A 144,179-nucleotide genomic window follows, 5' to 3' on the forward strand; every position below is an offset into this window, starting at 1 on the left:
TTTTCGGGTAGGCCCGAGCCCGTGCAGTGCTCTAATAGCAACCACGTGCCTGAAGCAAGCTCTAGTGAAATCATGCCACCACAGGGTAGAAGAAAGCACGGCAACCCAGGTTAAGCGACTTCAGAGCAGTGGCTATCCTAAAGGAATGATTACACAAATTTGTGAAAAGCAGATAGGAGAACTAAAACGATACCCTAACAAGACTAAAGTATATATAGATAAAAGCAAGAGCCCTGTCGTTTTACCATACGTACGAAATATTTCGCATAGAATGATAAAAATCCCGGCGCGACCCCATATTAAGGTTATCTTACCAGCCCCGCAAAAGCTGAGAGGCTTGTGCAAAAATAATACAGGTCAAATGACCCAAAAGCCAATTTGCGATGTTAACCACAGAGACAGGTTCGTCGAGTACACGAAAGAGGGTGTATAAGATTCCATTATCGTGTGGTAGGTCGTACGTCGGACAGACGGGACGATGCTTTAATCTAAGGCTAGGAGAGCATCGGCACGCCTGCCAGCAGCTAGCAGCCGCTAGTAACTTAGCGGCACATTGCAAGAAATGTTCCTGTAAATCCTCTTTCGAAAGAACAGCTGTAATAGCCCGCTCCGAAGAAAAAAACGGTCCGAGAAATTTTAGAGGCATTGAACATTATGGAAGAAGGTGAGGACGCTTGCGTTAGTGCTTCTTCTATCGTCCTAAGGGCGGCTGAGGTAGATTTTGCGAAAATTACAAGCTAATTTTGACTCGATCTTGCTTCTTCGTATCGCGTTACCTCCTTACCTTTCTTTTTTTCACCTATTCCTTTCTCATCGTCCAGATTTCTACCCAACGTTTTATTATTGGCACTACGGAATGGTTGTATATTTTCCGCTTTAAGGAAAGCGGTAAATTGGCTGTCAGGATTTCAGAATGACTGCCATAAGCGCTCCACAGCATGCTTGTTCTTCAGTGAGTTTCCTTTTCATGGGTTGGCTCTCCTGCCAGTAGCTGACCTAGGCGTCCGTACCTGCATCGAAGGTCGTCATCCTTACAGACTCTCGTGGTGCCCTTAGCAGACTCACTGGAAAAGAGGCCGCAGCCCTGTTCTATGCAGTATCATAGCATCTGCCGACAAAGTTCTCATGTGGGGTGTCCCTGGGTGCCCAGTGGATACTTTCGCACGAGGGCATTGCCGGAAATAAAGAGGCTGATCGCCTCGCTTCATCTTGTAATCATGTTGACTGTGACTGCCTAGAAATTTCGTCTATGATGCACAACACGCGTATGCTTATACGCCGCCACCTCCTAAAGGCGCACACAGATCAGCGTGTCGCGAACGGATCGCTTCCTCCCTGTGTTCGTGGTCGTGGCTTGCCTCGTCATTCCAGAGCACTGTTATGTAAACTAAGAGTCGGCTCAGTATTGGTGCGCGAACGCTTATATCTTCAAGGACGTGTGAACAGTCCGTTGTGTGCAGCTTGTGGCTCCTGTGAAACACTTGATCATCTTGTATTACACTGTCCCGCGTTTGTTACGCAGCGCGGGCTTTGCTGATTAAGGAATATAAGTACCTCGGATTTAAGTTCGCGAACATTGAAGACTACCTCTTTCCGAGATGATGTGTATCTTGACGCGACCAGGCCCGTAGAGCTCTGCTGACCTTCATGGACCAAACGGATCTGGCCACCCTTTCATAACAGTTTCTTTGTGTGTGCGTGCGTACGTGTGTGCGCGTGCGCTTCTACCTATATTTGTCCTAGTCTTCGCCAATTTTTTCTTTGCTTTCTTATCTTCTTTCCTCTTTCTCTCCTCCTGTCTTCCTCTTCCCTCCTCCCGAAAGAGTAGGCAGGCGTTGTGCCCCTCTAGGTGGCAGTTGTCAGCTTGCCGTCTCTCCTTTCCTCTGTGTCCTTGTGTATCTATGTATGCAAATCAAATAAATAAATAAATTCCACAGACCCCTGAGGATGCTTGCCAATCATGAACTCTTTTCCATTCACCAAGCCATCAAGCCATTTGTCTTCCGTACATTCACATCCCTACTTTAGAACTTCCTTGGTTTAAGTGTTCGATCTTTTTTTTTTCTTGTAGTTCTAGGCATCATTGCTGTTGGTGCTTCATACTTAATGCCACTGGCGTCCCATCTCCAATATGGGATGAAGAACGGCAAAGGTACGCACACGTCGCGCAGTTTGTGTGTTTGATGTTGGTGTGGTGCGTTGCTGTCTCGTCCTTCTACGTCGAGTTTTGAATGCGCTTTACCAACAGAATGTTTTATTGCGATAGCAATTATATGGACAGTCTCGGCTGGTTTTTGCCGTCACCGTCTCCTCCGCCGTCATGCACCATACAAGTATATATATATATATATATATATATATATATATATATATATATATATATATGTTATGACCGGCAGTCGGTGGCGAAGCGCTGACCATGAGAATCGGCGGACGAGGCGTTCTCACACTGCTAGAACACCTGCATCCTTCCTGGAAACGAAATTCCTGGGACGGCGAGTGACCAACAATGGGCAGAATCTCGGCCTCAAGGTCTGGGACGGCCAGGCCGGAGACAATGGGCCACCTGGACTTGGCTTGGTACGCTGCCGAAACCACCTGACGGGTATGTTTGGACGGGAGTCTCCGCAAACCTTTTGTTGCCTTCGGGGAAAGAACTGCAAGAGCAAGCGGCACGTTCTTGCCTTCGGGGAAAGAACTGCAGGGGCAAGCACGAGGAACCTGTTGTCCTGCTTCCCCCCACCTGCGTGCCGTCAACCGCAGGACCCTTGCTGCTTCAAGTGTGCAACGACCCCTCCGCGACAGTGGAATGGACTGTGCCATGGTGGGAGGTGTCGTGTGTGTGATTGGTGGTCATCAAGAAGGAGGAGCCAAACTGAGGGGTTAAAACGACGGTGCTGAGTGAGAAATGGGGCTCTGAGCCCTCAGTAACAGGCTCATCCTATGCGCTCGTCGCTGAACTCTTACTTTGTCACTATGTAATTGAGTGTTCAAAAGTGCCAGTAAACTTGTTATTGTTTTCCCATCTTGCTAGCATCAGTTCCTCAACCCGGAGACTCGACTACGCTACCAAACGGAGTCCGGGTACGACGCTGCCCTATCGTAGCAACAGCATGGTTGCCGAGGAGGGACGGATCCAAACACACCGGCACGACAATATATATATATATATATATATATATATATTGTTAAGGTGTTTAATAGACAGCACTCAACGACAATGAGTAATGGCGACAGTCACGGCAAGGCACGAACTCCCTGCGCGAGCGGCGTTCTTTCTTCAAGCAACCAAAGAGGATGACCCAATAGAAGGCGCTGGAGAGGGTAACCCATTACCATGTCTCAAGGCTTCTCTACAAGGGAGATCTGGCGTGCAATTTCCTCGCGCACGAATGACTTGACTTCTGCCAGCAACGCGGCCTGGTCAGATATTGCCGCCAAGCCAGCAAGCTCTGCGTCGCGTGATGGGGAGCGACGGGTCATCGAACGCTGCCGGCGGAGCTCCTCGTAGCTCTGGCACAGCGTTATGACCTCGGCCACTGTGCCAGGGTTTTTGGCGAGCAGCATAGTGAAGGCATCGTCGTCAATGCCTTTCATTACGTTCCGGATCTTGTCAGACTCATACATGGTTCCGTTGGCCTTCTTACACAAGTCGAGGACGTCTTCGATATAACTTGTGAACGATTCACCGGCCTGCTGAGATCGCTCACGTAAGCGCTGTTCGGCTTGCAGCTTACGAACTGCTGGGCGGCCAAAAACGCTGATGACGGCGGTCTTAAAATCGGCCCAAGTCGCAAAATCGGACGCGTGGTTGTTGTACCACAAGCTTGCTACGCCCGCGAGGTAGAACACCAAGTTGCTTAACTTGCCTTCTTCGTCCCATTTGTTGGGGATGCTGACGCGCTCGTAAATTGCGAGCCAGTCCTCCACGTCGGTGCTATCGGCGCCAGTGAAGATAGGTGGGTCGCGTATACGGGGGACACCAGGACATGTGCTCGTTGCGAGAGGAGGCGTTTGCTGGGCGGCGTCTTGAGGCATGGTAGATGGCAAGGTACGGGATCGGAGCTCCAGGGGCATTGAATGGGAGCAGAGCACTCTCCACCAAATTGTTAAGGTGTTTAATAGACAGCACTCAACGACAATGAGTAATGGCGACAGTCACGGCAAGGCACGAACTCCCTGCGCGAGCGGCGTTCTTTCTTCAAGCAACCAAAGAGGATGACCCAATAGAAGGCGCTGGAGAGGGTAACCCATTACCATGTCCCAAGGCTTTTCTACAATATATATATATATATAAAGTCCCAAAGAAAAATAATTCAGAAAAATGCTTCCGAAGCGCGCAATCGAACCAGCGACCTCTCGAACCGCATCGTGTGCTGCTAAACACTATTTTCACCAACACATACCAACTAAGCTAGTCATCAATTTCGTAGAAGTATGCTTTCAAGCTTTGCTTACCAGGCGTCATAGGATATCAGTACCGCTTTGGCAAAATCCTTACAGCCAGAGAAATCGACATCTTCAAAGTGAAGTGGGAATGTTCCTACCTGTACTGAATGAACATCAGCGACTGCTGCGCTTGTCGAAAAGAACAATCCACGCTGTGTGACGCGCTGCAACTGCTCGCACTGTCAGCGCCACTAAGGCCGTTTTGCAGCTGCTCCGACCGAGTGCACAAGGAAAACTTGCGCTTTAGGAAAACCCAACTACTGATTATAAAACGAGTTCCGGAAAAGCAGCCTTTTTAAAAGAATCATGTGCGAAACAACGCTCTTCGTTTGTCAGTGCTCCTCTCTTTTGGTTCAGTTCAGCATCCGAACTTGCTCGTATGAGCAAATCTATGGTGTGACAGATTTTTGGGAATAGGTATACGCCGGCCTGACGCGTATAGCATTCCTAGTGCAGTGTTTGTGATTCTGACAAACGAGTGCAACATATTGCGGCGTTCTTTGGAGTTGTTCTTATTAGCTAGACACTCGCAGGATGCGAAAACGCGGTCTAAAAAGTGATTGAGCAGAAACAAGAAGTGAGGGACCTATACCTGAAAGTTGTCAGTGTTATAGAGTGGGCTATGTTTCATCTCTTTTAGTTCATCGTGACTATGGTTTAATATCCAGAGCAAACACTTTACGGAACTGCTTCCTAGTTACTAAAAGTCTCACAAGTAACGTGAAACAATGCTCAAGTGGTATAACGAATATATCTGCATAATAAGTAGCCTTATTGGTTTCTTTGCTAATTCATCAAATCTTTGCACCTGGAACCAAAAGAACACTTGTGACCACGTTTCATCCGCAGGTGCACATTCTTTATCCTACAGCCAGCAATCGAACTAGCGACAACGTCGTCCACAGCAGGAAAACAGCGCTGCCATTTATCCACTATGGCAGCTCGATCAATGGGTACCCATCAGGCAAACAAGAAAGGCAATTTGTATTTCATTATTTTTGGCAGTGTGACGAATATTCGCACCGTACACGCGCAGTAAACGTCGCCAGGTCGATGCTTGTCCCTGTCACTATGTAGGCTGTGTCACGCTGTCTGGTGCTCCTCGTGTGAATCCTGCCTTATTGCGGAGTCGCAAGGTCATAAAGAAGTTATGGCAAGCGGGTAACACTTTCGCTGGGCTACGACGCCAGCGTCCGCGGCCATCTTGAAGAAAGCGCTGTCGGGGTTGGAGAGCAGCGAAGTGGGGGTGTCGTATTCCCTCACCTCTCCTTCATCCATGACGAGAATTCTGAAAGTACAGAGACAGCCCCATGAGACTTACAAAATAGAGTGGGCGCTTAAAAAATTAGAAGCAGATTTACCGGATAGAGATTTTATTTAAAATCAGTGTAATACCCCTCCTTCCTTCCGCTATTTAACTCTGCTCAGGGTAGATGAAAGCAAACTCGCATTCCGTCTGGCAACATTGCCATTGTCTTCGTCCAAGTTCCCTCGATTTAACAACGGGCAATTAATAATAATATCTGGGGTGTTAGGTGCCAAAACCAGGATATGATTATGAGGCACACCGTAGTAGAGGGCTTCGGAAATTTCAAACATCTGTTGTTTAACGTGCACTGACATCACACAGTACATGGGCCTCTGCCATTTTGCCTTTACCGAAATGTGACCGCCATGGCCGGGTACCGTAACCACTGATCCACCGTGGCGAACAATATCAAAATTTTAGCAGCCAAGCAAAGAAGATAGAGAAAAAAAGAAAGGTTGTCAAAAAAGCCGAAAAAACAAAAAAAAACAGAGACGTTACAAAGAACAAAGATAAAATGAATATGTAGGAATCGAAGTCAAGCGAAGCGGTCTTTATAATTTATGCAAATGTTATGAAAAGGTAATGGTAAGGGTATTACAAAAAACGTGTCGTCATAGAAGTAGTTGATTGTTTATAGTGCATTGGCATACGAGACCTTGTACATTGCCTATTGTTGTTTGGTAGATATAGCACCGCTCGACGTAGACGCACTCGACGTTGACGCCTAGTGGCACATCTTCGCACCGACGACTAACGTCCATGATCATGATTTAACCCTTGCAGTAGCTGAAGTTGTCAAACTATACCTGGACACCGCATATGGCGAATCCCGTGCAAAGATGGCATCAACAAGCACGTAGTAAACGCCAATACTCCAGGGGCGTAGCCAGGGGGGGGGTTGAGGGGGGTCGACCTCCCCCCCCCCGAAATTTTTCAGTTTTGCTGGCGTATATATACACGCGCACATACAAACGCACGAACGAACATACATAAAGTATGGTTGAAACCGCCCCCCCCCCCCGAAAAAAATTTCTGGCTACGCCCCTGCAATATTCGATATGCACTCCTTCAAAGCGTCGTGAAACGCGAAGAAAAACGTGACGAGCGTCGTGTCTTCCCTCTAGCCTTGCCGATAATTCTCACAGGGCGAGCGGGGAACGTGGTGCGACAGCCAGGCGAGCGTCATTGAGCCATAAGCACATGGTGAACACTGATATTCGATATGCACTCCTTCAAAGCGTCGAGAAACGCGAACAGAAACGCGACGAGCGTCGTGTCTTCCCTTTATAGCCTGGTCGTTAATTCTCACGGGGCCAGGAGGGAACTCGGTGGCACAGCCAGGCGAGCGTCGGAGAGCTGTTTTTCGAAATGGATGGATGCTATGAGCGAGGCTTCGGCTAAAGCCGCCACCTCGCGGTGTGTTAAAACGTTAAACGAATTTACAGTTCTCATATTGGTAACGCGCCGAGCGGGATGGTCGTAGCAACAGCGCGTTGCCGGAGCTAATTGCGGAGGCAATGAAGTTTTTTTTTTTCGAGCCTGGTGGCACACATGTCACCGCCCCGTTATAAAGGGGACGCTCATAGCATCCATCCATCCATCCATCCATCCATCCATCTATCCATCCATCCATCCATCCATCCATCCATCCATCCATCCATCCATCCATCCATCCATTCATCCATCCATCCATCCGTCCGTCCGTCCGTCCGTCCATCCAAGAGCACAGTGAGAGGAAAGTGTGAAAGATAAAAGGCGCGTTCATGTAGCCTCCGTTATGTGTTTGGCGGTAGCTCAGTGGGCTAAACGCCCACCAGCCATCGTAGCGGACCGAGAGGTCACGGATTTGACTCCTGTGAACGGAACTTTTTCTATAGTTTTTTTTTCTTTCCCATCTGATGACGTTCATTTTGCTGACGTATTTCCGTGACGGAAATGCGTCATGAAAGTCTTGGTGGATCCCGGCATAAAACACTTTCGTGTTAAAACGTGAACGGCTTGAGGGTCGGGCGACACTGGCGCGCTCGCGAGCTGTGACGTAACAATGCTGCATATACTGTATAAGCGTCTGCATTCCAGCAAACGATTTTGTGCCGTGGTCAGCTGTGCGTGCTCTCGAGGTGTTTCGGCTTTCTTCAGCATGCCATTGGAATTAAACGATTTGCAGCGGCTGAAACATTGTCACCGCGGCGCAGCAGCAACACACTGACCACGTGTGGTAAGGTGGCTGATTTAGTAGCAGACGACGGCTCCGCTCTACGCATCACATGACGTCACACATCCCACGGCAAAATGGCGAAGCTGTCAGTGGGCGTGTTTATAGCCGGCGAATTCTAAGGCTTATCTTGTACTGAAATATTCTTTTACAGGCAAATAATTCATGTATGTGTAGGCATAAAAGACCTTCTACTTGTACTTTTTCGCTGAAAACAGCGACAAGACCCTCCCCTTCACCCGATGGAGCCGGCCGTCGCGTTTCATCTCTGCTTGAGCCGCCCTCGTCAGCAGCCTTCTCAAGCTTTAGCATCCACATAGAACATACGACGTGCGGGTCGATGTTATGGATTTGGACATTATACGGAACATGACGGTGACGACAGAAAAGCACATTGAGTGTCCATATAATTGCTATCGCAGTAAAAATGTAAGAGTACGCATAATGTGGGCGGCTATCTAAACTCTGTTACCCTTTAGGAAGCAGGAAATAGAAATCGAACGTAGGATGAATGGAACTTGAAAAGAAATAACCAGATGAGAGGCCACAATGTTAAAGTTAAACATCACCTTCCTAGCGCTAACCATGCGAGATATGCGCAGCTTTATGTTCGTTCGTCTTGCCTTTGCTGCAAAAAATGCACACAGTGTTGGGGATGTAGGAGACTGCGGACTCGGAGATGGTTATTGAAGGGTCTGTATTAAACTACGCGACCCGAAAACAAAGGGCCCCAGGCCCGATTGAGTATACAAGCGGTTTTCCGAGCAGCTTGTCTCCTTGGCTGCCGGAGGTGGACTCCCCGTCGCCTCGTCGACGCTCTCTCCCTTCCACGACGATCACGTGACCCGGCCGCGGCTTCCAGGCGCCAGCTCCTGGGGTCGAAGGTCGAACACATCGACGCTTGGTTCCAAAGCAAGGGGCGCGATGACAGGCAAACACCTCTCGTCCCCCCGTAACCGTTCCAGGGAAGAGCCGTGGTCTGTTCACTATCAGTTTTACGACCGACGCGGCGGTCTCAGGCTCGCGGGGTGCGCGGAAACGGCGTGAAGGCATCTCGGGCTTCAACACCGATATATCTTGAACGGAGAGTCCGCGAAGCTGCTGTCACGCAACAAACTCCTCCCCCCGATGAAGTCCATCGTCGAGGCTGCTTCCGCCGATGCAGGGTCGAAAGAAGGAAACACGAGTGTAGGTTGCAGAAACACTGCTCTTCACACACGCACGAGCACCAACACACACATTCGCAAACGATCGGGACTGGCAGCGCCCAAACGACCTGGCTGCCAGACAGTTCACTGAGACCTCTTGGTCGTTTTTTTTTTCTTATTTCTCGTTGGTGTATTCGGCTCTCGACTAAGAAGACGTACCATAGTGCAAGGTTACACAAAAACAGGTGGCCGTTCCACAGAATTGCCCTCAAGCCACTTAGAACCTTCGACTCAAACCATCTGCGTTTTTGTTCGCACTTCCCTTTCTGTATTTAACTTCGAAGTTGAACTCTTGCAGAATAAGGCTCCATCTCAGTAGCCGGCCGCTTTTTCCAGACATTTCTTTAAGCCATGACAGGGGTAATGATCAGTCTCTACCGTAAATTTGGTCCCCTCGAGATAACAGCGCAGTTTTTGAATCGCCCAAACAATACACAGGCACTCTTTTTCCGACGTGCTGTAAGCCTCTTCCCGCGGGGTCAATTTCCGACTGAGGTACAGCACGGGGTGTTCCTCACCCTGCTCGTTTATCTGGGAAAGAACGACACCAAGACCACGATTACTAGCGTCGCACTGGAGAATGAATTGGCGACTGAAATCAGGTGAAGCCAAGACTGGTCCTAGAGATAGAGCGTTCTTCAATTTCAAGAATGCTTCCTCTTTTGCATTAGTCCAAGTGACCTTTTCCGGTTCCATCTTCCTCAAACTATCCGTTAGAGGACTCACGAGTTGGGAGTAGCTCGGTATATAATGTTGATAATATCCGGCCATTCCCAGAAATGATCGAACATCTTTCTTCGTCACGGGCTTCGGAAAGTTTAGTATTGCTGCTACCTTCGCTTTCATCGGCTCGCGCTTTCCGCGTCCTATCTCGTGACCCAGGTAAGTGACACTGGTTCGCCCCAAATGGCACTTCTCTGCCTTTACTGTCAAGCCTGCTGCTCTGAATCTATCAAGTACTTCGCTCACGTGTTCCAAGTGGGAACTCCAGTCATTCGAAAACACAGCTACATCGTCCAGGTAGGGCAATGCGAATTCACTAAGTCCCTCCAGCACCCAGTCCATCAATCTTGAGAAACAAAATGGTGCGTTCTTGAGGCCAAAACTTATTATCACAGGTTGAAAAGTACCGAAAGGCGTTATAAAAGCTGCATAGCGACTGGCTCTTTCGGTTAAAGGTACTTGCCAGTAGCCTCTCACTAAATCAAAAGTAGATATAAACCTTGCCTTGCTAACCAGCTCCACTCTTTCTTCAATGTTCGGCAAAGGGTAAACCTCGTCCTTAGTGATCGCATTTAACTTTCTGTAATCCACACAAGGTCGTGGATCCTTTCCCGGTACTTCTACCAACATCAACGGAGAGCAGTAATCGCTGCTTCCTGGCTTGATCACTCCTAGTTCAAGCATGCGGCTGATCTCACTTTTCATAATCTCTTGATTCCTTGGTGACATGCGATAGGCTTTAGATGTAAATGGAACTTCTGATGTTAGTTCAATGTCGTGTGTCACCAAGTGTGTCCGTCCCAGCTTCTCCGCGAAGCATTCGAGGGAGTCCTCTATGACTCTCCTTAAATCCTCAATTTGTTCATTGTTCAGCTCACTCTTATCCACAGAGTGCGCGATGATTTGTTCTACAGTCGGAGCCATTTCGCAGAGAAAGGAAGGCACCTCCGTAGTAACGTCCTGAGAGTGATTCAAGGCAATGCTCACCATCTCCCTCCTTTCAAAGTATGGCTTTAACAAGTTCACATGATCAACTCGCTCTTCCTGCCTCCGTCCAGGTAACCTTACCAAGTAATTTACCTCAGACACGCATTCTATTATCTCAGCCGATCCGTCCCAGAGGACCTCGAGCTTGTTCTGCCTACTCGGGCGCAATATCATCACCTGGTCGCCAACTTTGAATGTCCTCTTTCTCGCAGTCTTATCGTAGTAGCGCTTCGCCGCGTTCTGCGCTTCCTCCAAGTTGGCCTTTACAATTTGTCGAGTCTCATTTAATCTTCCCATTAGTTCAACTACATATTCTACCACACTCTTATCAACCCGTTTGTCTTCCCAAAGTTCCCGAACTAGCTGCAATGGGCCCCTAAGGTTTCTTCCATACACGAGTTCTGCAGGAGCAAACCCAGTCCCTTCGTGCGGCACAGTGCGCAAAGCGAAAAGCGCGCCTGGAAGACAACAGTCCCAGTCTACCTTTCGCTCATGGCACAACGCTCTCAGCACTTTCTTAAGCACAGCGTGCCATCTTTCGACACTGTTGCTTTGTGGGTGATACACGGAGCTGTGTAAAATTTTGATTCCGCACTTCTCAAGAAATGTGGTCGTAAGTGCACTCGTGAAAGTCGTCCCTTGGTCTGATTGTATCTCCGCTGGGAAACCAAGGCGAGAAAACATTGTCAATAGGGCATCTACTACCTGCACTGAAGTAGCCTCTCTTAGCGGTATGGCCTCAGGGAATTTTGTTGCTGGACACAACATAGTCAATATGTACTTGTAACCAGCCTTGGTCTTAGGTAGGGGTCCAACAATATCAATAACAACCCTTGAGAACGGTTCTGAAATTATAGGCACCTTCACCATTGTGGCCTTCCTTTTGTCGTTGGATTTACCCACCTTCTGACACGTCTGACATGTTCATACGAACTCCTGTGCATCTCTAAAACAACCTGGCCAGTAGAATTCCTGTAGTAGCCTCTTTTTAGTTTTGTTCACTCCGAGGTGCCCTGCCCACGGGTGATCGTGGCAAAAACTCAGCAGATCCTTCCGATAATCGGCTGGAATTACTATCTGATCAAAGCTTCTTCCTCGTTTGTCTTTGTAATGTCGATAAAGGATACCATCTCTTTCCCTGAACTTAATGTTACTCGATGAGACGCCTTCGCCTAGAGTACTGCACACGACCTTAAGCGTAGGGTCGTTTTTCTGTGCCGCCCTTAGTGTATCCCGACCAACATTCAGTAGTTTGTGTAGAGAAGGCGCAGTTGGTCTTACCAAGGAGCCTTCGTCCTCGGTTTCGGTGAGCCTTTTACGCCCAGCGCCTTTCTGCGGGCGCTCCGCTTCAGCATCAATTTGATCTTTTCCGGCACTCACAGGTACCTTGACCTCCGTCTGCTGTGCTACGTTTCCCCCAATTACTGGTTCTTCCAGTTCAGGTTCCTCTTTCCCGTCTGAATAACGCAACTGCACTGAAAGCTGCCTGGCTTTCGATCGCGTCAGCGCAAGCACCTGTGCGTCCACGTCAGCAAACTTTTTTCCTTGCTCATTCAAAAGCGACTCGGATTTATTTGAAAAAAGGTATGGGTACCCCTCGGGCAACGCTTTTGATACCGCTGCCACTGTTTCTAAAGTACCGAATGGCCCCTCAATTTCAACTTTTGCCATTGGCAGGCACACAGAGTCCTCAGTGACTGCTTGACGTATCCAAGCGCATTCAGAAATATAGTCCTTACTTGATACGTACTTTGGGTGGACCACGTCCATGGTGGCCGCTGAGTCCCCAAGTACTTTACACTTCTGGCCATTTACAACTAGATCTTTGGTGTACGGTTTTAGTAGCTCGTTGTTACTGGGATCACTGCTTATTATGGTCGCGAATACACGCTTTTCTTTTCGGCAATTTCTGGCAAAATGACCCGCTTCTTTGCAAATGTAACAAATGGTTGGCCGTCTCTTTTCCAATTCCTCTGACTGACTCTCTGGCCCCTTTCCTCGGACTTCCTGTTCTTTTTTCACGCTAGCAGTGGGCTGCGATGAATTTAGCTGCCCTTTGCCCTCTCTTTCCCGCATATCTCGCGGTCCTTTATAATAAGGCTGCTGCCCAGGGTAAGCCTTTCGATAGCCCTGACTGCTTAGGTTAGTCTCTTTGAAGCCACGACTCGCCACATACTCATCCGCAAGTTGCCCTGCCTTCTTCACACAGACGCCAACTTGTATGTCTCTCACCCAAAGGCGTATGTTTTCCGGCAAGCACTCATAGAACTGCTCGAGACAGATTAAATTCTGAAGCTTGCCGAAGTCGCCCTCTGCACTAGAGCCCTTTATCCATTCGACCAAGTTATCAGTAAGGCTGCAAGCAAATTCAACAAAGCTTTCATTCGCTTTTTTTCTGCCTGTTCTAAACCTTCTCCTAAACTCTTCGGTGGAGAGCTTATACTTGGAGAGCAGGCTTGACTTCACCAAATCATAGTCGCCTGCTTCACCAGCGCTAAGACGAGCAACAACTTGTGACGCCTCCCCCGGAAGCAACGCAAGCAACCTTTGTGGCCAAGTGTCGCGGGTGAATGAATGTCTCTCGCACATGCGTTCGAAATTCACAAGGTAAAGACCGATGTCATTCCCCACACTGAACGGCTGAAGCAAACTAGTCATCTTTACATGGTCGGACGAAGCGGCTGCCACACTCGCTCCCGACGCCAATCTCGCTTGCTCGAGCCTTATCCTTTCGAGTTCAAGCTCAATTTTCCTCTGTTCTCTCTCAAGCTCTAACTCAGCTTGCCTTTGTTCCCTCCCTTCTTTTCTTTCTCTAGCTTCTGCCCGTTCTTTCTCAAGGCGGCATATCTTTTCCCATGCCTCTGCGATTTCGTCCTCTTCGAAATCAACTTCCTGAATTGCGCAGCGGATCTCGGGTTTCCTCATTTTCTGACTCACTTCCACACCGAGCTCTTCCGCCAGAAGCAGCAACTCATCTTTTGTTAGCTTCCTTATATTGTCACGTGGTCGTGACGACGAAGACAGCAGTCAGCACGTTCGAGATGAAACTGTTTATTTTGGCCGAACTTGTGGCCGGGAAACTGTAAGTCAATCTACAGCAACACACTGATAGCGGCGGACAGAGCGTCGACCGTCGATCAACTGACAAGTGGTCAAGCGCGTCGGCTTTTATACAGGCGCTATGGAACTTTCCAGCAATATCGCTGGTGGCGGCGTTATCTCTCGACAAAGCTGGAACATTCGCGTGCGGCACGCAATCTTAACAAAACGATCTACTAAAATCGTGAAGCTTCTCGAACACTGCTTCACGGCCAGCGTCGAGCGTTGATAACCGTCCTTGCTGGTCAAACTCGAACACATCAAAATAAAAGAAGAAGCGGGCGTGGCATTGCCCCCCTCTGAAAAAGCATCGTCCCGATGCTTGCAACAGAACATGCAAAGGAAAACACAAGTGCATGCACAAATAAATTACAATAACAAAGGAAAAAGTAGAGTTCTCAGGTTCGCTAACGCGCAAAAAACGGCTTAAGGCGCACGACATGGACGACTTCAGGTCGTGCGCGGCGTCGCTGGGAGTTCGTAATGCCGTCCGGGACGACCTCGTAGTCAAGAGCGCCGTGACGTCGAAGCACCTTGTATGGGCCGAAGTATCGCCGAAGAAGTTTTTCACTGAGCCCGCGTCGGCGTATCGGCGTCCAGACCCACACACGGTCACCGGGTTGGTACTCCATGTGGCGTCGTCGAAGATTATAGTGACGGCTGTCGACCCTCTGCTGGTTCTTGTTTGACCTTCGCAAGGCTCGGGTTGACGTCAAAATCCGGTTCGGGACCTCTATTCGTCGAAGCAGGTTCGGCAGCATCGAAGAGGGCGAAAGCATCGCTGGCGGCTACACATTCGTCAATGTAGGCAACCGTCGTACCAATGTTGAGGTGCCTATATTCGTGGCTGAAGTTTGTCAGCACTACCTTTGCTTTACCGTCACGCAGTTTGGCTATACCTCTTGCGACGCAAATTTGACGGTTCAGGAGTAGTTGCTGATCGCCCTCGATGACGCCTTCAAGGTTCGCAGGTTTTTCGGTGCCGACGGAAATAATGACGCTGGAGCGGGGCGGAACGGTCACCTGCTCTTCTATCACATTCAATGCATGGTTCCCTGGCGTCGCGTGGGGCGGGAGCGCTTTGTCTGAGGTTAGCGTTATCGACTCAGATCTCAGGTCGATGACGGCGCCGTGGTCACTTAGGAAGTCCATTCCAAGTATCACATCCCTAGAGCAATTTTGTAGGATTACAAAGCTCGCAGGATAAGTCCGGTTATTGATGGTGACTCTCGCCGTGCAGACACCAATCGGCGTTATCAGGTGGCCTCCAGCTGTCCGGATTTCGGGTCCACTCCAAGCGGTCTTTACTTTCTTCAGCTTGGTGGCGAACGGTCCACTGAAGACAGAATAGTCGGCTCCGGTGTCGACGAGAGCTGTGACGCTGTGGCCGTCGATAAGAACGTCGAGGTCGCTAGTTCGTCGTCTCGCGTTGCAGTTAGGTCGTGGCGTGGGGTCACGGCTACGTCGGTTTGTTCCGCTGCTTCCCCGTTGCGTCGTCAGGTCTACTTCGGTCCGCGAGGTTTCATCGGCAGGACTTCGTCTGCTTCGCGTCGTGTTCTGCAGGTCTCCTCGCGTTGTCGTCGTCGGCGGCCGCGGAGGATCTTCGGCATTTCGTCGTGCAGCAACCGCACCTCCATCGGTTGCTGCCCTTAGTTTTCCGGATACGGGCTAGGCGACCGGCCCCGGTTTGGGCCAGTGTACTGCCGGCGGTGCGGTGACATGTAGCGGCCGGGCGACGGCGAGCGGGAAGGTCGTCGTTCTTGCCACTGTGTTCCGGTGAGGAAGTCGTCGATGTCGCGAGGCCGTTCGCCTGGCTGGGGGCGCGGCGCGTTGACGGCGAATCCGCGTAGCCCCATCTGACGGTACTGGCAGCGGCGGTAGGTATGGCCGGCCTCCCCGCAGTGGTAGCAGAGCGGGCGGTTGTCAGGGGCGCGCCAAACGTCGGTCTTCCTTGGGGCATAGCGCGGGGCATAGCGCCGGGCGACAGGAGGACGGTAGGGCGTTGGTGGTGGTGGCGGCGGCGGCGTCTGGCGGCCGAACTGCTGCGGCGGCGCGGCGTCATGACGTGGACGAGGAGCGGGGGCGTTGCGTCGGGCTGCTGCAGCATAGTTCATTGCTTGCAGCTGCGGCTGCGCTGCATCGGGGGTGCCCAGCGACTGCTGGATTTCCTCGCGGACCATGTCGGCGATCGAATCCACTTGAGGCTGCGCTGAAGGCAACAGCTTGCGCAGCTCCTCCCGCACTATCGCTCTGATGGTTTCCCGTAGGTCGTCGGTGCCTAGCGAGTGCGCTTCTGTGTAGCCTGTCGACAGGGTTGAGCGGTTGTATTGCTTCGTCCTAATCTCGAGGGATTTTTCAATTGTTGTAGCCTCCTTTAGGAATTCGATGACAGTTTTCGGTGGGTTCCGCACCAATCCTGCAAAGAGGTCTTGTTTCACTCCCCGCATAAGGAAGCGGACCTTTTTTTCCTCAGGCATCGCAGCATCAGCCAGGCGGAAAAGTCGCGTCATCTCTTCCGTGTAGATGGTGACCGTCTCATTCGGTAGCTGTGCTCTTGTCTCCAGCAAAGCAGCGGCCTTTTCCTTGCGGACGATGCTCGCGAAGGTATTAAGGAACGTCGTCCGAAAGAGGTCCCAGGATTGAAGGCTCGATTCATCGTTTTCGAACCACGTCTTCGCGGCGTCTTCTAAGTAGAAGTAGACGTGGCGCAGCTTCTCTTCAGTGTCCCAGTGGTTGAAGGCGGCGACTCGCTCGTACGTCTCCAGCCAGCTCTCCGGGTCTTCAAACGACGATCCACGGAATGTCGGTGGCTCCCTTGGCTGTTGCATCACTACCGTTGTAGGTGGCAGGGGGTCTGTCATCGTCTCGGCGGTCGATGTGACGGTCTTCGGCTGCCTGGTGTTTTCGGGAAGGAGCCCGTACTCTGGTTGTAGTCCCTTCTGCCGGCGGCTGGTTCGAGGATCCGGGTTGTCCTTAGCGTCGTCTTCTTCTCGGCTTGGGCTTGGGTCAGCGCCCCGCGGTGGCGTCCGGATCATGAAGCAGCACCTCCACCAGATGTCACGTGGTCGTGACGACGAAGACAGCAGTCAGCACGTTCGAGATGAAACTGTTTATTTTGGCCGAACTTGTGGCCGGGAAACTGTAAGTCAATCTACAGCAACACACTGATAGCGGCGGACAGAGCGTCGACCGTCGATCAACTGACAAGCGGTCAAGCGCGTCGGCTTTTATACAGGCGCTATGGAACTTTCCAGCAATATCGCTGGTGGCGGCGTTATCTCTCGACAAAGCTGGAACATTCGCGTGCGGCACGCAATCTTAACAAAACGATCTACTAAAATCGTGAAGCTTCTCGAACACTGCTTCACGGCCAGCGTCGAGCGTTGATAACCGTCCTTGCTGGTCAAACTCGAACACATCAAAATAAAAGAAGAAGCGGGCGTGGCAATATCCATGGTAAGCAAGAGCCGACTACTCCAACTTTCGAAATAACCACACACCCTGTGGTGGCAAACGAAAATTAATATGCCCGATTGAACCCGGTTCTAATCGTCTGGCAAACAGTGGTCGCTCAAGCACTCACTGATACCACGAGCGTGCGATGGCCGGTCTCCCGGAGACGTTGCCTCATCTGCCGATCCCAGATCGACGACTTGCTCGTTGTGGAGCCTTCGCCGCTTGCCTCGTCTGCGTAGTGGAACCCGATGATCCCGGATCGTCGAAGTTCCTTCCCTTCAGCAGGTGTCCGCCAGCCTTCTTCTCATCCCGCCGCTGCCAACCAGTTTCTTGGGGATGTAGGAGACTGCGGACTCGGAGATGGTTATTGAAGGGTCTTTATTAAACTACGCGACCCGAAAACAAAGGGCTCCAGGCCGCGCATTTGTAATATGCAGAGCGCTCAACGCATGGCAACGGCCGCGGCGCGCTATTGGCTGCGCGCACACAGGGACGCCGTCGCGGACTTCCGCCTAGCAACGGCCGCCTCGCCCTCGCCGACGCGACGATGCACTCTCGTTCTCGGGGTGCTTTTCGCGGGAATTTTAAACGGTGAACGTGCGCCTCCGGGGCCCGTGGAATTTTCGTCCCGCCTGTGCTTTCACCTTGTTGTATTTTCGCAATGTTGGGAAGCAGCCCCCACTTCTGGGCAGCTTTAATTGGGAGACCCCGCGGCCAAAAGAAGGAAGAAGGGCAACTCGGGGGGGGGGGGGGTCGTTTTCGGGGTTGCAACCGCAGCGGCCCGCAGTTTGGAGGCGACGACGCGTACGGCAAGAGCGGAGAACGTTCTTGACATCGTCGTTTTACGACCTACACCCCCACCCCGTGAAAGAACAGTGAAAGCCACAGGGACCGTAACCCAAAACACAGGGAAGGCCTTTTCTCCCTCTGTTCTTCAAGTCTGTTGCACGTGCGGGGTGCAGAGAAAACTCTTTTGGACTGTGCTTGTTGTTTCTGTATTTCTATTCTCCTTTTCATTTCCCTCTCTACGAGAGCACTGTAAATAGTGAACAAATAAAGCAGTCTTCGTGAAGCGTTCAAACAGAGCGGACGTCTTGATTTTGTGTCGTCCAACCTAAAGAAAGTTTTTGCCTGCTTTCGCACTGACCGAAGACGCCGCCGTCGCCGTAGGATTCGACTGTGCTTTGTGCATTTTGCTTTGTTAGAGTGTGCGTTTGTTGTCTTTTATAATTTTTTTTTCGCGGCTGTTCTTTCCAACGCATATCACAGCCCTGCAACGCCGGTGTTGGACGGCTATGAGTACTGAAAACAGCGCATGTGAGACGTCGGCGCGCCGCGCGATCGAATGCGTTAAAGACAGTGAGAGTTCGTCGCCGGACGTTGACATGCTTCGGGCGAACATCAGTGATGCACAAGACGCCTGCAGCTGGGTACAAGATTACGGCTTGAAAACGAGCACATCGTGGGTTGTGGACTTCGTCAAGTCAACAGCAAGGTGTGAAAGGTAATACAAAAATTATGTTTCATAACTTCAAAAATAACTTGTAGCATCTTCTGTGATGATTTAACTTCTTGTTTTGGGGATAATGTCCAATGATGAGCCGTCTCAATTAAGTTGTATTATGTGTGCACTTGGCCCTCTTTATACGTGGCGTAAGCGGTTGGCGAAACAAAATCTGAAATTGCCGCAGCCACATAAGTAATTGTGTTCTAGTTATTTTCCTATCTTATGGCGTAGGTACCATAGGATGGGGAAATAATCAGAGCAATCAGAACGCAATGTGAACCAGAGCTACATTATGGTTGGATCTCACGAAAGTATTCCACAAGCCTGCACATTTGGCCCCGCTCACTTAGGTCACCAACTTAAACCTGGGAGAAAGATCATACAATTACAACCGATACTTCCTAACGAATAGGAAGGTTACCTTCAACATGGGGGAACTCGAGTCTGAGGTGAGGAGCATGGACAGTTTAGTTACACCTCAGGGCTCCATGATATCACTCATGCTCTTAATCTCATTATGACAGGATTGTCAGAAAAACATGAAGACATCGAAGGAATCAATTGCTCCGTATACACGGATGATGTTGCCATATGGATCTCGCAAGGCAGTGATGGGTAAATAGAACAGAAGTTACAGGAAGTGGTAGATAAAGTGGAAGTCTACCTCACAGGCACTAGGCTTGAATTTTCACCAGAGAAATCAGAACTCCTTTACAGACCCATACTTAACCAGCAGGTGGCCCGGAGATACAGACTTGCACGAAAAACGTGGGGGGCATCCCCATCATTGAACAAGTTATAGGGGTCCTTGTACTCAAAATTGAGTCGAAGGGAAATAACAGCAATACTCTTATAAAAATAGTGACTAAGGTCACTAAGGCAACTGTCTGATCAGGAGAATCACAAACAAGTATCACGGAATGAAAGGAGGCTAGCATTCTTAGGCTTAAATGGAACAAGACAGAAAAGGAAAAAATCAATATGTTCGTAAGGAAAGCTTTTAAGCAGACCCTAGGCTTGCTCGAAAGCACCAGCATAGAGAGATTAACGCATCTGGGCATACATAACACCTTAGAAGGATTGACTGAAGCTCAGTTGGAAAGAATTGCCAGCACCTGGACTGACAGAATATAGATAAATTACAAACAACAACCAGCAAGGACCCAAGGTTGCATCGGCCAGAGATTGGGAGCCAGATTGACATTGCCAATATACTAAAAAAGAAATACACACAAAATTCAATTAAGGCAGTACAACGAGCACAGCTAATACGACCTGAGACGGCTCAAGTGCACATACTACGACCTAATTGAGACAGCTCATCATTGGACATTATCGCCAATTAAATCACCACAGAAGATGCTGCAAGTTATTTTTGTAGTTATGAAACACCATTTTTGTATTACCTTTCACACCTTGATGTTGACTTCACGAAATCTACAACCCACGATCTGTTTGTCTTCAAGCCGTAACCTTCTACACAGCTGCAGGCGTCTTGTTCATCAGTGATGTTCGCCCGAACCACGTCAACGTCAGGCGATGAACTGTCATTGTCTTCAACGCATTCGATCGCGCGGCGCGCCGACGTCTCACATGCGCTGATTTCCGTGGTCATAGCCGTACAACACCGGCGTTGCAGGGCTCTGCGAAATGCGTTGGCAAGAACAGCCGCGAAAAAAAAAATAAAAAACACAAGGCACACTTGAACCCACGGGCGATCACGTCTTGCGACAACGCGAGATCACAAAAAAACACTGGCGACAACACATATATTCACGTGAAAGCGTGTTCAGTGTTAAAAAAATAAACAAACGCAATCAGTCCAACACAACAACGATTATGTCTTGCGACAACGCGAGGGCTCAAGAGACACAGCAGACAGCACAGATATTCAAGGGCGAGCGTGTTCACTGTTAAAAAAAGAAAAAAAGAAACGCACAGTAGAACACAACGGCCGATCGCGTCTTGCTGCAGCGCCAAGACAGTGGCGACAACACAAATGTTCATGGGCGAACGTGTTGACCGTTATAACAAAACAAAATGCACAAAGCACAGTCGAACCCTACGGCGACGACGGCGTCTTCGGTCAACGCGAGAGCAGTAGTAGCAGTTCACAAGCGGCGACGAAAATTCCACGGGGCCCGGCGGCCGCGTTCACCGTTTAAAATTCCCGCGAAAGGCACCCCGAGAAGGAGAGCGGCGTCGTCTCGTCGTGGCAGCCGTTGCTAGGCGGAAGTCCGGAGCGGCGTCCCTGTGTGCACGCAGCCAATAGCGCGCCGCTGCCGTTGCCGTGCGTTGAGCGCTCTGCATATTACAAACTCGCCTCCAGGCCCGATTGAGTATACAAGCGGTTTTCCGAGCAGCTTGTCTCCTTGGCTGCCGGAGGTGGACTCCCCGTCGCCTCGTCGACGCTCTCTCCCTTCCACGACGATCACGTGACCCGGCCGCGGCTTCCAGGCGCCAGCTCCTGGGGTCGAAGGTCGAACACATCGACGCTTGGTTCCAAAGCAAGGGGCGCGATGACAGGCAAACACCTCTCGTCCCCCCGTAACCGTTCCAGGGAAGAGCCGTGGTCTGTTCACTATCAGTTTTACGACCGACGCGGCAATCTCAGGCTCGAGGGGTGCGCGGAAACGGCGTGAAGGCATCTCGGGCTTCAACACCGATATATCTTGAACGGAGAGTCCGCGAAGCTGCTGTCACGCAACAACAGTAAAAAAGACAGCAGATGAAAAATTCTCTCGGTGTCATCTTAGAACTCGTTAGTTTGAAAGATTGCTCGGTACGGAGTGTTTGAATAATGAGGAATGCATCTCTGTAGACGTTGCAGGCAAGTATGTGTACGAGCATGTGCAGTAGATACGGGTTATACCTTTGCAGAAATATAAATAGCATACTGCAATGTTTATACTAGAAGGTCTATGGAAATAAGTGGGACAAGGGCACATATGTAGTGCGACAGTGCCTTGTTTGTGTGCTCTGGCGAGAGCAATGTCGTGACAGGCATACGCCTTCTACGTCCTTCCTTCAACAACTAACATGACCTACTTATTGCTTTGTGGCATCGGCGATGACATTGTCGCCCTATACGCTGCTCCAGTCAAAGACACATTAACAACATCGCGACTGCATAGCCTTGTTTACGAATTTACGAGTCACTCTCCTGTTGTCGTTATCTCGTTTAAATATCTTTGATTATCACCGCTTATCACTCGTCAGGCTTCAGCGAAAATCAATATCGAGTTATTCGGCGTTCAAGTAGAATAGCACCACATTGACCACACCGCAGCATATCACGTTGTAGAACGTATCCTTCGGCAAGTTGTTCAATATTTTAATAAATGTAAGGTTATTCAATGGAGAAAACTGCGCTCCCAAGGTAGCTTTCATTTACGCTGCCCACATCAGCGCTCTGTCAGATGCATGCGTCGCTCAGTCCTCGATTGCCTTACTTAACAAAGAGCTGGATTATCTGAACGTACGAAGATAGTTATCGTTTTGCTATTTTTTGTAAATGGTTTTTTGTTTCTTGTTTTTCTAACCGGACCCTCTGGTGCACGTAATTTGCAGCTCTGTTACTTAAGCACGGTTATGCGTAATAAATGTTTCAGCTGTCAGTCAGCGCTCGTCCCGTGTTGTTCTTCCCTTTTGTCTCTTGTTTTTTTCGCGCTGTTTATTACTATGAATACATACCAACTAGCCCAGCTTACCACTCTCTCAAAACAAGGACGAAGAAGAAGGCACACTCACACACATATCGTCGCCGCACGGTGTATAACGTGCCGGGATGTGCCCCTTTGACGTGCCCCCAAATCTAAGCACACGGGCGTTGTTTACTTTCCATCCCCGTCGAAATGAGCCCACCGGGGCCGGGAATCGAACTCGTGGTCACAGCTGGGCGACACCTAACTTGCAAAGCTACCACGCCGAACTTTTTGTACCCTCAGTCCGGTGAGTTGTTACTGCATATCACAGTTGTGCGCAACGCGTTACGAGTAATCGATTCCTTGTAATGAATTACATTTTCTTGTAATTTTGTAATATAATCAATTACTTATTCTAAACTAACGTTCTGGGCGATTTAATGAAATTTTCTTACAATTGATTACCGGTAATCAATTACACTTCTTTTTCCGATATCAAGTTGCAACCAGTCTTCTACGGCAGTTCTTGTCCCGAAATACATGCGACCGCCCTGTAGGGACCGCCCGTCCTGTCAGACGAGGGGTCCCTACAGAGTCTTGCCTGTAACGCCTTACCCGAGCGCCAGGAACAGCGAAGCGCGACGCTTCATAGAGGACATGGACAATACCATCGAAGCACTGCGCCACTACGAACTGGTGCGCAGGGTGTTCTTACGTTATAATACCGCCCTTCCTTCCAGCGCATGCATTGAGAGAGTGTTCAGTGTAGCAGCTGACCTCACGGAAAAATCAGTGAAGACAACTTTGAAAGACAACTCCTGTTGAAAGTTAACGATGTACAAACCACGCCAGTTAGTTGTAGTTTGAGTAAACCTGTGTTATTGTGTTACGGAAATAAAATTTTAAGGGAAAGTGACGCGAAAGTAATCGATTACATTTGAGTAATAGCTCAGTTACTTTCCTGGGGCTGTAATTGAGAACTATAATCAATTATACGTTAAAGTATGTAATTTAATTGTAATCGATTACTTATTTTCTAGAACGTGTACAAGTCGGCTTCATATCCTCATCGTGTACTAATCGGTTCAAAGCGTGCCTCTTTTGCTGCACAGTATTGTTACAATTTGTTTGTCTTACCCATACCAATGTAAACGCAAGCCTGTGATTTTTTACAGCGAAAGCTGTTATGATATCACTTCAACGGCCGTTTTTGGCGCCGTAGTTGTCCGCCGCCGCCGCCGGTGCCCGTAACCGCTATCGCACGAATTAAAAAAAAGGAAATAAGAAAAATTTCCAGGATGGAACGAGATTCGAACCTGGGCCCTCTGCGTGGGAGCCCAGTGTTCAACCTCTGAGCCATGGTGGTTTTTTTTTTGCTTTATTGCCTGTTATTAGATACGTACATCAAACAATAAGGACATGAAAGAAAAGACAAAAGTTGTGTCAGTCCCACTGGACAGACACAAATTTAAAATTCCTTGAGCGCTGTCAAGGGTTCTACCCTCGACAACCACTCAGGTACAAACTCCTGAGCTTTCTGGAGTTCCACAAACTTGGTCATACACTCACGAAAATACATCCGTGCGGGCCGTGCGTCAGAATCGCAATAAAACCCCGCCATGCGAGCCCGCCATAAACAGTGAAGGCCACTTAGCATAATCAAGTCAAAAGGGAGTCCCTCTTCATCATTTACTGGCAGAAATCTTATACCATGTGGATCTAACGGCAAATCCTTCTTTATCGTCCTTTGAAGCACATCCCAAAAATAAACTCCTTCCCAGCAATGTAAGAAACGTGGTCTATAGTTTCCGGTTTTTTACAGATGAGGCAATCTGGCCCCCAAGGTAAGAAAAGACCACGGTCTTCTTGAAATGCCTTGAGAGATAATGTACCTGTATGAAGCTTAAAAAAGAAAGACTTCGCGGCAGGAGCCACTTGCATTCTCTTCACCCTCTTAAGCACATCTTGCCCTTGACTTCCAATGTATATGGCTCAGTATAGAGGTACAGGTAGAACAGCATCACATACATCTTTGTAGAGCTTTTTACGTGTCACTGAAAACAGATACTCATTAGAAAATCTAACAGATAAAATGCATACACTTAGAATAACCTCCTTAAGATACCCGCAGACAGCGCCTGTCATGTGATTCGTACCAACCACATATCCAGGTAAAGCCCGCATCAGTCTCAGTTGGCACACCGTACGCAGGAAAGGATCATTTGTGTTGCGGAAGAAAAGGAACCTGTTTACTACTTGGCGTATGAAAAGATGTGGTAATCCCAACCCTCCCTGTTTCACTCGTCTAAACAGATTAGTTCGACTGCATCTCTCCCAATTCGACGCCCAAACGAAAACTGCGAATATGCGATGGAGCTTCTGTATGTTTGCCCTTGAACAATGCAATACTTGCATAACATACCAAAGTTTTGCGGCAAAGGACAGATTGCAAACAGTCGCTCTCGAAAACATTGACAGGTGATTACCGTTCCATCTGTTGGCATTCAGCTGAATTTCTCTCGCTTGTTCTTGCCAGTAGTTCTCATTATCTTTATAATATTCCAGTGGGATACCGAGGTACTTAACGGGTGTGGTCACCCACTTAACATTGGCAAAATAGTCTGGTCTTGACGGCCACTTTCCATGCCAGAAGCCCAGGCACTTTCCCCAGTTCACAAAACTGCCAGTTGCATTGCCGAAGCTTTTAACTACTTTGATGGCAGCGCTAACACTTTCTTGATCAGTACAACAAATTGCCACATCGTCTGCATACGCGAGAATTTTAACTTCCGATGCTTGTAATCTAAAGCCGTGAATGCTGCTGTTTTCACTTATTGCTAAGCACAAAGATTCTATATATAGACTGAACAATAGAGGACTGAGCGGGAAGCCTTGACGAACAGAACGCCTTATGTCAATGGGAGCGCTCAGTGACTTGTTGACTACTAGACGTGTCGTGCAATTCCGGTATGCCATAGCTACTCCATCTCTGATTATTGATCCAACATTGACATGGTCGAGGATGGCAAGCAGAAGAACATGTGAAACACAATCAAAAGCTTTCTGGAGATCAATCTGTAGAATCGCTACACCACCCTGATCGGCGTCGCAGCACTCGAGCACGCATCGCATCTTGTGTATATTAGTGCTTGGAACTGCGTTGCAAAAGGGCCCTATACAGGCTTCATGTCGCGAAGGAACCACATTAACATATGTAATGTAGTGTGGTAGAAGAGTAAAATAACAGCCAGGCGTCACACAAACGCGAATTCTGTAACTGCGCGTCACACAATGAGAATTGCGCGACGAGTAGGTTGTTGAATGCTTCCAACCCATTACAAAGGTCTTGCGATAATTCTTCATCGTCATCAGCCACAGCCTCAACAAAGAGCACATAATGTCTTACAGGTGTTTAGCGAGTACCACGGTTCTCCGCAGAATGACGAAAAATTGCATAGTGGCTGCTTCCCTACTTCACAAAAATTATGATGATTTATAGCGTAGTGGGTTCCTCGCAAGTGCGCTTCTATTGGTTGCCAAGGAAGCCCGTAAGGCTCCCATGATCCATTTCTTCAGGGTCTCAATAAAGTAAATTCTCTCCCTCTCTCTCTTTTTCTCACGGTTACATATGTTATAAAGCGTGGTGGGACAGTTAAATAACGACCGGGCGTCATACAATATGAATTACGTAACTAGTGGGTCGTTTAAAGCTTCTAACCCATTACAAAAGGCTCAGCCATAATTTTTCATCGTCATCAACCATCGCATCAACAAAATGCACATAATGCCTTACACATGGTACGTCGCTTCTCCGCAGAATAACGAATAATATCGTGGTGGGTGCTTCCCAACTTCATAAAAATTATGATTTGTCGCGTAGTGGGTACGTTGCTAATGTACTTGTATTAGTAGCCACAAGAGAGTTTATAACGGGCTCTAGAAAATAACGGGCTCGTCGCTTGTTCTGGTACACAGTCGAAACTCGTAATAACGAAGTGGCATGCAGTCCATAAATTAGTTCGCCATACCCGATATTCGTTGTAACAGTATAGATATAAATCGTCACTAACAAATCGGCAATGAGGCTCTCACGAATAGCCAGCGTGCAAAAACGAATATTACTAGGTTGTGTGCACATCGTGGCAAGCCCACGATGTGCACACAACTACTACACTTATAAAAACACGTCGATCCACCTCGCAACGCTTGGCTGAAAATGAAAAAAAAAAAATGCAGCATAGAACTACTCGCTGACTGCTTCGCATGAAACCGATTCCCACAGGGCGTGGAATCTGCCGGATTGTTTTGCATTTGTATGCTACCGTAGGAGATTTTAGCCTCTTCGTTGTAGCTGATATCACGGCGGCGCTCGCGTTTTCGGTTTCGTTATAAAAGTAATGAATGCCATTGAAATGAAGCGTGGCCAAACACAGTTCGTAGTTAGTTCGCTATAACCGATGTTTCGCTATAGTAGTGTTTGTTATAACGAGTTTATACTATATACCTGTCGTAGTCGAGCACTGTGTGTATCCTATGTGCTATGGCGATGAGTGTGCTGTTGGCGAAGGCCTCCCTGAGCGTGGCCTGGATCAGACGGTCCGTGTCACCGTCCATCTGCGAGGTGGCTTCGTCCAGTAGCAGTACCTTGGAGCCACGGAGCAGGGCGCGGGCGAGGCAGACTAGCTGGCGCTGACCGACGCTGCACGATATTTGTTAACAAATCGTCTTTCTTACAGACAGTTTATGTAACCGTGCATAATGCTGTCCACAGTATTGGTTGACCGAACAGAACTTGCCTCCATAGAAGCGTCCGACTAGGTATGCATTACTGTACAGCCCAAATGCCTACCAAATTTACTCGTGTACTACCTAGGGTTACCAGCCGCGCTGGATTTTGCGGGACTGTCCCGTCTTTCCATGCAGTGCCTTGTGTTCAGCGCCGTCTCTGTCGGGACAGCCACCAAATAGGTTTACGTTTCATAAGAGGCTCACAAAGTTGCACCATCTTGAAGGTTAGCTGAAAGACGTGATGATGTTTATTACTCTATTGCCTCACTGATTAAGCACGTAAAACTAGTGCACGGTGTGTGAAGATTTCTGGCAGATGGAAAGTCACTCTCCTAAAGAGCAAGGGAAATCCACTATAAATCAGCACGTTTAACTTGAAAGTCAATGCTGATACACTAAACAATAATCGACTGGTATAAGCTGATCTTGTACCACGTCTTTTTAACGTGAATCCAATCCTCGCGATCACATAGTTCTAGGGGCAACATTTACTTTAGCTATGAACTGTTGCACAATTTCAGGTGTTTTATGTGCCAAAAGCACAATATGATAATGAGGCATGCCGTAATGGATGCTTGTGAATTAATTTTGACCACCTGGGTTCTTTTTACGTGCACAGACATCGCATAGTATACGGGCCTGTAGCATTTCGCTTCCATCGAAATGCGCGTTTCGCACAGTAAAAATAAAGAAATAAAAAGAGTACGTTTACCTCACTTCGGCGAGTTCTTACTTTCCACGCATATGACTCTCTTAAAGGAGATACGCCAATTCTCTTTTGGGTCCCACGACTCTCAGAAGAGAGCACATTATCTCCACAGAGAGTTAATGTAACTCTTTAAGGACAGTCATATACGTGGCAGCTAAGGACTCGCAAAAAACAAAAGAACAAAAGGTCTCCCCCCTTTTTTTTAGAATGCGGGTCAGCATTCGAGCGCAGTAACCACAGCGCCAGCACGGCGGCTGTAGCTAACCGATTTCACACACGCCATCCCTCGCGCGATGCATTTTAGGCGCATGTATTTTCGCGAAAGAATGTCGGGGACGTCCGCGCATGCCCGGCACGCTGTCAAGAGCCATTACGAGTCGCGTATTTGTCGCTCTGAAAGTGGGCGGCCATGTGTCTGCGTGTCGTGTTCAATGCTGCAGTCTCTAAGTCATACTGTGCACTGACCATAAACAGTGACTTAGCGCAAAACAACGAAGAAAGGAGGGGAAAAGAGCAAGGTCCTTGTTCATTTCCCCACCTTTTTTCATTATTACACAGTACGCGGTACTCTGTAAATTTATTGTGTAAAGTACTTTGTGCACAGTACAGTGCAGTACAGTACTGTGCACAAAGTACAGTGCAGTACAGTGCAGTACCGCACAGACAGTGAAGTACAGTACACGGTAAGACTCGATCAGCCCAAGAGCACTCACTTCTGATTCTCTGTCGGCAGAGCAACAGAGAAAGAGCTACATTGTCTGCGGAATTCCGAATAGTTGCGCAGGCGACCCTCGCAGTGTCTCGTGTACTAGTTGGCATAGTTAGGACGACATCGCAACCAAATGCAGCGCAGCGATGAAGAGGGCAGAAATGATAATTCGCGCACTTTTGCCCCCGATCTTGTTCCTCTCCGAAAACTGGGCCAGCTTCCCTCTAGTGGTGCCAAGCCTGAAGGAAGAGCGCAGCTGGGTGGCTTTTCTTGTTTCTCTGTATCTTTCTGTTTGTTGTATCTCTTTTCTATATCTGTTTGTTTCTATTTATTTCTTTGTATTTCTTTCTTTCTCTCTCCATTTATTCCTCTCTCTCTCTTTCTCTACCTTTCTATATTTGTCTTCCTTTCCTTTCTTTCTCTCTCTCTCTGCTTCGTTCTCTCTCTTTCTTTGTTGCTCTTTATTTCTCTCTTTCTTTGTCTTTTTTGTGTCTGTTTCTTTCTATGTCTTTCTCTGTCTTTCTATCTTTTTATGTCTTTATTACCTTTGTTTCTATCTTTCTTTTTCTTTCTATCTCTTTCTTTCTCGCTCTATTGCACGCGTTTCACGCGCTCCAATTCGCCGAGCAGAGTTTTCGTTTAACATTCGCACCTGCTCTACTCCGTAGTGGGGCTTGTCCAATTCCTTTGGCGCGTACCCACCTGTGGCGCGTTTTTTGCAACACCGCCCAAACTACGGCGACCTAAAACGGCTTCACCGTAAAAATTTACGTGCATTCTTTGTGGCATAGAAACCTTGATGTCAACGACACTAACTAATAACAATCTCTGGTGTTTCACGTGCCAAAATTGCGATATGATTATGAGGCACAACGAAGTGGGGGAGTCCGGATCAACTTCGACCACCTGGGGTTTCTTAACGTCTATTTAAACCTAAGCCCGCGGGTGTTTCTCGGCCCCCATCATGATGCGGCCGCCGGGACGGGGAATCGAACCCATGTCCTCGAGCTTAGTGGTCCAACGCCATAGCTACCACAATGGCTGTTAGCCGCATTAGCCAACGACGAAAAGTGGCAAATGTATGCTTCTCCGGTGTTTAACCAGAGCTATACGTATTGGAATGTCTCAACGACTAAAAGATCAATCTTCACCGCACAATGAATAAATATTCCATTTCAGTTTCATTAGATATATTTATGCAGAAAAACGCACACGTTCCAATCTGCAGGAGCCCTTCCACTGAAGAACTATTTTTCTGTAAGGCAATTTTTTTTACTATTTAAACCTCTTTTGTGTGCAGAAGAGGCAGCAATCGGCTTAGCCAGGGGGAGGGCGGAGGGAGGTGGGGGGAGGGGTCAACTTATTCAGTCTTTGTGTTTTTTTGCACACAAGCACACGCATGAACGACAGAGGGCGGGTGATCGTCATGATGACGTCATGATGACGTCACATGATGTATTCACGTGAAATCCTCACCTGGTCAAAGCTGGGCCGATCACGGAGGCAGCGAAAAACCAGTTGAGGTGCAGAAAGTTTCCGTAGAGGGGGTGGGGGTGGGGCGAGGATCAATACATCTACTGACAAGAAAAAGAAGATGGCTGATGGCTTTCGCCTTCGAGTATTCTTAGACGAATGCATAATAAACCCTGTGAGTATTTTAACTCGAAATCTGGCATATCAAAGCGGTTATCCATAATATCTTGAACCCGAGGCTATACGAGCGGTACTGGATCATACCTGAAATTGGCGCCTCCGTCCGCAGTCTCCATGTCCAGACCCGCCGGGTGAACTTTTACCAGAGGTGCCAAGTGAGCTCGTCGCAGCGCCTGCCAGAGCTGCTCATCAGAGTGCGCCCCGGTCGGGTCGAGGTTCATGCGCAGAGTGCCTCGCACTAGGCTCGGGTCCTGCGCACCATTTGCATGGATGACACGACGTGAACCATCAGTGCAGTCAGAGTTCATTCATTCGCTGTTCTCTTCTCGAAAGACTCTGGTTCAATACCGCATACCGAATCCTGGACCAATGTGCACAATCTTTTGGCTAACATTTTCCAGTTTATCCAGCTACTGGAAATTACGTCTGGTAGTGAAGCTGCTGCACACAAGAGAATTAGTGCAGCCCAGCACGTGATGCGTACATCACGAGCTGGCCTGGTACGAAATAGATGATTCTGGTTCAAGTTAAGAGTTGTATTGGATACATATGATATGGCAGCTTAAGTTTACTTAAGATAAGGACCAACGAACTGTCAGAACAATTAACGACAAAATTGGACGGGTTCACTGAAAGGGCAGACAGTTTTTTTGGGAGCAGCTGCGATCGTCGGGGCACCTGGCGGAGCCGATCTCAACGACGCAATCTTTTCAACGTGGCCTCCGAGATGCACTTAGGCAGCGCGACGGAACACGTAAGTTTACCCAAGGAATGCACCGGGGCACACGAAGCCCTGCGTGCGAGTGTCATTACGTACTCCTAAGTCAAGCATTAGGACCGTCTCTACTTTGTTTTTTCTGTTTTTTTTTCTTTCTTTCTCTTCTTTTTTTTTTTTGCCTGGCTGCTGAGTTTCAGATCTGGATCGTCGAAGAATAAATAAGACAGCACCTGAGGAATAACGGTAACGGTTCGACGAAGTTTCTTCAGCGGCACATGGGTGATGTCGACACCGTCAATCAGGATGCGACCCTTCGAGCCTTTAAGGATGCGAAGAAGGCCAAGCACTAGAGATGATTTGCCTGCCCCTGTACGTCCAACGATGCCAACCTGTTTAAACGCGTTTAGCGAATCCAACGTCAGGGAAAATGTGATCGCAATGAGCAGGCTTTAACTACGTTGTTTAGTATAAGATAAACGTTCTTGCGGAGCTTCCGAAGAAAATATGCCCTATAGGGTAATCCTTGTTGTTATAAATTTGCTTAAAATTCGTGTATTTCGCTTACGACTTCTGGTGCATTGCTCGTGACACCATCCCAAGCCCATTTCTGAACAATATATATATATATATATATATATATAGATACTGAATCTCAGTTTGTCACAGCCTTGTTGTTCAGCCTTTCATGGTTACGCCTGCTTTTGCTGCATCGCCACTGCAAGGCAGTTAGATTTGTCACTGTAAGTAAACACACTGAAATTACACGAAATAGGATTACTTATTTATGCAAACTCTGGGTGGTCGGTTTCTTAAATTAGCGACTCACTGGTTTAATTTGATGGACAAACTGATTTAACAAGTGATTTATTTAACGGCTCTTAAACTGAATACATGAGTGATATTCAATGATATTTTCAATAACTCCTCTGCTGACCGACGACGTTTTCGGACTGACTGAGCTAGTGCGTGAATTACAACGACGACACTGCGTTCAAGCGGAGGCTGTTGATTTTCGTTCTTTTTTTACGTCGGTATGTTTGTTATACGATATTACTTCTTGTAAAAAAATGACATGATCGATGTCTCCGTCATAGGAAACAGTATAACACGAAAGTGAAACGCGTCTTCACAGACGTAGTCTATTGCCTATTTTACTTTGATATATGAGAGATTGGACAATGGCGATTACTGTTTGGCAGTACAGCACCGTTTACCGTGGATGCACCGACGTTGAGACCTGGTGGCGCATTTGCATCCCGACGACTAACGTCCATGATCATGATTAAGCCATTGTGGTAGTTCAAGTAGTTAACATATACCGGGACACACCATATGGTGAATCCCACACAAACATTTTATTTTTATTTATTTAGTACATACTGCAGTCCGTAGACCAAGCAGGAGGGGCGAAAAAAGGGAGCATAGCGAAAAAAATCGAAGAAATTATACAGCAAGTTAGAATACACAACACTACTGAAAAACAAGTCATACTAACTAGGATGCTTAGTTATACATCTCTAGAAGAAAAGTGAACAAACTTCTAGAAACAGTTTCAAGCACAAAAAAGTAAAGCTACACAGCTGAAATAATAAGATGAGATAATGTAGCATTGCAATATCAACAATGTTGATTACACAAAAAGATGCATGTATTTTTGAAAGTCGGGAATGCCACGTTCAGGAAAAATATTTGAAGGCACTGTATTCCATTCGCTAATGGTTCTCGGAAAGAAGGAGTGTTTGAAAAGGTTAGTACGTAAAAAGTATGGCGTCAGATCATGATTGTGGGCATGTCTGGTTTTCCTGGAAGAAGAGGGAGAGATGTATTTACTGGGATCGATATTAAACTGCCGATTACGAAGCAGGAAAAGAAACTTGAGTCTGGCGATAGCTCTACGCTGTTTCAGGAGTGGAATGCTGTTAGTAGCCATAAGTGATGAAGGTGAATCAAGATTCTGATAGGCATTATAGATGAATCTTACCGCTTTCCTCTGGACCGTTTCAAGTTTATGAACATCCTTTTTAAAATACGGGTCCCAGGCTACGCATGCGTACTCTAGACGGGGCTGAATAAATGTATTATATGCAAGAAGTTTGACCTGAGCCGACGACGTTTTCATCGACATCGACGTTTTCGATGACATCAACAAGCACGCAATAAACACTGGAACTCGATATGCCCTCCTTCAAAGCGTCGTCAATTGAGGTGAGAAACGGCAAGGTGTGCGCTTCCCACAAATAGGGTAATCTGCGCCTGTGCTTACGCATATACTGCCACACTACGTTTCATGAACGCGGGAAGTAGAGATTCGTAGCTTACATCAATATATTGACCGGAAAAAAAGAAATGGCTTTCGCCTTCGAGTCGTCATAGCTAAGTGCATAAGAGACCCTGTGACTCTCCACCTACGTCAGCTAGAAATCTCAACGGAAAGGCTTTCCGGACGCGTCGCCATCTATCATAATTAATAATAGCTGGTTACCCAAGCACCCACCTTCTCCATCGCCTGCACGGAGAAACAGACGCCGTCGAGGACGTTAGCTGCTATTCCTGGTCGGTACGAGGCCGAGTAATCTTGAAACTCGACGACGCCATCTGACGGCCACGTCTCCGGCAGTGTTGTCGTTATCGGTGCTTGCTTGTCTCCATCGAAAGGCGAATCAACCTCTGACTGAGCAATCAAACAGAATTACGAGATATCTGTCCAACTCAGAGCTTATATCTTCCACACGAACACGCAGAAGCAGTGGAATAAGTGATTACCTCAGGAGGTAGTTCCGTGTAATCGAGACACCGCTCGAACGAAACCATCATCTGTAGCGTGTTAAAGAGTTTCGTGCACAGGCTCATCAATGCCAACGGAACCTGAAAGTAGGCAAGTGGGGGAGAAGGGCGGTGGGAGGGGGTAACACTAAGGCCAAGTAGCTCGAAACACCGCATTTTTTACGATTAAAGTCTACAGATAAGTGGTTACCCAAACAAGACACTCTTCGTAAAATAATTGACAGCGCAACAGGTTAAAGACGCATTATACGCGTTTTACCATGGACATCCACCAACTAGCCCAACTCGCGATTCTTCTTCAGAAAGACACTCTTTCAGGCCGTAGGAGTCGAGAACGTACACGAAAGGCACTTCATCTAATGTCTGCATAAGCGAAGACAGTTGGAAAAACAGTGTAGGAAGGAAAATTGAATAGGGCATATAAATTTGTTTTATAAGAGCTGGCTATAAAAAGCTGCTTACCTTCTAAAATATGGAACCTTTGCCAAAAAAAAATGAAGAGGCGGAGGGGTACAACACAAGGCCTTATACGTAAGAAATTTTTTTCTTCTTTCAACGAAGTAAATTAACGGGTGAACAATATATAAAGCATGTACAGCGTTGTAGTGGTGGCCTTCAGGGATTCGCGTGGTGGGCGTTTCTTTCGATCACCGCAAAAGGAGTATTGCCGTAGGAATTGGATCGAATCCATTTGTTCCTAATACTTCCACGTTTTCGAGAGTCCACGATCTCATGTCATGCCACTTTATTATTGCGATAGCAATTATATGGACAGTCTCGACTGGAAAATGTCCGTCCCCGTCGCCGTCATTCACCGTATATGTATAAGTATGTATATATAGAGAAAAGCCATAAAGAAAAATAATTCAGAAATTCTTTCCGACGCGCGGAATCGAACGGGCGACCTCTCGCTTTGCAGCCCGCCGCGTTATACGTTAGGCCACGACAGCACCGTCTTTCAGCCTGCTAACGGCGAGCTATTTATATACACCATGTAATTCAGCATGCTTTCTTAGTGGCTACATAGATGGCGCGACGTGCGCGCGCCGCCCCTGCGAACGCCGTTGCTCTTCGCTCTACAGGGCGTGGTCGCTTTCGTGCGCTTATCTCGAGGAAAGAAGGGGCGGCCGGTGGGGTGCTTCGCTTCGCCCGCTGTAGCGGCCGCGTTTGCGAAAGGAGCGCGCTGTTCAAACAGAAATAAGTAACAACTGTGACAATTAGTTCGCGCTCGTTTTGTGTGTACCTATTCGTTCGTTCCGTGCGTCCTGCTTTATGTTTCAGCAGTGCGCTTCAAAGTGTCGAGCTGTGACGCATTAGTTCGCGCTCGTCCTGTGTGCGTTCTTTTCGTGCGTCCTTTGGGCTCGAGCGACGCGCTGGCAATTTCGAGCTGCTTTCCATTCTTCGCGTTACATTACAATTTATTGCTATCGCATTCGTTGCTTCGCCGTTGCGGCGAAACTGTGACTTTTTGACGTCATGATGACATCACAAATTTTGGCGATCTGTGACGTCATGATGACGTCATCACATGATGTTGATTTTTACATTCGTGTTGATGCCTTTGACGGTTAATTTTCGCGTTTGTTCAGGCATCTACGCATTTCGCCGTAAAAACAACAGCTTGATCAACTTACCCAGGACACCCCACACACACGACTTAATGTCCTGCTTACCGATGTGGCCGCACTGAGTGCGAGTCCCAGTCTACTGGGATCTGGTGCAGCCGAGCCCACAGTGCTCAGTAGGAAAGAAGAGAGGACGACCGCAAATCCTCCCAGCGCCGTCAGGGAACGCGTGAAGCGATAGCAGGCGCCGTAGGAGGCGTAGCCCCGCATGCTTACATCGCACAGCCGGGAGAAGTGCCGTCGGAATCGGTCGAGGACACCGTAAGCCCTCACACTGCTTAACGACTCCAGCGTCTCGGTCATGTGCTGCAAGAGCTTCGACGCGCCAACGCTGTCCAAGTAACGCGAACTGTGAGACACCCTCACTGCCATGACCTGCGAGAAGGCGGAGTTGAATGAAATGGAGCAGTGAGTCTTGTAATACGTGCAGCCCTAGCTTTGTGGTTAGGACGTGGTGCCTACTAGCTGCCTCGCGACCCTAGCGCAATATTCTAACAAGTGTGTCACCCACAAATCCAGAAGCGGCGATAATGGCGACGACTGCTGTGACCGCAACCACGAGTGGCACCTGCGTCGCGACTACGGCCACGCTGGCTACGGTGAGCAGCGAACCCTGGACGCACTGCAGTCCGCTCACGAACGACTCGGCGTCCACGAAGTCCAGGTCTCCGGCGAACCGGTTCAGCACCCTTCCTCGGGGAGACGCGTCGAAGAAGGACACCGGACTGCGAAGGACACCGTCTAGCATGGCGCGGTGCAGCGAGCCGGACATGAGGCGCGCTGTAGCCGCCAGCAGCACACCGCCCAGCAGTCGACAAAGCACTGCGAGAAAACAGCCGAAGCGGATTCATTTACTTGTCTACTCATTTATTCATCTGCTGCACAAAAAACCTCCACTCACAAAGCCGGAGCTGGAAATACAGTGTGTCCATAAAATCATGGCGCACCCTTTGACCGGTCACAGGAAATCAACGAAACAAGATAGTGCGAGGACTGGAAGTGTAGGCTGAGGCATTAGCGTGGCACTGCGAGTCGCAACGGGGCATTTAAAAAAGAATTGGTTTATTAGAACATCGTAAAAGGCAACCGCTCACGCCGGAGGATGGAGCGAAAGAGGGCGCCCCGGCCCTCACTTGGGCCTGGAGTCGTGTTGATGTAAGGACGCCGGAGGTGGCGCTAGCTGTACTTATACCGCTACGCTAGGGCACATGCGGGCGCTCACAATTAGAAATGTATCTTAAGCAAATAAAAGCAAATCTCTTCAAGTTTCATGTCACTTCATTGCAGTTCGATGTCGTCTCCATTTGTTGCTCTATACTTATCTAAACCATAATTTAGCAAGCTACAGAAGACACTGAGCTTTCCTCTGTATCATCCCCATCTCGTCTGGTGTGGGCGTGGGCTAATCCGCTGCTGCAAAGTTGGTGGTGTGGCGTCATAACCTGTATGTGCACACCTTTGCGCACCATATTACGGAAACTCGGAGAGCTTTTATTTTAGTTGATGAAGATTTCGCATTTCTATCTAGTTTTGTTGCATTCCTGTGACCGATGAAAAGTGCACAATGATTTTACGGACACACTGTAACATATATGGATCTACGCTAGATAGTAAGCTCGAGCATTACAGCGAGGCTGTATTGACTACCTTCCGTGCATTTTCCTTGTCCGTCAACACCTAGCTATATTCCACAGGCTTCTCAAGGTGGCGGTAGTCTTAGCGTTATTTTGTCTCTAGAACACGAAGCAAATATCTGCAATAATGGGTCTTTTGAAACTCGCGGAAGCATACGCACGGTAAGCGACAGCGATGTAGAAAACACATTCAGAGAAAACATCCTACATTCAGTAAACAATGTGGTAAATTTGGCATCGAATGAAGTATCAGATGAAGTACACATAAGTGAGTATGAAAACATATGTAGAGATACTCATCCGTACAGGGACAGCATAATATAATGACAGCAGAATGTACATACAGTGCTCACCGTTGGCGACGCAGATGCCGACTAGTACTCCAATCCAGTAGCGACGGGCGCCGGTCGCCCTGTCCGGGTCGGCAGTCGACGCATCCGTCCAAAACTTCATCCAGAGCTGCTGCATTGCCTGGGCCGCGGCTGAAGCGGCTAGAAGGGCGACTCCCAGCAGCGCTGGCCATTGAGAGAAGCGGGTGAGGCCCATGAAAAGCTGCCAGGACGTCTGCGAGATTTGGCGGCTGCGTTAAGGCTCGTTCACATCTGCGGCTAGCACCGGTCGCGCGGCCAAGTGAGTCGCAAACGGTCGCAAAAGGCCGCTTTGGTCCCAAAGCGAGTGCTTTGCCTCAGTCGTTCGCTGTTCGACTTTTCGGTCGCGCGTCTGCAGTCGCGAACCTCTGAACCAATCAGATGTGCAGGAATAGCACGACAGCTTATTTTACTAGGCAATGGCAATGCGATGTGACGTTAATTCTGCGTGGCGACGGGTATCGGTCGCACGCACGTGGGAACATAAATCGCCTTGAGTCACTTTTTGATCGCTAAAAGTCACTTTTCGAGTCAAATTTAGTCGCAAACGATCGCGCGACCGGTGCTAGTCGCAGGTCCGAATGCCTTTTGAGTTGACTGACCGACTCAGTGAACAGTACTCACTGACTCTACTAAACTGTGGAATGCAGTAGACTGACCTTTGGGTTTCCTTTGTAAATTCAGCTGCATACGGACGGCTGCTTTGAAAATCTTCCTATTGATAATTCTTACTCTGCCTTGAGAACTTCCGTAAAGCTGATTCGCATCGCTAACTGCTGACGGGTCTAGACAGGAATATGCACTTAATTCAGTGGACTAAGCTGACTTATTTAAACTGGCCTCTTTAATTATTTAGGGTTTAAGGAGACATCGCGATGACGTTCTCACCAATTTTGACCGTGCCATCTCTTCATCCGTAATTCTTCTGACAGCGTCGCATTCTTCGCCCTGTTCAAAGACCGCGCTTGCAGCACGATGGCACAGTAAAGTATATTAGGTTTCCGTAGGAATACTGCAATACTCGCCACTACAATTTTTGAAAACGCTCGAGATTGGCTCTAAAAAGTTTCAACTTACCTGTCTGCGGTACCAGAAGCATGCCGCCTCTGTCTCAGTGAGAGATGGAAATTCTGCGGTGACGCTGGGTCTCGTAGCAACTCTTCGAGAGTCGCGTACACCCTGGCGTTCTTGTCGTAAACCAACACAATCTTATCCATGTGACGCAAGTACGTACCTTGATTGCAAACCACAATGCGCGTCTGAAACGAAGGTGCACAAGGCGAAATTCATAAGGCGAACTTAACAGCACAAAATTTAACCGAGACAGATAAAACAAAAAGATTGGAGTAAACACTAATGACTGGAACAACTAGCAATTGTAAAAGTTGTATTGTTTAACTTCCGGCATTGCTTATCTTTTTTTACCTAATGTATTTTATCCACCCTGCACGGACTTCGTCTCTGCAGTATGTATAAAATAAACAAAATAATAAATAATTAATTAAACACAGTATGTAATTATACTTTCTTAGTATACTAGACTTCACTTCTCATGATTCCTATTTTGGCCCCGCCCGCCGCAGCTGCTTAGTCATTTGGCGTTGTGCATTCCCAGGATTTGCGGACATATGTACGTGGCGCCATCTCTCGGCGGCAGCAACGGCGTCCTGACATAACTGAATGGAAAATTGCGAAAAAAAAATATTCATATCGTTCGAAAAAAGCTAGTTACCATAAACGAACCTCGGTTATATGCAACAGGGACCCATTGGAACTTTCTGGTAAAACTGCAGTATTGCACTACAAAGCGCTTGGCTTCCCAGGACAATTGAACACCGCCCATTAGAAACAGATTGGGCCCCACTGTAAAATATTAAACACTCTGGGAAGCCAGAGCTGGCCTAATAAGAGTTTTATATGCATTAATTTTAACGCTGGGAGGTGTGTTTTTTAGTTTTCTTCTCAAAAAGTGCAGCTTGCTTAGAGCCTTTTGATATACGCTTTTTATATGACATTCCCAGTTTAATTTCGTCGTAAAAGTGATCCCGAAATATTTGACTTCATCGCACTTCTTCAGTGGGACGTTATTGATTGTGTACTGAAACTGAAGATGTTTTTTATGCGTGAAGGAAGTACTAGCTGTTTTAGTTGCATTTATTTCATCCCCCATTTGTTGCACCAGTTTTGTATCGAAGCTAAGGAATTGTTTAATTCTGTTTGATCGTCTCTGCTATTTATTGTTGTGTACACTACGCAATCACCAGCGAATAATCGCATCTGTACAGGTGGACAAACGCATGATTGAATATCGTTGATGTAGATCAGGAACAGTAGGTGCGCAAGTACTGAACCCTGCGGTACGCCAGAGTTAACTTCAAGGTAATCAGACACAATTATTCAGAGCTGTGCACTGCATTCTGTTTTCCAAATAGCTATTTATCCATGAAACTGCTTTTATGTGTATTCCAATGGAATTTAATTTAGTAACTAGGTCTAGATGGAGACGACATCAAATGCTTTTGAGAAATCTAAAAAAATAGCATCAATTTGGCTTCTATCATTTATTGCGTCAGCTATATCATGGCTTATCTGAGATAGCTGAGTAACGGTTGACAATCCTGAACGGAAACCATGCTGCCGGTTGTATAGTAGGTTATTATGCTCTAAATGTAATATTATCGCTTTATAAATAATATGTTCAAACAATTTACTGCACACACATGTTAATGAAACTGGTCTGTAATTTTTAACTTCGAGTTTAGAGCCAGATTTATGCACAGGTACTATGTTCGCCAGTCGCCGGTCGTCCGGTATTACCGAAGTTTCCAATCATCGCTTGTAAATTACGTATAAATATCTTGACATCGAAGCTGTGTTTTTCTGCAAAAATGCATTCGTTATAACGTCACGACCACAAGGTTTTTTTTTACATCCAGTTTTTGCAAGAGGCGATAAATTCCTTCTTGAGTGATGTCTATTTCGGGCATTGGATTGTCGTATTGATAATGGGACGAGGGGCCTTTAAAGGCAGTTCTGGTAAATACTAATTGAAAAAACGCATTAAACTTATTTGCTGTGACGTCAGGCTGTACAATAGTTCTGTTTGAAACAGTAATCTGCGATACAGTATATCGCTCCTTCGAGAGATGACGCCAAATTTTTTGTGGTTTATCCGTCATTTAAGAAGGCAGAGTGATCGTGAAAAAAATGTTCTTTGGCCGCTTTGATCTTATCTTTCAGTGTGCGTGCAAGTTCTTGTAGACCACATATGGTAATATTCTTTTTAATTTTCTGTTTTAGGTGAATGATTTCGCGCGATACCCAAGGGTTGTCTCTATTAACTCGCTTTTTCCGGAAGGGAATGTAGCTTTCTTCACAAAAATATACAATTTGCTTAAAACATAATCATAACGTATATACATTCTGGATCAACGAAAACTGTGGGAAGCAGGTGCCTAAATGCCTATTGTGAGATGGCACTTTCATGTGATAAATTCGATTAAAATAGTGTTACCTTGCTCCCGACATTGTTCCCGGTGCTTGACTTTTCCGAGAAGAGTCAGGGTACTCTCCCAAAACGCACCGACTCTCGGCCACCAAGAGAGTTGCAAGTATTTTTTTCAAAGAGAGTCGTATAAATACGTGGCATGTCAGGACGCACCGAAAAGAGTTTACACATGTTCTTTTCTTTTTCTTAGAGTGTAGATGCCGCACCAAGCGCAAAACTTGACCGTCAGCGTCGGCGGTGTCAACACGAGTGAGGCGAAAAATCATCATCATCATCTGATAACGCCTCCTATGACGTCTTCATGGCGCCACACGTCGCTAAAATCTGTCCCATCAGCATGAATTCACTATAACGCTGCAAAACCACGCTGCAAAGCCATGTGAGGTGCAGAGAGCTGCCTCCGATCCCCGAGGGAGTGCAAAACCACGTCTCGACTTAGATCGTCTGAGAATAAAAAGAAAGACGATGATGTCTTTTGACTTCGAGTCGTCTTATGTTAATGCATAACGGACCGTGTGACTTTTTAACCCCCTAGAGCGAGTACTAAAAAAGAGCCACAAACGAACCTTGTCTCTGAGAAGGCCGCACTCTCCAATCACATCGCGGAATACATTGTTGGCCACTAGAGGGTCCAGTGCACTGAGAGGGTCGTCTATGAGGTAGATGTCACTGTCACTGTAGGCCGCGCGAGCGAGTGAGATTCGCTGCTTCTGTCCTCCGCTCAGATTGATGCCCTGGAGAACAGCAAGGAAGTAAGGTCTATAAGTACAGATAGATTTACCTGCGCAAAAAGCAACGCACAACACACAGCGCTCAACCCACAACTGATTTATTACTTCGAAAGCAGGGCCTTTTTCTAGGCATGCGTCAAAGAAAAAGAAAGATAACATGAAGAAAAGAAGTGATAAAAACCATGTGACAACTGCTTGCTGAAAAAGACAATCAAATGAAGGTAACCGCGCAGGTTACCTTCGGCGGCGTACTTTGTGGTGCAAAAATTTTCAACTGCGCGGTTACCTTCGGTTGACTGTCTTTTTCGGGAAGCAGTTGTCACATGGTATTCATTGCTTCTGTTCTTCATGTTATCTTTCTGTTGCTTCGACACGTGAAAAAGGTCCAGCGTTCCAAGAAATAAATCAGTTGCGAGTTCAGCGCTGCGTGTGTGTGTTACTTAAGTCTTTCGTCTATTTGCGCTCGTAAATCTATTTTAATCAAGAACCAACTCGCCCGAGCAGCAGTTTTAACTATTAGTCGAAACATAATTTCTTACGTTGCGGGAACATGTGCGCGCACTACGAAAGTGCACGTGGAGCGCCGATGCACAAAAGCAAAACTGGCACAGTGTATTGTTATGGGGGGCGTGGCAAAAAGAAATAAAACCACAATTTCACCGCAAGGGCGAAGCAATCAATGCGATAGCAACAAATTGTAATTCTGTACGAAGTAAGACTAGCAGCTAAGTCTTTTAGATCGAATCTCACGTAAATCTATAAAACGCTTGTGTAAGTGAATACGGCCGCTCCAGGGAGAGAAGCGGTTTCCGTGCAGTCTCTTCGCGTTGAGAGCACAGCGCGTAGAAGGGTGTACGAGGCGTTTGCTAATGCCTGCCGAGATAGTGCGCGCCAGCGATCGCGACCGCGTCCTTAAACCGAAGTTCCCAGTTATTGCTCGAGTGTCACCCTCGCCCCCCCCCCCCCCCTCACTTCATCCTCAGGCGTTCATTCATGCTTCTTCAAGAGGGGACATTGCCCCCGATCGCGAGCTTTTAACCGCGGGTAGAACATACGATGTGCGAGAGGATGTTATCGGTTTGAACTTTATACGGAGCATGATGGCGACGCCGTTGGCAAAAACCCGTCGACAGCGTCCATATAATTGCTATCGCAATAAAAGAGAACACTGTGAGTGCAGACATGCGCTTATATGGATGGTGGAGTAAAATAGCGTTCAAAGCGAGGACCTTGTCCTGGCAGACTTAATGCCTTAGGGTAGCATGCGACGGTTTATTGGTCAGCTGCCGCCTCGTGCAAAAGATATAATGCCACGTGACACCCTCTGGCAAAAAGAGTGTTCCACCCTTGTTTCGTTGGCTGCGAGTGGCGCTGGCTAACACTCCCAGGGGTTACACATACATAAATATACCCAAAGAAGTGAACGTGGAGGCGCTTTCCGCCGTAGCTTGATTGATAGAGCATCGGACGCGTAAACCGAAGGTTGTGGGTGCAGATCTCATCGACAGAAAGGCTGGTTATTCGTCCACTTTAATTCATTTCAATCTCTCATAATTACCACACTGCAGTTAACAGACAATGTCCTCTATGCGTTCCTTGGCCTAATTGTCTGTCGGATGTATTTGGTTAAGGCATAGGTAAGCCATGAGGGCGCCCAGAGACACTGAATAGCAGAACAATTTGAGTCATACTGGTAAATATTTTTAAGAGCAAAAACTAAAAGTCACTCGTGACGCCTGAGAAACTACATTATAAATCTCAAACGCCTTCGTTTGAATCAAGACACGCATATGCACTTTAAATTCTTTGTTAAAGTTCCCCCGGAGGTCTTGCACCACGATACTAAAAATTTTGAGATCCCGTCAGCTCTGAGTCAAGAGCTCCATCTTTCCGCACCTTCTCCCCAATCTCAGCCGCATCTCCGGCAGGAATCTTGTTGAGGTCGTTCACGAGCTGACAGCAGCGAAGCACGCGCTCATAGTTGCCCGGATGCATGGGCCGGCCGTACAAGATGTTGTCCCGGATAGTCATGTTGTGCACGTTCGGCAACTGAGGCACGTACGCTATGCGGCCCTGCAAGGTAAAACGTGGGATACGATGCACGGCGTGCGCATGTTCACATTCGAATTAAAGAAAGGATGTGTATATAGTAAAGAATTCGAATTTAGCGAACACGCACGGATAGAAGAAAAACTCCGCAAGCATGAAGAAGATAGCCTCGCAGACTTTATCAAAGACATCACATTGCTAAAGAGCAGAGTCATATACCTGCCTCCTGGAGTAACTTCCTTTGAGAGAGTTGGCCATTCGCGCTGTGTTAGAGATGTTTTACATGAAATACCAGTTTCACCGCAAAGGCGAAACAATCAGTGTGATAGGGACAAATTGTAATGTTATACGAAGTAAAGCTAGCAGCTCCTTTGGATCCGGTCTCGCGTAGCTCTACAAAGCGTTGGTATGAGAAAATGTGGCCGCACCAGGAAGCGAGGCGATTTTGGTGTTGTCTGTAGTCCAAACGCGAAATAAGCAGTGGTGCCACAGTACGTACAAAGGTATACGAGCCGTTTGCTGATGACTGCCGAGATATCGCGCGCGTCAGCGCTCGCGACCACGCCCCTTCACGCTCCTTCGCCCGATGACAGACGGGCAGGGCGCTTCCTCTCTGCTTGAGCGATCGACGGCAGGCCTCGCACGCGGCGCGATCTTATTGCATGTGCCCTTCTTGTAACGCAGAAGGCCGGTTCTTTTCATCACTGCTACAGCGGCGCTCGCGCGCTTTAACTAGCGCGTAGAACATACGATGCGCAGTCGATTTGGGCTTCATACGGAACATGACGACGACGACGACAAAACTCCACCCAGACTGTGCATATAATTGCAATTGCAATAAGAGGTTTCCCCTTGTAAAAGCTTGAGGTGTTTGATTCTAAGGCACCGCCGATGCGATTCTTGTTATTACGCCAAAGATATATAGCAATTTAGTCGCGGACTGATTTCGGACGTTTCTTCGGCAACGGTCGCTGCAAAATGACGCAGCAGCTACATGCGTGTGCTTACCTTGGACATCATACTGCCTTCGAGGCACAGCATGTCTCCTAGAACGGCCGACAGCAGCGACGACTTGCCGCTGCCGACGAAGCCAACGATTCCCACGAGGGATCCAGGTTCAACATCAACCGTGACGTTCTTAAGTTTAGGCTCCTCGCCTTTCATGCTTGGATTGTTCCACGCTAGTGTGCAGTTTTGAAGGCGTACGGTCCCTGCACGTTCAAAGGCACTTCCTACAAGCATTTTGTGTAAGTAGCGGGCGCTAATAGTTAAAAACCATGCGATGAATCATACAGAGTGTCGTACTAGTTGGGCTAGTTGGTGTTAATCCATCTTTAAAGGTTCGGTAAGTGAACACAGACATAGCACAGAACGAAAAAACACATGACCTCGTCATTCATCCTGTATTTTTTTCCTTCTGTGTAGTGTCTGTGTTCATTTAGCGCACCTTTAAAGACGAGCGGATACTCGCCATTCTTTTTATTGGAGAGAAAAGCGGTGCCTTGTAAACAACTACCCACCAAATGTACGCTCGTCTGCTATTAAAGAAGAGCGGCGAATATGTTTTAAAGAAAGGATTTTCTCAGGCGTGTAGATTGAAACCAGGAAAGGTAATATTTACTAATCAACTTCTTTATAGCTCTTGATCTCGGAAATGCTGTTTGCCGTTGACGAAGACGATGCCTCGCAACAGCATCGAGAACGCAAATATCGATTGTCCATATTTTATTGGTCACACTTAGAAAGAGAAGTGGCTAGCTATGGACTGCACAATCGAAGAAATTTTAGCGATGGCTAAGCCACAACAACCTTAGTTTCAAGGGAACTAAGTTGAGCTATCTGATTACAGTAATGTCTAAACACATGTAGCGTGATCATCATTGCCCTTCATCATCATCATCATCATCATCATCATCATCATCATCATCATTCTCAAGTCACCGCGCCGCGCCTCTCGCGCAGCTCATGCCTAGAGCTCGAGGCGCAACCCAGAGTAGAACGCGCTCACGCTCCTCGCGGTCGGGACGCCTGCAGCCGCGGCCGCTCCGCTTAGAGAGGGAGAGAGGGAATACAGAAAAGGTAGGGAGGTTAACTAGACTATGTCCAGTTTGCTACCCAATACATGGGGAAGGGAATAAGGGAGCAAAAGAGAGAGAGAGAAGGAAAGTCACATTTCACAACACACACACAGTGCAGGGTTTCACAGGCGGTCGCTCAGTGCTGTTGCCTTCAAGTACTGAGCCTTGTAATAAAGTGGCGGACAACGGCACGGCCACGTCAGCCGCCTTCACGTCGTGTCACATCTCTCGCTACACGCACTTCTTGCGCCTTTCACTCGGACTGGCGAAAAGTGAGAGATATTCGGCATCTTGTGTGCTGAATCGAACTTCATCGATTCCTCAAAGAGCTCAAGCGAGCAGCCATTCTTCGAATGTACGCTAAATGGCATCATTGCCTGAAAAGAGCAGTAAATAACTTTGTTCGTGAATGCAATACTGCATAGTGAATTCATTGTCGAGGGGAACAAGGCACGCTGTAAAACAAAAATCACAGAAAAAAAAGCAACACGAGCACTAACGTACCGATTCTCGTAAAATAATCCTTCGCGTTTGACTTCTCTTCGTCGTCGTACTCTTCGGCCGCGCAAAATAAAGACATCCGTTTCAGTGATAGTGAACCCTGAAACGCAGGAGTGATCGATTTTCATATTTTAAGCAACTTCACAGCATCCAATGTTTTCCAATTTAAGTTGCGAGAAAGTAAGCAATCTACTCACAAGGAATATAGTTAATACATTTCGGCGATGTCAGTAAATATTAAAACGGAGAGGATATCTAAGGTTACGGGTCTCCAATGAGATGTATATATAAGTACACAGCGTATAGCAAGACGGAGCTTGAGCCAGGGAGAACTTATTTTGCGTATTGTTACCCGTACAGAGCATTAATTTAGCGCACACACTAAACCTTGTTTCGTAACAAACCTTAGTTTCTGGCAGCATCAGTCTGTACTCCAGAAATAGGTTTAGTAGAAAGGTTAGGAGAGTAAATATGCTAAAATATAGCGATATCAATCGGTATTGGCCGCGAGATCGAGCGGAGTCGCCACCTAGCGGCTTCTGGCTGGACCGCGCCTAGTGTGGATTGCTCCGTGCGTCGTCTGCTAGCCCCATTGTGTTTGCATGTGCGCGTACGTCATGCATATCGTCAAGGGCGGTTTGTTCCATTGCGTTAGTGCAACTTTAACCGCTCGTGCGTATGCCTAACTCGATGTAAAGAAGTATTTGGCCTTGATCGGCTGTATATGTACTGTAATAAGATCAGAGAGTGCACTTGTCGAGAGTGCTGTGTGTGGTCGTCGTACCCTCCGTTCACGAGAGTCATATCGGTGTAGGTGCCGCTCTGTGGTTCAAGCGCATTGCAAAGTGCACTTGGCGTTGCCCTAAAGATGAGAAGTATTAAATCTCATGTGAATATAGCCTTTTAGCGGCGCGGGGGTAAAAAAAGGCTCCTAAAAAAGGCAAGTTGAGCGTTGTGGTAAGGTGTTGTTTATACGTTACGCGAGGAGCTTTAGTTGTGTGCGGTCCTGGTCTCACTAGAGAGAAATATTTTTGTTAAGTCACGTCTCACACTTCGGTACTTAAATTGTCCCCTAAAAAGAACAGAAATGAAATTACACGGAAATCGCAAAACAGAGTTGCCTCGCGCATTTTTAACTTGTGGCGAAATTTATACAAAAACACCCTTGCACTTAGATTAAGGTGCGCTTTAAAGAACGCTGATGGTCAAAATTAATCCAAACGGCGTAGTTTACATTTATGTCGTAGTAATTTCACGCGAAGCCACATCTTTTTTCTTTACATTATCTTGAGCGTTTGTGTTGCGTTGTTTAGATTGACAGAAGGCAGCGGACATTATTCGTATAAAAAAACGTACTTTGGTCCCGTGAAATAACCGGACCTTTGTTCCATTGCTGTCGTGCAAGTAATTAATCGAAGAAGTTTCCGTGCTGTACAGTTACCTTTGTGCACTGTTACTGGAATAAAAACAAGCGTGTGCGTGTTAAACGTCTCCGTAGCGCTAAAGCGCTGTCAGCCAAGTAGCTTTCCTCAGTAAACCTATAAACTGTCCTACATTTCATGGAGAACTGAATAAGAAATGCGAATGAATATTTGAGCACGCAGTGCACAAAGTGCTATTTCAACTCATCGCGCAGGAATACGGGCTTTCTTTTTGTTAAGGGACATCCAACAAGAAGTAAATAGTTAATTCAGTCGCGCGATACAGCAGTGCGTAGTAGGTGGAACACAAGCTCATGTACAAATAAAACAACAAGAAAACGTCACCCATTGCGAAAACGCCGACTGTCGCTGAAGACGAGCAACCCGTTCGTTGGCAGAATGCGCTTCTCTCACAAGTAATTGTAACGTTCGGCACGCTTCGTGCATTAATTCGGGAATGAAGAGCGCACATATTACCACAAAGCTGCAATCAACGCATTTTGTTTGCCGGAAATCGGGTCACATCGCTCACAACGAAGCGCTGTTGTGCACTTTTGTATACGCGCCGACAACCGCCTACCCACACTAGCGCGGCGACGGTGCTGCCACCTGTAGCACGATCTCGCGCCGAATACCATTCAACGAGCGCAAGCTAATGTTAGAGCCCCGCGTAACATAAATCGATCAGGAGCTTCTTTCTTGGAACCATACCGCCGTCAGCAAGTTTGTGAAATGAAATCCCAAGGTCTGATGTGCGTGTGCGTGTGTGTGTGTGAAATGACGAAAACCATGTTTACTGCAAAATCAGGCTAAAGATAAACGTACCTTAGTTATATTCCTGAAGGCGAGAGCAAGACCAGTGGTCGTCAGGTCGGTGATGTACAACAAGGACATGCACGAGAAAGAAAGCTCCGGGCTCAGAACACGGTCGGGTTCGAACACCGACATACTCGCAAAGAGGATGATCGTCATCTGAAAAGAACGAATGGTCGTCTATACAGAGCACTCTGACGAAAGAACGACTCCTTTGACTTTTTCTTGCTTCATATGTCTGAACTTCAATTGATGGCACAAATGTTAAGACAGGAGCGAAGAAGACACGTAAGACACGGAGTGCGCTTGTCAGTGTTTTACGTGTCTTCTTCGCTCCTGTCTTAACATTTGCGCCATCAATTGAAATTCAGCTATGCACCAACTAGCCCGAAAGCAAACGTTATTGAGCTACATATGTCACTATAACATGTATAACTCTCCTTAAAGCGGCACGTTGGCTCTCTTTTGGAGAGGCGTGGGAGGTATGACTCCCCAAAGAGAGTCAGCGTGTCTCTTTAAAGGGAGTTGTACATGTTATAATCACATAGGTAGCATAAAAGAGCCAAAGGACTCCTTTGTTTCTTAGAGTGAAGGACCGGTTGACCAAAGCAGTCGTCGGCTAATACATACTATTGTGTACTGTATAGTTACATAAAGATACGTAGTACGACTGAACACATCCCGTACGAAAGCACACGTTAGCAAATGTAATTGCTTTATCGAATGACAGCTAGAAATTGTATGCAATATTCCCGAAGACTGGCTTCCAGAGGTAGTATTCACGATCGATCAATTGAATGTGAATTTGAGATACTTGAATTTGAACTAAAACCCAGATGGACACGTCATTGAAGTAATGAAAGGAGTGTAAAACCTTAGAGGAAATTAATGTCCCACAGTAAGTATTGAAGTAAACGACAGTCGGCTCAACACGACATACTTTACCTCCAGTATACATACGTACCGCCAGCACACCGCTACCTCAACATCCCCACAGTGAGGGATGTTCAGGTATAGCGCCAGGATCTGCTGCCTGCCACCGCTTTCTAATAAGCTTATGTTCTGATAAGAATCGACAAGCGTAACAGTAATATGTTGTTCTTACTAAGGTAGCAAGGCGATAAACACACACTCTGGTGCAATAAACGAAGTTAAAAAACATAGTAATGGGAGCAAACATGCAAACAACGGTTCGCAGAGCCTACGAAGAAGCGATCGCCGATTAAAACCTGCCATTAACCAAGCGTACTGGCTTGCCAAGTACATGATTATAGATCGGCCCAACTATCAGACAATGAAATGACAAAGTGGTGGACTACTGAGAGTTTGCTTACGAAATTGGTCACGTGATGCAGTGATTCTTTCTTGCTTAGTTCCTTCCTCAGTGGTTAAGCCAAGTTCTCTAGTTGGTGAGTCCGCATTGTAATCGAAAGCTGCGAAATTGATCGATCGATAACACGGCCTCTGACAATCCTTTCACTAACCGTTCTGTTTTTGTGTGACGTACCACGGTGCTGCATGAGCTGCAAATAGAGTCCAGGACTGCGGCGAGCAAATTCAATTTCAGAAGACACTTGAGCTCCCCCTTCCGCGACCTGAGCACGTTCTCCTGGAGGGCGTCTTCCCAGGCGTACATCTTGACGACGCGGATGTTGCACAGCAGATCAGTCATGAATTTCAGCCTCTCGTCACGGGCTTTAATCTCTACATCCTGTAGAGAAAGAAAACGAGAATATCGAAAAATCGTTTGGACCGTGGCTTGAAAAGTATCTTCAGCAAAAGGCGAACATCTTCCTAAAATACTTTTTAGTGGACACTGCGCTAGATAAGCGCTTGTGATGAACAGATGTGTGAGCTATGTAGGAAGGGGTGTGTTAGTCCGTGAACTTTGGGTAGAACTTGGGCAGAAATATGTGCGTGTGAACATTCTGTGGCAAAGTGAACTCCTGCAAGCAAACTGTAGATCTAAATTACCAGGTTATTTCCTGTATTTGAGTCAGTTTGCTTTATGTTTTTTTCTGCACTTGTTCATTTTTGTTTTTGGGTAAAACTCCTTTCTTTCTTTTAGCGTCGCGGGACTTGTATGAATGAAGTAGTTGAGGTGATATAAACCTCAACTTCTCCACAGCAAGCCAGTTAGGACGAAACAGTAAATATCTAGCCACTTTCCTGAGCCGCGTTCCTGTAAGCAAACCAAGGAAGATGACATGGAGACACAGAAACGAAATAAAGGCATGATAAGGAGGTTAACCTCAACAGATATCCGGTTAGCTATACCCTACACTGAGGGGAGAGAGAAGGCGTCAAGGCAGAGGTCTAAGACTGCGCTGCAGGAGTTCTTACAAACGAAAAACCTGCATGACAGGCCATAGCCCTGACAACCATCGTCCTGTGCTGTGAACAGCAATGACGGCAACCACAGTAAGGACCAAGTCTTCTAGTACACATGACGTCAAACGAAACAAGGAAAAGATTAAGAAATGTGAAGTCACTGGGCGGAGCCTGCCTCTGCGAAACAGAACTACCTGGAAGTCTCTCGGAGAAGCCTTCACGTGTTGCTGAAGTTATTTCGGCAAAATCAAAATCAAACCAGCAATAGCAAAAGTACTGACTACTCGGCTAGTTGGTTCGCTACATTCAATGAGGCCATAGCGTTAAAAAGACGGGGAGAAAGGAAGACGCACGTCCTATAGTCTTCCTTTCTATATGTCTCTTCAGCGCTGAGACAAGCAATATTTGACAGAAATAAATGGATAAGAACTTCAACGTAATGGCAAGACGGCAGCCGACATAGCAGCTCACCCAGAAGCGCCTTTGTGCGTACAGGGAGACCAAAGAGACGAGAAGCGTGATGACCGCCCAGGCGGCGCAGCAGACGGTAGGCACTACTCCCACCCTCTTCGACAACATCCAAAAGAGAAGCGGCAGCGTCAGGATACCACATGTGGGCAGCGGCAGAGTGTGGACGCAGTTGCAAAGCTGCAGGCAGTCCACGCCTAGAAGGGATGCCACGTAGCCCACGGGCTTGGCAGCCGCGGTAGACAGCAGCGTCGCCTGCAATTCACGGATGCGACAAATTTAGGTGAATGTAAGGTAAAACCTTCCTGAGCGCTAGCAACAGCACGCTACAGTTAGTCTGTTAATTGCGAAGGCTAACAGGAATTTGCCAAAGGTGCGTTGCGTTTCATACTAATTCCGGAATTCTGCGGGAGACAATGACCCCTCTGCTAACGTCCACTGATTGGTGTTTTAATAAAGTTCTCTCTCTTCCCGTTCACCGACCGACCAAACCACCGAACGACCGATTTCTTACTCATTAACTGATGGACTGACCAACAGAACCATCAGCATAATATTCATAGGCGTGCGCACATGGGGCGCGCGGGGGGGGGGGGCGCTGCGGGGGAGACTTGGCTCTGCGTGATAGAGAATCCAATGATAGCGTCATACCTCGTAAGGTGCGGCCTGACTTTATTAGAATGACTCACTTAGGACAACGGTTAGCAACTCCCTGTAAATATTTGCCAAACTGTGGTAAGTATAGAAGGCTGTACAAATTATCCTATACATCTGTATAACAGATCGAATGATTGACGAAAGAAAAAAAGTGGTTGATCTCTCCGTCATAGGAATCGGTATAACACGAAAGTAGAACGTGTCATTACAGAAGTATGGGCACACTGCGCTTCTAACTCTCCGCTAACGGGAACGCCTCTAGCGGCGGCGCGCGCGTCCCTGGGGTGATGGAAGCTTTCGCACGCCGCGGCCGGCGACAGCGTTCGTACCAGCTCGTTCGTGTTTTTCCGCCGTTTTGCGAAGCGTTTCTTCTTTGTTGGTCGTTCCATGGGTCAGCATCGCAGCAACAAGGTTTGTTCTGTTGTGGGCTGTCAGAATACCCGCAGCAATTCACTTGGAGCAAAGTTTTACCGCTTCCCGAAGGCTCACTGGGAGAAAGAGAGACTCCAACATTTGATACAACTTGTTCGCCGTGACAATACTTTTTTGTAATTTTATTCGGTGCACTGTGTTACGTTTATTTTATGGGAGAGATGCCCACGGAATGAAACATTGTTTCAGACCTGCCTTAATTTTGATACACCCATAAATCATGGTCTCCAAATGGCGATATGTCTTTTTTCACGCTGAATCAATATCGCGAAGAAAGTTCTTAAAATTCTAGTTCTCATTTTATGCGCAGCGTTGATGTAACAGATTGGGAGCTCACAGAAAATAGCAGAATTTGGAGTGGGCATTTCGTGGCCAATGCTAAGGCCAGTGAACAGAAGCATCCAGCCTCTCTCCTGACGATTTTTTCCATCCCCTTACAAGGCTGTAACAGCTCACTCATGCGAATGTCACGAAATCTACGGTAACATCTATGCGTGTTTCGCATGTTTAGGCTCGACTGCGATGAATATTCCTTTCGTTCTAGACGTATTCGATTCACAGTTTAAATCTGTAGGGCTGGTGTACCTGTTTAGCGCTTGTCATGCTCGTATATTATTTTTGTTAGCTTTACATAACAAAATCTTCGTGCTAAAATCAGTTTTATATATCTCTGCACGTACACGGCCACTGCCGCAGCGTGCTTGCACTATCCTGCTAAGCCTGCTCTGCAGTCGCAGGTCGCATCAATGACGCTTCTGTTTCGAGAGAGCTTCAAAACAACAACACAGAATGAAATAAAACGCGACCATTGAATAAAAATGCTTGCTTACGCTCAATTTTATAGTCTTTGACGGTGCATTGATGCGCATTTGGGACACACGCCGACTTACCACGCTTTTGTCCTAGAGACAAGTTCTTTACCACTATGTACAGTCGCGCTCAATATGACTTGCAAGACGGGAGCGTGTGGACTCACGAGTTAAAAAAAGATTTCGCATTCCTTCCACTAGCCCTTATTTCTACAACAAAACACTGTTATCTCACTGGGGGATGTTCCCAAACAAGAAAATAATATTAAGTTACAGAAATGAAGCAGCTTGAAGCCGCGCGCAATCATTGAACTCTTGAGGCCACTCACTCACGTGTTGCAAGTCATATTGAGCGCGATTGTACAAGACCTGCCTCGCACAGGAGTTTGCATTTATCAATGATAACTCCCCTGAAAAATTTATCCAAACCTTCGACGGTCTGAAAACCAGCCAGCAGTTGCAGAGGAACGCATGTAGACGACACCATGCTTGCACAAGCAGCCGTGCGTGTGGTCTGGGAGGGAACGCTATCACCCCAGGGACGCGAAAACGGCCGCGTTGGCGCTGAACGCCGTCGCACTGGTGGAGCCGCCTATGCAAGCGCAGTGTGCCCATAGCTGAATGCTTACTGTACACTGATATAAGAGAGCTTGAGCGCCTATAGCACGGATTAACGTGGATGCACCCACTTTGACTCTTGGTGGCACATCGTCATCTCAACGACTAACGTCCATGATAAATGATTAAACCTTGTGGTAGCTGTAGTAGTTAACGGCGAGAGCGTAATCAGAGAAAGCGGCGTGAGCGCCAGAAGAGCGTCGCTGAATGGACGCAGAACTTGGGTTAAGATTACCATCCCACGGCGTGTTAAAGAGTTGACAGACCGCTACGGCCGGACTAGAGGGAAACGCAACGCGCTCCATGTCTCCCCTCTAGCCCGGCCGCGATTTCTCTCGGTGCAAGAGTAGCGGGGAACGCAGTGTTACCCTCAGGCTAGCCAGGCGAGGCAGGCGAGTGTCGCAGAGCTATATTTAATATGGATGGATACTGTGAGTGAGGCTTGGGTTAAGGTCGCCACCTCGCGGTTTGTTGAGGCGTTGACTAAATTGCACTTTTATTGGAAACGCGTCGAATGGGACGGACGCGTAGCAGGAGCTAATCGCGGAGGCAACGGTCATGGTGCATTACTTAGCTTTACCGCTCAAAGAAGGCGACACTACCATGCCGACCAATAGCTCTGCGAGAGGAAAATGTGAGATATAAAAGGCGCGTTTGTGAAGCCTCCAGAGTGTGTGATAGTGGCGCAGTTGCTAGCGGGCCCGGCTTGTGTTGTCGTTGACCTAGAGGTCGTGGGTTTGACGAAAGCTTTTTCTTTCAGTTTTTTTTTTTTTGCCATCTGATAGTGTGAATTTTTTCGACGTCATTTCCATGGCGGAAATGCGTCGCTAAAGCCTTGGTGGACTTGGCACAAAACACTTTCGTGTTAAAAAAGACGGTAATTCAGCTATGCAATCGACTAACTACCGAATATCCGCCCATCACACATTCAGTCAATCGGTTATGTGAGTGAGTCAGTAAGTCAGTGAGGGTGGGAGCGAGCGAATCCGTTATGTCGCTTAATCACTCAGACTGCGCAGTACATCAGCGCCCCAGACGAATACCTTTCTGAAGATAATTCCCTGCAAAAGAGACCGGACGCGGCAGCCGATGAGAGAGAGTAACTCCATGTGGTAGCAAGAAATGAGCCACTCTCCCACGCAGGTCACCATGAACAGCAACGACGCTATCGTCATGTCATTCTCACCGCTGTTCTTGATCAGAAGCCTAGAAAAATAAACGTTCCAACTCGTCAATCAAACAATCGATAAAACCTAAGCATCGCACTAAAAGGACACTAGTTAAATAAAAAGAGAAACTAACTCGAGCGCAGGAACCCTTGCGAAGATGCAAAAGAAGTAAGCCACAGTACACAGGGTCAGCCGCAGTGCGTCGATCCACAGCACCTTGAACACATTGGTCAGGAAAGCCGAATTCGTCGAACGATGCGTGCGGTGTCTTTCAGAAAGCGGAAGAAAGCGGGATTCCACCATTACCAGTAAAAAAACGAATTGCTCATCTTCAGTTCGAAGTGCCTCGTAAAACCGTGACACGGTGGATGTTGGGACACGTCATTGATTGAAAGTGCTACATGTTCCTGGAAACCGCACACAGCTTAAGGACACAAATAATGTCACGTTGTAGTTAAGAACAAGTCGATGTCAAAACTCCTCATGTTTCTTATGCTGCAGCTACCTTTCTAAGCAAAGAATTAACGATTCAGACTTGTGGTGTGCTAGGTCGCCCGTCAACACGTCGATCGTGAATTGTAATGCCATCTCATGGCATAAACTTTCTTTGCGAATAAAATTCGTCGCGCATGACGGCACAAGTGCCTAAAAAAATGTGTGAATTTTCTTGAACGCTTGGTTGCAAGAACGTGCTTATAAAGCGTATTCAGTAGTTTCTACTCCTCACTTCGTATTTGCGGTCCATACTTTACGTAATTGCTCTCGAGTTTCGTTAATGATTTAATGAAGTGAGAATATAATGTACACCCTATTGAAACTTACCGTATTACACTCCAATTAGTCCATATAGTTGCCGTATAATTCAGCCAAGTACATGCGGATTCCGTATAAATTCCTTAAAAATTCTACATTTTGATTTATTGGAATGCATACGAACCGTTTCAGTGGGGCCGGGTAAAGAAAATCGACCGTACTGTTCCACATAAGCAGGATAGCTATAATCAAGACGGCCGCATATCCATCGCCATTATTTAGGCGATTGAGCAAACCGCAGCAACGGTTTATTCGTAATTGACCCAGCGGCGTACGTTTCGGTCGTTACCCGTTTGCCAGCCTTGACGTAAGCTCCTTGACCAAGTACTTGCAGCGCATGCCCCTTCGCAAATGCGGGATTTCCAGCGTCGAAGATACCCTTTTCATCTTGTCATAGAAGGTTCTGCGCAACATAGGAAGTGCGATTCGAGTACATCAAAAAATACGTCACCACAGCGCTGAGAATGTTCCTGGAACAGCTTACGGGATGAGACACAAACACGCTATCTTGGAAAAGACTGAAACGAGATCCTCGTCCACGAAGCCTTGATACCCCTGTGCAGAGAAATGTCGAAAAAAGGAATGAAGCTTCCTTTTGCCCTATTTCTGTATGACAAATAAACGTTATAGTTAAGTACTACTAAGTGTTCTAAGTGTTTATGTATTCATTGCCATATCGTGCTTAGGACTGCGATTAACAAACATCAAACCCCATAGTTCCAATTATTCTACCTTGATTTCATGGGGCACCAAATTAGATTCACGAGAGTGGCTTGGTGGGCAAGTTGGTGTCGCATCTTAGAAAGGTTACAGCGCGCACACACGGGGAGGAAGTAAAGAAAAAAGACACAACGGTGTGTCTTGTTTCATCTTCACTCTGTCCCCGTCTTTGTGCGCTGTAACATTTGTAACCTTTCTGACATGTAAGCTTTCTAGCAGGTAACTGTGAGTGAACCTGCTAGAAAGGTTACGGGTAACTGCTAGAAATGCGGCAGTTAGCTAGAAAGGTGGCAGCTACCAGCTAAGCACATGACAGCTGTAGGTAAAATCATGTTCACGCATCTTCCTGCTGCACTTCATCTATTGTTTCTCCTCCAAACTGCGACGGAGTGATTAGCACCTCCTTGTTACATTTAAACGGAATTCCTTGGCCGCTGAACCACGCCTAGCACAGAGGGCAACTAAGGTCTGAGCCTGGAGTCGTGCGCGCATTTGAAACTTACGTGAACAGAGCTCGGCCTGGAGATAACGTGGTCGTGTATTCCAGCACCTACGAAATTTCCAGCTGCACAGACCGTCAGCAGTACCGTAACGATGAGGACGTTTTGAGTGATGTAGTCGTCAGCGAGTTCGATATCCTGGAGAGAATAGCCATGACTGGTAGACAAATTCAACGTTTTACGCGCTATAAATATAAATACAACGTGAATTTGTAAATAAATCTAAATATACATTTTGTGAATAATTATAAATTCAACGACTTTTTCTTTGAAAATCAGGCTTTCAATACATTGCCGTTATCGTTTGTTAGGACCTCACAGCGCCAGTCGAAGCAAAAATTGTGGTTCCGCCTCATCAAAAGAACTATTTTAATCTAAGAATCTCTCAGATTCGAGTTCTCCGCCATCCGGCCCCGGCTTCATAAATCTCGTCTTGTGGGTAAGTAAATTTATACGTCACAACGGCAAGAAATGGCGTCGAGCCAAAAATGTGTTTTTAATAAATAACGTGGTAAACTTAACACTTATCACGACACATTTCTTTGTCGGCGTTATTTCCCGATATCTTATAAGAGTCAATCTGTTAGGCGGTGTTTCACAATGACGGTGGCGTGGGTGGTACTACATATCAGCTTAACACGAGAACGCAGCATACAACACAGCCCTAAAGAGGCCATAATGACAAAATGAACCCCTAGCCTGTTAAACAGGAGGCTACAGACGTACTAAGCTCATACGTTCCAGCCTGTCGAACAGTCGTGTGGTGGCGAAGTATACTGCAACAACTACCGAAGGTTATGAGGACGGAACTCTGCTGCGATATGGATCACAGCACACAGTCTGTGCAGAACGTTTCATGCACATAGTCAGTAGGCAGATAAAAAGGCCGCGATGTGCTGCAGCTGCAATAACTATGACCGAAATTTTGACCTTTTTTTTGGCACGTGCAAGCTGTTAGTTGTGAAACGCACCTAAACAAGGCACAATCCATATAAGGTAATAGAGAAGTCATACTTCTTTTGCGTCCCCGCATTTGCCCTCTTTTCTTGCTTTATAATAAAGAAAACAAGAACTGATTCAGCTCTTACTCAGCATTTCTGTCTGCCCGTATCTGCGCATTGCTGTTTCCGTACCTGATTCTGTTGCTGATACGCGCATTTTGACACTACGTCCAGAACGGTAGCAGTGGTCAGGAATCCCAGCAGGGAGCACACGAACCCCGACGGTGGAAGGCAGCGCCTCCATCGTTTCCACGCAATCCCCAAAAGGACAATCTGTTGAAAGTAATGCAAAATTGCCAGACTTACCTCAATCATTACACAGCAGTTCTCCGCATCACGCCCGGATTTGAATAAAGTGGAGCGCAATATATTGGTCACACACGGATGTCGCCGGGGGGGGGGGGGGGGGGGTTCCCGCTTGGAATATTTCAATTTGGCATGTGCAGGTATACGCGCACACATAAAAACCGCACGACAATACATAAACTATGGTTAAACCCTACTCTCCAGCACCGACAAAAATTTCTGGCAATAGTACTGTTCACACACAATAAGTAGTGTTCTGTCCTAGAAAATGCAAAGCGCCAATAACAAGGAATCGATAAATTAGACTTAGAAGGGCAGGAATAGGTGGGGTCGAGTCAGCTTGTCGGGCCGAATGGCACTCAAACAAGATCGTGCAAATGTTAGCACGAACACAAGGAGCGAATCTTCATACAGTGCCAGCCCGAGCAAACATTACGGCAAGCTAGGCCTAACTAACTACCAACTGCGTATGGGTTGAATAACCAGACCGACTAAGCAAGCTGTGTAGAACGTCCACGTAGTGCAGCTCGAGCAAGCCAGTTAGGCAAGGAAAGAGAGCTCGCCTCTAATCCTTCGCCGACGCAAACTCAGCGGTGATTCTCGACTTCGGTGTCAACGCTACACAAGCGGCCACGCGACGCGAATAGGCAGCAGCTCTACGCACTCACGGATGACAAGGCCAGAGCAAAGTCGCACGTGGCGTCCAGCAGGGATGTGAGGAGCACGGTGTTCTCCCGAACACCAGACTCCACAGTGAGGCATCCCTTCGCGAGTCCGAGGGAAGCAGTCAGCAGGAACAGCGCCTGTGTGTGGAAGGAGCGGAATGATTTCAAAACGACACGAAGGTCGCGCTAGCAGGGTGAGGCACTGGCATAGCAGGGGGGTAGGGGGGGAGGTTGGGGGGATCGACAACCCCCCCTCCCCATAAGAAAAGCTTTAATGCGAAGCATTTCATAGCGAAGCAAAAGCACTTTGACCGTATCTATCTATCTATCTATCTATCTATCTATCTATCTATCTATCTATCTATCTATCTATCTATCTATCTATCTATCTATCTATCTATCTATCTATCTATCTATCTATCTATCTATCTATCTATCTATCTATCTATCTATCTATCTATCTATCTATCTATCTATCTATCTATCTATCTATCTATCTATCTATCTATCTATCTATCTATCTATCTATCTATCTATCTATCTATCTATCTATCTATCTATCTATCTATCTATCTATCTATCTATCTATCTATCTATCTATGTCGCCGTCTACATCTGGGCGCTCTTGTGGGATCGTTTCTTCAGCTTGATATATTCCAAACCTGGCATAGGAGGGCATGAACGTATGACGAAGACGATGCACAGGTCACGACATGAAAAATTCGGCAGATCCCACGTACCGTGGGAGTCGATGTTATGCGAAGCATGCGGCGGGTAGGTGACTGTGGCGTAACTTTTTTTACTCAGCGACAGGTTACAAAATGACGCTAAAGATTTGTATATATTTTATACGCACACATATATATGTTGAAGAGCTGCATATGTGTTATATAAGCAGTTGTTTACGGTTGGGTAACGCTGCCAATGACAACGTCGGTATTACCAACACCAGAAGCGGTAAGCTGCTATGTAGTGCTTATACGTGTCCCGAGAACGCACGCGCGTTTCACGAACCCGTGTGCGTGTGTGCAAGAAGTTCTTGACAGTTCTTGAACAAGGGCATCAACACCGTGATCAGTGAGCACCAGCAGCTGGTCATGACTTGTTATAGGATCCGGTCGTGACCGTGGTGAAGAGGGGTCCATGTGTATTGAAGTATGTGGTATAGTAGAGCTGTTGGAATTCGTGGATGCCTCGGTCATTTCGTCGACAAACTGTCTGTCGACAGACCCGGCGACATGTCGGAACCTGAAGCCACCTTTCGCGTTGGTAAATCATAGGCCGTCGAGGCTGGTAGGCCTGGATAGTGCTACGTAGACCAACATCAGTGGATGGTGTTTGTCCTATTCGTAGACTACCTGGGCGTATGTGGCCTACGTGGCCTAGTCTACAAATGGCTGTCGATCAATCTGACATCATCCTCGGTCAGCATGAGGCTATCGCCCAGCCTCTTAAGAAATGAAGAGGACACTTCGTCGTTCTGGTGGACGAAGTGCACTTTAGGATGCGGTGATGTGGATATCATATGTAACTCTCGTTAATGTATTCCTCCGGGCTCGAGCAATGCTTAAACATAGCTTGCTGAATCATAGGAATACAAACGTAATGTTTATTAGACTGCTATAAAAGCGGAGCCAACACTGGAACTACAGACGTCAATCTGATATGACGCCCGTATCGTAGGAGTACACATCGTAGGAGTATCATGTAGTGTTTATTGGTTTCTTGTAAAATTAAATAGCCACTACCACAATCACAATTGACGTTGCACCGGCATTACGCCTGCATAGGCTGTTTTTCGAAACCAGTTTATAGACCTGGCGTGGATCTGTGGTAGAATACCTGATTGCCACGCAGAATGCTTGGGTTCGATTCCTGCGGGGATCCGAATTTTCATTCTTTCCATTCATAGGGTCAACGCTGCCGATGTCCGTTTTTCTTAACGCTCTCGCATTTAAATTACCAATGTCTGTTCTCGCCATTCCTGGGTAGATATAAACTGTCAATCCCCTGTGGCGCATAACCGTACATCGCGGCCCGTGGTAAACGGGTATGTGCCACACGTGTCTAGAGGAAAGGGTTTGACGACGTACGCGACAGGATTTTAACGTTATTTAAGGCATAACCCGGCAGTCATATTCGTCAAATCCTCTTATCCTCCCATGCACATTTTAGTGTACACCAAGTTAAGGAGGCGATAATGAGAGCACCCAGATGTAGGCGGATAGATAGATAGATAGATAGATAGATAGATAGATAGATAGATAGATAGATAGATAGAAACGCTCAAAGTGCCAGAGGTTCGCTAAGAAATGCTTCGCATTTAATAACATGACTTGTCTGTCGCGTACGACATGAAACTCTTTCCACCAGTCACTTGTGGCACATACCTGCATAACACGGCCCGTGCTTTACGGGTATGCGCCACAGGTGATTCACAGTCTTTATAGACGCAGGGACAGTGAGAATAGAGTTCGGAAACCTTAGTGCGATTGCATTAAGGAGCCCGTGTTGCATAAAATACAGTGCCGGGGGCAACGGTGTTGTCGATGAGCGAAAAATTCCGATCGAAGCAAATAAGAAAGACCATGGCTCGCAGGCAAACATTCGAACCGAGACATTCTGCATGGCAGTCAAGCACGACCACTACTTATGATATGCACATCATCGAACCGTAGATAGCACTATTTTTATTTTTATTTATTAATACCCCAAATACCTCAGCGTGAGGTTTTACATGAGGGAAGGGCTGTTATTTAGTGACAGCGACTCAATGGAAAACCTGGAGGCTTGCGGGTCGGAGTGGAGCACAGCGTCTTTGGGTAGTGCGTTCCAGTCCCTTGCAGTCTTCACGAAGAAGGAGCGTAGGTGTGCAGCGGTCTGTGCCGGTGGTGGGTACACTGTTTTGGCGTGATTCGTGCGGCAGGGCGGATGATGAGCAGGCAAGTATAATGAATGCTAAGAGAGGGATGGTAAAACTTGTGAAAAAGGCCCAACCTAGATATAAGGCGTCTTGGTTCCAGGTTATGAAGATGTGCTTCGGATTTTAGTTTTTTAACGGTTGTGTGAAATGAGTTAACTGCATAGATGTAGCGAGCTGCGCGGTTTTGTACTGCTTCAAGCGCTTTAGAAAGCCAAGACAGGCAAACAATATGCGCACAATTACTAAATTTACCCAAACACGTCTATCCACCTCGTATAGGCTTCCCAAGCAACGCTTAGCGGCGCTGCTGCTCCTGACAGGCAGCGCCATCTCTGGCAGAAAAAGAGAAACTGGGGCGCGATCAGCGAGCGTTTTCCCTGCTCTCCACCGCGTTGCCGCTCGCTTCCGTGCACGTGCAGAGCTCTCGCGGTGCACTTGCGGAGTCTCACAATGTACCGCGTGCAGTGCGGCTTCAAAAGGATCTTCAAGCTTGACTGGCACTTCCGCAAAGCGAACTTGATAAAATGAGGAAGGCTCGTCAATCACGTTAACGGTGAAGAGCAGACGATCGACGACAACCACGCCCGACTCAAAGCGAAATGCATTTCCCAAGTCGCGATTACACCGTGTAGGACGTATACCTCGAGGTAAGTCTCATTCTGTCACGTTAAAGATGAATAATGGTCCACATGCACTCCGAAATATAGCCGTACACGCTATCGATGTTCTGCGGCGTGGACTACGAATCATGATTGTTGTTTTGATATGGCATGCTTACAGTAGCAGCCGTGTACTTTCGTGAACAAACGTTTGCGGCGTGCGCAAAAAAGATTATACGGCCATGGCACTGCTTCCTGAGAAGGTTAGAGTCAAGTCTTCCGTGCCGCTGGAGAATCACCCGCCGATTAAGACACGAGGCAGCCAGCTGGGCTTCAACCAATGTGAAGCAAGATGAACTGCTCGCCTCGTTTTTTCGGCTGTCGCGTCATGCTTGCAGTCTCTTTTTATGATACCGACTTGACAGGCGTATAAAACCTGTTGCGTGAACGCGGCTAGAAAATCGCACAAAGTCAGAAGGTGGTTTTTTCAAGGTTGCAATTGCAAAGCATGTATGAAGTGCCAGTTATATTTAGCGGCTTAAATATATATCACCCCAATAAAGTGACAAAAACAAAGCAAACCTGCAGAACGATGTCAAAGCTTGCTGAAAATGCACAGACGTCCGTTCCGGCGTGATAAAGCAGCCTTCCCGACGCGTGAAATGCAGGCGCCGAACTTCTGACAATGTGCGGAGTTCAGTTGAATTCAGCCAACCGCGCAACGCTAACGGTATAACGCGAATGTGAACGTTCAACAACGACGGGTAGGTCTCACGAGCACGGGGAATCAAAACACAAAGTTGCTTCACCTACAACCGTAACTGGACATTAACAATGCGAGAAGACAGCGAGTAATCATTACTGTAGTCGCTGCGTGCATGCGCCCCGTTACTTACCGATTCATGTAGTCGGAACGAACGAAAGCGATGAACTCAGACAGCCAAAATAGAAGGCGTGACAGCGCTGTCAGCTATCCACGCTTGCCGTCTTTATTTCTCGTGCGACACGCCCGGGAACCGATACATTTTAACACGTGAATCGTGTGCCTTGTCTGCACTGTTGTGGCTGGCCACTAAACCGCAATACTTCGGACCACGCTTGCGCTTCCGCGGGGTCGCTTCTGCCATCGTGGAAATGCGCAGCTTCGCACAGCAAGCCTCTTGGTTCAACGTACCCAGCTGACGGCCTCCCAGTTACCCGCACCGAGAGAAGAACGCGTGCGCACGTGCGCTACCGCTACCGTGAAAGGGGCTGAGTCGGCCGCGCGAAGGTTCAGAGCTTTCCGACAGAGCCGCAGCGCGGCTGGCGCGGCACTGTTGTCGCGCCGCAAGCTTGAGCTTGGGTTCCCTATGACCCTTTCCTCAGGCAAAAAACACCGGCACGGGCTGCCACTCGCCGACTGCGTCGCATGAAATCGATTCCCACAATGCGTGAGATCTGCCGGCTTTTTTTTTCAATTTTGCGTGTGTATATATACACGCATACATACAAACGCACGCACGATCACATTTAAAGTATGGCGCGGGGGAGGGGGATTTCTGGCAACGCTCCTGGGGTGGGGTATAGGGCTAGTCGGTTTGCGTATTCGCCAAACTGCCCTACACTAACAAGGTACACTTGGTTCGGGGAGACGCACGGAAAGACACCACAAGCGCTTCGTGCACCATAACACACCCATTGCGGTTGTGGTGTCGTCCTCGTTCCGTGCGTCTTTCCGGAACTAGTGCACCTTGTAAAGCGCAGTTTACCGAACATGCAAGTCGAGTTAGTTGGTAGGTTTGAAATAAACAGCGCAAAAAAAGCCGGCAGATCCCACGCATTGTGGGAATCGATGTAATGCGAAGCAGCCAGCAAAGAGCTGCATACATCGTCTTGTATGTCATTGAAGAAAATGCGTGTCATGGTTTTCATGTTAACTCCTATTATTTATGTTCGTCACGCAGTAACGTCGCGCAATACCAACTTCGGGGTCGATCATCTAGAGAAACGGCCGCCAGCGTACCATGAGCGTGGCACGTAAGTCATGCTGTACATGACATGTGTGTCATGACTTTCATGTTAACTCGTGTTATTTATGTTCGTCACACAGTCACGTCGCAAGATACCAATTTCGGTGTATATCAAGCTAGCGAAATGGCCGCCAGCGCACCATGAGCGTGGCACGTAAGTCATGCTGTACATGGCATGCGTGTCATGATTTTCATGTTAACTCGTGTTTTTATGTTTGTCACACAGTCACGTCACGCAATAACAATTTCGGGGTAGATCAAGCTAACGAAACGGCTGCCAGCCAGCGCTCCATGAGCGTGCCAGGTAAGTCATGCTCTACATGACATGCGTGTCATGATTTTCATGTTAACTCGTGTTATCATGTTCGTCACACAGTCACGTCGCGCAATACCAATTTTGGTGTATATAAAGCTAGCGAAACGGCCGCCAGCGCCCCATGAGCGTGGCACGTAAGTCATGCTGTACATGACATGCGTGTCATGATTTTCATGTTAACTCGTGTTATCATGTTCGTCACACAGTCACGTCACGCAATACCAATTTCGGGGTAGATCAAGCTAGCGTAACGGCCGCCAGCGCCCCATGAGCGTGCCACGTAAGTCATGCTGCACATGGCATGCGTGTCATGATTTTCATGTTAACTCGTGTTATCATGTTCGTCACACAGTCACGTCGCGCAATACCAATTTCGGGGTAGATCAAGCTAGCGAAACGGCCGCCAGCGCCCCATGAGCGTGCCACGTACACTCTTAAAAAAAAGAGAGTCAAAAGGGAGTCACGTCTGCTTGACTCTCTTTGTGGCAGCCGATGACCACCTTTTTTTCTAAGGGGAGTCACAATGCTCTGGTCGATGCTCCTGAATGAAATAGATGACTCCCTTGCTCCAAGGGAGTCAGTGATGGTTCTGCATATACAGGGTGGGTTTTTTTTTAAAAAGAAAGCTTCACTGGCTGCGACCAAGATACAGTTCGCTTCTTTGGCTTGTGGTATACCGAAAAATTTTGGTTGAGAATATATAACATGGATTCGTAAAATGTGGAATTACGCACGTATTGTGTTATGGCTTCAGTTACGATACTGCTGAAACGGCGCTTCGAAAACGTCTACAAGTAAACAGGGTTCTTAAAAAATCTTGCCCCCAAGCGAAACATTCAGAGTTATGACAACGTTTAACAATGGCAGCGCTGACAAATTTGCGAATCTTCGCACGTTTGCAAGCGAGGTTTGTAGATTCCTACGACAGCATGTATGGCAGAAAACATACATTTATTAGTGAAATGGACGTGCATGGTGTTGAACGCACTGGCGATCGGGAACACATCTAACTCGACGGCCGTAAAAACATGTGCCGCAAAGCTGGCATGATAACCGCGCAGACCGGTTATCAAGGCGACGCTTTACCGCGTCTCCTGAAGAGCGACAATACTACCAGAATTATAGCTCGCGTGGTCATCATTTTTGCCCGCCACAGCTAAACTATATCTTCACGATAATCCGCGCGGGCCACCAAATCGCTCAGCAAACGTTGAGCACAGCTAGGCACGCACACACGGCCTCACCGCACTCTCCCTAGCCCCTAGAGCAGGGGATGCACGTTCACCTGCGCCCCCTCCCACCGTACAGCCCTTACAGACACACACAGGGCACGCTTCGCCTCCTCCACCCTGATATTATTCAATAGAGCTTTAACTATGCATGGATGTGTGTTCTATAGCACCAAAACAAAACCGAAACCATTTAGGCGTTCGTGGAGGCTACTTTAATCCAAAGCCGAAGCCATCAATACGAGACAGCCATTTTGGCCTGGCTAGCCTGGCGTCGTTAGACCGCATTGTTCGTGATCCGTCTCGTTGTGGTCGTTCTTTAGTCCGCCAGAATAATCTGTGTCGTCAGGCGTGATTGCAAGTGATTGTTTTGCGTGACTTTCTTCGTGCTATGCATTCGTGGCGTAGTATCGTATCGTCGGCTCGCTCTTGCCGTGTCTGGCTGATCGTTTTGCGTGACTTTCCTTCCGTGCTATGCATTCGTGGCGTAGTATCGTGTCGTCGGCTCACGCTTGCCGTGACTGGCTGAAGCAGTGTCACTCAGTGTTTGGGAAAAGCAGCCTCCGGACGGAGAAGTCCCTGCAGTAAGCTTCGTTTCGTCGTGAACTTGCCTGAGCAAGATGGCAGCGCATGACGGATCCCAGTGGCACCGACAGACGAAGCCTGTGGACGACGCTCCTACGGTCGTTATAGATTTCAGGTGAGTTCTGCCGGCTTCTGCCTACAACTCTTTTATTCGCTTCACACGTAGCTTTGCCACTTGTCTTTCTGATGTTCCAGTTGCACGGATTTTGCTATCGTGTTTCAATGGATTGGCAACGACGAAAACCGCACTGGACTATCCAGTAGCGGGTAAAACGGAGTGGTGCGCGCCAATATCGTGTTTCCTTATTCCATACATGCCAGAAAAACATGAAATTGCGAGTTGAAATCTCGGTTGCAAGTCGAGTGTGGTGACACGTAGAGCAACGTTGCACCGATATATATTTGAAGGGTAAGTAAGATCAGCTGATCAAAATCAATCTAATGCACCCGGCCCGAACATGCCTGATATCCAGATCATGATTTTGGCTCGTGAAACTCTAGAATTTAGTGTTTCTTTCCTTTGCTACCCAGACGTTGAAACACGTTTAATACGTATTTATTCGCTGCATATTCGAACTTCTCGCCGTGTTTGCTTGTTTGTTTGTGTGTGTGTGTGTGTGTGTGTGTGTGCGTGTCCGTGCGTGCGTGCGTGCGTAACTGCTATAAAACTTTGATGCAATGGCTTTTGTAGCACGGCTTCATTTAATTGAAACAGTGGTGATGATCTTATGATGCTAAAAATTATCATGCAACAAAGGTAAATGTGAGTTCACTTCAAAGTTGTAGTTTTTTTTTTTTTGTCCACAAACTGCATACGAGCATAACCTCATCCTCCTGTGATACTTGCTTTGTCTAATGTGGTGTGGTGCTAGTACCTAATAGTAAACACAACACCGGCTAGTAATAATGGCAGTAAACATACTGCTCAAACGCTGTGTTTCGTGGATATTGGATGCCTTTGTTATACCAGCCGTGGTTCAGTTCGTTATTATTTTCAACACAAAGATACAGTCTACAGTGATGTTGTGGGCAGTGGACAAAAATCCTTAATGGACTTGGAAGCGTTACGCTGCGAAGCCCAAGGATGCGGGTTCTATTCCTGACCCCGGCAGCTGCATTTAGAAGGGGGCGAGATACAGAAACTCCCATGCCCTCTGATTTGTGCACGTTGAAGAACTCCAGGTAGTTGAAATTAATCCGTGATCTCCCACTATGTAGCACCGCTTAATCGCATTGTGCTTTTCGCTCATAAATCTCTAGCAATTATTGCTTCGTCATTATACCTCGAAACACTCGCTGTATCCTATTTGAATTCTATTCGCCATAGTCTGCAATGAATATTTAGCACTTTTTACAGCAGGGTACCTCATTTGACATTCTTTTACAATGCACCTTAATTGTCCCAATTTCGTGCCATAATCAGCTGTTGTTTTTAATATGTATATAAGTCACTTCAGCACTGTTCCTTTTTGTTTGACCGCTTCTCATCACCTCGATTGTTTGAGGTTTGAGGTGATGTTTGTGCTGCACAGTTTGCCCGAGTTTGCTCCCAACCCTCTATACTGGTCAACGCTGGCTGGTGGGTTGTCCTTCCAGACAAACGGAAAAACGAGACCTTTGCCTGTTGATATAGATCTGAAGAAAAAATGGCACATTAGGCCTTTAGAATAGCTGCACCTTCGTGCAGCTGTTCTGAAGCCAGGCACTAGAAGGGCATGCTCACAATGATGCGACAGAAAGAAGGCAGTGAAGGCAAGCCTAGTCTTGTCGTACATTCGCCATATTTCGTGTAGCTGTATACACATTTTGCCGTTTTCTTCGTTAAACTAATAATAACATTTGGCGTTTAACATCCCAAAACCACGATATGATTGAGAGACGCCGTAGTAGAGGGCTCTGGAAATTTCGACTACCTGGGGTTCTTTAACGTGCAGCTAAATCTAAGTACACGGGCCTCAAACATTTTCGCCTCCAACGAAAATGCAGCCGCCGAGGCCGGGACTCGATCCCGCGACCTACAGGTCTTCGTTAAAATACTGCTAGTCTAGTGGTTATGGTGCTCTACTGCTGACCCGCAGGTTGCGGGATCGAATCCTGGCTGCCGCGGCCGCATTTTCGATGGAGGCGAAAATGGTTTAGACCCGTGTGCTTAGATTTAGGTGCACGTTAAAGAACTCCAGGTGGTCGAAACTTCCGAAGCCCTCCACTACGGCGTCTCTCATAATCTTATCGTGGTTTTGGGACGTCAAACCCCAACAATTATTATTATTATTAAAATACTGCTGCCATGCTATACAGGGTGATTTTTTTTCAGACAGTACATATCTTTTATAAAAAAACTCTATGACAGTCACGCTCCAGTAGTACTCTAGTTCGAGGCGGAAATATTCTGCCGCAACAAAAAATGCGTTGACGGGACTAATTAACAAAAACCCGTTAACTAATTTTTATTTATTGACTTGAGGGCAGTTTATATTAGAAATTTGTAGTGCGTGCCGCTTTATGGTATACCCATTTTTCAGAAATCATGAAAGTTTTACGTAACTCGAGATATTTATTGTGAAATTTTAAGGGCTAAATCAAAACTGATCGTGTCCGGCACACAGAAAACGCGGTTTTTCTGTTACGTCAGACCGGAGCTGCCCGCGACAAGGGAGTGACGAAATTTGAATGAAGGCGCGTCGTGGTCGTACCTTTTCGTGAAAACTGGCAAGTCATCTGACTTGCGTCAGCGGATCGCCTTAACTTCGCATGTGGCGTTTGGTGCTCATTTGTTTCTTTCGAGATGCGCGCATCCGAAACGGCAGTAATATCAACCTTTTCTTTCTATGTTTACAGATAAGTACCACACATCGCACCCAAATAATAAGCTGTTTACTTGTGTATTTCTGAATGCTTGCAGATTTTCCTGATCACATTCTGCTTCGGCCCACCTTCATTAAGCTATCATCACCTTCTTTTCACGTGTAGCTCCGAGCTTACGTAACTAGAGAAGCGACGTTTCCTGCACGTCAGGCGCTATCAGTTTCGATTTCGTCCTTGAAATTCAAGGATGAATATCACGAATTACGTGTAACTTTCGCGATTAAAAAAAATGTGTATGCCATAAATTGGCACGCGATACAACTTTCTAATATAAACAACTACCTCCAGGTCAGGAATTAAAAGTTAATTAATGAGTTTTTGTTAATTAATCTCTTCATTGCCATTTTAGTTGCAGCAAACTATTTCCTTCTTGACATAGAGTGTGTGCGCGAAAACATCTTGAGCGTGACTATTATACAATTTTGATAAGAAATATGCGTTCTCTAAAAAAACATCCTTCTAATTGTACGGAGGTCATGCAGCGGAAACAGTTGCAGCTGGCTAAGGGAGTAACAGACCCTCAAAGTACAGCAAAGTTAATGAGTATCCCTGGTTTTGTTCATTGCCATGACACTTCATGGAATCTGGTGTGTGAGCGCTGCCCTTGTCAGATTAAAAGGTGATCGATCTGTCTGTCATCATGTGTTTATTTTTGTGCACTTGACTATTTCAGGTTGCTTCAAGACTGCACATTGAAGCTCTACAGCTGCATTTGACCAGGAAGCCTCCTTGGAAACTTCGTGTCTCGAGGTAGTCAAGACGTGTCCAAGAATTCGGAATAGCCACGCTTAAGGTCTGGCCGTGAGTGGTCTCGAATCAGTGCAACCTGCTGTCCTTTTCGCCAGAATGCCACCTGACCCTGACATGGTCTGGGAACACGACACTGCCAAGCTCATGCACGCAAGCTGTGTCACCTATTGGGGTCCTGTATCTCAGATGACTACATGAGAATCCTGTACTACATGAGAACTACACATGTTGCATGTTTTGCGCTGTATGCCACATAAAATATGTAATGGATGTCGCAAAGAAGTGCTTGATGGCTGGCCATTGATTCCTATTCATAAAAACTGACTGCTGGCTATGCTAATGTTTATGCCAGGTCTAGTATATTGCCGCATTTGACAGTAATGAACGATGTTAGCGAAACTATTGCTTTTCATATCTCACTCATTCTGACAGTAATGTGTCTCGCTGTATTTCTGGACGGTGTTTCTGTATTTCAGTTCTGTACAGAACTCTCCATACCACCGCTAAATATATATATTTATATATATCATACCTTATATATATAAGGTACTTGACACACGACGTACGTTTTAGCATTAGCATAGTGCTAAAACGTACGTCATGTGTCAAATGCCTTCCTACAGTATCAGGACCTTCGTGATCTTTCTGTAGCTCTTATATTTAAGGGTCATTCCATGCCAAGTGTCCCAGACGTGGTGCTCGCACATCGCAGCTTTTGCTGATAAAATTTGTGCCTTTTTCCTGTGCCACATGGAGTATTGTGGTAAAACATTCTTGCTCGAAAAAATTTTTGACGGTCCTGGCACCCCCTCGAATTTCGCTTCTATTTATTAAACTGTACCTAATAGAAAAATGTGTATAAAATCTACTTTTGTGTGTTGAGCTTCTAAACTGCGCTTGCGCTATCGCAGAGGTTCTGTTTAGTTGTCCCATTCATTATTTCCGAATTTTTGTGTTTCACTACCAGCTACGTAGCTTCAAAAACTACAAAAATCTTCAAAGTTCGTGAATTTTTCTTGAGCTATCTGGAACTCACCCTAACCAATATTAATAATAGCCTGATTTCCAGGAAAGTGTATTTTAGTACAGAAATGTTTAGGGGTAAAATAGACTTCAGATCTTTCCGAAAAAAAATTGTGAAATTAGAGAAAATGTACGATTTGTTGCATGTTTGACCATATTTTTCATACTGATGCGGTCAAAGTAAAAATCCTCGTCATGCGGCGTTTGATAAAAGACTTCATCGTTAAGTAATGAAAAAAGTCTTATCAAATCATTTTTTTCTTTTAAGGAAGAAAATAATTTTTGAATTTGGCCCTCCGAACGCGCAGTGCATTTCATTTTGTTGCCACTTCGCCGCAAAGCACGTGGTAGCCCTTGCAGCTGACACTCGTCACAGGCAACGGCCAGATGCGAGATGTATGTCAGTGGCTCGTGAGTGGTCGAAAGTCTTGTCACGTTGATGTCAGGGCGACGAGTAATGAATTCGCGTTACAATGTGAGCTTGCTTGGCGGGCCCAATGGGAAGTATGGACGCCCGAGAGCAGCCTATGGCGTCGTTGGCACATTGTGCTAGAGGCCGTCTGTACAACATGTATACCCTGAGAAAGAAGTGTGTACAGTGTGCATTATTTCTTTCAGTATGTGTATGCTAGTTGTGCAGACGTCCCTCTAGGACATTGTGCCAACGACTCCACATGCTGCTCTCGGGCGTCATTATTTCCCATTGGGCCCGTCTAGCAAATGCTCATTGTAACGCAAATTCATCACTCGTCGCCCTGACAGCGCGACAAGACTTTCGACCACTCACGAGCCGCTGACATACATCTCGCATCTGGCCGCTGCCTGTGACGAGTGTCAGCTGTAAGGGCGACCACGTGCTTTGCGGCGAAGTGGCAGCAAAATGAAATGCACTGCGCGATCGGAGGGCCAAATTCAAAAATTATTTTCTTCCTTAAAACAAAAAAAATGATTTGATTAGACTTTCTTCGTTACTTAACGATGAAGTCTTCTATCAAACGCCACATGACGAGGATTTTTACTTTGACCGCATCAGTATGAAAAATACGGTCAAACATGTGACAAATCGTACATTTTCTCAAATATCACAATTTTTTCGGAAAGATTTGAAGTCTATTTTACCCCTAAACATTTCTGTACTAAAATACACTTTCCTGGAAATCAGGCTATGATTAATATTGGTTAGGGTGAGTTGCAAATAGCTCAAGAAAAATTCACGAACATTGAAGATTTTTGTAGTTTTTGAAGCTACGTAGCTGGTAGTGAAACACAAAAAAATCGGAAATAATGAATGGGACAACTAAACAGAACCTCTGTGATAGCGCAAGCGCGGTTTCGTAGCTCAACACAAAAAAATAGATTTTATACACATTTTTCTATTAGGTACAGTTTAATAAATAGAAGCGAATTTCGAGGGGGTGCCATGATTGTCAAAATTTTTTTCGACCAAAAGTGTTTTGCCACAATACTCCATGTGGCACAGGAAAAAGGCACAAATTTTATCAGCAAAATCTGTGATGTGCGAGCGCCACGTCTGGGACACTTGGCATGGAATGACACACACACACACACACACACACACACACACACACACACATATATATATTGAGAGAGCGTAGGCATCGGCAAGTTGGTAATTCATGTTTGACTTTTTGAGCGCGCAAAAGAACAGGGACGAAAAACGACGCAGACACAGCGCTGACTTCCAACATATGCTTTATTTTCTACAGTGGTACATATATATATATAGACAACAAAAAGCAACGCACGCAGGCGCATTGTACAGGAAAGCTTCATGTAAAACCACAAATAAGTATGCATGATAAGCAATCAAACAACCTGATACCGGATTTTTTTCTTCTTTAAGAGATCAAGCGGTCATTCCTGACTACCACTATCGTCTAGTCACCCTGCGGGCCTTGCTTAGAAAGTCTAGTTCTTTTTGGATAGGTCAATTGAAGGTGCACTAATGCACATGTCTCCCAAACTTGCAATCTTCGCCGCTTCAATTATCTCGCGTGTTGTTTGTGCCTGGCTCCTTCCTGTCGCAGTGCACTGCGAATACATGTGATCGCACCCACACTTCCTGCAGTGGAAAGCCAAATGTCCCACACCTCCAGTTCGCACGTTATTTGCGTGCTCACGCAGCCTGTCATTGGCACACCGTCCCGTCTGCGCTATGTATTTCTTGCCACAGGACAGCAGTAACTCATAACGATGTTGTTCTCACATTTAACAAAGCTTTCTTTGTGCTTTTTTTGGCACCTGGGTTTTTCAGAACCACTGTAGGAGGCCTTGCACAGATTATAAAGCTTGTTTGGTGCTGAAAGGACGACTCTTACGTTGGCGTTGTTTCCTATCTTTTTCAGCCTATGTGAGACATCGTGAAGGTACGGTATGACGGCGCATTTCTGCTTGACAGGCTCTGTTTCTGGTGAAGCCTGCTCCTCACCCTCGCGAGCATGTTTGACAGTCTTGAGAAGACCCTCCGCCACAGATGTGACGACATACTGAGGAAACCCCGCCTTTTTCAGGCAGTCAGCTTGCGCCTGGAAACTACACGAACACTTGTGAGGACAGGAGCGGCGAAGCGCATTCATTAGGGTTAATTTCGCAATACCCCTTTTAACTAGCTTGGAGTGGCCCGAAGAAAACGGCAGAAGCGGCTTATTGCCCCTAGGCTCGTACGACCAGCAGACCTGGTCTCTCTCGAAGAACATTCGTAAGTCAAGAAAACGCAAGGCGTTGTTTTGCGGCATTTCATGCGTGACTGCGAGCGGTTGCAGGAAACGCGTGAACAGATCAAGTACGTTTGAAGAATCATTGCCAAATTCGCCTGGACTTGATTCTAGAAAGACAACGTAGTCGTCTACATATCTAAACACCTTCTTTACATTTGTGCCTGTTACTAGAAACTAGAAACAGAGCTAACAGGCACAAATGTAAAGAAGGTGTTTAGATATGTAGACGACTACGTTGTCTTTCTAGAATCAAGTCCAGGCGAATTTGGCAATGACTCTTCAAACGTACTTGATCTGTTCACGCGTTTCCTGCAACCGCTCGCAGTCACGCATGAAATGCCGCAAAACAACGCCTTGCGTTTTCTTGACTTACGAATGTTCTTCGAGCGAGACCAGGTCTGCTGGTCGTACGAGCCTAGGGCCAATAAGCCGCTTCTGCCGTTTTCTTCGGGCCACTCCAAGCTAGTTAAAAGGGGTATTGCAAAATTAACCCTAATGAATGCGCTTCGCCGCTCATGTCCTCACAAGTGTTCGTGTAGTTTCCAGGCGCAAGCTGACTACCTGAAAAAGGCGGGGTTTCCTCAGTATGTCGTCACATCTGTGGCGGAGGGTCTTCTCAAGACTGTCAAACATGCTCGCGAGGGTGAGGAGCAGGCTTCACCAGAAACGGAGCCTGTCAAGCAGAAATGCGCCGTCATACCGTACCTTCACGATGTCTCACATAGGCTGAAAAAGATAGGAAACAACGCCAACGTAAGAGTCGTCCTTTCAGCACCAAACAAGCTTTATAATCTGTGCAAGGCCTCCTACAGTGGTTCTGAAAAACCCAGGTGCCAAAAAAAGCACAGAGAAAGCTTTGTTAAATGTGAGAACAACATCGTTTATGAGTTACTGCTGTCCTGTGGCAAGAAATACATAGGGCAGACGGGACGGTGTGCCAATGACAGGCTGCGTGAGCACGCAAATAACGTGCGAACTGGAGGTGTGGGACATGTGGCTTTCCACTGCAGGAAGTGTGGGTGCGATCACATGTATTCGCAGTGCACTGCGACAGGAAGGAGCCAGGCACAAACAACACGCGAGATAATTGAAGCGGCGAAGATTGCAAGTTTGGGAGACATGTGCATTAGTGCACCTTCAATTGACCTATCCAAAAAGAACTAGACTTTCTAAGCAAGGCCCGCAGGGTGACTAGACGATAGTGGTAGTCAGGAATGACCGCTTGATCTCTTAAAGAAGAAAAAAATCCGGTATCAGGTTGTTTGATTGCTTATCATGCATACTTATTTGTGGTTTTACATGAAGCCTTCCTGTACAATGCACCTGCGTGCGTTGCTTTTTGTTTATATATATATATATATATATATATGTACCACTGTAGAAAATAAAGCATATGTTGGAAGTCAGCGCTGTGTCCGCGTCGTTTTTCGTCCCTGTTCTTTTGCGCGCTCAAAAATGTAACACACACACACACAGATATATATATATATATATATATATATATATATATATATATATATATATATATATATATATATATATATATATATATATATAAAATGCTTAACAATTGTGGTGACGTGGCTAAAGACTACGCATTATTCGCAGGATGTTGTGCCTATAGTTTAGGTGCTTACTGATAAAACAGTAGGTTGTCATTACAATGTGAACATGTATGAAATGGCATGAAGTGTTTAAAACCGATTCAAAGAATAATTTTACGAATCGCAGAAATTTCAGTTTGTTTATAGGATGAAGGCATGCAGACGTGAAAGAGAAGACACAGACAAACCAAACGCTAGCGTTTGAGCTGTCCGCATCTCTTCTGTTTCCGTGTTGCATGGCTTACTTTCTTCTAGAATCAACATTTTTTGTTGTTTTACGCGAGCGGAAATTGTTCTGAGACTCATCTATATAAACTTCGAGTAGTATTTTATTTCCCCCAGAGGAATCGAGTGCAGCACTGTAAAGTTGCTACAAAAACTTGTCGCGGCTGTCATGCATCCACCACAGTGTTCCTGTTTGAGTAAACCCGGTGGAAGTGCCTTGTTGAGTAACAAGAGGTAGCGGCACCAACTTTCGTCGATTGTCAGATAAAAACCCTAATGGTGTTCGCTCTGATTTGAAGTTCTTTTGAAATTCTTGATCAATCTCTATAAAACTTGTTTAGTTTATGTGTATTTGTACGCTGATTTTGAAAATGCAAATATTTTTCTACTATTATATGTCGTGTTAAGTATATCAAACATTTCATGTGCCATGTTAGGCCTGCACGAGTTACAAAGTAAGCATATCACAATAATATGAAATGGGAACTGTATGCAACATAACCAGAATGCATGTCCTAAACCCACTTAACAATAGTCATAGTATGCTGAACATTGACCAGTAAGTGTATGTCTAGCTGGTGATTCGCTCACGAGAGTTCAATATTACGTAACTTTTAACTCAAATGGGTTTAAAACGTGAGTTCGTATGTGGGCTAGTGGGTTCATGAACATTATGCCAGAACAGCGCAGTAAACTCCTTTAAAACTATTGCATACAGTTTTTATCCCCTAACTATAGCGATATGTCGATTTACTTTGTAACTCCAAGTTTGGAAAGGCTTGCTCATCAAGACACATGAAATTTTTATGTGTAAAAACTGCGTTTTCTTCCAGATAATTGCATATTTGAAATCGCCACATAAGTAAACCTAAACTCAGCAAGTTTCATCAATATCGACCAAGAAGAAAAATAAACGCATTATTTGTTGCAGAGTGTCTCATTGAGTACCACGAAGTGGTCACACTGACTCTTGCCAGGGGAGTCATGTACACCACTGTCCTTAAGGACAACGGAGTCAAAGGAACGCTCCAGTGGGGGTCAGCGTTACCATGGCAAAGGGGTCACCCTGACTACCTAGAGGTACTAGCGGGAAATAAAAGGTAGTCACATAGACTCCTGCGTTGGGAGTAACGTAGACTCTCTGCTTGTGAAGAAGGGAGTCGTTGGTCTGAAGAACGAAGGGAGTCGTTTGACACCCCAAATTGTGAAGAAGGGAGTCGTTGGTCTGAAGAACGAAGGGAGTCGTTTGACACCCCAAAAGGTCATCATATGTGTAGCGAGGCGATTACCACCCAAAGGTAGTCAGTACAGACACCCTTTTTTTTAAGAGTGTAAGTCATGCTGTACATGACATGCGTGTCATGATTTTCATGTTAACTCGTGTTATCATGTTCGTCACACAGTCACGTCGCGCAATACCAATTTCGGGGTAGATCAAGCTAACGAAACGGCCGCCAGAGCTCCATGAGCGTGCCAAGTAAGTCATGCTGTACATGACATGCGTGTCATGATTTTCATGTTAACTCGTATTATCATGTTCGTCACACAGTCACGTCACGCAATAACAATTTTGGCGTAGATCAAGCTAACGAAACGGCTGCCAGCCAGCGCTCCATGAGCGTGCCAGGTAAGTCATGCTCTACATGACATGCGTTTCATGATTTTCATGTTAACTCGTGTTATCATGTTCGTCACACAGTCACGTCGCGCAATACCAATTTTGGTGTATATAAAGCTAGCGAAACGGCCGCCAGCGCCCCATGAGCGTGGCACGTAAGTCATGCTGTACATGACATGCGTTGCATGATTTTCATGTTAACTCGTGTTATTTATGTTCGTTACACAGTCACGTCGCAAGATATCAATTTTGGTGTATATAAAGCTAGCGAAACGGCCGCCAGCGCCCCATGAGCGTGGCACGTAAGTCATGCTGTACATGACATGCGTGTCATGATTTTAATGTTAACTCGTGTTATTTATGTTCGTTACACAGTCACGTCGCAAGATACCAATTTTGGTGTATATCAAGCTAACGAAACGGCCGCCAGCCCCCATGAGCGTAGCATGTAAATCATGCTGTACATGACATGCGTGTCACGATTTTAATGTTAACTCGTGTTATTTATGTTCGTTACACACTCACGTCGCAAGATACCAATTTTGGTGTATATCAAGCTAACGAAACGGCCGCCAGCCCCCATGAGCGTAGCATGTAAAGCATGCTGTACATGACATGCGTGTCATGATTTTCATGTTATGACTTGTCATTTATGTTCATCATACAGTCATGTTACGGCATACCAATTTTGCTGGACATTCGATTAACCAAGCGACCAGGAGAGCACAAAGTCGCAGGCGGCTAGATAGATAGATAGATAGATAGATAGATAGATAGATAGATAGATAGATAGATAGATAGATAGATAGATAGATAGATAGATAGATAGATAGACAGATAGATAGATAGATAGATAGATAGATAGATAGATAGATAGATAGATAGATAGATAGATAGATAGATAGATAGATAGATAGATAGATAGATAGATAGATAGATAGATAGATAGATAGATACGCTCAAAGTCGCAGAAGTTCGCTAAGAAATGCTTCGCATTTAAAACGGACGGCCACGGAACGGAAACACACAGGGCAAGCGCTGACCAGGCAAAATACTAACAGTCACAGCAGCCGGCTGCGCCCACCCCCGTATTCCTAAAAACCCAGCTCTCTGTCAGATAGCAAAACGGATGGCTTCCTAACGCAACGGTTCTTGTCTCGCGCCATCTGCGCAGCCTCACTGATTACTCGTGCTTGCTCATCCTTGTTCCTATCCACAACGGCGGTCCCTTGAAACTGTGGCGTGCACCCTGCTTTCCGTGGCCATACGTTTTTTGCGCTGTTTATTTCAAGTATGCACAACCAACTACCCCAGTCAGCTACTTTGTTAGTTGGTAGGGGCTCATCGCAGAAAATGTTAGGCGCGCGTACAGGAAGAACTACCTGGGGTTGTACAGCCGCCCATTTTTTAGGTGCGAGGCAGCTTAGGGGCTAGGCTTGTCGGCGTCTAATGTCGGCAAGGTGTTTCATGTAGCCACGGTCCATCATAAACGGGTATGCGCCACTCAAACAGGAAAGCCCACTACTCGCCACCGGTCCACTTAAAATGAGGAAGGCAACAGTTAGCCCAGCAAATAGCCGACGACGTTAGTGGAGCTGAAACACCCTTCCCTATATGCCGTAGGGAACTGAAACCGGGCATCTTCGGAAGAAGAAGAAAAAGCACCTTTTATCTATAAATTATTCGTTTCTTGGCCAATCCCCAGAGTGGGTGTGAGCCATTCATAAGGGCAATCACTACCATCACCTTAGGGTAAGCTGCATTCCGACGCAGTTTTCTGACGACAGTAGTGGGGCGGAAACACCCTTCCCTACATGCCCGGTTTCAGGCTTGGCACCATTAGTACCTCTTCAAGGAAACCTCTCGCAAAACATTGCATGCTTCGCCCCTCCCCAGCTTTCACGTTAGTGCAGCTGAGACACCCTTCCCTACATGCTCAGCCCGTCCCCAGTTTTTTAACCTGAACGCGGGAGCGTCGACCGCGGAGCCTATCGTATAGCGGAGCGAAGCGGCGAAAGGAAAGAGAATACGCGCGTGAGCGCGATGAGCAGTCCTGTGCAGCTGTCTTCTGCTAGGCTATTCCGAGAGCCGGACACCACCCCCACTTCATTCGAGCACCGTTATCGTCATCCTTTCTTTTTCCTTTCTGAAGGCTGCCACCAAGTCATAAAGAAATGGTCGTGATCGCGCTCGAGATGGATGGGGTGTGATAATACCCGCTGATTATGCTACGTGCGTAGCACCTTTTTTTTTCGCTTTTTCCTGTGGTTCACGCAGCACTTTCCTTAGGCAGAAAATATATCTACCACTGCAAACCAATGACAGGACAGAAAAGCAGGTGGGGTTGAGTCTGTTTCGCGTAACAGCGTGGCAGACGAAAGCTGCGCCGGACTGTTCACTACGCGCATGCGAGTATTGTTCGTTTCGCCGCTAGGCTCCGTCATACGGCGCTTATCTACTCGGCGGTCGACGCTCGCGGGTTCAGGTTAAAAATGGGCAGCTGTACGTGCCAAAACCATGATATCATTGTGAGGCTTGCCGTAGTGGAATGCTCCGGAAATTTGTGTTCTTTAATTCTTGCAGTCGTCATATGCAAATGCACAAGAGGCATTGTGAGTGTTTTAGATTTGATGGCAGAATTACCAGTGCAAAGGAATACATCGTATAACGGCGCTTACAAAGTGGGTAACATCCAGCAACGTCCAGTAGGGACCGCGGTGGAAGCGGGGGTAATTGTTCCGCGCCGTTTGCTGCGGCCCGAAGAGCAACAGCACGCCGAATGTTGCACACTTGAGCAGCTGCGACGCGAGGCCAGCCGCGTACAGGGTGAGGACATTCTGAAAGAGTAAAAGTTTGTAGGACAACCGTTACTCATTGGACTGCAACAGAACGAAAACAATGTCGCTGTTGTAACAGCGCATATACAAAATTAGCGAACTGTAGTCCTCATTTAGCAACAGTAGCCGACATTTACCCACTGTTAGCCAATACTCGTGTCGTGTCGTGTGGCTCCTGTGAGACACTAGAACACAATTTTTTAGTGTACGGCATTCGTTATGCAGCGAGCACTGCTCATCAAGAAATATGGACTTATTGGTCTAAAGTGTACGAACCTTGATGATTTCCTGTTCCCGGGGGGTTGTGCTGCTCGGCGTGACGAGGCCCATCGAGCCTTACTTACTTTAATAAATAATACCGATTTGGCCTCGCGCGTATAGACATTTTTCTGTGTGACCACTTATTCGTGTTTACGTCTGTGTTATTTGTTTTTTTTCTTTCCTATTTTCTTTCCCCTTTCTTTCCCCCCTATCTTCCTTTCCTCTATGTTTCCCCTTTCCCGAATGAGTAGGGAGGTGTTGTGCCCCTTTAGGTGGAAGTTGTCAGCCTGTTCCCTCCCTATTTCCTCTGTGTGTTCGTGTTTTCTACGTATTCAAACCAAATAAATAAATAAATAAATAAATAAATAAATAAATAAATAAATAAATAAATTAAAAATACTAGTCAACAGAAGCCCTCTCTCAGCCAGTGCTAACCAGGGGTAGTACTCTGCGAGTAAATACTGTATTTTAATTTGATAACTATTATTCACGCACATCATTTCGTTAAAACAGAGTGCTCCAAGACGAGGGACAAGACTAGAAATGCGCAGGGTGGACGTCATCTTGACGTCACAGATTTCAAGGTGTCTTTTTTTCCGTGTTTTTGTCCCATCGGCTCAAGATAATTTCCTGAAGCTCGATACGTTGAAGGCACCTAAAGCGCTACGATTTCACAGACGCGAGAGCGGTTTCCTTCTCGCTTTCCCTACCCTTCCCACAGGCGCTATATCCTCCTCACCACTTATTTCTACATAAAACACGCGGAAAATGTCCACACTAAGCGTTGAACGTATCAAGGATTTCGCGATTTTCGGCTACACGGTGTTATCTCCGCATGCGCGGTCCAAAACGTACATAAACGAGGTGAAATACGCTGATCATGCATTATAGCCATGCGAGACAAGGCAGCACAGGCGTGCGACTGCATGGCAAAGCAAGGTAGGAGACAATTCACAACTGATATCCCTCGTACACGGGCAGAGTTGCCAGTTCCGGTTATGATAAGCGGATTTTGGCTTCTTTTTTCGCCGAGTCGCTTGTAGAATTTTTCAGTCGCTTGTCGCGTTTTTTGGGCTTATTTGCATTTCTACAGAAAATATAGTTATTTTAGTGATCATCAGATTCACTAATAGCGTGTTTGTCGATGACTTTGAGTAGTTGAGTGTTGAAGTCAAACATACGCTGGGGAAATCAAGTGACGTTAATCATGCACTGGCAAACGTGCATTCAACCGGATGGAGAATACCCTGGGGACAATGTTAAAAAGTAACCATGTGATTTCGGTCACAGTTGCGCATATTTTCGCTGTACAAAATGATTAGGTGATTTTTTCAAGTCTCCATTGTATTTGAGTGGCATTTTGTACTATAATTAAAAATATTTCCAAGAATGGGAAAATTCATTAAGTTTCCGCTTCTTTTGGGCTTCTTCGCAAAAGTCGCGCCGCTTTTTTGGGGCTTATTTCGTAATGATTATTCCCTTGTCAGCTCGGTAGCATCTGGCAACTCTGTACACCCGCCAATCGAGAGCTTCGTTCCTCATAACTTCACGTGAAGAGACCGCTGCATTCACAAATTGTGCAAGAAAGATGGGAAACGCAGGTTGAAAATAACGCGTTCTTTTTTGTATTTTTAGAGGTCGTTTAGGGACCCTTTACGTTCCGGCCGCTCAGGGGCAAGTGTATTCGATTTTTACCAATTAAGAATTATGTAGGCCCCAGCAGACACCGTAAAAGTCTGAAGTCACAGCGAATTGTTGCGGAAACTTCAAGAGCATTTTCTTTTTCCACGTTTTTTTCTCTCTCTCATCAACCGTATTCTCGCGGCAATGTGTTTTTTTTACTTTTGGTATATTAAATGTAATTTACTAATACGAGATAACTTGCTTTTCTCATTAGTGCGGCTTTAGAGGGTGTGGGAGAAGGGTCTATTTTAGGGAGTTTTGCTTAGCGATAATTCACAATCGAACTGTCCCCCACTCACCGTATCCTCACGCTCTTCCATTGTCAAGCTTTAACGGAGATCGGATGACATGTATGGCTGGCGACGACCGCGTGGATAGAGACACGACGAAGCACGAGGCTCGTCCGGTGGCTCACCGGATGAAACAGATGGTGGCTGCACTATCGCTACATTTTAAGTTACTTTTGTTTTTCTTCTGGCTCTTGACACAATCGTAAACTCCAGAAGGCAGTACGGCGGGCACACTCTGCACTCCATGAATATGCAGAGCGCGTACCGGCGCATACCGCGGTACGCACCTATTCGTTGCCTCTACAAAATAGCTTGCACAGACGTCACTGAAAATGCCATGTTGGAGTGTCAACCACGCGATGCTTGTGATATCACGTTTAGGTTATTCGTATATGGCATGCAGGTTCTTTTGTTATTCATGTGCAGAGGCCAGAAACAGCAGCGTCGTTATGACACTGAAGCAGCTTAACTGCCACGGGATTATGCTGCCTTGATGTCATCAAAGCCGCCATGTTGGAGTACTGGTACGTGAAGAAGCTGCGACCATGACGTTGCGTGCGAGCTATCAATTGCCTTACGCCAGCCTTTCGTAGATTTATGCGAGATCGGATCCTAAAGGAGTTTACTAGCTGCTAGCCTTACTTTGTATAACCCGAAGGTCGCGGGTTCGATCCCGGCCGAGGCGGTCGCATTTCGATAGAGGCTAAATGCGAGAGGTCCGTGTACTGTGCGATGTCAGCGTACGTTAAAGATCACCAGCTGGTCAAAAGTCCTGGAGGCCTCCACTACAGCGTTCCTCATAATCATATCGAGGTTTTGGGACGTAAAACCCGAGATATTATTATTACTTTGTGTAACATTGCAATATGTTGCTACCACATTCATTGTTTTTCCCTTGCCGCGAAAGTGACTTTTTCCAGCCCCTCATAAGCTAGGTAAAATGTGCGAAAAAAAATAAAGAGTGATGGTTGAATGCCAGACAAAGCACAAGAAAGTATTCGCCCAGTGTACATGCGTTATATAGCGCAATTCGTTTTCCAGTGGCCGGTTTTTCGTTGGCAAGACAGACCGTTGCCTAAGCGATCGGCTCACAATGCATAGCAACAAAGCGCAACCCCCCCCCCCCCCGCCAGTCATCTAAAGGGGGGGGGGGAGGGCAAAGTCTGCCCCACACATTGACTTAATAGTCAGGAGGGAGGGGGGCGATGAACCTTCGCCTCCCCTGAAGGGGAACCCTGCGCATGCCTACGAGCGCAAGCGTCCCGTTTGGCAGATGCAGGGTTCCTTCATGAACTGGTCGTGTCTGTCGCGGAAAGCCTTCTTAAACAAGCAAGGATTGGTACTCGCTCTTCAGCAAAAGAAGACCGTAGCCGACTTCGTACTTGGCGAGTAGGAGTACTTTACGTTCCCCACCTAACGCTTCGCTTGAAAAAAGTGTGCAAAAAATGCGGTGTTGACGTGCTAAGCACAGCACCCGCGGCTAGCTGATATGGTTGTGCCCAGTTGTAAATGTGAAATAAGGCAAGGGTGCTCAAAAAACACGCTACCATGGTCGTTTCCTGTGCTGAAGGAGTTGTTTACAGCATCCCTTTGTCCGGCGGCAAGCAAGCAAGAGAGAGAGAGAGAGAAAAGGAAGGCAGGGAGCTTAACCAGAAGGTAGAATCCAGTATGCTACCCTGCACATGAAATTGCGGAATAGGGGTTGAAACTGTTGCGTAGGACAGACGGGGTGCTGCTTAAATGACCGGCCAAGGGAGCATAGAGCAGCGGTATCATCGCTTGCCGCGGGGGTCCACTTGGCCGACCATGGGAAGTAGTGTGGGTGCGTCCCAGCATTTCGCAACTCAGGTGTTGGGACGTGGTCGTGACCACATCCGACGAGAGATTTGTTAGGCTATGCATATAGACAGGGAGGCAGACAGGTGCGTAAGTGTAGTCTCAATTCTCCTAAAAAAATGAGGCTCAAAGTTTGCACTAAGCAGTGCAAGGCTCGATACACAGCGAAGCTGATTGATCTCATGCTTATTTATTGGTGTATCTGGGCAGAACTTGGCTATAGCGATATTGTAGCAAGTTTAGTCTCGATATTTGCCTTATCTTCCTCGGTTCTGCACCACGGTACTCGTCTTTGACAAGTACTGCGATGCTCCGATGATGGTGACTTCGGCGCCGCCGGTAGAGGCATGGGCTCGCTCCGCTTCTCGATACGCTGGGTCTTGCCGCAGGGAACGCACATGAGCAGCATTTGCCGCACGTTCGCGCTCCCTATATCCGGGATGTTGTCGCCACCGCAGTCTCTTCTCCTCCTATTTCTTCGCCCTATACTCCGGATATTCTCGGCGCTGCCGTTGACGTTTGCACATAGCGGCAAACCTCGCTTCTCGGATCGCGCCGTCTTCGTCTGGAGTGCGATTCATCTTCCGGCGACCAATGGCTGCGTATGGCTAGGCGCGAGTGGCTTCGCAGGCATTTGTTGGGCTAACTGTTGCCTTCTTCATTTTTAGTGAACAGATGGTGGGTATTCGGATTTGCCTAAATTTTGTGGCACACACCCGTTCATGATAATTATAGTTTCGTGATACGAGATACAAGGAAATGGTTTGCTAAACAACTTCGATGTTATAAAAGAGATCAGCTTCTTGCAAGGGTGCATGCATAAAACGTAGCTTGGCACGTGTAACTTGTAGCCAAATAGTGACGCTACAATCAGTTTAGATGTTCTTTGTGTGTGTGTGTGTGTGTGGTTTTCACTTTTTATGTCACGTGTCGGGAGTAAAAATTTTCTCTTTTGAAGTCTAGCGGTCGTCCTGTGTGCATCTTCCTTTGTCCCTGTTGAAGTTCCGCTAGTAATAAGTATTAAATCAAAGTTAATTAGTCCAAATTACTGCTTTAACTGATTGGCGGCAGGTGCTGCCGCAGAGTATCGCGCAACTTGTCAAAGAAGCCTCGATGATGGCGAGGGGAGGTGGCAACAGGCGAAAAGTGTTGTTCTACGCGCCGTTTTCTTGGCGTACGTGATGCGCCAGTACGTAGCCATATATAAAGCTAAGCTGTAAAACGAAAGGAGGGTATTTGCTGGGCTTTGCACTTCACGGTGAATCCTATAAGCAGTTGACCCAACGTAGTTGCTGCCTCACTTGCACGAATAGAAGTTTATAGGAAGGCTTAGTTTTAGGCAGAATGAAAATTTTCAGGCACATTGCTTAGGTCGAACATATATACGTCACTGATTATTTTTGACGTCAATCATGATCGTCGCTTGCCACTGAGCTTAGGTGTTTTCGTGCGCGTCTGCGCATCAGGGGTGAGCGAACACCGAAAAGGATGGAGCGCATATCGTAAACCACATCCTGCTGACACCACCTCTAAATTCTGTCGCGATCGCAGGTCAGTTGCAATAAACTGCTTTGAACCAGGTAAAAAACCTACTATGAAGTACTATAGATAACGTGCAGCTGTGAAAATCGTCGGGCTTAAAATGAGAACACATGCGCCATGAAAACAAATATCAATTTTATTATTTATTTGTTTGCTCGTTTTTAGTTCATATTATTGCCCCGCATGCTTGTTTCTGTAGCGCGCTCTGCGCGGAGTAGTGGCCACACGTGCCTCGGAGCACTCCTGATTATTTGAGAAAGGTCTGACAAGGCTTCGCGCACAACGCGAATAATCCAGTTTTTTTCGGAACTAACGCGTCCACCAACGGGGAATCTGAAATTTTCGATGCCACATGTATAAATGCCGACGCACCTTGTCCACTGATCACGTTTAAGTGCGCAGCACTTTAGGTGCCCCCGGCTGTTGTCTCATGTCATCGCTTGGCGTCACGCTCAAAGGGGTCATGAATCATTTTACAGCGAAAGATGTTATCAGATCATTTCAGCGGCCGTTTTTGGCGCCGTAGTTGTCCGCCGCCGCCACCGGTGTACGTAACCACTATCGCTTGAAATAGGAAAAAAAAAAACGAAATAGGAAAAGAATTCCAGGATGGAACGAGGTTCGAACCTAGGCCTTCTGCGTGGGAGCCCAGTATTCAACCTCTGAGCCATGGCGGTGCTTGAAACTGCTTTGCAAAATGTCCTATACAGGTTTCCTGTCAGGAAGGAACCACATCAACATATGCAATGTAGCGTGGTAGAAGAGTAAAATAAGCACCAAGCGTCGCACAGCGCGAATTCTGTAACCAGGCGTCACACAATGCGAATTGCGCAACGAGTAGGTTCTTGAATGCTTCCAACCCATTACAAAGGGCTCCACCATAATTCTTCATCGTCATCAGGCCCAGCATCAACAAAACGCATAATGCCTTACATGTGTTTAGCAGGTACCACGGCTCCCCGTAGAATGACGAAAAATGGCATAGTGCCTGCTTCCCTACTTTTCAAAAAGTACAATGATTTAGAGCGTAGTGGGTTCGTCGCACTGCACTTGTATTGGTTGCCAAGGAAGCCCATAAGCACATGATTCATTTCGTCGGGGTCTCAGTAAAGTTCTTCGCCCCCCCCCCTCTCTCTCACGTCAACGTATGTCATACAACATAGCGGGAGAGGGAAATAGCGACCAGGCGTCACCCAATGCAAACTGCATAACTGGTGGGCCGTTTAAAGCTTCCAACCCATTACAAAGCGCTGAGCTATAATTCTTCGTCGTCATCAGTCTTCGCGTCAACAAAGTGCACATAATGCCTTACAGAGGTGTAGCTTGTGGCTCTCTTCTCCGCAGAATGACGAATAATGGCTTAGTAGGTGCTTCCCAGCTTGACAAAAATTGTGATTTATGGCGTAGTGGGTACCTTGCTAGAGGAGTTGTACTAGTAGCCCCAAGAGAGCTTACAACGGGCTCTAGAAACGCCGCTCTTCCAGCTTTCGCTGTGACTGTGCTGCGGTTTCAGCGCAGGCCTGGCGTTTTTTCCAAGTAATGTTCTAATGACCTCCGTATCGGAGTTTACTGCCTCCCGAGTCGATTGCCGCAAAAATTTCTCGTATCCGTCAAGAATGAGCGGAGTTACGGGGGTTTGGCGCACGCTCTCAGCGCTTTCTCTCTTTTCTCGTGCCGACGAGAGCACTGGAAGCTACACAGGGAGGGGTGGCACGGGGGAAAGAAGTTACGTCAGCGCGCATCATGAAACGGGATCGCTCTCCCGCTGTGATTCGCGTGCGCGAGTGCGGCTACCGTGTACTGAGGAGTGAGGCGCCGGCAAGTGGCGGCACCCCGTGGCAAGAAGCGCATCTGATCCGAATGCCGCTCTCGATTTCTGTCGGCTATCGGCCAATGAGGATGCTATGTCTTTTGCGACGTGAACAGGCAGATCACGACGTCAACGGGCAGACGCCCCGCCCAGCGACGAGAGTGAGAACCGGCCTCTGTTTGAAAAGAGGGCGCCTGAGAAAACAGCAACTTCGCGTTCCGCTTGTAGCCTTGACGCGGCACGCACGACTGCAATATTTGGCTCAGCAGTTCATAGCCGTGTCAGCTTTCCGCAGGATGTGTTTTTTCAACAAGCCCAAGGGGTGCTTCATGAGTCCTTCAAAGTACCAAAACAGGTCAAGAGAGGGCTCTACAGGGAAAGTCAGTTCCAAAACAGGTCAAAACGCCACACGTCAGGCCCGTAACCAAAATCGGTCAAGAGAGGGCGCCACTGCATCACAAATGAAGGTTTCTTTTCCCGCCATGGACGCTGAGCAGGCTGCACGTTTGGAACGCCAGCTTGCGCTTACCCGGGAACGCTAGCATCGGCGAAGGGCTAATTCCGTTCTAGCCAGCGAAACACCAGCGCCGGTAGTCAGACACAGATCTAGAAAAGAAGTGTAACCCGGAAACAGACTTATTGCAGCGCTGAAGCACTATCACAAAAAGAAGACACACAAGACGATATGATAGGCGCCAACACAACTTTATTCGAGACTTAGGTTGTATAGCATATATACATATGTATAAACGTAGATGTGCCTTCATAAAAATAACTGTTTATTTTGTCGACGTCTCGACGGGATCCCCATCTTCTTCAAGACATAACTTGTATGTCTTGAAGAAGATTGGGTTTATACGTTTATACATATAACCTCGCTGCTCCCGACAATACTCTTCCGCATTTAAGACATATATATGTATTATATATGTATCACGTCCGCAGCTAGGAGTTTTCAGGGGCTGAAGGCCTCAGCTGTTTCAGAAAAAGACATATTTTATTATTTCTTTTCGGTAAAACAACCCTTGCATCAGAATTTCGTAAGGGGGGGGGGGTGCCCAGGGTATCCCCCCTGGCTACGGGCCAGATATATATATATATATATATATATATATATATATATATATATATATATATATATATATATATATATATATATATATTCAATTTCCAGCGCGCAGACGTTTCAATGAATACCAGGACACAAACATTCATGGTAACACTGCAGCGGACGCAGCTGGGAATCGCGCGCTCAGTAACGCAGGGTACATTAACCTTCCTCTTTCACGCAATGACATCCGCGTCTGCTATTGAGATATATGTGCTGTCGTCTCAGCAAAAACAATTGGTTCGATGAACAATCCAAAAACAAAAGAACAAAATTATTTTTATGGGCCCTTCTATAAAACTAGCAACTCCTTCAGATCTGAGTGAAAACAGAAAATTTGCAACATTCTACCGCCTACGGCTTGGTCCAGCATTCACTCGACGCTTGCTGCACAGGGTAAAACGCGCCTCTAGTCCATAGCGTAATTGTGGCCGCCTAGGTGAAGATGTGCGTCATATCATGCTGGAGTGCGCGAAGTACAACTCAGCACAAAGTGTAGTGAGGGTGAATCTGTTACCCATAGACTGAAGACATTCACGCTGATCAGCGGGCATTTAAAAAAAAAAGCGCTTGTCGCTCTGAAAACTATTTTTGAGGAAACACGTATTTTATGAAATCATTAAACTCCACTTAGTCCTAAAAGGCAAATGAGTGACATAAATTAGGCGTGCGCTCAAAATTGTTTAATGTTATAGCGTGTTTTACTTCAGGTTTAAGTAATTGTCTTCTGTGCTTTGCTGCGTATAACAGGCTGTACAATATTTGACTGCACGCATACATGTAGATGTGAACTCATTTTTCTCAGGTTAACTCGTGCTGAAATCTTTTAAACCCATGTCCTTTTGGATTGTACTGTCTTTGAACATCTAGTGCTCTACTGTATGACCACGGCTGGAAAGATGCGCGCGCGCGTTCCGTCTTACGGCCTTCGCAATCGAGTTCAACACAATGGTAGCGTTTCTCCTCAGTTAGCGCCACTGCTCACCGCGAGGGGCGCAGCGACCCCGCCGTAGTTATAGGCGCTTTTGCTTGCTACTTGCAAGGAACATAAAGGCAGAAAAAAAGAAAAAAAAATAACGCGAGCGCACGCGCAGTCACGAACGCAACGGCAGGGTCGCAGCGACAGCACGGTGGTGCAGCGGGAGGTAGAAACAGACGCATTGCGAAGGCCGTCATACATACGTATTTTGTAACAATTTTCACTTTTAGATGCGAAGCAGCTCTTTGACTAGCCTGTGTAACGCTGTCCCTCCGTCCGCACAAACGCGAGGCAACGTGCTTCCCTCGGTGCAGGTGTTGGAGCGGTGCCAAGTACGTCACGCCGCAGCTGGGCGTTGACGCCACGCTCCCCTCGCACGCTTCCCTCGCAGGTGCGCGCGTACGTCACTCTCTCCCTCACCCGCCGGAGCGCCCGCAGCTGCCGGCTCCAACGCCCGCTCGCCTCCCGTGTCTGCGTTTCAAACAAACGTTTACACCGAGTTTCGCTTCAAACGAATCTTCCAGCGCTCACCGCAGCACCCACGTTAGCGCCGTTCAACCCGTGACGCCACCCGTGCGCAACGCTGCTGCTTCGCATCCCATCAGGGTTCCCTTCGGGGACATGGTTCAATTTTTTTGTATATTGTGGTTCGTTTTCGAGAGTAGCAATTGCTGTCATATATATGTGCTGATCTCTCCTATAAATAATTCCAATGCAAAGAATCCTACACATTGTAAAGGCAAGGAAAAGGCGCCATGGCCCTTTGACCTGAATATATTTGCAAGCCAAAAGAGTCATATAAAATAGAATATTGTTTATCATCTGTTCCAGCTGATCGCTTGAATTGGTGCACCGGCTGCACGCTGTGACTGGTCAATAACCGAGGTTTCAGCAATTTTTCATTGTTTTTGCTCACGTGTTCTTTCTGCATTGTGGCAAAACTGAGCATTCCACGAATAGCTAACGCGCACTCTTTTGTCCTAAAATTCTTTGCTCCGGTAACTGCAGCTACGTCGTTGCGTCAGTGGTGACCTCTTCAACTGCTTTTCTCAGTAATAACATATATGCAAGAGTCGCTCGTATAGCTGGCGCCGTCCCAGGCAAGGCAGAATATATTTACTGAGGAGTTTATGCATAACGACGCAGCCATAGGAAGTTCTGTGTCGTAGAACTCCTGCAGCACGCATGGTGTCCAAAAAACGTGCGAGGGACATTTAGAGCAAAGACACTTCCTTTCGCGGCAAGCCGGCGGAAAGCGCCCCAGTACCGTCGAGCCTGACCGCTTGCCTATACATCACGCAGTACCAGCTAGATGGCATAGCTTTCACAAGACGAATAGAACTTCTGTTGGAGCATAAACAACATGCGTCTCACACTCACCTCAGCTAGCGGGCCGCAGTCATGAAATTTAGTCTTCCGCAAGGGCCGGGACTGGGAAGAAGGTTGGAGCGAGGAGGTAATAATAATAATAATAATAATAATAATAATAATAATAATAATAATAATAATAATAATAATAATAATAATAATAATAATAATAATAATAATAATAATAATAACTAATACAAGATAACTATCGTCGTTTTATTCTTTCACACTATAATCGTATACCGTGAGTGTAACCCTGAGGAAAACTAACCTAACGCTTAATACATTGGCTAGCCACTACAATGTCCCACCCGGCTCTTGCTATATAATAAAATTTTCTGCCACTCAAGAGTTTATGACCTCATACTCCGGCATCAGTACATTTCAAACCGCGGCGATGACCGTAACAACGTATATGATTTGAATATACGTATATGAATTACGTTGTACTAGGTTTTTCTTTAATTGCGAAGCAGTTTAAGGGACCGCCCTGTCGTCGTATCATGTCTTGCGTTGGCGTCACGCAGGTCCCATGTTTGGTACGCTGAAGCCGAGCAGGCAGCACGTTTGGAACGCCAGCACGCGCTTGCCGGTGAACGCCAGCATCGCCGAAGGACAAATTTGTCTGTCCGAGCAAGGGAAACGCCAGCGTCGGGAGTTAAACCTGTATCTACGGAAGAGAGAAGCGTAGGAGAAACGCCAGCGCCGGGAATTAGAAGCATCCCGCTTGGAGCAGTAAACAGTAGACAAGTAGTAGACAGACCATAGAAGAGCAAATAGATAATGGCAAAACAAGTGAGAAAATCAAAAAGAAAAGTGTCGCAGCCATAACGGTTAACAAACTTCGGACGCACTCTTGCGAGGATTTTTGCTGGCCGCGAGCTCATTCATAAGTGGTCCATGGTTCAATTAAAAAAAAAAGACACGTTGATTCGGCGTGGTCGAGTGCCATGATGTGGGCATTCTAGAAGCAGCAATGAAGTCTTTTCGACAACAAAGCCACAACGATGCTGCTTACAGCTCAGGAGTTTGATGACTGCAAGTGTTGCCTGACCGAAGCCGCTTGCAGTAGTGACTGCGGAGGCTTAAGTGGATGAGGAGGAGGAAGGAAATAGAAAGGGAGAAGGCAGGGGGGTTAACCAGAAAAGTTTCCGGTTCGGTACCCTACACTGGGGGATTAGAGAAGGGGAATTGAAAGATGAGACAGAGAGAGGAGGAGAAGAAAAAAGAAGAGAGGCAGTGTATTTACTGCAGCGCGCGGGAATGCACCACAAGTCAGAGGCGTTCGCACAAGCCCGTCGTCCTCAAAAAGCACAAAATGGCCTTCGCTGCCTTGTGGACCGTCGAGAGATGTGGACGGTGCTGTAGTAGCACGTGCATGGAAAGTGGCCGATCATCCAGTCGCCGCAATGCGTTGGAAAGCATTTGTCACTGCAAGGGGAATGGAGGACAGTGGCACAGCAAGTGTTCATTGTTTTCTTCGATGCCGCGAACATCTCATGCCGCACTGTCAGTCATTCCGACTAACGTTGTATATGCCTTCGTCAAAACAACTCCCAACCAAATGCGATGGACAAGCGAAGCTTCGCGTCGATGAAGGCCGGATGGAGGTCGTAGTTACAGTGAGGGGTTCAGTTGATGCAGTCGGGTATGCCTTATGTTTGGAGCGTTCCAATGCGTCAGTGTGAGACTGCGGGCCAGTTGTCGAATCTGCCTCGCAGCGTCTGTCCTTGAAAGCGGAATGGGAACGATATTTATTCCTGATGTGATACGCGAGCAGCGTTATCTGAGGAATCATTTCCACTAATACCGCAATGGTCAAATGAATCATTTGGACAAAACTCGGGTGATTGATCGCCAGCCGCGCACCTAACAAAGGAATATGCAATATAGTGTTAATGCATGAACAACACCAATTGCACTAACTGTAAGAAATGATGCTATTTTCACTCTCGTTGCCAATCATCGTCAATACATTGATACACCACACATATATTAGTTTACGATACTGCGTTTATATATTATATGTTGACTTCTTGCCGATACAATCTGGGCGACACTCGTTCTTTATGCAACACCCGTTTATCACGCCGTACAAAGCAAGAAAGAGAAGGTTAAAGAAAAAATGCTGACCATGTTGGTTAACTATAAAAACTACGAATAGTGATGTCCCCTGGATGCTCACGAGATCTGTTTTTAGCTGGGCTTATTTTTATGCAAGCCAGATGGGTCATTTTATCATTTCGTAGAGTTCAAGCAACTGTAAATACGCTCCAAATTTTATATGTAAATTAAGTGAAACAGGAACGACGAGATGTGCCTTATGGTCGAAGCACACGCCATCGATAATTGAGGTAACGCCTTTCAAACCACTGCTATGTCGGAACCTAAATTTGACTAGAGTACACGCAAGTGTAATGATCTACAAGTTGGCGTTGCTTTACACAAAGTGTGCGGTATAGTTTTGTTGCTCCTTAGTGTGTGTGTGTGTGTGTGTGCGTGTGCGTGTGTGTGTGTGTGTGTGTGTGTGTGTGTGTGTGTGTGTGTGTGTGTGTGTGTGTGTGTGTGTGTGTGTGTGTGTGTGTGTGTGTGTGTGTGCGCAGGGGGGCGGGTATTTCTTCTTTTGACCATAATGGAACCTTCAAAGTGACCTTGAATGCTGGTCAACTTGCTTGGATTTTTGGCGTTACATTCACTTGTATGTCCTTGGAGGCTGAAATAGCTGAGCTTACGATGCAGTCACTGTGTGTTACAAGTCCTTGGCATACAATTACCATGTTCGCATTTCTTTTCTGCATGAATAATATAACTCATAAGTTTCAGTATAGGAAAAAATATATATTTCCAACCTATATATAGAGAGGCAACTTTCTCAAAGCCACACAAAGCGACAACAAATTATTCTTTTACTGTAAAAAGCCCTAATTGCCGCAAAAAAAAGCGTGCGTGAGATGCGTCCCATGCTTACGTCAGCACCAGTGTATAAAGACGCAGAGATTCTATGCCATCTCAGTTCCCCACACTGAAGAGCAAGCCCACAGTCCAGCGTAACTATGTCCGCAGTAATTTCTTCATTCGTCCTAATTTTCGCGATAACATTCACAATGATGTAAGTATGTCCTCCATGCTTCCTGCACTGAGTAACTGTTTCAGAACTGCTCAACTTTCCCTGCTAATTGCTTTCGGTAACGTTTTTAAAAACGTTTTTATATTACGGGATATCCGTGTTTATATTACGTTTGATAATTTCGATTTAAAATTACTGTTCTTATTTTTAAGTACACACTCGGAAATGATACTCTTTAGTGTTTCATTGCAATTCATGCGCTCGAATTTTTAGAGTAATATCCAAAGGCATCACCTAAGTATATTCAAGCGCCCTGCAATACAACTCGCAATTGCGATACCAGTGACAGCGCTTTCGTGCCTGGCATTTGTGACAGAGTGCTGGAGAGAAATCGAGATATGGTCATGCGCAACAAGTGGTAAAGCACGCAAAAGAGAGCTGGCGCGCACTGCCAAGCGTACCTGTTGTTTGGGAGGTGACGATATACGTCAATGAGTACGGTACTTTCATGGCGGCTTCAGCGCACAGTGTTTGAAAGAACCCGCACGTATCTAGCCATCCGGTGCCGCTTCACGTGGTGTAGGAAAACCGAAACATTGATCAGATAGTCAGATCAGAAACATTGATCCGACTGGAAAGCAAGCTTGAAACACATTTCCCGTCTTTTTGACGTCGTAGCAACATATTCCTATTATTTATATAACGGAAAAATGAGCAATATTTCGATTACTAAGAATGCTTCAGAGATCGAAAAATCAACCAACACCTGTCGGGCTTTTGTGCGCCGGTCTGCTAAATAACTAGTGAAGACAAAGGGAAGAGTAAAGACAAGAGCAACAGCTGTTGTTTATCCAGGACAAAAAAAAAAGCCGGCAGATTCCACGCATTGTGGGAATCGACGTAATGCGAAGCAGCCAACAAAGAGCTGCATACATCGTCTTGTATGTCATTGAGGAAAATGCGTGTCATGGTTTTCATGTTAACTCCTATTATTTATGTTTGTCACACAGTAACGTCGCGCAACACCAAATTCGGGGTAGATCAAGCTAGCGAAACGGCCGCCAGCGCTCCATGAGTGTGGCACGTAAGTCATGCTGTACATGACATGCGTGTCATGATTTTCATGTTAACTCCTGTTATTTATATTCGTCACTCAGTCACGTCGGAAGAGACCAATTTAGGTGTATATCAAGTTATCGAAACGGCCGCCAGCGCACCATGAGCGTGGCGCGTAAGTCATGCTGTACATGACATGTGTGTCATGATTTTCATGTTAACTCGTGTTTTTATGTTCGTCACACAGTCACGTCGCGCAATACCAATTTCGGGGTAGATCAAGCTAGCGAAACGGCCGCCAGCGCTCCATGAGCGTGGCGCGTAAGTCATGCTGTACATGACATGTGTGTCATGATTTTCATGTTAACTCGTGTTTTTATGTTCGTCACACAGTCACGTCGCGCAATACCAATTTCGGGGTAGATCAGGCTAGCGAAACGGCCGCCAGCGCTTCTTGAGCGTGGCGCGTAAGTCATGCTGTACATGACATGTGTGTATTGATTTTCATCTTAACTCGTGTTTTTATGTTCGTCACACAGTCACGTCGCGCAATACCAATTTCGGGGTAGATCAAGCTAGCGAAACGGCCGCCAGCGCTCCATGAGCGTGGCACGTAAGTCATGCTGTACATGACATGCGTGTCATGATTTTCATGTTAACTCCTGTTATTTATGTTCGTTACAAGTCACGTCACAAGATACCAATTTTGGTGTATATAAAGCTAGTGAAACGGCCGCCAGCGCCCCATGAGCGTGGCACGTAAGTCATGCTGCACATGACACGGGTGTCATGATTTTCATGTTAACTCGTGTTTTTATGTTCGTCACACAGTCACGTCGCGCAATACCAACTTCGGGGTAGATCAAGCTAGCGAAACGGCCGCCAGCGCTCCATGAGTGTGGCACGTAAGTCATGCTGTACATGACATGCGTGTCATGATTTTCATGTTAACTCGTGTTATTTATGTTCGTTACACAGTCACGTCACAAGATACCAATTTTGGTGTATATAAAGCTAGTGAAACGGCCGCCAGCGCCCCATGAGCGTGGCACGTAAGTCATGCTGCACATGACACGGGTGTCATGATTTTCATGTTAACTCGTGTTTTTATGTTCGTCACACAGTCACGTCGCGCAATACCAACTTCGGGGTAGATCAAGCTAGCGAAACGGCCGCCAGCGCTCCATGAGTGTGGCACGTAAGTCATGCTGTACATGACATGCGTGTCATGATTTTCATGTTAACTCGTGTTATTTATGTTCGTTACACAGTCACGTCACAAGATACCAATTTTGGTGTATATAAAGCTAGCGAAACGGCCGCCAGCGCCCCATGAGTGTGGCACGTAAGTCATGCTGCACATGACATGGGTGTCATGATTTTCATGTTAACTCGTGTTATTTATGTTCGTCACACAGTCACGTCGCAAGATACCAATTTTGGTGTATATCAAGCTAGCGAAACGGCCGCCAGTGCACCATGAGCGTGGCATGTAAATCATGCTGTACATGACATGCGTGTCATGATTTTCATATTATGACTAGTCATTTATGTTCTTCATACAGTCATGTTACGCCATACCAATTTTGGTGCACATTCGATTAACCAAGCGACCAGGAGAGCACAAAGTCGTAGGCGGCTAGATAGATAGATAGATAGATAGATAGATAGATAGATAGATAGATAGATAGATAGATAGATAGATAGATAGATAGATAGATAGATAGATAGATAGATAGATAGATAGATAGATAGATAGATAGATAGATAGATACGCTCAAAGTCGCAGAAGTTCGCTAAGAAATGCTTCGCATTTAAAAATAGTCAGTGCTCTTTGGGAGACAAGTACCCTCGTCGAAACGCTGGAGCCAGCGGCATTCCTTCCAGTGCTATAATATTGGGTTCACATGTTTAAATAGGCCTACTTGGCAGATCGCTATTGCTTACTTCTGATATTCACTGTTGTGAAGCAAGCAGAAGTGTTTTGATGACGCACTGCCAAAGTTCTGTCGATCCCTGAAAGCGCAGGCGTGCGCACAGGGGTAGGGGGGGGGGAAATGTCTGCCCCATACTTTGACCTAATAGGAAGAGGGGGGGCGGCTGCATGCGACGAACCTTCGTCCCCCCCCCCCCCTCGAGGGGGGAATCCTGCGCACGCCTATGCCTGAAAGAATCTTATGTGAACACGTGAGCCAACAATCTGCGTGTATCAGGCAATCGGCAATTTATGCTCTGTCAAAAGCAGTCCAGATCACTTTCTCTCTCCTTCACAATGTTATCAGCTATGAAGCAAGTTCGCCTAAAAGGACATTCGCTATTTCGTGACCATGAGAGCATTCTCAGTAATACTGGTGTCGTACTGGATGAAACGCTGCTGTCGATCCAGTTCGGCCGTGCACCACGATGCAGTTTTCACTTAAAGGGACAGTAAAGAGAAAAGCAGTTTTTCTCATAATAGTAAATTACTTCTTCACAATTCCAGCATCACCACACTTGCCTCGAGAACACGCTTGGTAAGCGAGCAAACGCGCAAAAAGAAAATGCAGGCGGTGACGCCACCTACCACATGGTGTGGGCCTGTCAAAACAACTCAGCCCTTACTCCTCACCCGAACCCTACCCGAGAGGACTGGGAGGCGGCCCTGCTCGGCTGCTCAGACCTTCAGGCCCAACAGCCTTGGTACAGCGAGCCAGGGCGGCGGCTTCAACCAATGGGGTCCCGGAATAGAGACTCCACCTAGTCTGTAGGAACCTCTAAAGAGGTCCCACGCCTCTCCTTGTAAATAAATGCTTTTCACCACCACCACCCTGGAAGTTCGTGCAAACGCCGTAGCGTCATAGATTTTGACGACGTATAATAGGCCATATGTAGGTCCTTACCAGTAAAAATGAAATACGTTGTCCTCTGATAAGGCCGTAGATTTAAAATACCAAGTTTCAGGAAATTTAGGTGAGCCAATGTCACCAAGATGTGAAAAATACAGTTTGAAATCTGTGACGTTGTGCGCGGAGATTTCGGCGGGAACTCTAGCTTTGATTTCCTCCTGTAATAATAAACCTATGACGATGAAATTAAGGACATAAGTGTTCTCGAAGTACAATTGATCAATATAAACGAATTAATTGTTTCACTTTAGTGTCACTTTAAAGCCCAATTTACTACACTTCCTGATACACTTAGTGAGGTCAAATCTTTCGTTACACAGTGCTCACGAATTCCCACCCAATGAGCGATATTTACGTATAACTCAAAGTTTTCACCAAAGCGGCAAATGATATCGTTATATGACTTTGAGCTTCCGACGCTATGAGACAAAGTTAACATAACTATGATTACTACTCCTCCTACATTTACGGGGTTTTAAAGATTGCACTCTATTTCGACTTGAACTAATGCTTGTTGGCTACTTCAATTTCTTCAGCCTCGGCTTTAATTCAGCGAATATTTACAGCACGAAGTTATGTGCCACAAGATTGAGGTTAACTCTATGCCTTCCCTTTTAGATGCGCAGTATCTAATGGCGGAGTTCAATCCGGTGGTGGTGGTGGTGGTGGTGGTGTGCGGCGTGACCACCCTTACTGCGCATGCGCATACCCTCTCCACTCTCTCTCTCCCCTTCCCCTCTCCACGTCCCCTCTCCCCTTTCCCCTCTCCACTTGCCCTCTCCCCTCCCCCTTTCCACTCTTCCTCTGAAACGCGGGCTAGACATGCCGAACTTCTGCGCAACGCCACGATGAGCACCAGCGCATGCGCGTCCCCTCCCCCTCTCTCTACTCTCCTACGTTGCCCCCCTCTCGCACGCCTACCGACTGCGTTCCCCGCACGCCCTGTGAGAATTAACGGCCAGGCTAGAATGAAGACAAGACGCGCGTAGCGTTCCTCTTCGCGTTCCACGACGCGAGGTCGGTAGCACGGCCGCTACATAAAAAAAAACAGGTGCGGCCTGCTGCGTGGCGCCGAAACGGCGTCCGGGGCCTAGTTCTCCTTGCGCCCGCTCTGGCGCCACCACACCGGTCCAGCTGTTCACGGAGAAGCGCTTCGACAGCCGCGTTTGTACGCGCGACACTTACTCCAATCAGGCCGTAGATTACGCGTTTTATAGCTGCACATTACAGGTTGACTATTGAAGTCGTTATTAGAAATGCCGATTACCCCACATATGTGAACAGTTTGCCCTAGGACTACCAATATTTGTAGAGTGGGCCTCAGTACTCTTCATGAAGGTTGCCCGCTTTACTCACCTGAAATTAAAAGTTCTCGTTATTACGAATTATGCTGAGTATATTTACGTGTTTCTTCAAGACGAAGTAGTGAGTGATGCAGGCACTCAGGAGGGTGGCCGCCTTTTCTCCCGGAATTCGACTTTTCCTCTGTCTCTCTATAACAAGCGCGGCAGGTTAGTAAAGGTGCATGACATGAAATCAGCAGCACATAAAGAAACGGCGGCAAAATAAGATACTCAGAACTGACAAGCGCTTGTTCTGTGTACGTTTCTTCCTTTTGTCTCCCGTTTGTTTTTCTTGTGCAATATCTAATGTGGTTTGGCAGGCCTGATCTACAGGAAAGCTACGTTCTGTGCTCGGTTCTGAGGCCGACTGTGGAACGCACGCTTCGATATCGTCTTTCACAGGGTGCGAGGAACTTTTGATCTTAGGGCTTTCTCCTGAGCTTTCGCAATCACCTGCCCCAACTATTGCGTCATCAGCTGCATTCATTCGCCAGCGTTTTCTGGGCTGCGCGTTCTTTTTTTGCATGTAGTGCGGATAACCGGGAAACACAGTCGGGACCACAGTCGGAAGCAAAATCCTAATCTTCGTGTTCTTTTTATAGTTATCCTCAGTGAAATTTAATGAACATACCAGCGACCTGTCGCTTGGCTCCCACTTACTTGCTTTTTCTGATGGCCCTTGGCGAGAAATATTCTTCGGCCACGCTTCGCGACGCTACAGATCGCTAGGGAATTCGTGGTACTTCATAGTAGCGTCTCTTCTCGCGTTTGAATTGCACAGCGGCACACAACAGCTTCGCGGCATCTCACCGCTGGAAAAAACCGTCCGCCACAGACGCGCACACCAAATAAACGCACTCAGGCGCAAGAAACATGAGGAAAGCTACTCACACACACGATCACACAAAAAAGCACACGAACAACGCATAAATTCCGAGCCGACCACATTGTAGCACCACGGCCGCTGCATAATGGTAGCACGAACTGGCCTCTGCTTTGCGGACCGCGCTAGTGGCGTCCTCACCAAAAAATGCGGCCGCAACTGTCAACTCGACCTGGACGCACTTGCCCATTGACGGCGACGTGACGCAGCAGGCCGCACCTGCTTTTTTTTTATGTAGCGGCCGTGTCGGTAGCATGCCCAAAGAACGCCAACGGAACGCGATCGTGCAAGTGCTGCGGCTTCGCATCACCTCATGGTCCCCTTTAGCGGGAAATGGTGTAATTTTTTCTACACAGGAATATATTGTCAACCATGAATAGCGAGGACGGCGTCATTTTGCGGTGTCTGAGTTCAGGAAGAGTAAGCAACAAAATAATTATCATTGAAGTCTTTTCAATGCTGCGCAGACTTTTTTCGCACCACGGCCACATCAGCACTCTAAATACGCCTTAGATACGCTTACTGTAATCGCAAATGCACGACCAATTTAATTCAATCCTTACAGCATAAGTATACTCTCCTTGCTTTGCGTGGCCTCCGGAGGAACGGGTTCTCACAAACATGATGAAAGCCCGATGTCTGCTAATTTTTGCTAGTAGTAGGCAGCCTACGTATGAAGTGGGACAAGGTAGGAAGTGAATATGCTGTGGCCGCGGAGCAGCCACTGCATTTGAAAAATTTACTGGTTACATATCAATTCTTTCTTCAAATTTTTCTTCCATTTATTACTCCCCACAACAACACGGTCAAAATTAAAATATTAATAAATGAAAAAAAAATCGACCGATCCCACGTATTGTGGGGATAGATGTCATGCCAAGCAGTCAGCCAGTGGCAGCCTATGCCAGATATTTCGCTTTGAGCCAAGCGTTAGGAGACGGATCGGCGTCTTCGTGTAAATTTAGTAGTTGCGCGCACATTGTGGGCTTGCCACGCATGTAGGGTATACACCGGCTTGTAAAGGGTAGTTCATGATCTGACGTAAAGTTTGAACTCACGTTATACCAGGGGAGTTTTATCGCAAAAAGGTGCATGCTAGGGGGCCATGGTGTGCATACGATAACTAGCGTTCGTATGCGTACTTGAGAAACGCTTGTCTACAGCTCATTTGCGGCGTCAATGTTTACATTGTTATAAAAGCGGATAGCCAACACTGCAATCACAATCGGTGTTGCGTCGACATGACGGTAAACTCTCTAAAAAGTCATAGTTTCGCCACAAGGGCGAAGCAATGAATGCGACAGCAACAAATTGGTGTATCACACGAAGAACGCCAAGCAGCTCGAAACTTGCAGCGCGCTGGTCAAGCACAAAAGATGCACGGAAAGAACACACACAGGACGAGCGCAAACTAACAACTGTCACAGCTCGACACTTGGAGTGTTGAAATGCAAAGAAGGACGCACGAAAATAAAGCACAGGTACAGATAGGACGAGCGCGTACTAACAACTGTCACAGTTGCTTCTTTGTGTTTGAGCAGCGCGCTGCAAGTGCGCGCTGCTAAAACACTGTGGCTCAGATTCCTTGGAACACAGGAGTTAAATTATAATGGTAGGTCAATTAAGGATGATTGGGATAAAGCTGCATGCCTAAACAACTTTTTCTATTCGGTATTATTTCCCAACACAGCTGTAATTCTGCAGCTATCATGAATATTTTGCCTATGCTTCCTGTTTAACTTAGTGTTAATGGCAGTGAAAAACTATTGAATGACATTGATGAGAGCAAATCTAGTGGTCCTGGTGGAATTTCTCCGCGTGTATTCAAACGTTTACGGCAAAAGCATACGGCAACAAATTTTATGGCCGCGCGTGAGAACGCAGCAACGAGCAAAACGTGGCGAAAACGGACCTGTCAAGTGAGCGTATTCGACCCGCCAGTCCGGCAGAAGACAAACAGAAATTTACTAGTGAAGACGACCCATGCTCTATGTATGGTTAGTTGCTGAAAAATACCGCGTCAGACGCTTGGAGACGCTGGCATCAGTCGAAGGCGCTAGAAGCCACGTGGCGGAGCAGTCGAGTTAACCGTGCTGACGGCTGTACGTCTGTAAAGCTCTGGTTGACCACGGGCCCAAAAGTTTCTTCATATTGAACGATCTGCGGTCTAATGCCATTAGTTCCGATTTAATGCGGCGTCTCGGTGTGTCGTGATGTTGGCAGTTCAGAAGAAGATGACATATATCTTCGTCTACAAATAGACATTCCCATTCGGGAGTTTCAGTCCTGCCAATTCTGCGCGAAAATGTTTTGTGTATGCGGTGCCTAGCCTTAGTCGGTGAATAATTGTTTCCATAGTTCTACCTAGAGCTTCACTGGTGCCAGCGCTTGTTTTTCGGGAGCTTGTTTAACTAGAGGACTACGCTGAACCCCATAGATTTGCGAACAATGTTGCCCAGTAACATGGATAACTGTCTCAAACTACACCCCAAAACGAATCTTGAGGCTAAATATTGTTTATAATAGCGTCGCATTTGAAGACAGGCATTTATAGGCATTTAGGCAGAAATGCTAAATATAGGCATTCATAGGGACCATAAGAACACCATAAAAGCGCTTCTTAAGATCTAATTCACGCTCATATATCAAAGTGGTGCGATAGGATCGCTAGGAACAAAATAGTAGGGTGTGTGCGAATATTCGAAAACTTCGAATAACGAGTTCAATAGTGTTCTATTCAAAGCGGTAATTGAATTGAACATTGTATATTTGAAATGCCGAATATTTTTCGAATATATTTTGAATAATCAGCACGGACGGGAAGACCCCCGAAGTAACGAAACGTTGGAACAGCGAGGGGTCAATTTTACTTGTTTGAACAGCTGTATTACTCAGATGCATGCGGCCCCACCTTTTAAGGGACTATCGACGCTATAATGAACACCAGATAAATGCATTTTCGCTTAAGTCTGCAATGTCGCCGAAGTAAACGTGTTGCCAAGGGACGGTGGGGATTACGGATGCATTCTGATACAAAATTGCAACTTTTGTACACGTTTACATGACTGACAACAGACGCAAGTGCTGTGATGACGTAAATTTTCTTGCGGATGGACTATTCAACAATGATATTACCTCCCTTTGGTACTAAGACGCATGATCTCATAACAGGTTTGTTTGATCGTTTAGCTGCAAATGTTTAGTTACATGCGCATGTGCAGTGTTCGGTTCAATATTGTTTAATGGTTATGCTTCATTTTTATTTTAAGGCTGGTGACAAAGAGCCACCTTGCATACTGTAGTCACTGCTGTATTTCGATGTATAGTTGCAAAATATCCCGAATGCTCTAGTCACTGAGGCGTACCAGCTTACCTCAGTTTACATACATGTAAAAGTTTTTGTCGGTTAAAAGCAATCGTAATGTTGCTTTGTTTAAGTTTAGTGAATATCTGTAGCAAAGGAAATGTTATGAAATTGTAGAGCTCTTCGAAAATGGTTGTCTTACTATTAGAAAACTATTCGAACAGTATTCGATTTGTATTTGTTTTTAATTCCGTTCTAAAGTTCACCACTCACACCCCTACAAAATAGGTATTTGCCGAAGGTCTGGTCTCTGCTGATTAATTCTAAGTTTATGAAAGCGAAATAACGGTAAAAGTGAAGCATACCTTCACGTGACCTTAAAAGCACACGCCCTATTTTTCACACCTTTCTAGGCTTGCCATGATGGTGACAGTGTGAAAAGGTCTATTACAGAGATGGCCAGTATGTGTATCAGCGCGCGGAAGCACCCGCACCAGTTCCAAGTGGTCCTGCGGTGACATATTACTGAGGCAGTAACCGCTTATGCTGGTTTTCACGAAAGTTTCAGCTGAATCTCTCACTAAGTGGGCAAAAGTTTGAAAATCTGGCTCGTACTTATAAAATTGTCGCTTTATAATTTTTCGAACCTCAGAAAAAACTTATGCATACGGGCCATGAAGAATTGGGAATATCAGAAATCTCGAATGCGAATTTATAAGTCGTTGCAGTTCTATTCGTATTAGATTAAAAAATGCGCAGTGCGCATGCTTCGAATATTTGTTTCTTTTTCTTTCTAATACATGAGGGGTAACAGTTATTGAGGTATTAAAAGAGACAACAGGGGAAGTGACGTCGGCTGCGTGTGATTTTGCTTCAGGGGAGATCGGGTTGCTGTGCAAGGGTAAAAGTATTTTTGCGAACACGGGGGTAGATAATTTCTGCTCCATAAATCATTATAATAATCATAAGCACTTCGAAAGCACCTCCAGAAAACTATAGCAGATAATAAACTACTCGCCTATACTACGTTCGTTAGACCTATGCTAGAATACACCTCCTGGCTTCTACGTAATAATAAACTAATAATGTAAGGGAGAGCGCAGAGAAAGGCAATCAGATTTAGTTACTATATGAGTAGACCTGAACTGCTTTACCATCACAACTAATTAACATAGCCGGATTACTTTCTTCAGAAAATCGTGCCAAACTAGCTAGTCTGAAAGTAAGTCACCAGGTATAATAGATGTTTACAAATCGCTCCTGCAAGCGGAATAAATGTGAATCAAGACAGGCAAGTTTAATTCTTCCCAAGCACAATAAAATTACCGCATTACCATAGAGTGTTGTAGATTTCGATTGTTCCCACTCGAAATCAGAGACTGGAAAAACTCACCTTCACATATTATCCCGAGTCCACCATTAGAAAATTTTTGCGATCTTACGAGAATCACAAGCCTCGCAGATGTGACTCAACGGCCTTATTACATTGCGTTTCAGAACTATTAAAGCTTACAAATTTGCTGTTCTTAATTTCTTTTCTTTCTTAGGCATTTGCCTAAGACGACTCTAAGGCATGAGCCATCTTCTTCTTCTTGTTGGTCGATTGTATTGAGCGAGTTAATTATATTGATCACTGTAGATGGTACTGACCTACGGGCGACTACGGCCTGTAGCTCAAAGTACAGGAACGGAGGCTGGAAGCCCAACTACGGTGAATGAGGAGCCGGGCGACGGCCTTTAAAGCGTGGCCTTTGGCCTTTTGCGCCATCTCGCGAGTGGTAGTCAACAAGCCTCTGCCACGCTGAAGCACCTCAGATCTGCGTACCACCAGCGTTAAACGGTGTACATATATAGCTCGCCGTTTGTATGCTGGAGGATGTATGCCTTCGTGGCCGAGTCGTTTAACGTGCCACGTCGGGGAGCGAGGGGTCGCTTTCATGATGCCTGCATTGAGTTTTTAAGACAATTTTTTCTTGTCAGCTAGTGACTAAATACTATGGTGTCTTCAGTGTTTACGTATAGCTCTTTGGTTATTACATATCGCATTCAATTCTAACGGGAAGTCCCCCGTAAAGTGTGTTTATTTTTGACATCTCTGTGTATGTCTTATTGCAATTCCCATTTGAAACACTGTTATGTGCCACAAACTTATTCTGCACTCTACTTTTCTGACGCACTTCAGAGAAAATAGGGGAAGCCTGTTACCTTTCGAATTTTTTTTTTACTCTTTTGCAGCGCCTCGAACTATACTCGAGTATAAGAACTGCGTGCATTCTTTTTTTTTAAAGTGGACTCAAGCATATCAGTGTTTAAACGAAACGATGCTCCTGACTTCAAGTAATACGGGCCGTATGAGGTGCAGCAAAATTGTTTTGAACATAGCATGATGACCTCTTTTAAATAGGTATTATGATTTGATTTTTTTTTCACAAGGCGCAGTTTATTCAAAAGATGCACCGTACCAAGAATTGTGAGCGCACAGTGCAGGGCTACTTTATTGCAGGTGCCCTATTGTAGCACATATGATATCAGTACGTGCCAGTCGAAACGTCGTTTATAATAACGTTTTTGCCACCATAAACAGCCTATTATGTGATTTCTTCATTGGAATATCCAATGCTATTCTACGACCACGTTTGGTACGCGAGGTCGCAATAGCCGTTCTGAGACTCGTATAACATTCGGAGAGTTCCGCAGCGCATTCTCTTTTGCACTGCTTCGCTGATTCTACATTGTCGTCATAAAAATAGATTTCCGCGCCGGCAACAACACCGCATAACGGCTGCTGCGGCATCGCTGACAACCTATTGTATTATTTGACGTGTTCATTGCCGTCACAACTTTTTTTTTCTTTCCCCTTCTCTTTCTGTCCTCTCTGTTCAACATAACGCAGACCGGCTAGAAGTTGAAGCTACCAAATTAAATATTCCAGCACAATAGATAACTTAATTATGCTCCCTGGTGTGCCTTCCTAAAATTTCTAGTGAAAATTCGTGCTATAAGGGGAACTCACATGAACTCGTTTTCAATCAAATTTTCTGTGGCATTTATTGTTTTGCCCACTGTAACGTGTATTGTGATGTCACGGTTTCCTTTCTCCAACGACAGCAATACACACGATATGCCCGGTTCAAGGTAATCTCCAGCAAAAGCTTCGATTTACTACCAAAAACTTAGAAGCAGCTAGGTGGAATACTAGCTGCGCTGTTGGGTTCCAGCATTGCACCACTAGGGGAAGCTGCGCACATCTTCTCGCTTTTCTGATTGGTTAAGACTGGATCACCTCGGCTGTCCTGATATATTTGATTCTTTCAAATAAACTTTCAATTCTTAGTGAGCACTTGTGTCGTCACTGACTTATTGTGTCCTTGTTTTTATTGCTGTTCTTAGAAGGTCTGTCTTCCATTGTTCTCGTGCATTTCTGTTGTTGAGAGTACAATAGAAGTACCATGCATTGCTGCTCATTAGCATATTATAACACATGCTATATGTAGCACTTCTTATCGCACTGTTTATTCTACAAAAATGGAAATTCTGATGTGTCGGTGTGCGCACGTTGCGTCGAGTCGCTAAATGCTCATGCCTCGTTTTTCTTGCAGACAGTGCTCTTAGTCACCAGAAAAAGCGGCAACCAATTCTTAGTCCTAAGATATTTTTGAAAAGCAATAGCTGCATTATTTATTTATTTATTTAAAGAGAGAGAGAGAAGCTGATGAAAAAGAAGTGGCAGGGAGGTTAACTTGGCAGTAATAACCGGTTTTCTCCCCTGCACATGTGTGGGGAAATAGGGGTCGGAGAGAGGACAGAGAGAGAGATAGATAAAATGAAAACAAAACAAAAAATGCGAACGAGCACACACATGCAGGACGTTCCTATCAGAGCCGTTCCGGTAGACCGGTTGAATGCAGAAAGCGAAGTAGCGCCTGCACAGGCTTCTTCTGTGACGTTAAGTCCTGTCGATGGCGCAGGATTCCTTCTTCCGAAAGAGAGAACGAAAGAAACCGATACATGACTGCGAAAGGCGTCTACAATGATAATGTGCTGATAAGACGGTGCGGGAATTGAATGCGGAAAGTCTGCTCGGAATACTAGGAATAACAGGAATTAAATGGTTAAACAATACTAAGAATACCCAGAAAACAACGAAAAATAAGACACATGATTGCAAAAGGAAAGGCGCATTGGTCGCGTAAACAAAAAAAAAAACAGTAAAAAAATGCGCACTAATTGAGCACACCTACAAAACACAAAGCATAAGCTACAAAAGACTGCTCGCGAAGCAGGGCTCAATTTAGAAGCTGCTTAGCTCATGCCACCATAGTATATAAAGACTGCGAGGTTTAGCAAACAGGTCACACCTTTAACGAGAGGAAGGTGGTAGATTGATCATTACGATTTCTGCAGTAAACGCTGCTTTTCGTCTAATATTGACAATCCCACTCACCACAATGTATGTAAGGTTATAAGCGCGGTCATTGTTAGGGTACTATTTCTTTCTTAATTGTGTATAACTTATTGATATTGCCGTACGCGTGTTTTATTTTGATGTATTCGGCTTTCACCAGCAAAGACTGTTAGCTACGCTCGGCGCAGACCGCGCCGCACTGTTTGACAAGCTAAGCAATTGTTTGAGATCACTCTATTAAGATTGCACGCAGGACGGGATTAGTCTAGTTCATTCGAGAGCTTACGCGAGCACCATCTGTAACGTTGGATTCGATGAATGATGTATAAAAGACGATGCGTTCCTCCAGTGGCCAGATTACCGACGGCCGTCGCTCTGTTCGCCGCTATCAGCGTTCGTGAATGGCTTGTACCTCGACTTTGTATTTTCCGGGCAAAAGTTCGCCCAAATAAAGAGGTGCGTATTTCGCCGTCTTGCTGCAGCCTTCTTCACCGTCACAACCACGTGATTTCTGAGTATTCATAAAACATGTTGAGTTTCTTGGTTCATGCTGAGGAAAAGGTAAGAACGCAACCCAAGGTGAAGAAAAACAAGAGGACAGGAAAGAGTGTCGCTTGCAAATGAATTTACTTGACGAAAGGTTCCTTTTTATATACAGAGCAGCGGGGTGTGCAGTTAATTTGTGAAAAGGAATGATGTACCATCACATGTTTATGAAATACCACTTTGAAAAAATTGCGCTTCTGCTCTCCGCTGTATTATTCTGCTCTCAGACCGCAATAGCCTCAATGTGTCTTGAATCTCAAGAGACGTGTTCCTGTGCTCACAAAAAGCACGAAGGTGTCACTTGAGCGCCAGAGAGGGCGCCACCGCCTCAGCGCTCGCCGTGTGGCGATTGAGAACGAACGGCGCGCGTTGACCATTGAAGTGCTCTTTCTGCGATGAACGCTGAAGTACCAGCTCGCAAGAAACGATAACGCGCCCTCACCCGCAAGGGAACGCCGACGCAGGCAGCGTCTGCTAGCGAGTTTCTTTATTTAAAAAAAAATCACGCGATATCCACAAAGCGAATGATGATGAGGGGGGGAACCTCCGGAGGTAGTCTGCTAAACCGTCAATCCCCGTAAATTCTGCCCACTCGATCGTCATACGAAGACCTGACACACAAACGCGGGGGTCCTCATATATGACGTTAAGCTCAGGGGAACGTTTGTTGTCGGTGTTGCCGTTTTGCCTTTCGAGGGCGATGGATGGCGCGTTCACGATCATTTTCATCCACGGCAGAAAGAGAATGTGTGATCTGGAACGCGCTTATACGTCATGGTCATCAGCGTCATCGTCATCGTTATGACGTGTAGTGGGTACATTCCACTATACTGGAACGCGCTTATTCTTCATGGTAATCAGTCGTCATCGTCATCTTTATCACATGGAGTGGATACATCCCACTATGCGTGGCTACCTACTACTACATCGTACAAAGGAGGGACAGGACCACACCCTGAGGAGCTTCGCCCATAAAAAATGACAAAGAACACCGGGCACACCAGGCACACCTAAAGTCCCTGAAAAATTTTCAGGGACTTTAGGCACACCTTGCATGAGATGACCCCTGTTGTTGGAGACGCAGAGGGTCACTCCACGCGCCGCAGTTAAAAAAAAAAAAGAAATATGTAAGAGCGTCTAAATTCTCAATTTTCCCACTTATATTAACCTCCGGTTTCATGGCCAATCCGCCGTAGTGGGTAATAGCCAAGTATCAAAGGTCAAGCAAGCAAGCAAGCAAGCAAGCAAGCAAGCAAGCAAGCAAGCAAGCAAGCAAGCAAGCGCCTTATTCTCCGTCGTCGACACATGCAGCGCGTTGCTCGAGCACATAGGCGTAACAACTGTGACAGTTGTTAGTTCACGCTAGCCCTGTGCATGCCTGTGTGTTCATTTAGGGCGTCCTTCTTTGTGCTTCAGCGGCACGCTGCAAGTATCGAGCTGCTTCTGGTTCTTCGTGTGACATTTGGATTTCTTGCTATCGCATTCATGGCTGCGCCCTTGCGGCGAAACTGTGACTTTTTAAATGCGAAGCATTTCTTATAGCGAACTTCTGCGACTTTGAGCGTATCTATCTATCTATCTATCTATCTATCTATCTATCTATCTATCTATCTATCTATCTATCTATCTATCTATCTATCTATCTATCTATCTATCTATCTATCTATCTATCTATCTATCTATCTATCTATCTAGCCGCCTACGACTTTATGCTCTCCTGGTCGCTTGGTTAATCGAATGTACACCAAAATTTGTATGGCGTAACATGACTGTATGACGAACATAAATGATAAGTCATAACATGAAAATCATGACACGCATGTCATGTACAGCATGATTTACATGCCACGCTCATGGTGCGCTGGCGGCTGTTTCGCTAGCTTGATATAGACCAAAATTGGTATCTTGCGACGTGATTGTGTGACGAACATAAATGACACGAGTTAACCTGAAAATCATGACACGCATGTCATGTACAGCATGACTTACATGCATGCCACGCTCATGGTGCGCTGGCGGCCGTATTGGTATCTTGCGACGTGACTGTGTAGCGAACATAAATAACACGAGTTAACATGAAAATCATGACGCGCATGTCATGTACAGCATGACTTACTTGCCACGCTCATGGGGCGCTGGCGGCCGTTTCGCTAGCTTTATATACACCATAATTGGTATCTTGCGACGTGACTGTGTAACGAATATAAATACCACGAGTTAACATGAAAATCATCACATGCATGTCATGTACAACATGACTTACTTGCCACGCTCATGGGGCGCTGGCGGCCGTTTCGCTAGCTTTATATACACCAGAATTGGTATCTTGCGACGTGACTGTGTAACGAATGTAAATACCACGAGTTAACATGAAAATCATGACATGCATGTCATGTACAGCATGACTTACGTGCCACGCTCATGGGGCGCTGGCGGCCGTTTCGCTAGCTTGATCAACCCCAAAATTGGTATCTTGTGACGCGACTGTGTGACGAACATAAATAACACGAGTTCACATGAAAATAATGACACGCATGTCATGTACAGCATGACTTACGTGCCAAGCTCATGGTGCGCTAGCGGCCGTTTCGCTAGCTTGATATACACCAAAATTGGTGTCTTGCGACGTGACTGTGTGACGAACACAAATAACATGAGTTAAAATGAAAGTCATGACACACGTGCCATGTACAGCATCACTTACGTGCCACGCTCATGGCGCGCTGGCGGTCGTTTCGCTAGCTTGATCTACCCGAAGTTGGTATTGCGTGAAGTTACTGTGTGACGAACATAAATAATAGGAGTTAACATGAAAACCATGACACGTATTTTCCTCAATGGCATACAAGACGATGTATGCAGCTCTTTGCTGGCTGCTTCGCATTACATCGATTCCCACAATGCGTGGGATCTGCCGGCTTTTTTAAGACATTTTTTTTCTTGCTAGCTATTGTCAAATGCTATGGTGTCTTGAGTGTTTACGTATAGCTCTTCGGTTATTACATATCGCACTCAATTCTAGCGGGAAGTCCGCCGTAAAGTGGGTTTACTATAGACATCTCTGTGTATGTGTTATTACAATTTCCATTTGAAACCTGGTTATGTGCCATAAACTGAAGCTGCACGCTACTTTTTTGACGCACTTCAGAGAGAGCAGGGAAAACGTGCTACTTCTCGAATTTTTTTTACTCTTTTGCAGCGCCTTCAACTATACTCGAGTACGAGAACTGCGTGCATTCTTTTTTTTTAAACTGGATTCAAGCATGACTGTTTAAACGAGACGATTGCTCCTGACTTCAGGTAATACGGGCCGTATAAGGTACAGCAAAATTGTTTTGAACATAGGATGATGACGTCTTTTAGATAAGTATTATGATTTGATTTTTTTTTTCACAAGGCGCAGTTTATTCAAAAGATGCACCGTACCAAGGATTGTGAGCGCACAGTGCAGGGCTACTTTTTTGCACGTGGCCTATTGCAGCGCATGTGCTATCAATACGTGCCAGTCTAAACTTCGTTTCTAATGCCATTTTTGCCACCATAAACAGCCTATTATGTGATTTCTTCATTGGAATATCTAATGCTATTCTACAGCCACCTTCGGTACGCGAGGTCACAATAGCGGTCCTATAGACTCGTATATTATTCCGAGAATTTTGCAGCACATTCTGTATTGCACTGCTTCGCTGATTCTGCATTGTCGTCATAAAAATAGACTTCCGCGCCGGCAACAACATAGCATAACGGCTGTTGCGGCATCGCTAATAACGTGTTGTATTATTTGACATTTTCGTTGCAGTCGCCGCTTTTTTTTTCTTTCCCCTTCTCTTTCTGCACTCTCTGTTCAATATAACGCAGACCGGCTACAAGTTGAAGCTAACAAATTAAATATTCCAGCACAATAGATAACTTAATTATGCTCGCGTGTGTGCCTTCCTAAAATTTCTAGCAAAAATTCGTGTTATAAGGGAACTCACATGAACTCGTTTTCAATCAAAGTTTCTGTGGCATTTATCGTTCTGCCCACTGTTACGTGTATTGTGATGTCACGGTTTGCTTGCTCCAGCGACAGCAATACCCATGATATGCCCGGTTCAAGGCGCCTTTTAAATAACGTATGCATATTTCGCTACCCCTGAGGGCCATCACCCCCATGGCACAGTCAGTGTCATAAAAATAGTGCCCCACACTTGGCGGTAGACTGCTGAAAAATGTTGGCAGTTTTGTCCGAACAATTTTTTTTTTTGGTGTTTACACTCTTCAGGGGGCATTCTAAAACACCATTTTACGAATGCCTCCAAGTGCTGCCATCTTGAGCTGCTTGACGCGGCTGTTCTGAATGTGTTATAACTAAATTAACGGTGGTTCAGTAGGTGTAACGCGGTGCAGGCCTCAGGAACGAGTGTTTGATCGATGGCTTCATGCTTCTTATAAAATGCCTTATATTTTGGTATATAAAAAAAAGAGGAGCATGAGGCTAAGAATTAAATTCGCGGTTCTGGGCTTGAAACGAATATTGCAATTACGTATACTGCATGTGCTAATGCGTACAAAGTGGGCAGAATTGATGTTCGAATTTATGGCATACATGAAGCGGTTGAAATTCATTTGAGGAATTTGATAAAGTCTGAACCACGAATTGGGGGTGTGTTTTAAAGAGGTGCGAAGTATATCAATTTTATTTGCTTTACGATATTGCTAAGTGGGATTTACGCAGCCCCAGCCTCGGCGACCAACATTGGGCTGGCCAGCAGGCCCGCGAGGCGGCGGTGAGGCAAGGCCTCGACGTCCTTACGTGGGAGACTTAAGGCCCGGTCGGCGAAAGCTCTGCAGGACTATCAATAAAGTTGTTACCAACCAGTTTACGAAGTGACGATATGTTTTCGTTTCACTGAGGTTAAGAATTGTCAACTAGAAGTTTTGAAATCTTGCCGTTTCGAGCAGTTTTCTGGAAAACCTGCATTCGAATGTCTCGCCGACAATGCATTAAAAGGTAATTTAAAGATTGAAATGCAAACGGACGCACTCGCGATATCATAGTACGATATGAAAAAGCACAATGCACAAGTTTAGCTAAAAAATTCATAACATTATGAGTCAAATAGAAAAGCTCATTCATATAAGGCGAACGGAATCATCCTAAAGAGCCTTAACGATAAAACGTCCGATACGATGCACAGCTGCGAATTAGCTGTTGATTCAGGCAGGCTCAACCATAAGTCGGCAAACTCACTCATGAGTCGACTCACTCAGACTCAGATCAAGCCGTGAGTCTGAGTCTGAGGGAGTCCGGGTGAGTATTACTTTGGTGAGTTTGAGTCCGAGTGAGTCCGGTTGAGGAAAATTTTGGTGAGTCTTGAGTCTGAGTGAGCCCTAAGGGCAAAATATATTTCATCGGAGAGTCTGAGCTCCAGATTTTTTGCCGACCTAGGGGCTCAATACGGTCGGAATGGCTTTGGGAAAAAAGGAGTACTCCTTACACTGGTGAGAGCAATGAACACAGGATGCACTGAAATAGCGACTAAAACAAGGGCACTAAACTGGTTCTTTCTATGAGCACAACTTTGTTTTACTAATTCAGTACCGTGGCTTAGGCTTCACTAATGTAGCATCGCTAGAAAAAGTTCACGGTCCTCTTACATCCCATTTATGATGTAATGCGTTTTTTAAACGATATCATTTCTCAAGCCAGTTTTGAGGAGAACAGAAGTTTTCTAAGTAATGTAATTGGGGTACTTGATACGGCCATGTGCGTATTTTTTCTTACATGGTCCACGCACTTGCATACAAATATGCTAAATATGCTTAACCTTGTATGCGATGGCTCCTCCGCCAATATATATATATATATATATATATATATATATATATATATATATATATATGATTACATGATGAACCACACAGCGCGAGTAAACAACGGGGACACAGGAAGGGAACACACACAGCCCTGTGTCCCCGTTGTTTACTCGCGCTGTGTGTTTCATCATGCTTAACCAACACGACGATGTTCACTCTCTATGAATACAGCCTGAAATAACGCAATTTAGAAATTACAAAAAAATAATGCCAATAACAAGAAAATAATAGTAACCAAAGTCTTTTCTCTTTTTATTTCTTCATTAGGCAAGCCCCCTCTTTGTCGCTCGTGTCTTACTGCTTCATTCACGCTAGATAGATAGATAGATAGATAGATAGATAGATAGATAGATAGATAGATAGATAGATAGATAGATAGATAGATAGATAGATAGATAGATAGATAGATAGATAGATAGATAGATAGATAGAAAGTGAAGCAAACAACGGGAATTGACAAAGGGGCCCGCTTTGTTAGCGGCACCAAATTAAGCAAACAGCCTAGGGGACATTATTTGTAAGCTTTAATTGATTTGAAGCAATTATGATATAAAAGATAATTGAATTAAAGTTGACGAAACATATTTATCCACAGCTGTAGCCCGAACCCGCAAACTTCTCATTACGTGCGCTATGCCCCACCAACTGAGCTAAAGCGGTAAACGTCCCCTGTCCACCATTTCGGTCATCTTGGTCCACCATCTCGGTTAATATATGTTACTTTGGTAGCGTTAGCCAGCAGCACACATGTCTATAGCAGCGAACGTCGAACATTAGTGGTATCAAACACTGCTATATAGGAACGTGTCCTTTCATGAGCTAGCACTAAAGAGATGAAGAAGAAGAAGGGGAAGAAAAACTGTATGCCTGCCCGTGCTTCTTGGTTCTGGCGGATTCCAGTGCAAGTATCGTTTTTCCTTTACATTGTCTGCGTATTTACTGATAGGTTTTGAAGTCTTCAGTTAAGGCCGACAACTAAAATCTCCCCTGGCAGGGCTTTCTCCCCTAGCACGGCATGTCTCCCATCTAAGGACCTCCCTTTGGTTTTTTTTCTCTCGCAGTGGAGTCAAAAGCATCCCGGTGGCCTTGGTACGGTTATCGAAATGCACCACCTCTGCCCTCCCCTTTCTCGTCAAATGCTGATCACAGAAAAAGTCATGCGAACTTGCACAACTTTATATAGTTCTATTTGTTAAGTTTTGGAATAGCCACTACGGTTAGTCTCTTGATTGTTGGGTGTGTTGGTACGACATTCTAAAGATAGCACTAAAACGAGGACATAAGAAGCGACGGCGAGAACACAGGCGCTTGCGGTTTAGTTTCTTGGTTTTAACAACGGAACTGGTTAGGCTTTTGGTTGTGCGAGTAGTGCGAACACAAGTTATCCTCATGAACCGACACGCACTCGCATCGTCCTCTTCTTTACCTTCTACTTCGCTCCCACAACACGTGCGCCGATTTGCCAGGCGTGGAGTGCAATAACGATGATGGGCGAATCTGTTGAGTCCCTAAGGATCACGTAACTTCATGTAACAACTTGTCACGGGGCTAAAATCACGCAAGGTCACGTAACTACACACGTGAAAAAAAAACCACGTAACATCACGTAACACCTAGTCAAGTGACTAAAACTAAAATCAGGCAACATGAAAATCAGGCAACGTGACCAAATATCACGTAGTATTCCGTAACTAGTCACGTGACCAAAATCACGTAACACGTAACATCCAGTCACGCGGCTATAACGAAGTAACTTCACGTAACAACTAGTACCGTCACTAAAGATCGCGTAACATCAGGTAACAAGTAGTCATGTGACTAAAAAAATTGGGGGCCGCTTAAGCTTCGCCTTTAAGAGTTGAACGCGATAGCGATACCCTGCTCCTAGTGCGCACTTCGAACACGACGAGCGTTTAACAGAATGCGCGCACTAAGGTGTGTGCTTTATGTAATGAGTAGCATGCTTTGAACCAGAAACTTTTTCGAAGTTGCGATGCAACCATTACGTGGCCCTAAGGGAACACGCGCAGTAATGTGTGTGCCTTTTGTAATGGGTGGCTGTCTTTAAACCACCAAGTCTTTAGGATATTGACATGGTGTGACGCCCGATGACAATGTACGCTTGTAACACGCAATATTACTGCGATACTACATCTCGTACTGTGACACCTGCATACAGGACGCGTATTTTTGGAAAGCATGAAAGCTACTTTCAGCGCAGCTCCAAGCAGAGGCGTGGCTGTGCTCTACCATACACACAGCCACGCCTCTGCTTGGAGCTGCGCTGAAAGTAGAGCACGTCTTTATCGATTGCTGGGACGCCTTTTTATTTTGGGATGTTCTCCAAAGAACACTTAAGAAAGAATTCCCACTTACACCACGCGGGATTCGGTTCTTAGCAATAGAACCGGGACTTTTAAAATACGATATGTTCTTTCTCCTTGGCCTGCACAGTATATGGCGAAGCCGCATGGCAGTTAGGCATTGTGATTTAGATGCTCGGCCAGTTCGTATTTATTTTATTGAACAAATGTGCAAGTTGCGAGAAGTATTTGCAAAACTCTGCTACGATGATGAACTGCTGAATGTTATGGACGACCTGTGTCATCTGAAACCATTTTAAGGGTGTGTGGCACGTGGCAACACTATGCTTAAACTATAACACTAAGCTTCAAGCTTAGTGCGGATGTAATTGTTTTTGTTTGAATGTTACATTCTGCAATAAAAAAAAAGAGTCGTGGCTGTGTGGTAGAACACCTGCTTGCCACGCAGACGGCCTGGGTTCGGTTCTCACTCGAACCCAACATTTTTATTATTTATTTTATTTGCAGCTTTTTCGATTTTTCGGTCACGGACAAGATGATGATTTTTCGCTCACAACCAACGGTGCCGACGCCGACGGAGGAATTTCTGCGATACGAGCTCTTTAACGCTATCGCGTTAAAATAGCGTAACTCACGTAACTAGTCACGTGTCCAAACTCACGTAACATCACGTAACTACTCACGGGACCTAATAATCATGTAACATCGCGTAAAATCTAGTCACGTGAATAAAACCAATTAAGTTCTTGTCACATGACTAAAGTCACGTAACTACACCTAACCACTAATGACGTGACGAAAAATAACGTATCACGTGAAATTTTGCCGCCAAAAACCACGTAACAGCTTGTGACGTGACTAAAATCATAACATCCCGTAACAGCCAGTCACGTGGTATGTTCCCGACAGATCCACGTAACACGTGCGTAGTGTGCCGACCAAAACCAGATAAGAATAGCCAACGCTAGCCATACTTAGTACTACTAGCAAAAACAAACTCTCCAGCAAAAGATTCGCATTACTACCAAAAACTTAGAAGCAGCTAGGTGGAACACTAGCTCCGTTGTTGGGTTCCAGCATTGCACCTCTAGTGGAAGCTGCGCACATTTTCTCGCTTTTCTGGTTTGTTAAGACTCGGTCACTTGGGCTGTCTTTATATCTTTGATTCTTTCAAATAAACTTTCATTTGTTAGTGAGCATTTGTGTCGTCACTGACTTCTTCTGTCCTTGTTTTTTAGTACTGTCTTTAGAATGTCTTCCATTTTTAGTGCTGTCTTTAGTTTTCCATTTTTCTCGTCGATTTCTGTTGGTGAGCATACAATGGAAGTACCATGCATTGCTGCTCATTAGCATATTATAACACATGCTATATGTAGCACGACTTATCGCACTGTTTATTCTACAAAAATGGAAATTTTGATGTGTCGGTGTGCGCACGTTGCGTCGAGTCGCCAAATGCTTATTCCTTGAACTCTTTACTTTTTGCAGACAGTGCTCTTAGTCACCAGAAGAAGCGGCAACCAATTCTTGGTCCTAAGGTATTTTTGAAAAGCAATAGCTACATTATTTATTTATTTATTTATTTATTTATTTATTTATTTATTTATTTATTTATTTATTATTTATTTATTTATTTATTTATCTTTATTTAAAGAGAGAGAAAAATAGATGAAAACGAAGAGCCAGGGAGGTTAACCAAGTAGTAATAACCGGATTGCTCCCTGCACAGGGGTGGGGAAGTAGGGGTCGGAGAGAGGACAGAGAGAGAAATAAAATAAAAGCAAAAAATGCAAACAAGCACACACATGCGGGACGTTCATATCAGAGCCGTTCTGATGGACCGGTTGAACGCAGAAAGTGCAGTAGCGCCTGCACAGACTTCTTCTGTGACGTTAAGTCCTGTCGATGGCGCAGGAGTCCTTCTTCCGAAAGAGAGAACAAAAGAAACCGATACGTGACTGCGAAAAGTGTCTACAATGATAATGTGCTGGCAAGACGGTGTAACAAAGGGAAATAAATGGGTAAACACTACTCCGAATACTAGGGATACTAGGAATTAAATGGGTAAACAATACTAGGAATACCCTGAAAAACAATGCAAAAAAATTGGAACATCTCCCCGAAGGGAACCCTGATGGGATGCGAAGCAGCAGCGTTGCGCGCGGGTGGCGTCACGGGTTGAATGGCGCTAACGCGGGCGCTGCGGTGAGCGCTGGAAGATTCGTTTGAAGCGAAACTCGGTGTTGCGTTTACTGGTGTAAACGTTTGTTAGAAACGCAGACACGGGAGGCGAGCGGGCGTTGGAGCCGGCAGCTGCGGGCGCTCCGTCGGGTGAGGGAGAGAGTGACGTACGCTCGCACCTGCGAGGGAAGCGTGCGAGGGGAGCGTGACGTCAACGCCCAGCGGCGGCGTGACCTACTTGGGACCGCTCCAACACCTGCGCCGAGGGAAGCGCGTTGCCTCGCGTTTATGCGGAATGAGGGACAGCGTTACACAGGCTAGTCAAAGAGCTGCTTCGCATCTAAAATAAGACACATGGTTGCAAAAGCAGCGGCGCATTCGTCGCGTAAACAAAGAAAGAACAGTAAAAAAACGCACATTCTTTCAGCACACACAAACGACAAAGCATACGATACAAAAGGCTGTTCGCGAAGCAGGGCTAAAATTAGAAGCGGTTTTTGCTCATCTCACCACAGTATATAAAGACTGCAAGGTTTTAGCGAACAGGTCATACATTTAACGAGAAGAAGGTGAAAGGTTGGTCATTACGATGTCTGCAGTATACGCTGCATTTCTTCTAATATTGGCAATCACACTCACCACGGTGTAAGTATGGTTATGAGCGCGGTCCTTCCAAAGGCACTATTTCTTTCCTAGTTAACTGTGTAAGACTTATTGATATTGCCACGCGTGTTTTATTTTGATGTATTCGGGTTTCTCCAGCAAAGACTGTCAGCTACGCTCGGCGTAGACCACGCCGCAATGTTTGACAAGCTTCGCGATTGTTTGAGATCATTCTATTAAGATTGCGCGCAGGACGCGATCAGTCTACTTCATTCGAGAACCTCCGCAAGCACCAGCGATAACGCTGCAAGGTTCGATGACTGATTTGTAAAAGATGACGTGTACCACCGATTACCAGATTACCAACGGCTGACGTGCTGTTCGCCGCCATCAGTGCTCAGCGTGAATCGCTTGTACCTTGACTTTTCATTTCCCAGGCACAAGTACGCCTAAATAAAGAGTTGCGTATTTCCCAGTCTTGTTGCAACCTTCTTCACCGTCACAACCACGTGACATCATCGTGAAGATATTTTTGTCGTATTACTTTTACAATCGGCATGCAGTGCTAAGGGATTCCTTAGCACTGGCCATCTGGTTGAATTGTAAATAAAAAAAATTAATTCATATGCCAATATTCGTGAAACGTTACCCTCGAATATCGGATCGGATTTAGAAGACTTTCTAATTGCAAAACAATACGGAACATGCAGATTCGGCGAGGCCATCTGGTAAGAATAACAGAAGCTTGTACAGCTGTCAGCACGGTTAACTCGATTAACTCGAACGCTCCGCCGCGTGTCCTCGATCGGCTTTGACTGACGCTAGCACCGCCAAGCATTGGGAATGGTATGTTTGCAGCAGCAAGCTATAAATGAAGCGCAGGTTGATTTCACTGGTATATTTCAGTTACTCTTCTGCATTACTGGCAGGTCGAATACACTTGTTTGTCAGGTCCGTTTTCGCGACGTTTCGCTCGTGGCTGCGTTCTCACGCGCGCCCATGAAATTCATTGCAGTGTGCTTATGTCGGCAATGAACTGTCGCGCACAATAATTCATTGCCGAGAGGATCATGCGGCAGCGAATTTTATGGGGGTGCATGAGAACGTAGCCACGAATGAAGTGTGGCGAAAGGGAACCTGCCAAGTGAATGTATTCGAACCGCCGGTCAGGCAGAAGACAGACAGAAATTCACCAATGAAATCGACCCGCACTCCGTCCATCGTTATCTGCTGGAAACATACCGTATCGAACGCTTGGCAGCGCTGGCGTCTGTCGTAGCCGGTCGAGGCCACGCGGCGGAGCGTTCGAGTTAACAGTGCTCCCGGCTGTAGTAAATATGCTTTAGCGGCTACACATACTGCCGTAGCGTAAACCTCAGAAGTGAAAAGAAACAGAAGAAGGAGAGGAAAGAGAATGCGGCGTTGGTCTCTTTATTTCCTCTCCTTTTATTTCCTTTTACTCTGGAGTTTTTTGTTGCCACAATATTGATACGGGGTTGTATGAGTATATAAAATATGTATTTACAGAGAGGAATCAGTAAAAGAGTCAAGATGGCTGACCGCCACACTCGCGCGCCAGTCAGGCTCTTCAGCCCTTCGTCTTCCTTCACTTCCTCTCCGTAACAGGACCCCCGGGCGTTGTAGCGCCGTCTCGGCGCAGGTCCGGCGATGAATTGCGAGAGAAGTAGGGCTTCATCCGCGAAACATGCACAATGTCAACAGGTGGCGTACTTGACGAATCGAAGTGCACCGGCGCAATCTCGTAATTCACGTCGCTAACTTAACGCAAGACTTGGTAGGGTCCTGTGTAGCGGGACAGGAGTTTCTCGGAGAGCCCTAACGGCGACATGGTGACCAAAGGAGCACCGAATCACCTGCGGCAAACTTCATATTACGATGCCGGTGGTCATAGCGGGCTTTCTGCATCTCCTGCGACGTGGCGAGACGAGATCGGGCGACTTGACCATGAGCCCGGTCAATAGCGTCGTGAGCGTACATGGTAACAGATGGCGCGGAAGGTAAGACGGTGTCAAACGGCAATATGGGGTGGCGACCATACAAAAGATAAAAAGGTGAAAATCCCGTGGTGTCATGTCTAGAGGAATTATATGCAAAAGTCACATAGGTCAACGTGGCGTCCCAGTCGCGATGATCTTGAGAGACGTACATGGAAAGCATCTCTGTGAGTGTGCGGTTAAGACGTTCAGTAAGTCCATTAGTCTGTGGATGGTAGGCGGTAGACAGCTTGTGCTCTGTGGCACAAGATCTAAGTAGGTCGTCGACAACTCTGGACAAGAAAGAGCGGCCGCGGTCCGTCAGCAGCTGTCGGGGTGCACCGTGGAGGAGGATGACGTCGTGAAGAAGAAAATCCGCGACGTCAGTGGCGCAACTAGTTGGCATGGCCTTCGTGATGGCGTAACGTGTCGCATAATCTGTAGCGACCGCGATCCACTTATTTCCCAAAGTCGTCGTCGGAAAAGGGCCAAGCAGGTCAAGGCCGACGCGATGGAATGGTTCCGAGGGAACTTCAATTGGTTGTAGAAATCCAGCAGGCGGCAGAGAAGGCCTTTTCCGGCGTTGGCATAGGTCGCAAGTAGCAACATAACGACGCACGGAGCGGTATAGCCCAGGCCAGAAGAACCGACGTCGCACGCGGTCGTATGTGCGCGAAACTCCGAGATGTCCCGCCGTCGGTGCGTCGTGAAGTTGTTCAAGTATGACGGGCCGTAGATGGCGAGGAACAACAAGCAGGAGCTCAGGGCCTTCAATGCTGACGTTGCGGCGGTAGAGGATGCCGTTATGCAACACGAACATACGGAATGCGGCGTCGGTGCTGCCAGACTGGATGGCATCGATGATGGTGCGCAGTGACACATCCCGACGTTGTTCGGTGCGCATGTCGCTCACGTCAGTAAAAGCCATTACGCAGCTGTCCGGATCATGCGCAGCGGGGTCAGGAGGATCCACCGGATGACGAGAAAGACAGTCTGCATCCTTGTGCAAACGTCCAGACTTGTAGGTGACTGTGAACGAAAATTCCTGGAGCCGCAAAGCCCAGCGACCAAGACGTCCGGTCGGGTCCTTCAGAGAAGTGAGCCAGCAGAGAGCGTGGTAGTCCGTAACGACGGAGAACATGCGGCCAAATAGGTATGGCCGGAACTTAGCGACAGCCCAGACCAAAGCCAAGCACTCTCTTTCGGTGATGGAATAATTTCTCTCGGGGGAAGAGAGCAGGCGACTGGCGTAAGCTATCACGCACTGTTGACTGTGCTGCCGTTGAGCGAGAACTGCTCCGATACCGTGCCCGCTGGCGTCGGCGCGAACTTCTGTTGGAGCAGATGGATCAAAGTGGGCAAGTACGGGGGGGGAGTAGTCAAGAAGCCAATGAGAGCGGTGAACGCTTGAGCCTGCTCAGGGCCCCATGAGAATGTGGTGTCTTTCTTCAGCAGATCTGTCAGTGGCCTAGCAATGTCGGCGAAGTTCTTCACAAAACGACGAAAGTAAGAGCATAGGCCGATGAAGCTCCGCACGTCAGAAGTAGAGCGGGGCACAGGAAAGCTGCGAACAGCGCGGATCTTTTCAGGATCTGGTTGGACGCCGTCAGCGTTTACAAGATGACCCAGCACGGTAATCTCCCGGTGGCCAAATTGGCATTTCTTGGAATTCAGTTGAAGTCCGGCTGTTCTGAAGACTGCGAGAATTGCAGCGAGACGCGTCAGGTGGCTGTCGAAGGTGGAAGAAAAGACAATCACATCGTCAAGGTAACAAAGACAAGTAGACCACTTGTAACCTCGCAACAGAGAGTCCATCATCCGTTCGAATGTCGCAGGAGCATTGCATAGGCCAAAGGGCATGACCTTGAACTGGTATAAGCCATCAGGTGTTACGAAGGCAGTCTTCTCGCGGTCCATTGCATCGACAGAAATCTGCCAGTAGCCGGACCGAAGATCAATAGACGAGAAGTATGTAGCTCCGTGCAGACAGTCCAACGCGTCATCGATGCGTGGTAGCGGGTATACGTCTTTGCGGGTGATCTTGTTTAAGTGGCGATAGTCAACGCAGCAGCGCCAGCTACCATCTTTTTTCTTTACAAGGACGACAGGGGAGGCCCAAGGACTGCCTGACGGTTCGATGACACCTTTGCTAAGCATTTTCTCGACTTCCGTTTGGATCACTCTGCGCTCAGCGTGGGAGACACGATAGGGGCGCCGACGAATAGGACTTGCGTCACCGGTGTTTATACGGTGCTGAACGACGGACGTTTGCCCTAGAGGTCTGTCGTCAAGATCAAAAATGTCACTGTACGACGCGAGGAGGCGACGGATGTCATTGGCCTGTGCAGGGCTGAGGTCCGGGGCAATCATCTTCGAGAAATCAGCCGGCAAAGAAGATGAGCTGTGAGTCGCAGTAGGCGCAAGTAAATCAGTCTCGGCGCTGAGAGCTGCAATTTCAAATTCGTCAGCATCAGATATGTTGGCCAAGAACATGCCACGAGGAAGTACTTGAGGGCACAAGCTGAAATTTAGAAGTGGTAGCGAGGTACGGTTGTCGGTGACAGTGACGAGTGTATGCGGAACGGCAACGTTCCGGCTCAAAAGAATGTCAACGAGGGGATAGAGGACATATTCACCGTCGGGAACCTGCGGCTCTGCTGTCAGAACGACGTAGGTGGCTGCCTGAGGTGAGAGACGCACGTCTTGAAGAGAGCACAGTCGCGGCGGGGTAGTGTTGGAAGCAGCGACGAGCTGAGGCAGTTCTAGCTGAAGGACGCCGGTAGCGCAATCGATGAGAGCAGAGTGATTTGACAAAAAGTCCAGTCCAAGGATAACGTCGTAAGGGCAGCGGTCAATCACGGCGAAGATGACTGAAGTAGGTTGGTCGACTATACTTAAGCGGGCAGTACACATACCAAGAACGATTGGCGTGCCGCCATCGGCCACACGGAGCACTTGTGTAGCTGCTGGTGTGACGACTTTCTTTAAACGTGTGCGTAGCCGTGAACTCATTACAGATAGGTTCGCTCCCGTGTCGACAAGTGCTTGAACAGGTACGCCGTCTACTTTAACGTCGATGACACTTCGTCTGGTGGGTACAGAGAGAGGATTTACTGCCGTAGTCGTCAATGCACCACCACCTCCGGGGGCTGCATTTCTTAGTTTTCCGAAATGGTGCGGCCGAAAGCCACGGGGGACGATAGGCGTCGTGGCTGTGGCGAACGGGACGATGGGCGACGTGTTTGCGGCGAACGAGATTGGTGTCCACGTGGCGAAGGCGAGCGGCTGCACCAAGTGTTCCTAGCGGCATTGTCAGCGGCGTTGGACTCGGGAGCGGGTGAAAAATGGTGGGCATTACTGTCAAAACGGGTCATATTGGTCGTTGCACGAGGGGCCGAGGACCACGTGCTGCGGCAGTAGCGGGCAATATGTCCAGCGCGGTGGCAGGTGAAACACATTGGGCGGTCATCTGCAGTTCGCCACTCAGCCGGGTTGCGAGAACGTGGAGAGAATCGTCGGTTTGAGGAGGACGTGGCAGAAAGGCGTTCGCTGACTCTGGGCGTGGCGACAGAACACACAGAATGCACTCCGATATTTTCCAGCTCCTGACGAACGATGGCTTGAACGAGAGGAACGGTAACAGGGGTGGCATCAGCGCTGCGCGAATAGAATGCTGAGGGCGCCATCGCTTCCAGTTCACGACGAACAATTCGTGTCAGGTCTTCCGGCAGCGAAGGATGTTGCGGTGTTGACTGCTCTTCACACGTCGACGTGGCAGCGGTGTTTGGAAGTCTGGCGAACGGTTGCAGAATGCGGCGGCTTTTTGCTTGCTCGAACTGACGACACTCTTAGATGATCGCATCCACGGTCGAACAGCCCTTGCACATCAGGAGGTTGAATGCATCGTCGGCGATCCCCTTCAGCACATGCCCGACCTTTTCACTTTCCGTCATGTCACTGTCGGCCTTTCGGCAGAGAGCGAGCACGTCCTGAATATAGGAGAGGTACGATTCCGTGGAAGATTGAGCACGGCAGGCCAGTTCCTTTTTGGCGGCGATCTTACGGCCGGCGGGTTTGCCAAATACCTCTCGCAACTTTTCTTTGCATTGGTCCCAGCTAGTGAGTTCTTCTTCGTTGTTTTCGTACCACACCTTCGCAGTGCCCCTCAAGTAAAATAACACGTTGGCCAGCTGAAGTGTGGGATCCCATCTGTTCGGTACACTCACGCGTTCAAACATGGCCAACCAGTCTTCAACGTCGACGCCATCGGTCCCACAGAACGTACCGGGATCCTTAGGTGGTACAAAAACAAGTGGTGGTGATGGCGACGTTGATGGAGACAGCGACGTTGATGCAGGAGGCTCAACGTTAGCCATGGTTGGGAGGGCGATGCGACGTCCGCTGCGGAGCTCCGTTGCCTGCTGCAGTACCCAGCACGTCCACCAATATGATACGGGGTTGTATGAGTATATAAAATATGTATTTACAGAGAGGAATCAGTAAAAGAGTCAAGATGGCTGACCGCCACACTCACGCGCCAGTCAGGCTCTTCAGCCCTTCGTCTTCCTTCACTTCCTCTCCGTAACAATATGCTTAGCAAACATCTCCTCAACCAAGAAGTTATGGTGATATACGTTAAGAGGTTTACGCAATACTGTTCACATTTGGATGTCTGAACAGATGAGCATATTGTAAAAAAAAGTAGCTCAAAGCTTGCATTAAGCCGCGCAAAGCTCGATACAAGCCGAAGCTGATCAGTCTCCAGCTTATTCAGTGCTGTAGGTAGAGAGAAATTGGCTGTAGCGAGGTTTAACTTTTTCCTGAACTTGGCTTGAATTGTTGCTTGAACTTGGCAGTAGCGGTGTTGAACTTTGCTGTTACGGCGCATGAGACCGATCAGCTTCGCTGTGTATTGAGCTTTGCGCGGCTTAGTGCAAGCTTTGTGCCATTTTTTTCAGCAAATAGAAACCGAAGTTCTCATAACACGTACTCATACGCCAGATCTTGGACTCGGTTGCGCTGTTGCATACGTGCTATTTGTGGTTCCATATGAATGTCGTATGCAATGTCCCTCGCCGCATCAAAGGATTTGTCGCTACCGATAGCTGGCACAACGGTCGGTTTGAGCTACAGTCAAGTGACCCGAGAAGCGGCAAGCCTTGCTTCTCAGAATCGTGGCTTCTTCCTCGGGAATGCGATTTAGTTTCGGGCGACCCATGGCGCATATGGCTAGGCGCGAGCTGTACACTTCTTCATTTTTAGTGGACCAGTGGTGAGTAGTGGGTTTTACCCAATTTCAGTTGTACATACCCGTCCATATTGAAAATATTTTTGGTACATACCCGTCCATATTGACAATATTTTTTTGGTTCGATATGCTAGAATGTTTTGCTGTTAAAAAAAATGCTAGGCCTTCGCGAAATACGCAGCGGAGTTCCAACGAAAGCAGGAGAAGTGGCCTTTCTAGAGCCCCTTGCAAACGTTCTTTGGGTGACTACGGCAAGTACAGTTCTAAGGCACCCACAACGCCACAAATCATCATAATTTGACGAAGTAGGGAAATACCCCATATGTCTATATCCATCACTCTGGGGAGAAGCGATGTACCCGCTACACATTTGTCAGGCATTATAGGCATTAGAAGAGCGAGGGTGTAGGCCGGTTGGTGATTCATGATAAACCGAAGTAACCATAAAAGCACACGGATACAAAGGGAGACTACATGAAGTGGTAGGCAACCCGAAGCGACGTCTGGCCACCTCCGTTTTGGCTAAACACGGAAGCGATCCACTCAGAATACCCACGTGGGCATTCACGGGATACCTTTAAACAAAGTTCGCTGCAAAAGTAAGCATCCCAATCGCTCTGATCCCGCATTTGGCGTTGCTGCGGGCAATCTGCTGGAACTATAACCTCGGCAACGGCCGCAGAAGAGACATCGTACAGGAAGCTATAAGGAAGAAACGTTAACAAATATCCAGCATAGAATAACAAAAAAAAATGAAAAGGCGAAGCTTTACTTATGGAGCAAATACATGGGAGCGGAGATGTTTTTTTATGTCTGTCAGCGAGCTCACTGGCGCTATTCAACTCAATCATGTGTCTCTTTTTCTCACACAGAATTATACCCTCAAGTACAACGTCTCACACATGCCTAAGAACTGGGCACGTAAGTCATGGTACATTTATGATAGAACTATTATAACAATTTTTCAATATATTCTCACGTGCCTCGAATGTCAGAAAATAAAATAAATGCGATACTAGGGAAAGAAGTTTGAAGGACATGTGGGGATGGACGGTTTCGTTTCTTGAAGCCATAGCGCTGATAAAACAGGGACCAAAGAAAGAGGACGGGACGTGCGCTACTCACAGCTGAATCTTTATTTTGTTTAAAGGTAGCCCGTGAATGCCCACGCGGGAGATTCTCGGGGCGTGGTTGATTGCTAGAGAAAATACCAATTGTGCCAGTGCGCCCTCGATTGCTCTTAGTGCTAAGGAAATCGCGTATCTGTACGATGCAGGCTTGCGCTGGTGATATGGTTTTGTGGGGATTATTGCTCTTTTTACAGCGAAAGCTGTTATGAGATCATTTCACCTGCCGATTTTGGCGCCGTAGTTGTCCGCCGCCACCGCCGGTGTCCGTAACCAGTATCGCTCGAAATAAGAAAAAAACGCCAGCGCTGCGCGGAAAGCGCAGCACAGTCACAGCGAAAGCTGGAAGAGCGGTATTTCTAGAGCCCGTTATAAACTCTCCTGTGGCTACTAATACAGGTACATTAGCAACGTACCCACTACGCAGCACAGCGTAATTTTTGGGAAGTTGGGAAGCACCCAGCACGACATTATTCGTTGTTCTGCGGAGAAGCGAGGTACCATATGTAAGCGATTATGTGCAGTTTGTTGATGCGGCGGTTGATGACGATGAATAATTATGGTTGCGCCCTTTGTAATGGGTTGGAAGCTTTGAAGCTTGGAAGCGACCCACTAGTTACGTAATGCATATTGTGTGACGCCCGGTCGTTATTTAACTGTCGCACCACGCTTTATAACACACTTTAACCGGAGAAATGTAGAGCGAGAGAGAGAGAGAATTGACTTTATTGAGACCCTGAGGAAATGGATCATGGGAGCCTTATGGGCTTCCTTGGCAACCAACAGAAGTGGACTTGCGAGGAACCCACTACGCTATAAATCATTTTTGAGAAGTAGGGCAGTAGGCACTGTGCCATTTTTCGTCATTCTACAGACAGCCGTGGTACCTGCTAAACGCATGTAAGGCATTATGCGCACTTTGTTGATGCTGTGCGTGATGACGATGAAGAATTATGGAAGAGCTCTTCGTAATGGGTTGGAAGCATTCAACAACCTACTCGTTGCGCAATTGGCATTGTGTTGCGCCTGGTTACAGAATTCGCGTTGTGCGACGCTTGGTGCTTATTCTACTCTTTTACCACGCTATATTGCATATGCTAATGTGGTTCCTTCCCGACATGAAGCCTGTATAGGACCTTTTTGCAAAGCAGTTTCAAGCACCGGCATGGCTCAGAGGTTGAATACTGGGCTCCCACGCAGAGGGCCCAGGTTCGAACCTCGTTCCATCCTGGAATTTTTTTCTTATTTAGTTATTTTTTATTTCGAGTGATACTGGTTACGGACACCGGCGGCGGCGGCGGCGGCGGCGGACAACTACGGCACCAAAAAACGGCCGGTGAAATGATCTCATAACAGCTTTCGCTGTAAAAATTGGCCGCGTATCTGCGTGCTTCGCTGCAAATGTCGTCTAAAGACGATAGAAGAGGCGCTGCGTGAGGTACGGACGTCATCTGGCAATACGTCTGGAAACATGAGTGCTGTGTTGCGGGCTGGTAGTCCCGGCGCAGCAGCAGGCGAAGACTGGCGGTGACCAACGCGACCGGCGGGAACGTCAGCCAGCCCGAACAGGCGGTTTGGCACGAAGCGCTGAAGCAGAAGAAACTTCCGCACTCAACGAGTACTCTCCACACACTCTTTTATTTACACGTCATCTGGCTAATACAGGAATGCCAGAGCGGCGCCCCATGGCATTCGTACAGTGCAATACAGAACCGAAACCGAAACACAACAATGAGCTCGTGCAGAGGGCACGGAGGAAGTCAAGTTTAACGCGCAGTCGCATTTTCAGCGCAGCTTAAGAAACTAGGGTCTTTAGAATTACGTATGTATGCATTTTCTATTAAAGGAACACACCACCTAAGACTTACCTAATGATGTTGCGCCTCAGATATGCGTAATGTTTGCTTTTTGGTCGACAATGTACACAAGTATGAACCCAGTCAGCCGTTCAAGATCGCTAGCCCTTGGGCAAGTGGTTCAACTTTGGCCGAGTGGTTGAATCGAGAGACGTGCCGACAAACAGAAAGACAGAAAGACAGACCAAAATTTCTCCGTTTAGGTATCCCAAGAAAGACTATCGTCTTTAAAAATTCCAGGATGGAACGAGGTTCGATCCTGGGCCCTCTGCGTGGGAGCCCAGTATTCAACCTCTGAGCCATGCCGGTGCTTGAAACTGCTTTGCAAAAAGGTCCTATACAGGCTTCATGTCGGGAAGGAACCACATTAGCATATGCAATATAGCGTGGTAGAAGAGTAAAATAAGCACCAAGCGTCGCACAACGCGAATTCTGTAACCAGGCGGCAAACAATGCGAATTGCGCAACGAGTAGGTTGTTAAATGCTTCCAACCCACTACAATGGGCTCTGCCATAATTCTTCGTCGTCATCAGGCACAGCATCAACAAAGTGTGCATAATGACTTACATGTGCTTAGCAGGTACCACGGCTCTCCGTAAAATGACGAAAAATGGCACAGTGCCTGCTGCCCTACTTCGAAAAAATTACAATGATTTATAGCGTAGTGGGTTCCTCGCAAGTGCAATTGTCTTGGTTCCCAAGGAAGCCCATAAGCGCATGATCCATTTCCTCGGGGTCTCAGTAAAATTACAATGATTTATAGCGTAGTGGGTTCCTCGCAAGTGCACTTGTATTGGTTGCCAAGGAAGCCCATAAGCGCATGATCCATTTCCTCGGGGTCTCAGTAAAATTACAATGATATGGAGCGTAGTGGGTTCCTCGCAAGTGGACTTGTATTGGTTGCCAAGGAAGCCCACAAGCGCATGAACCATTTCCTCGGGGTCTCAGTAAGGTTCTTCGCCCCCCCCCCCCCGTCTCTCTCCCACGTCAACGTATTGTCACGTGGTCGTGACGTCCACGAAGACAGCAGTCGGCGTTTGCAGGATGAAACTGTTTATTTGGCCGAACTTGTGGCCGGAAAATGAGAACTGGAACTACAGCAATATACGCTGTACAATGATAGCGGCGAACAGGGCGTCGTTCGTCGATCAACTGACAAGCAGTCAAGCGCGTCGGCTTCTATACAGGCGCTATCGAACTTTCCAGCGATATCGCTGGTGGCGGCGTAATCTCTAGACAAAGCTGGAACATTCGCGTGCGGGGCGCAATCTTAACAAACCGATCTGCTACAATCGCGACGCTTCTAGAACACTACTTCGCGGACAGCGTCGAGCGTTGATAACCGTCCCTGCCGGTCAAACCCGAATACATCAAAACAAGACAAGAAGTGGGCGTGGCATTGCCCCCCTCTGAAAAAGCATCGTCTCGATGCTTGTGAAAGAACATAGAAGAGAGAAAAAAAAACAAGTGCATACACAGATAAATTACAATAACAAACGAAAAAAAATAGAGTCCCCAGGCTCGCTAACGCGCAAAATACGGCTTAAGGCGCACGACATGGACGACTTCAGGTCGCGCACGGCGCTGCTGAGAGTTCGTAATGCCGTCAGGGACAACCTCATAGTCGAGTGCGCCGAGGCATCGAAGTACCCTGTACGGTCCGAAGTATCGTCGAAGAAGCTTCTCACTAAGTCCTCGTCGGCGTATTGGCGTCCATACCCATACACGGTCACCGGGTTGGTATTCCATGTGGCGTCGTCGAAGGTTGTAGCGGCGGCTGTCAGTCGTCTGCTGGTTCTTGATCCGTAGGCGGGCGAGCTGTCGTGCTTCTTCGGCGCGCTGTAGGTAGGTGGTCACGTCGATGTTTTCCTCGTCGGTCACGTTTGGTAGCATGGCGTCGAGCGTCGTTGCCGGGCTCCGTCCGTAGACCAACTTGTACGGCGTCATCTGCGTCGTTTCCTGTACGGCCGTGTTGTACGCGAAGGTCACGTACGGAAGGATGGCGTCCCACGTCTTGTGTTCGACGTCGACGTACATGGCCAGCATGTCGGCGATGGTCTTATTTAGACGCTCGGTGAGGCCGTTGGTCTGTGGGTGGTACGCGGTGGTGCGGCGGTGGCTTGTGTGGCTGTATTCCAGGATCGCCTGAGTTAGGTCAGCCGTAAACGCCGTACCTCTGTCGGTGATGAGAACCTCCGGGGCGCCGTGTCGAAGGATGATGCTCTCAACGAAGAACTTTGCTACCTCAGCGGCACTGCCTTTGGGCAGGGCTTTTGTTTCGTCGTAGCGGGTGAGGTAGTCGGTAGCCACGACAATCCATTTATTTCCGCAAGTCGACGTTGGGAACGGCCCCAGGAGGTCCATCCCGATCTGCTGGAATGGTCGCCGAGGAGGCTCGATCGGCTGAAGGAACCCTGCAGATCTTGTGGGCGGTGTCTTCCGTCGCTGACAGTCTCGGCACGTCCTTATGTAGCGAGTGACGTCGGCTGCAAGGCGCGGTCAGTAGTACTTTTCCTGTACTCGTGCGAGCGTTCGGGAAAGTCCGAGGTGTCTAGCCGTCGGGTCGTCGTGCAGGGCATGCAGAATTTCTGGTCGCAGTCCCGAAGGTACAACGATAAGGTAGCTGGCTCGGGCCGGAGAGAAGTTCTTCTTTACGAGGACGTTGTTTTTCAGGGAAAATGATGCCAATCCTCGCCTGAATACTTTTGGGACAGCGATGGTCCTGCCCTCCAAGTAATCCACTAGACCCTTCAGTTCCGGGTCGGCTCGCTGTCGTTCGGCGAAGTCTTCGGCACTTATGGCTCCCAAGAAGCTGTCATCATCCTGGTCGTCGGGCGGTGGTGGGTCGACGGGGGCACGAGACAAGCAGTCGGCGTCGGAGTGTTTCCTTCCGGACTTGTACACGACAGTATTGTCAAATTCTTGAAGTCTTAAGCTCCACCATGCGAGGCGACCTGAAGGGTCCTTCAAGTTAGCTAGCCAACACAAGGCGTGATGGTCGCTCACAACTTGGAAGGGCCTGCCGTAGAAGTAGGGGCGAAACTTTGACGTAGCCCAGATGATGGCGAGGCACTCCTTTTCTGTTGTGGAATAGTTGACCTCTGCTTTAGACAGCGACCGGCTAGCATAACTGATAACCCTTTCCAGTCGGCCCGTCCGCTGCACAAGGACGGCGCCGAGTCCTATGCTGCTTGCATCGGTGTGAATCTCTGTATCGGCGTATTCGTCGAAATGCGCAAGTATCGGAGGCGTCTGCAGGCGTCGTTTCAGTTCATGAAATGCTTCGACTTGCGCTGTTTGCCACCTGAATTCGACGTCGGTCTTCGTGAGTTGCGTTAGTGGTTCGGCGATCCGTGAAAAGTCTTTGACAAAACGTCTGTAATAGGCGCACAAGCCGAGAAATCGGCGCACGGCCTTCTTGTCGGTGGGTAGCGGGAAAGCGGCGATGGCAGCTGTTTTCTGCGGGTCTGGGAGCACTCCAGTCTTGCTGATCACGTGACCCAAAAACAAGAGCTCCTCGTACGCGAAGCGGCACTTTTCTGGTTTCAGGGTGAGCCCGGAGTTCTTTATTGCTTGAAGTACGGATTGAAGTCGCTGGAGGTGTTCGTCGAAGTTCGAGGAATACACAACGACGTCGTCCAAGTAAACAAGGCAAGTCTGCCACTTCAAGCCAGCCAGCACGGTGTCCATGACGCGCTGGAACGTCGCAGGTGCCGAGCAAAGACCGAAAGGCATGACCTTGAACTCAAAGAGGCCGTCGGGTGTTATAAAAGCGGTCTTTTCTCGGTCTCTTTCGTCTACTTCGATCTGCCAATAGCCGGTCTTGAGGTCCATCGACGAAAAGTACGTCGCGTTGTGTAGTCGATCGAGGGTGTCGTCTATCCGTGGGAGGGGGTACACGTCCTTCTTCGTGATTTTGTTCAGGCGCCGATAATCAACGCAGAAGCGCAGTGTCCCGTCTTCACTAACACCACGGGTGACGCCCACGGACTCTTTGAAGGCTGGATGATGTCGTCGCGTAGCATTTCGTCGACTTCTTTCTTTATGGCCTCACGTTCTCGCGTCGAAACTCTGTAGGGGCTCTGTCGGAGTGGTCGAGAATTTTCTTCTGTTATAATGCGGTGCTTAGCAAGGGGCGTTTGTCGGACCCGCAATGACGACGAGAAACAGTCCTTGTATTGCAGGAGCAGGGTTTTCAGCTGGTCTTGCTTGACCTTCGGAAGGCTCCGGTTGACGTCGAAATCTGGTTCGGGACCTCGATTCGTTGAAGCAGGTTCTTCAGCATCGAAGAGGGCGAAAGCATCGCTGTCGGCTACACATTCGTCGATGTAGGCAACCGTCGTACCAAAGTTGACGTCCCTATATTCGTGGCTGAAGTATGTCAGCACTACCTTTGCTTTACCGTCGCGCAGCTCAACTATACCTCGTGCAACGCAAATTTGACGGTTCAAGGGTAGTTGTTGATCGCCCTCGAATATCCTGCAGGGTATTCGGTGCCGACGTAAATAATGACGCTGGAGCGCGGTGGAACGGTCACCTGCTCTTCTATAACGTTCAATGCATGGTTCCCTGGCGTCGCGTGGGGCGGGAGCGCTTTGTCTGAGGTTAGCGTTATCGACTCAGACCTCAGGTCGATGACGGCGCCGTGGTCACTTAGGAAGTCCATTCCAAGTATCACATCCCTAGAGCAATTCTGTAGGATTACAAAGCTCGCAGGATAAGTCCGGTTATTGATGGTGACTCTCGCCGTGCAGACACCAATCGGCGTTATCAGGTGGCCTCCAGCTGTCCGGATTTCGGGTCCACTCCAAGCGGTCTTTACTTTCTTCAGCTTGGTGGCGAACGGTCCACTGAAGACTGAATAGTCGGCTCCGGTGTCGACGAGGGATGTGACGCTGTGGCCGTCGATAAGAACGTCGAGTCGCTAGTTCGTCGTCTCGCGTTGCAGTTAGGTCGTGGCGTGTGGTCACGGCTGTGTCGGTGTGTTCCGCTGCTTCCATTTTGCGTCGCCGGGTCTTCTTCAGTCCGCGAGATTTCGTCGTCAGGGGTCTGTCTGGTTCGCGTCGTGTTCTGAAGGTTTCGTCGCGGCGTCGTCGTCGGCGGCGGAGGATCTTCGGTAGTTCGTCGTACAGCAACCGCACCTCCATCGGTTGCTGCCCTTAGTTTTCCGGATACGGGCTAGGCGACCGGCCCCGGTTTGGGCCAGTGTACGGTCGGCGGTGCGGTGACATGTAGCGGCCGGGCGACGGCGAGCGGGAAGGTCGTCGTTCTTGCCACTGTGTTCCGGTGAGGTAGTCGTCAATGTCGCGCGGTCGTTCGCCTGGCTGCGGGCGCGGCGCGTTGATTGCGAATCCGCGTAGTCCCATCTGTCGGTACTGGCAGCGGCGGTACGTGCGGCCGGCCTCTCCGCAGTAGTAGCAGAGCGGGCGGTTGTCGGGGGCACGCCAGACATCGGTCTTCCTCGGGGTGTTGCGCTGGCCGACAGGTGGTCGGTAAGGCGTCGGTGGCGGCGGCGGCGTCTGGCGACGGTACTGCGGCGGTGTGGCGTCTTGGCGGGGGCGTGGAGGAGGAGCATGACGGCGGGCTGCAGCAGCATAGCTCATAGCTTGCGGCTGCGGCTCTGCTAGCTGAGGCGCGCCGAGTGAATGCTGGATCTCCTGGCGCACGACGTCGGCGATGGACTCTACTTGAGGTTGCAACGAAGGTAGAATTTTCCGCAACTCTTCTTGCACGATTGCTCGAATCGTCTCACGCAGGTCGGCGGGTCCTAGGGCTTGAACGTCGGCGTAGCTTGTAGCCGAGAAGCTGCGGTTGTATTGCCGCGTTCGCATCTCAAGCGTTTTCTCGATCGTGGAAGCCTCCGATGCAAATTCAGTGACCGTCTTCGGCGGGTTCCTTATCAATCCAGCGAAGAGTTCCTGTTTGACACCCCGCATGAGGAACCTCACTTTCTTCTCTTCGGGCATACTTGGGTCGGCGTGTCGAAACAGGCGATTCATCTCTTCTGTGTAGATGGCAATATTTTCGTTGGGCAGCTGCACACGGGTCTCCAGCATAGCCGCGGCCCGTTCCTTGCGGACCACGCTCGTGAACGTGCTTAGGAACGTCGTCCGAAAGAGATCCCATGTTTGTAGGGCGGATTCTCGGTTCTCGAACCACGTCCTCGCGGCGTCTTCTAGGTAGAAGTATACGTGGCGCAGCTTGTCCTCGCAGTTCCAGTTATTAAATGTTGAGACCCTTTCGAAGGTCTCGAGCCAGGTTTCGGGGTCTTCACATGGCGAACCACGGAACGTCGGCGGCTCCCTGGGTGGCTGCATCACGACCGTTGTAGGTGGCAGGGGGTCTGTCATCGTCTCGGCGGTCGATGTGACGGTCTTCGGCTGCCTGGCGTTTTCGGGAAGGAGTCCGTACTCTGGTTGTAGTCCCTTCTGCCGGCGGCTGGTTCGAGGATCCGGGTTGTCCTTAGAAACGTCTTCTTCGCGGCTTGGGCTTGGGTCAGCGCTCCGCGGTGGCGTCCGGATCATGAAGCAGCACCTCCACCAGATGTCACGTGGTCGTGACGTCCACGAAGACAGCAGTCGGCGTTTGCAGGATGAAACTGTTTATTTGGCCGAACTTGTGGCCGGAAAATGAGAACTGGAACTACAGCAATATACGCTGTACAATGATAGCGGCGAACAGGGCGTCGTTCGTCGATCAACTGACAAGCAGTCAAGCGCGTCGGCTTTTATACAGGCGCTATCGAACTTTCCAGCGATATCGCTGGTGGCGGCGTAATCTCTAGACAAAGCTGGAACATTCGCGTGCGGGGCGCAATCTTAACAAACCGATCTACTACAATCGCGACGCTTCTAGAACACTATTTCGCCGACAGCGTCGAGCGTTGATAACCGTCCCTGCCGGTCAAACTCGAATACATCAAAACAAGACAAGAAGTGGGCGTGGCAGTATGTTATACAGCTTGACGGGAGAGGGAAATAGCGAGCGGGCGTCGCCCAATGCAAATTACATAACTGGTAGGCCGTTTAAAGCTTCCAACCCATTACAAAGGGCTGAGCCATAATTCTTCATCGTCATCAGTCGTCGCGTCAACAAAGTACACATAATGCCTTACGGACGTGTAGCTGGTGCCTCGCTTCTCCACCGAATGACAAATGATGGCTTAGTAGGTGCTTCCCAACTTCACAAAAATTGTGATTTATGGCGTAGTGGGTACCTTTCTAGTGTACTTGTATTGTAGCCCCAAGAGAGCTTACAACGGGCTCTAGAAACGCCGCTCTTCCAGCTTTCGCTGTGACTGTGCTGCGGTTTCGGCGCAGGCCTGGCGTTTTTTTTTCATTGCTGTATAAGTACAACATGTTTTCCGAAATAAAGATTCAGTTGTGAGTAGCGCACGTCTCGTCCTTTTTCTGTGGCCCCTGTCTTATCAGCGCTATGGCTTCAATGAACGTAAGAAACCAACTAGCCCAAAAGTTTCGTTTCGTGGTAGTCACGAAATATTATGCCGCATTTTCACCTGTGGAAGCTACACACAGAAATCTGTTGTCACGAGTCTGTTTCTTTTTTTAGGAACTTATGTTGTCGAAATGTGACCTTATTAATATAGTTTTTAATTCCAATTGAATTGCGTTATATTGTTGTTGATATTGTCATTTCTCGGTGTTTGCTATCTTTTCATTGCTATTTGTTTAGCTTGTTACTTAAGCCGTTTATCGGATCGGTTGTACAAGTCGCATTTTATTTTTTGATTGTGTGTATTTCAATTTGCTGTATAATAGCCAAAGTGTATTGCTGGGAGGCCGATGCTAGCGAAGCGGCTTCTCCGCATTTCTCCCAGCCTCCCTTATCTTCTTGACGAAAACACAGGAACAATTCTTCTTCTTCTTCTTCTTCTTCTTCTTCTTCCTCTTCTTCTTCTTCTTCTTCTTATTATTATTATTATTTATTATATCCCAGGACCGCACAGTAGAGTATTGGGGGTGTTGTACTGGAGGGCTCCGAATTATTTTGCCCCGTGGTAGTCTTTTGCATGCACTCAAAGCATGGTAGACTGGCGTTTTGTATTCCGCCCCATCAGAATGCCGCAGCCGTCAAGGGTCGAACCCTCGACCATATGCTTAACAATCACGCGGGCACTGGGAAACCGAAGGGCCCGTCAAAGGAACACGTAATTTTTTCAGTATTGCGATAGAACTGATTGGGATGCTCCAATGCATTTTCACCTTAGCCGGCACCGCGAGGTTCAGTATAAAGTGCAAAGGCGGTAACATGGCCCCGCGCGTCGTATATGTTCGGTTTTGTTCTGTTTTAACTGGTTTGCTGTGGAGAGTTTGAAGTTTGTATTAGCTCGGCTACTCCATTTCTATATGATCTGCAGCGAAAAAAGAAAAAAAAGAAGGGTTACCCAAAGTAAAAATTGAGCAACTAAAAAAAACATAGCACACTGACAAGTTAAATAGCATAGTAATGTACAGTTTTGTTGCAGAAGTTCACATCGCAATAAAGCGTCCACTTGCACACATTTGTAGTTCTGTCCACAGTATATGGACTAAAACATCATTTCGTATATAGCAACACACAGCTGTTCATCACAAGCGCTTATCTGGTCCGGTGTCCACTAAGAAGTCTTTCAGGAAGATGTTAGCGTTTTTATATCTCCGAGTGAAAGAATGCGAGGGCTGCCGATGATCGCGGTTCAAGAGGAGAGGAACTCCATCGCCCGTAAGGCCCATGGGGTGCCCCGCGGAGTGGGGTGGGCGGCACCAAATGCCTACTTTGATCGGCCGAGAGCGGTCGCACTGCTGTGACAGTGGTGACTAGCAGACGGCTCATACCTTTGTATAGTCGAGCGCGATTTCAAGGTCATCGCACAAGCGTCCACCGGCCTAGCGTCCCAGAGGCCTAGCGGCACGTTTCGGGACAGTGAAAATCAAGATTACGCATTTTTCTCGCTCTCGTTTGTTGTTCCATGCTACAACAATCGCCCCTACGACGAACTCTGCAATCTTATCTCTATTTTAAGCTTTCCATTCGTTGCGATCAAGCGTATTCTATGTTGGCGCTTATATCTGCGGGTGATAATAAAATTGCTGTGAAATATTTGGTAAAGCTGCTGCTTGGCACTGCATCGTTTGAACGGCTTACCAAGTTGAACAAAATCAGTCTCGTTGCCATAAAAAAAAGAAAGAAAAAGAAATGAAAATGCGCCTTTCTCACCCGGTAGTAATCGCAGCTTAAAGGGGTCATGAAGCACCCTTCGGGGTTGTTGAAAAAACATATCCTGCGGAAAGCAGACACGGCTATGAACTGCTCAGCCAAATATTACAGTCGTGCGCACCGCGCAAAGGTTACAAGCGGAGCGCAAAGTTGCTGTTTTCTCAGGCAGCCTTTTTTCAAACAGAGGCCGGTTCTCACTCTCGTAGGTGGGCGGACGCATGTCCCCTGACGTCACGATTCTGTTTCTCCGCGTCGCAAAAGACATAGCATCCTTATTGGCCAATAGCCGACATAAATCAAGAGTGGTGTTTGGATCAGATGCGCTTGTTCCCGTGGACACTGTGTATGATAGTTCGTGTAGTTAAATAAACAAGCTGAAATATGGAAAAAACTTCTTTGCGAGTTTTCAAAAAGATGACTCACTTCCGGTAGAGGCCAACTATCGTCTGCTGAACTCAGAGCACCCGCGCACATTCGAGCGTAACGTAAACTTGGCCTATCTGCCTTTTCGGCATCGCAGCCTCTTGTGCCTCGCTTGTTTCAATTACTTTTGAATGTCATAACTGGCTTCAAATATTACAAAACCTGTGTGTGGCGTTGCGTTCTAAATCCACGGATCTCATGCTAACATGATCAGATCAGGTCCAGTCGCAAGCAGGTTCTTAATTAACAGGCCAGAGAGCGGCCCGTCGTGAACCATGAGGGTTGGATTATAACTGAAGGTTTTAGCTCTATTATTCTTTTGACAGAGAATGCACACGATCATTTAACCTTTGGATAATACACTTCATGTCGAAGATATCCCGAATATGCGCGTATGAAATTGCGGATTGAGCAGTAAGGTTGAAATAATGCAACCTGAATTCCGCTGTCAACTCGCTGAAAGTACTTTTCCTTGCAGTCGTCTTCAAAGAACAACCATCGACCTGTGTTTACGCTTACGTAAGACCATCACATAATTTGTGGGGCGTCATGCAGGCCGAAGTGAACACGTTCGGTTCCGAATTCCTCGGTTCGTCGAGTCGTGCCCTTAGAAAACTGATAAACGTGTGCCCTTTTGAGTGCTTGGCCATATATCGACAATGCTTCGCTCGCCCGAAATTCGTGGATACCAGCGTGACAAAAGTATCTTCAGTTGGCCGTAGCTAGGTGCATTCCATTGGCGTTAGCTGTAGTGCAATTTTCGTAATTTCTGCCGCGATCGGCATGCGTCCAGTGGCAGCAGCGTGTTCTGAGCTGTTCCAAGAGCGCCTGTGTTTGCATTGTAGGGGTCTGGGCCAGCCGCGGCGCAGAAACCCTCAGAGACGGGGACGAGACACTGAGGAACACGTCTTTATCATTCGAAGACTCGACCGCGACTCACTCAACGGCAACTGAGCGGGAGCCGCGAGCGTGTCCATCGTCCTCTTCTACCGTCGGCGCGCTCGCGGCTGCCGCTCCCATAGCATATAAAAGTTACACACGCAGACGCCAGAGTTACAAATGCACATTAAGTTCATTTAAAGCACGTGTAATGTCGCGAGCTGCACGCAGGGATAGCAGCACCTTCTAAGCGGATCAACGATAATCTATTTCCGCACTTAGCACTTATTTGCAAATCGCGCTTTACCGTGTCATACAGTGGCGCCCTGTAACTGATAAAATATTAAGTTGCTTTCATATTCGGAGACTACCTGCTATCTTACTAATTAACTGTTAACTATTAGTAATTAACTTACTAATACTGAAAGCTGTGAAGGAGAGCACAGGAAAATAACATTTTTTTGATTATCCTATGAGACTATATAGAAACCATATGATTTCAATGTATTGTACAAGTGGAAGACATGGCAGAAAGAAACATAGAATTGAAAGAGGTGGAATTGAGTTATACTAAATAACTTCAAGGTGAGGATATGTAACCGGTAATACCGCATCGTAATCAGAGACCTCAACAGTACACCTTTATTTTTCCGCACCTTTCCAGCCTTGCTCCAAGAACCATACAGACTGGCATGACTGCGGTCCTAACTGCAAGTGCACAAGTTCGCCTGGTGGAGACAATTCAACTTTTTGCGCGCCTAAATAAACTTGAAGTGAGTCTACAGAAAACAAAGAACATAATGAGGCAATAACATTGCTGCTGCTTTCAATAAAAAAATGTTCTGGTGAATTACTATTATGCTCCGACTTCGTGACGCCTGCAAGATTGAGCATTGTGTTTTTGCGCCCCCCGCCACGCTGGTCTGGTGGTTATGGCGCTCGAATGCTGACCCGAAGGTCGCGGGATCGAATCCCGGCCGCGGCGGCTGCATTTTCTATGGAGGCGAAAATGCTTGAGGCCCGTGTACTTAGATTTAGGTGCACGTTAAAGAACTCCAGGTGGTCGAAATTTCCGGAGCCCTCCACTACGGCGTCTCTCATAATCATATCTTGATTTTGGGATGTTAAAACCCAGATATTTTGCGCGGAATGTTCTGGGTACCTATTACTGCACAGCTGGTTACACACTTTCATTTCTTTATGTACTCAGCAAAGTTTCGGTCAGGCACGAGCCATTCGCTATCACTGCGAAGATACGGGCGCGCGACCGCGGCGATATTACGCACCGCGGGTGAAAGTACGCAGTTGCTAGGGGAGTCCTGTAGGAGTGCTGTTTCTTAGCTAGTTGGAATAACATACTGTATTTTTTGGACGCGCTTTAAAAACAAGGTCACAGCGAGGTACATAGAAACCCCTAACGAAAGCGCAAGGAGTCCTGTAGGCGCAGGCCCTCCCCCTTTCGGGACCCCTTTATGCGCCTGTCGCGCGACGGAGACGGCCGGCGATTTCTTTACGCTTGAACCGCGACCGCCGGCAGCATGCGAACGCTTTCAGTAGCACATAGATTATACGACGCGCGTGAGGTTGTTATCGACTTTATGCCGGTACTCACTGCGAAGCCGACGGAAAAAATGAGCCTGCAGTATCCACACAATTGCTGTCACTATAAAACAGATCCGAAAATGCGGCAGCTCCTGTGGCCACGCTGGGTCGGTTACTTGCGATTTCCACTCCCCTTGGAGTGTTCCTCTTGGATGACGACGCGGATGATGGTGATGCGCGCTGAAATATTAATTACGTAATGTGTGTTAGATAATCCAAATGCGAAGAAATATGATGCGGTAGATTGATGCTCACATCAAACCAAAATCGTGAAAAACGCAAATTTCCCTGACATTGTTATGGACAGTCGTGTTATGGACTTAGGAGCTGTGTGAATTGCCATGAACAGAGATTGTTGGCCGGGACAGCATGTGATACTTTAATATAATTTAATATAGGAGAGGCCCTCATACTACGATTTCTACATTTCCGCCTGTAATGCCAATGATAAGTGAAAAAGTAATCAGCAACATTAGAAAACACAATATCCTGAGAGAACATAAACAATTCCAGTTTTCAGGACAACCTGTATGTGAAAGCTGAAATCCATGACAACACTGCTTGCGTTGCCATGACTGAGAGTGTGAGTAATAATAATAATGCAAATTTCACAGCCGACATAAATCTGTCGTCACCGCGTGAGTTATACCGTTTACAATGAAAAATTACGATTAACTGCAAGTGTACTTACAAACGAATGCGTATTACGAAGAGCCGCATGCATACTGTAACTTTATTTACTTCAGCGATTTGAAAAAGAAGCCAGGCAGTCCTTCTCAGCTTTTCTGAAACTTAAAACAACGATCAATCAGACATAAAATCTTTCTTCCCGTAGTATTTATTATACGTACAGGGTCATCCACTCTTGGACGACCGTCACATGCGCCAAATAGCTGACGTAGGCCAAGAAACCACCGCCAAATTATCGGCCTACCGCTGCAACGCAGCTGGCGAGTCGCGGCCTCAGCTGATTTCGTTCGCTAAAACACGGCTGAGAGCAGCACGATCGCGGCGCGCGAATGCGCTAGTAACGTTTTTTTTTTTATATATTTCGCGGGCTTTCTTTGCAGCTTGGAAAAAATGGTACACGTGAGACTTTCTTTATCGCAAATAATGCAATCCCGGGGGGTTTGTGAAGACGCTGTCGACCTTTTCAAATCCCATTTCTTGCCTAAAGTCAATATTTAGCAATTAAGATAATAATCCCAATTATCAACTAATTAATTACAAAACAAAAAATTATGCGTAGTGCGCAAGGGGGCTGTCAGCAATATGGAACTGAATTCACTCGCCTACCTCTAATGCATTTTGCAAACCTTGGCCCAGGTTAGCTGGCACACCCGGTATAAACAAACGTGTGGCACTTGCATTATAAACTGAAAATTCCTTATTTTTCAGATTTATGTGGTGCTTTGTTTACTTTCATTACATCGGTGGTCACGTTCAGTCTCATGAAGCGCACCGCCGGCGCCTTTGCTCACTAGACTGAGGATTTTATCACGCCGACTAAGCAAAGAGAGCCAGGCGCTATACCCGGGCGCATGGCCTTACCAGCTGGTGCTGTACGCATGCAAAAAATAGGCCTTCGCTCTGTGAACCTCGATAGGTGTAGTCAGGTCCTCAGAATGCCCGCTGAGTTGGCTAAGTGGTTAGAGCACTCGGCTGTAATGAGTGGAGAAACCCAAGCTCAATACCAGCAGTAGGTACCGGGTTTCAATGCAGGCGAAATGCAAAAACGCCGGTGGGCACGTAATATCAGTGCACGCTAAAGATCACCGAGTCTCAATCTTCGGATATCCCGGTGTCTCAATCGCAAATTTGTTCCGTGAATCTAAGTACCCTAGACGAAGCGAAAGCACTCCTCAGAAGTTTCCAGTAACCTATACATTTAACTGTTATTATGCTACTAAAAAAAAAAGCCGGCAGATCCCACGCATTGTGGGAATCGATGTAATGCGAAGCAGCCAGCAAAGAGCTGCATACATCGTCTTGTATGTCATTGAG

At 47.0% G+C, this 144,179-nt stretch overlaps 2 protein-coding genes across 3 annotated transcripts; both read right to left on the reverse strand.

The window, feature by feature from the left end:
* Window positions 1-5,201: 5,201 nt before the first annotated feature.
* Window positions 5,202-55,637, reverse strand: LOC119407065 (ATP-binding cassette sub-family C member 3-like). 2 transcript variants are annotated; one of them, XM_037673903.2, is made up of 20 exons: window positions 55,304-55,637; window positions 55,045-55,207; window positions 51,489-51,740; window positions 50,194-50,397; window positions 48,699-48,845; window positions 46,456-46,552; window positions 44,882-45,084; window positions 43,721-43,897; window positions 41,660-41,827; window positions 38,663-38,844; window positions 38,474-38,549; window positions 37,571-37,781; window positions 36,095-36,405; window positions 35,632-35,958; window positions 33,938-34,039; window positions 33,669-33,845; window positions 31,405-31,563; window positions 30,541-30,707; window positions 27,102-27,296; window positions 5,202-5,737 (listed from the first exon to the last, which is right to left on the reverse strand). In XM_037673903.2, exons 1-20 carry the CDS (start codon window positions 55,471-55,473, stop codon window positions 5,587-5,589), a joined length of 3,639 nt encoding a protein of 1,212 aa, XP_037529831.2. In that variant the 5' UTR covers window positions 55,474-55,637; the 3' UTR covers window positions 5,202-5,586. The 2 variants fall into 2 exon arrangements, with proteins under 2 accessions (XP_037529831.2, XP_049275860.1); XM_049419903.1 differs by lacking the exon at window positions 27,102-27,296.
* Window positions 55,633-80,826, reverse strand: LOC125760144 (uncharacterized). Its single transcript, XM_049419876.1, has 7 exons — window positions 80,773-80,826; window positions 80,338-80,496; window positions 59,179-59,313; window positions 58,337-58,477; window positions 57,207-57,341; window positions 56,468-56,538; window positions 55,633-56,386 (listed from the first exon to the last, which is right to left on the reverse strand). The coding sequence occupies exons 1-7, from the start codon at window positions 80,824-80,826 to the stop codon at window positions 56,269-56,271; spliced, it is 813 nt and encodes a 270-aa protein (XP_049275833.1). The 3' UTR covers window positions 55,633-56,268.
* Between the last annotated feature and the right edge of the window lie 63,353 nt (window positions 80,827-144,179).

Source organism: Rhipicephalus sanguineus, chromosome 10 (assembly GCF_013339695.2).
Source record: "Rhipicephalus sanguineus isolate Rsan-2018 chromosome 10, BIME_Rsan_1.4, whole genome shotgun sequence".
NCBI lineage: Eukaryota > Metazoa > Arthropoda > Arachnida > Ixodida > Ixodidae > Rhipicephalus > Rhipicephalus sanguineus.

What these genes read in the sequence shown, in the direction of transcription:
- LOC125760144 (XM_049419876.1), bottom strand. Translation starts at nt 80,826, where the DNA reads ATGGGCCTCGTCACGCCGAGCAGCACAACCCCCCGGGAACAGGAAATC. An exon ending in CGTATCAGCAACAGAATCAG is followed by an intron (nt 57,342 to 58,336) that starts GTACGGAAACAG and finishes TATTCTCTCCAG; the next exon opens with GATATCGAACTCGCTGACGA. An exon ending in GCGTGTTTGTGTCTCATCCC is followed by an intron (nt 56,387 to 56,467) that starts GTAAGCTGTTCC and finishes TATGTTGCGCAG; the next exon opens with AACCTTCTATGACAAGATGA.
- LOC119407065 (XM_037673903.2), bottom strand. Translation starts at nt 55,473, where the DNA reads ATGGTGGAATCCCGCTTTCTTCCGCTTTCTGAAAGACACCGCACGCAT. An exon ending in AGGGAATTATCTTCAGAAAG is followed by an intron (nt 51,741 to 55,044) that starts GTATTCGTCTGG and finishes CGTGAATTGCAG; the next exon opens with GCGACGCTGCTGTCTACCGC. An exon ending in CCTTCAGGAATATAACTAAG is followed by an intron (nt 46,553 to 48,698) that starts GTACGTTTATCT and finishes CCTGCGTTTCAG; the next exon opens with GGTTCACTATCACTGAAACG.